The sequence below is a fragment of the Dryas octopetala genome, chromosome 4 (assembly GCF_963921425.1).
Source record: "Dryas octopetala chromosome 4, drDryOcto1.1, whole genome shotgun sequence".
NCBI classification, from domain to species: Eukaryota; Viridiplantae; Streptophyta; class Magnoliopsida; order Rosales; family Rosaceae; genus Dryas; species Dryas octopetala.
In genome coordinates this window covers 16657352-16776439 of record NC_141369.1, presented here as the reverse complement: position 1 = coordinate 16776439, position 119088 = coordinate 16657352, and the positions used below count along the sequence as shown (strand labels likewise).

Here is a 119088-nt window from a genome sequence, read left to right as displayed (position 1 = left end):
TATTACAATTAATCCTTGTGTCATATTGTGTGATTTATTTTCTTGTGATAATTTATCTTTATTACTTGTGATGTTATTTCTTCATTAAATGTATCAAGTGCATTATATTTGTGAATAAGCTTTTATTATTAATCTTGTGTGTGCACTGTGAAATTTTCTAAGTCTGTGATACACTCAAATTACGTAAGGTTGAATTATTATGCATGTACAATTTAATTTCTCTATACATGCATTAATGTTTATCTTTACATGCATAATCATAAGTGCATAAGGAAAGTGTGATTGTGAACAAGGTTAAGAAAATGATTAATTGAAACATCAAGAAGAGAGGAAGATGAACTTGATGGTCTCGTGATTTATTACAGACACCATGGAGAAAGGGAGATGTACCTGGTGATCTCATGATTTATGGAAGAATTATTGAAGAAAAAGTGGAATTAATAATATTTAAAATATTTGGGTTTAAGGGACGGACGGGTGTTGGCTCATACTTGGGACATTCGGGGCCATAGTGGAAGGATGCACGGTATGGGACGTGTAGGCCGGTTTGTCTTGGGTACGTGTCAACGGGAATGGTTAAGGAGTGACTACACACATTCTCATTGCATATAATTGAAATCATTATCTGTATTTCTTTTCTTTTACTGAGACATTGATTAAATGTGATAATTGACCATGAGGGATCACTATACCCTACTCAGCCTTAAAAGCTCACACCCTAATAAATCATGCAGGTGACGGAAATATGACCGATGATGTGGAATAACCAAGGGAAATTTAGAGAATTTGCTGGAGTACTATGTTTTGTTTGTTTATCAATACATTGTAATATATAAGAAGATGAACATCTAGTATGGTACTCTTGGAACAATAGTTTGCTAAATAAAGTCTATTTTTCATTTTCACTTTACTTAGTTTCTTCCAAGGAATAAAATTTCGGATTTCGAGGAAATTTCGATAGAAATTTCGACAAAAATTCGACGGAAATGACGGAAATTATTATCAAAATACGGAAATTTTGAATGAAACTTCACCATATGTTTATTTAACATATTTTCTACTACATTGATAAAAAACATTGAAAAAAACCAAATTATATGGTAGGTTTCATGTGATATGTGATGAATATAATGCGCGCTGGAGGCAAATACTATTAAAAAAATGCTTCACTAATTAATAATTACTTCAATAACACCTCAATTTTATTTTTACTATAATATTGCCACATGAATTACAAAAGTAATCAATACCACATAGAGTTTCTAGGAGGTTCAAAATTTCCGCTGTCTTCAGTATCATCATGTCCAGAGTAGGTGTAATGTGAAGAATAATCATCCCAAGATACTTCTCCAGCATAATTTTGCATGTAATTGCCCAATATCAGTATAATTTATCTTATATAAATCAACCCAAAATCATACAATTAATTCTGTCCTTAAATATTAATAGGTAATGATAAATTGATAATATATTGTAAATTTGTAACTTTGTAAGTTTGTAAATTGTAAATTTGTAAGTGACTAACTGACTAATCAACCATTCAACCCAAACAGCCAAACTTAAGTAGCTTTGTAACTTAAATATTACTTACAGAGTTACAGACTGCACAACAATATAAAATCTGTTGTTTTGATAGAGTCGAATTTATTTTCTTTGTAGTGCACAATGGCAAAGGTATGCTGAAAGTGCCAGACTTCTCTATAATAATAATAAAGAAAAAAAAATCAGTTAGCACGTGCATAAGAAATTGATATGATTAAGTGAAAGTTGCCAATTAATTAAGGTATATATCCGTATATATTATTAAAATGGCACAACACGCACCCAAAACAAAACCAAAGTGACTGAAATATTCCCTTTTGGTTTTTGAAGGGAATGTAATGGTTTCCTCTAATACATTGATTATATGGGGTGATGTAAAAGGGGGTTGGCTTTTAAGAGGAAAGAGGGAACTTACAGTAACAAATCAACCCAAATACCAAAACAGCAAAACTCCAAACTGATTTCGGGGTTCACAGGTTCAGACTTAAGAGAGAGAGAGGTCGGAGACTCGGCGTGGCTTCGAGGTGGCCAGGCAGAAGGTGGCCGGAGACAGAGCAGTCCGAGAACACAAACAGAGAAGATAGAGAGAGAAGAGAGAGATCGATGACTTCGGCCTTCAGTCCAGTCCGAGAAGGGTGTGCAGATCGAGAGGCGAGCGGCGGCGACGGCGTTGCAGATCGACACAGGCCAGCGGCGGCGCTGCAGATCGAGAAGGGTGTGCGACTGGCCGACTGTGCAGGTGAGAATATGATGGTTGTGTCCTCTGGGTTACGGGTTAGCTGCTGGGTAGCCTGGGTTAGCTGGGAAATTTCGTGGAAATTTCCCTAAATTTCCACAATTTCTCTCAAATTCAGAAAATTTTGCATTTAAGGGTATTCGAAATATTCCGAAATTTTGTCAAATACGTGTTAAAATTTCGGAACCCCTTAAAAACGAAATTTTTGGCGAAATTTCGCCAAAAATTTTGAAATTTAAACCCTTGGTTTCTTCAATTATTTTATATTATTTTATTTTCTTTTATTTTCTTTTCACGTTTTAATTGTAGAAATAATTTTATTAATCTGCGATTAGGATGTAAGTCACGCTTCACTCCGAGTTATTAGATTTTATTCAGGATTGGGGCGTGACAATGTCACTTAGTACATAAATATTTAAAATCACTCGAGTTACGAATTGAAATTCTCAAGGAACGACTTCGGATGCCCCAAGAACAACTTGTGAAACTTTATGGTATGACTTGGGAAACATCAAAACATGACTTGGAATGTCACTAGGTACAATTTGAAATGCACCAAAGGTATATACATTTAAAATCCCTCGAGTTACGAACTGAAATGTTTAAGGAACGACTTGGAATGTCCTAAAGAACGACTTTAGATGCCCTATGGAACAACTTGAGAAATTCTAGGGTATGACTTGGAAACTCTCAAAACTTGACTTGGAATTCAATTTGAAATGCACTAATGGTATAAACATTTGAAATCCCTCGAGTTACGAACTGAAATTCTCAAGGAAAGACTTGCGATGCCTTAAGGAATGATTTCAGATTTCCTAAGGAACGACTTGTGAAACTTTAGGATATGACTTGGGAACCGTCAAAACCTGACTTGGAATACAATTTGAAATGCACCAAAGGTATAAACATTAAAAATCTCTTGAGTTACGAACTTAAATTCATAAGAAATGATTTGAGAAGCTCTAAGCAACAAATTTAGATGTCATAAGGAACGACTTGAGATAGTCTTGGGTATGACTTGGAAACCGTCAACACATGAGTTGGAATGTCACTTCGTACAATTTTAAATGCACATAAGGTATAAACATTTAAAATCCCTCGAGTTACGAACTGAAATTCTCATGGTATGCCTTAAGGAACGACTTGTGAAACTCTTGGGTATGACTTGAGAACCGTCAAAATATGAGTTGGAATTTCACTAGGTAAAATTTGAAATGTACCAAAGGTTTAAACGTTTAAAATCTCTCGAGTTACGAACTGGAATGCTCAAGGAACGACTTGAGATGTCCTAAGAAACGACTTTAAAAACTCTATGTTATGACTTGAGAACCGTCAAAACATGACTTGGAATACAATTTGAAATGCACCAAAGGTATAAACATTTGAAATCCCTCAAGTTACGAACATAAATTTTCAAGGAACGATTCGGGATGCCCTAAGGAATGACTTCAGATGTCCTAAGGAACGATTTGAGAAACTCTAGGGCAACCGTCAAAACATAACTTGTAATACAATTTGAAATACACCAAGAGTATAAAAAATTAAAATTTCTTGAGTTACGAACTTAAATTCACAATAAACGACTTGAGATGCCAGAGGAACGACTTCAGATGCCTTAATGAACGACTTGAGAAACTCTAGGTTATGACTTGAGCAAAGTCAAGACATGACTTGTTATGTCACTAGGTACAATTTGAAATGCACCAAGGGTATAAACATTTTAAACCCCTTGAGTTACAAACTAAAATTTTGAACTAACGACCTGGAATGCCCTAAGGAATGATTAGAGATGCCCTAAGGAACGACTTGAGAAACTCTATGGTATGACTTTTGAATCGTCAAAACATAACTTGAAATGTCACTAGATACAATTTGAGATGCACCAAAGGTATAAACATTTCTTAAAATCTCTCGTGTTACGAACTGAAATTCTCAATGCACGACTTGGGATGCCTTAAGGTACGACTTCAGATACCCTAAGGAATGACTTGAGAAACTCTAGGGTGTGACTTGGGAATTGTCAAAACATGATTTGGAATGTCTCTAGACACAATTTGAAATGCACCATGGATATGAACATTTAAAATAGCTTGAGTTACGAATTGAAATTCTCAATGAACGACTTCAGATGTCCTACGAAATGACTTCAGATGCCTTAAGGAACGACTTGAGAAATGTTTGGGTATGACTTGGAAACCGTCAAAATATGACTTGAAATGTTACTAGGTAGATTTGAAATACACCAAGGGTATAAACACCTAAAATCAATTGAGTTACGAACTTAAATTCACAAGAAATCATTTGAGATTCTCTAAGGAACGACTTCATATGTCTTAAGAAACGACTTGAGAAACTCTTAAGTATGACTTGGGAACCGTCAAAACATGAGTTGGAATGTCATTTGGTACAATTTTAAATGCACATAGGATATAAACATTTAAATCTCCCTAGTTACGAACTGAAATTCTCAATGAACGAATTCGGACGCCTTAAGGAACGACTTCAGATGCCTTAAGAACAATTTGTGAAACTCTACGGTATGACTTGGGAAATATCAAAACATGACTTGAAATGTGACTAGGTACAATTTGAAATGCACAAAGAGTATAAACATTTAAAATCCCTCTAATTACGAACTGAAATGCTCAAGGAACGATTTGAGATGTCCTAAAGAACGACTTTGAATGTCTTAAGGAACGAGTTTAAAAACCCTGGGGTATGACTTGGGAACCGTCAAAACATGACTTGGAATACAATTTGAAATGCACCATGAGTATAAACATTTGAAATCCCTCGAATTACGAACTAAAATTCTCAAGGAACGACTTGGGATGCCTTGAGGAACAACTTAAGAAACTCTAGGGTCTGACTTGAGAAACGGCAAAACGGGACTTGTTATTTCACTAGGTATAATTTGAAATGCACTACGGGTATAAACATTTAAAACCCCTCGAATTACAAATAGAAAGTTTCAATTAACGACTTGGAATATCTTAAGTAATGACTGAAGATGCCCTAAGGAACGACTTAAGAAATTATAAGGTATGAATTGAGAATCGTCAAAACATGACTTGGAATTTTACTAGGCACAATTTGAAATGCACCAAAGATATAAATATTTAAAATCCCTCGAGTTACGAACTAAAATGCTCAAGGAACGACTTGTTATGTCCTAAGGAATGACTTTAGAAGCCCTAAGGAACGACTTGAGAAACTTTAAGATATGACTTGGGAAACATCAAAACATGACTTAAAATGTCACTAGGTACAATTTGAAATGCACCAAAGGTATAAACATTTAAAATCCCTCGAGTTATGAACTGAAATGCTTAAGGAACGACTTGGTATGTCCTAAAGAACGACTTTAGATGCCCTATGGAACGACTTGTGAAATTTTAGGGTATGACTTGGAAACCCTCAAAACATGACTTGGAATTCAATTTTAAATGCACCAAAGGTATAAACATTTGAAATCCCTCGAGTTACGAACTGAAATTCTCAAGGAACGACTTAGAATGCTCTAAGGAACGACTTCAAATTTCCTAAGGAACAGCTTGAGAAACTTTAGGGTATGACTTGGGAACCGTCAAAACCTTACTTGTAATATAATTTGAAATGCACCAAGGGTATAAACATTAAAAATCTCTTGAGTTACGAACTTAAATTCATAAGAAATGACTTGAGGTACTCTAAGGAACGAATTTAGATGTCATGTGGAATGACTAGAGATACACTTGGGTATGACTTGGAAACCGTCAACACACGAGTTGGAATGTCACTTGGTACAATTTTAAATGCACGTAGGGTATAAACATTTAAAATTCCTCGAGTTACGAACTGAAATTCTCAATGAACGAATTTGTATGCCTTAAGGAACGACTTGTGAAACTTTTGTGTTTGACTTGAAAACTGTCAAAATATGAGTCCGAATTTCACTAGGTAAAATTTGAAATGCACCAAAGGTATAAACGTTTAAAATCCCTCGAGTTACGAACTGAAATGCTCAAGGAACGACTTGAGATGTCCTAAGGAACGACTTTAGATGCCTTAAGAAACGAGTTTAGAAACTCTATGGCATGACTTGGGAACTGTCAAAACATGAATTGGAATGTCACTTGGTGTAATTTTAAATGCACATAGGGTATAAACATTTAAAATTTCTCGAGTTATGAACTGAAATTCTGAAGAAACGAATGCAAATGCCCTAAGAACGACTTGTGAAACTCTATGGTATGACTTGAGAAACGTCAAAACATGACTTGGAATGTCACTAGGGTATAAACATTTAAAATCTCTCGAGTTACGAACTGAAATGCTCAATGAACGATTTCAGATGTCCTAAAGAACAACTTTAGATGCCCTGTGGAACGACTTGAGAAACTCTATGGTATAATTCTTGAAAACCGTCAAAACATAACTTGGAATGTCACTAGGTACAATTTGTAATGCACCAAGGGTATAAACATTAAAAATCTCTCGAGTTACGAACTGAAATGCTCAAGGAACGATTTGGATGTCCTAAGGAACGACTTGAGATAGTCTTGGGTATGACTTGGAAACCGTCAACACATGAGTTGGAATGTCACTTCGTATAATTTTAAATGCACATAGGGTATAAACATTTAAAATCTCTCGAGTTACGAACTGAAATTTTCAAGGTATGCCTTAAAGAACGACTTATGAAACTCTTGGGTATGACTTGGGAACCGTCAAAATATGAGTTGGAATTTCACTAGGTAAAATTTGAAATGCACTAAAGGTATAAATGTTTAAAATCTCTCGAGTTACGAATTGAAATGCTCAAGGAACGACTTGAGATGTCCTAAGGAACGACTTGAGATGCCTTAAGAAACGACTTTAGAAACTCTAGGATATGACTTGGAAACCGTCAAAACATGACTTGGAAAACAATTTGAAATGCGCCAAGGGTATAAACATTTGAAATCCCTCGAGTTACAAACTAAAATTTTCAATTAACGACTTGGAATGCCCTAAAGAATAACTGAAGATACCCTAAGAAAGGAATTGAGAAACAATAGGGTATGACTTCAGAATCGTCAAAACATAAGTTAAAATGTCACTAGATACAATTTGAAATGCACCAAGGGTATAAACATTTAAAATATCTCGAGTTAGGAACTGAAATTCTTAAGGAACGACTTGAAATGCCTTAATAAATGACTTCATATGCCCTAAGAATGATTTGAGAAACTCTAGGGTGTGACTTAGGATTCGTCAAAACATTAATTGGAATGTTTTTAGGCACAATTTGAAATACACCAAGGGTATAAACTTTTAAAATAGCTTGAGTTACGAATTGAAATTCTCAAGGAACGACTTGGTATGTTCGAAGGAATGACTTCAGATGCCTTCAGGAACGACTTGAGAAATTCTTGAGTATGATTTAGGAACCGTCAAATTATGACTTGGAATGTCACTTGGTACAATTTGAAATGCATAAAGAGTTTAAACATTAAAAATCTCTTGAGTTACGAACTTAAATTCACAAGAAACAACTTGAAATGCTGTAAGGAACGACTTCAGATGTCCTAAGAAACGACTTGAGAAACTCGTGGGTATTATTTGGGAACATTCTAAACATGAGTTGGAATGTCGCTTGGTACAATTTTAAATACACAGGGTATAAACATTTAAAATTCCTCGAATTGCGAACTGAAATTCTTAAGGAACGAATTCGGATGTCTTTAGAAACGACTTCAGATGCCCTAAGAACGACATGTGAAACTCTATTGTAAGACTTGAGAAATGTCAAAACATGACTAGAAATGTCACTAGCTACAATTTGAAATGCACCAAGGGTACAAACATGTGAAATCCATCGAGTTACGAACTGAAATTCTCAACGAACGACTTAGGATGCTCTAAGGAACGACTTCATATGCCTTAAGGAACGACTTGAGAAATTCTTGGGTATGACTTGGGAACGTTAAAATATGACTTGAAATGTTAGTAGGTACAATTTTAAATGCACTAAAGGAATAAACATTTAAAATCGCTTGAGTTACAAACTGAAATTTTCAATTAACGACTTAGAATGCCCTAAGGAATTACTAGAGATACCCTAAAGAACGACTTAAGAAACTCTAGAGTGTGACTTGGGAATCGTCAAAACATAAATTGGAATGTCTCTAGGCACAATTTGAAATGCACTAAGAGTATAAACATTTAAAATAGCTTGAGTTATGAATTGAAATTCTCAAGGAACGACTTGAGATGTTATATGGAATGATTTCAGATACCTTAAGGAACAACTTGAGAAATTCTTGGGTATGACTTAGGAATCGTCAAAACATGACTTGGAATGTCGCTAGGTACAATTTGAAATGCACTAAGGGTATAAACATTTGAAATACTTTGAGTTACGAACTGAAATTCTTAAGGTACGACTTGACATGTCTTAAGGAACAATTTCAAATGCTCTAATGAATGACTTAAGAAACTCTAGGGTATGACTTCGGAACCGTTAAAACATGACTTAGAATATCACTAGGTACAATTTGAAATGCACCAAGGGTACAAATATGTGAAATCTCTTGAGTTACGAACTGAAATTCTCAACGAACAACATGAGATGCCCTAAGGAACGACTTCAGATGCTTTAAGCAACGACTTGAGAAACTCTTGGGTATGACTTGAGAAACGTCAAAACATGACTTGGAATGTCACTTGGTACAATTTGAAATGCACCAAAGGTATAAAAATTTAAAATCTCTCGAGTTACGAACTGAAATTCTCAATATACAACTTGGCATGTCTTAATGAACGACTTCAAATGCCCTAAGGAACGACTTAAGAAACTCTAAGGTATGACTTGGAATGTCACTAGGTACAATTTGAAATGCACAAAGGGTACAAACATATGAAATCCCTCGAGTTACGAATTGAAATTCTCAACGAACAACTTATGATGCCCTAAGTAATGACTTCAGATGCCTTAAGAAACGACTTATGAAACTCGAGGATATGACTTAAGAAACTTCAAAACATGACTTGGAATGTCACTAGGTACAATTTAAAATGCACCAATAGTATAAACATTTAAAATTTCTCGATTTACGAACTAAAATTTTCAATTAACGACTTGAAATGCTCGAAGGAACGACTTCAGATGCCCTAAGGAATGACTTGAGAAACTCTAGGGTCTGACTTGGGAACCGTCAAAATATGACCTAGAATGTTAGTAGGTACAATTTGAAATGCATCCAGGGTATAAACATTTAAAAACCTTCGAGTTACAAACTGAAATTCTCAAGGAACTACTTGGGATGCCCTAAGGAACGACTTCAGATGCCCTAAGAAACGACTTCAGAAATTCTTGGGTATGACTTGGGAACCGTCAAAACATGAATTGCAATGTCACTTGGTACAATTTTAAATGCACTTAGGGTATATAACTTTTAAAATCTCTCAAGTTACGAACTGAATTTCTCATGAAACGACCTGCAATGCCCTAAGAAACGACTTCATATGCCCTAAGGAACGACTTGAGAAACTCTAGGGTATGACTTGGGATCAATCAAAACATGATTTGAAATATCACTTGGTATAATTTGAAATGCACCAAGGGTATAAACATTGTAAAATCCTCTAGTTACGAACTAAAAATTTCCACGAACGACTTGGGATGGCCTAAGGAACGACTTGAGAAACTCTAGGGTATGACTTGAAAAATGTCAAAACATGACTTGGAATATCACTAGGTACAATTTGAAATGCACCAAGTGTATAAACATTTAAAATTTCTCTAGTTACGAACTGAAATGCTCGAAGAACGACTTGGAATGTCCTAAGGAACGATTTTAGATGCCCTAAGGAACGACTTAAGAAACTCTAGGATATGACTTAGGAACCGTAAAAACATGACTTGTAATACAATTTGAAATGCACCAAGGGTATAAACATTTGAAATCCCTCGAATTACGAACTGAAATTCTCAAGGAACGACTTGGGATTCCCTAAGAAACGACTTCAGATGCCTTAAGGAACAACTTCAGAAACTGTAGGGTATGACTTGAGAACATCAAAACATGACTTGTTATATCACTAGGTACAATTTGAAATGCAACAAAGGTGCAACCCCTCTAGTTACAAACTGAAATTTTCAATTAACGACTTGGAATGCTCTAAGGAATGACTGGAGATGCCCTAACGACTTGAGAAACTCTAGGGTATGATGATATGTCAATTAAGCAAACATTGGGGAGCACCTCCACAGCTCATGTTTTTAAAATCAAATGAAATTGACAGATCATCTACATATTGTACCACGGGGGGAAGGTATTAGGGCCCGTTTGGCACTGTTTCTTAGAAGCGCTTATAATCAGTAGCGCTTATAATCAGTAGCGTTTTTGCTAGAAGCGCTTCTGTTCCTAAGCACATACAAATTTTTAAAAAAAATTCAAGTACTTCATGCAAAAGCACTTGGAAGTGCTTCTTGAGGAAGCATCTGGCATGAAAAACCACTTAAAAGCGCTTTATAATCCAAAAACACTTTTATTTATTTCTTTCAAACGCAATCAAAAGTGCTTTTACTAATTTGAAAACGCTTTTGCCAAACTCTAAGGTACAATATGTAGATGATATGTCAATTTCATTCGATTTTAATTTAATTTATTGTTAATCGAATATACATTGTACGACCTTGCTACACAGTACATTAATAGAATGAAAATTAAATTAAAATCGAATGAAATTGACATATCATCTATATATTGTACCTCGGGGGGAAGGTGTTAGGGCCCGTTTGGCACTGCTTCTTAGAAGCGTTTATAATCAGTAGCGTTTTTACTAGAAGCGCTTCTGTTCATAAGCACGTGCAAATTTTTATAAAAATTTCAAATGCTTCATCTTAAAAACACTTTTATAACCCATAAACACTTTTATTAATTTCTTTCAAACGCAATCAAAAGCGCTCTTATTAATCTGAAAGTGCTTTTGCCAAACTCAAGGGTACAATATGTAGATGATATGTCAATTTTATTCGATTTTAATTTAATTTGTTGTTAATCGAATATACATTTTAAGACCTTGCTACACAGTACATTAATAGTCATTTACATTAGATTAAAATAAATTAGTCATCCTAAACAAAATACGATTGTAATTAATTAACAAATTACATAAGCATTGCGAGTGTTTGAATACTCTTTATGAGCGTTTAAATGGTCGATTGATATAGATTTACGTGTGTGTGTGTTTTTTTTTTTTTATATTGATTTGATGTTGTTTTGGTTGTGTCTAGGTTGGAGATTTTTCTGCTCGGTACAAGAATTATTGGCTCCACTCCTAGAGAGTTTAATGTACATTTTGCATGAATATGTTATTGTGCTGAATTTAGATTAATGTCAAAATCAAAAATATTTCTTATCACAAAAAATAACCACCAAGCAAGTGAATTGTGTGTCTACAAGTTTAGCTGAATTTATATAAAAATCAATATTCCATAAATCAAAGTGTTACGCCCCTATTTGCAATCATTGGGAGATGTTATTCAAACTTACTTAAACTTAGTCATGCAAAGCAATTGGTGGGCTGCCCATATAGAAGCGCCATAGAGTTTGCTCCTTCGCACTTAAATTCAATTCTCTTTCCCGTAAATCTATTAAAAAAAAAAAAAAAAAAAAAAACTTAGCCATGCAAAAAAAATTTTCTTTTAATTTAAGGAACTTAATTATGTCATTGTCAATCATTTGGTATAGTGGTAGCACCTAGTCTTCCCTTTTATGAAAAGAAGTTCTGAGTTATGACCGTCGTTATAATAATATAAAAGTTAAATTATGTCATAAGTGAAAAAAAAAAAAAATTCATAAATTAAACTTAATTGTCTCAAAATTCATTAGAGTAGCACGGAGAAAAGCTAGCTGGATATATAAACAAGACAAGGAGCGCCCCTAGACTTAATTTAGAAAGTAGATAGTAATAAAATATTAAATCCAAAGATAAATCTTAAATCTTCTAAAGTGATTATGTAATCGATTCCAAATTTGGTATCCATAAATATAAAATAAAAGAATCTATAACAACATACCTTTCCTTAATACACGATTCTAGACTTTCTAGTTGATTGATGATCAAATGGAGAAGTGGAAATAGCGTGATTTTTTATCCATCATGCGAAAACCTCTGTAAAGTGTAAACACCTCTCTCTCTCTCTCAAATCGAAGACGAAGAAGATGAAGATGGGTAGGAGGATCTCCACCCGTACAACCAGGACGACGTCCCTGACATTCACTGTGGTGCTGCTGCTGCTCCTCATCTCGTCAGCCCACTGCTTCTATCTCCCAGGCGTCGCTCCTCGCGATTTCCACACTGTATGCTCTCTCTCGCTCTAACTCCCATTCTCTCTTTTTTCTTATTTTTTCGCTTCGAATTCGTTGACCCTTTGATTGGTTTCTGCTTGACTTGCTTTCCATGTCTTCCTTAGTTTTTGGATTGGTGCCGGATCGTTGTGGGTTTGTCTTTGTTGGATCTGGGGTTTTGGGTTGGATCTATTTTTGGTTTTTCTTAGATCTATGACATTGGTTTTTGGGTTCTGGGGTTTGGATTGGATTTTTGAGCTTGAGCTTGTGGTTTAATTTAGTAGTTGCTTTAGAGCTTAGATAGATTTGTGTGTTTAAGAATTTGATAATTCGGTTTTAATACAACAGAAATGTTAAAGAGATCAACTTTATGGAGTGTCAAAATAGAAGTGTGGTTGAGAAATGATACAAGACCACAATGATGCAAAATTTAGATAATGAGGGAGCAATAAACCATCTAATGCTGCCAAAGTTGGGACTAGTTATTTTCCTGATAAATAAGATAGTAATGATACCTTTGTACACTGTTTAATCAAACGATCGAGCTAATTTGTATTGTCTTTAACAATGGGGACAGGTATTTGTGAAATGTTGTTTGGGTCATTGGGTGTTTGTTAAATTTGATGGTTTCAATTGTGTTTGTTATAATAATGATGCTAGAATATTCATTAAAGTGGAGATATCCGTCTGTTGATTATTACAGATGTCTTTAAGCGAACATTAACGTCAAGTACTTCTGTAAACAAATTAGATGTCTATACATAGTATTCAAGCTCATGTGACAATGCCCTGGCTGTTTTTCCTACATGCATGATTTAAGCTTCCCCCCTCTTCTGGATGTCCAATTTTTGTGTCTGGCTATAACTTTGATTTGAAATATACGATTACATCTGCTAGCCTGCACTTCTAATTGAATTGATTTTTACTTTGGAAGTCAGCTATGTTTCCATTTCCGTATTTTTCATTTTATTACTTAGAATTACCAATTTTTGTCCTGTGGTTGTATACTTTCTGACAGGGCGATGAACTTTCTATCAAAGTGAACAAATTGTCATCTACAAAGACACAACTCCCCTATGACTACTACTTCTTGAAATATTGTACGCCCACACAGATAGTAAACAGTGCAGAAAATCTGGGGGAGGTTCTCCGTGGTGATCGCATCGAGAATTCTGTCTACACTGTGAGCATTTATAACCCTTTTCCCATTTTATCATCCCATTAATAGATAAATGTTTGAACAATATTGTCAATATTGCTTGTTATACTTTGTTTTTAAAACCTCTATTTATAAATTCTTTCCCAGTTCAAAATGAGGGAGGAGCAATCATGTGTAGTCGCTTGTCGAGTAAAGCTTGACGCTGAAGCTGCAAAAAATTTCAAGGAAAAAATTAATGATAAATATCGAGTACAAATGTAAGTAAATATGTTATGCCAGTATTTTCTATGTTTGTAATTTCAAGTTTTTTTTTTTTTTTTTTTTAATTTCTAATTGCATTCCTATATAATTTGTCTTCTTAAGTTTATCATTTATGTAACTTCATTTCTCTCCCTTGGTCGCATCAATTAATATAAAGGAAATGCTCAGTTTATGTTGCTTGTGGGTTTAATCGAGACCTCTGAATTGTGCTACAGGATTTTGGATAACCTTCCAGTTGCTGTTCTGAGACAAAGGCGGGATGGAAGTCCATCAACAACTTATGAACATGGATTCGGTGTTGGGTTCAAAGGAAATTATGCTGGGGTATGCTTTAGAAAGAAGTTGCTAATGTTGAAGTGTTACTTGTTTGCGCTATCTTATTCTTTTATTTGTTTTATAGAGCAAGGAGGAGAAATATTTTATCAACAACCACTTGAGCTTCCGAGTTATGTATCACAAAGATCCTGAGACTGATTCTGCTCGAATTGTTGGGTTTGAGGTTACTACAAACAGGTGCTATAATTTTTTCTTTTCTTTTTTGTATTTTTTTTGTTTTTGTTTTTTCCTCCTTTTGGTCAGTGTGTTGCATCTCTCTTTTCATGTATGTTCAGTTAGCCTCAATTAGGTGCTGGTTTTGTTGGTTGGAATTTAGAAATGTTGTTATGCCGTTGACAGTAAAAGAAAAGAAACTGTATACATTTCTTTTGTAATGCATGTGCAGTTGACCTATGCTGAGTATCTATCTTGTATGGTTATTAACTTTGAATAAAGCATATTCGCTGCCTCTTTAGTTTCTGAAGTTAGAAATGCCGTTAGAAGCAAAAGAAAAGAAAGTGTGGTAATCTATTTTTGATACCTGGAGGGTCCTTCCCTTTCAGAAAGCAGAAAGCAAGGTCTTTCCTTGGAGATATTTCTAAGGTGGATTTTTATAATTAGCTGCATAGTGTAACATAGTAAAGGAAGGGTTTAACTTTTAAAGAGTTCTCTATTGTCTGAAAATTGTTACTTTTTACTTCCTTTATTCTGTGTACTCTTTTACCTTCTTTTTTTGTCTAACTTTTGGTATGCCTATCTTAAAGTTGTAGCAAGTATCTAATGGTTTTTTTTTTTTTTTTTGCCCAAGTAATGAATTCTTTTCTTATATAACCCCCTTCATTTCAAATTGATTTTTAAAGAATAATGCCTTGTGTAAAAGATTTAGTAATAAGAAACTATGAATTCATGGAAATTCTCATTTTTTTTTTCATTAAGAAATGAATCACTTAATTATGATTCTCATGTTTCCTCATATGCCTCTTGTCAACAGTATCAATCATGAATATAAGGAGTGGGATGAGAAGAATACTCGGTTGCTAACATGCACTAAAGACACGAAAAATCTACTTCCAGGAAGCACTGTTCCCCAAGAAGTTGACAAAGATAAGGAAATTGTATTTACATATGATGTTTCATTTAAGGTACATAAAGTTTTGAACTCTTGGCTACCTCTCCTCTTTCTTCCTTTTTACAAATTTATGAACTTTTGCGTCCTCCCCCCACTCCCCAACAGGAAACTGATATCAAATGGGCGTCTCGTTGGGATACATACCTCCTCATGAATGATGATCAGATCCACTGGTTCTCAATTATAAATTCTCTGATGATTGTCCTCTTCTTATCTGGTATGGTGGCTATGATTATGATGAGAACTCTATACAGAGATATCGCGAACTATAATCAGTTGGACACCCAAGATGAGGCTCAAGAAGAAACTGGATGGAAACTTGTTAATGGAGATGTTTTTAGGGCACCAATCAATTCCAATTTACTTTGTGTCTACGTCGGTACAGGCGTTCAGATCTTTGGAATGACACTAGTAACTATGATATTTGCATTGCTGGGCTTCTTGTCTCCTTCCAACCGAGGGGGTCTCATGACTGCCATGGTTCTCTTGTGGGTTTTCATGGGCTTATTTGCTGGTTACTCCTCTGCACGATTGTACAAAATGTTCAAGGGTACAGAGTGGAAGAGGAATACCTTGAAGACTGCATTTATGTTTCCAGGAATTCTTTTTGCAGTCTTCTTTGTGCTGAATGCCCTAATTTGGGGGGAGAAGTCTTCTGGGGCTGTGCCCTTTGGGACAATGTTTGCTTTGGTTTTCTTATGGTTCGGAATATCAGTGCCCTTGGTCTTTGTGGGTAGTTATTTGGGGTTCAAAAAACCAGCTGTTGAAGACCCTGTAAAGACTAACAAAATTCCTCGGCAGGTACCAGAGCAGGCATGGTATATGAAACCAGTCTTCTCTATACTCATTGGAGGCATTCTTCCATTTGGAGCTGTGTTCATCGAGCTGTTCTTTATCTTAACATCAATTTGGCTGAACCAGTTCTATTACATCTTCGGCTTCCTTTTTATCGTGTTTGTTATCCTTTTAATCACTTGTGCGGAGATAACAATTGTGCTCTGCTACTTCCAGTTGTGCAGTGAAGACTACAACTGGTGGTGGAGATCATACCTGACCGCAGGCTCATCTGCGCTTTACCTTCTCCTCTACTCTGCTTTCTACTTCTTTACCAAGTTGGAGATCACAAAGCTGGTTTCGGGCATCCTTTATTTTGGGTATATGCTAATTGTTTCTTATGCTTTCTTTGTCTTGACTGGAACCATTGGTTTCTACGCATGTCTCTGGTTTGTTCGGAAGATCTACTCCTCTGTGAAGATTGACTGATCTAAAGATGCATGTCAAATGATGAAGGCAAGATGAAAAATCAGACCTACATGAGAGAAAGCAGAAGGGTGTTGAATGTTCTAATTGGCTTTCATAGGATACAAGAAAATTTTCTGACTCATCAAAACTCTATGTTTTGTTGATTGTAGCATTATAGGGCTTGGCATGTTTTTCTGTTTACAATGTTGTGGAACTGTACTTAGTAGTTTAAGCTTATTGCTCCTATATATCAACGGCATGCGTACACATGGATTTTGTGAAGTCTTAGTTATTTCATTAGTATTTTCAATTAAATTACTACTGGCATCATACATTGCAACTCGACAGTCTTGTACTATAATTTTCTATGTATTGGAAAAAAAGTAAATGTCATATCTTTTGAACAATGCAGTACTCAAGTTTGTTTCTGAACCAAAAAAATAAATAAAATAGAAGCATTCAAAGCTTGTTTTAGACTTTTAGGTAGTAGAATAACATTTTTCTAGTGTTTGAATAAATGGGGATTAAATTTGTACCAACTTTTTTATTCATCACACCCACTAATTTTCATAATATCTTAAATTTATCCTTATTTCAATTTTTATAATTTTTCCTCCCATCCATGGCCCACCCTACCCCACCCTGCCCATCCATGGCCATAGTTATGGCATTCCTGAGAACATTACTCTGAACAATACACCTTGAATTCTAAGTATAAAGTATACCCACCATAATTGAATGTAATTACAATATATCATTCTCAATAAATTAATGGAAAACTAGGGTACAAAATTTTGGCAAGCCCATGGGTTTAAATATGTAAAAACTGTCGCATTCCTTTTATAAACATTCAAGTTAGGTCAAATCCAAGACTATTCTACCAAAGAAAATCCCATGACTTTGTGATACCAACATATAGCCCCATCCAGTCAAGCTTAACCCAAAGAACCACAGTGGAAGTTGAAGACACTCCCTGTTACTGTTCACTGCTAAAATGACATAGATGATGAGTACAATCAGCAAGAAGTCACTGTCATCAGCTTGATCATGATCTTGGTTTCCTATTTTTCTGCCTGCATTTGATTTTGCAATGTGATTATTAGAAAGTCATGCTAGAAAGTAAAAGAGAAGGATTAAGTTGTTTTGGTAAACGAGTGGGGGTTAAACATTAGCCACCAACCAGAATGAATCCTTCTTTTCTTGTGCTAGTAACTCTTCAAATGAAATTTCAGTACATTCCACATCTTCCATTTGCTCTCTGGATTTGGCCTCCAACTCCATGCAGGCACTAATTTCAAGCATCTTTGATGATAAGGAAAAAATATCATTAGCTTATCGTATAAAAATGAGGGCAAGGGAGAAAGACAATTCAATTAAATATTAATTTTTTTCTTGTAAGGTATCTACTAGGAGAATAGAAAAATAAACAGAAGTCAAACTTCTTCAATCATAACTGCCATATATTATTTATAGGTTAAGGGTTATATTTAGTACCTTCTTGTATGCTGGTGAAAGCTTAAGCTGTTGTTGGAGCCAATTGTAGACAGATGTATCCTCTTCCAGTCTCTTCTGTTCTAATTCTAGCTTGCATATCTGAAAAATCAATGCATAAATCCTCTTGAAAGATGACCCAAGTACTCGGTAACATTACTAACTACCAATTTCCAAAATTCTTTTATAAAGCCGGCCAACCTGTTGACGAAGGCGGTCAAAAGAAGATCTGTCTGCCTTGAATAGTAGAGCCTTTGTTATCGTGAATTTACGTTGAATGACATCTGCCCTGTTACAGAAAAGGAAAAAAAGAAGAAGGTGGAAGTTAAAGTAGTGATGAATTTGAGAAAAGAAAGATGATTCCAGGAAATCCATATGATGATAAAGAGTCTTCAGGTCAGGAAAAAAAAGAAAAGAAGAAAGAGATGAAGAGTCTAAATCACTTGATACTTCATATATACTAAAAGCAGGGAACAGGGAGAAGGGATTAGTTCATTGGATATAATTTTAGAATGTACTTGTGCTGTAGTTCATTTCTAGCCTCAACCAAGCAATTAGCAAACTGTCCAACCTGCATATATGAGAACACGAAGTATTATTATAACATTGCAGGTTTATCCCTTAACTATTCAACTATAAATAAGATGTGTTTGACAAGTCACACGTGTTACGGACTTAAAGAGGCTTGGGGTGTATCTATCATCAAAATTAAACCCTGAGAAAGTGAGAACAATAAGAATGGGATATATATCAGTAGTTCTAGCTATCTATTGATGTCTCTCTATCATTTTTCTCCAATTTACCATATTTTTCATGTAAGTAGAATACAGAATTCACAAGCCCATGGGGTTAGCCCAAATGGTGCAGGAGGGTGGGAAAAAGGGTCAGCACTAGGATAGGTTAATGGGATTAACCCAAGATTATGATGAGGCTTCTAAAGAACAGCTCAAAGTCTTGCTTGTATAGTACAACTATCAACGACACAAACAATAATTTCATTCATTCCCTGCACTGATGCACACTCTAAATATATAGATATTTTCAGCACTGAAGTTGACTAACTGACAATAAGATGACCTGAAGATGCAAACCCTCTTAAGCTCCAGTTTTCTGATTCTTCTAAAGGACTAACTCAAGATTAAGAAGTGCAGAAATAATCAAATTTTGTAAAGAATAACAATGTTGAAATATGTTTATGGCATTTTATTCCAGACAATTTCCTGAAGTCATTTAGTTAATTCCCAAATCCAACATTCCATTGTTCCTTATTGTACGATGAGATCTGTTTATAAAGATTTGAAGAATGGTTACCACTAACCTCATTTCTACCTCTAACACTGGACTTAGGTACCATAAGTTAATCTCCTTCAGCCGAGACTCAAGGTGAGCCCTAAGGTATAAGCTTTGGAATTACAAATCTTCACAGAAACACTGTAAAAATTTATAATTGAGTCTTGAATACAATCATATAATGCCTGAATAGTTTATTCTTCTTCAATTAGCAACATCATCAAGACAACCAAGCTTGACTATTTTTAACAGCGACGCTATAACACTAATCGAAATCCAAATTACAATGGAAGGAATCAAGCAAATGGCAACACTCTAGCCTCCCGGTTAGTATAAAACCATGGTCTCATTATCATTTCACATGTAAGAATAATCTATCATCTCATTCTCCAGCTGCTCATGAGGCCATACATTAATTTCAAATAACAATTCATAAGTCCTCTTATTTTCACACAAGTGATGCCAAACATAGGATTAGCAAAGAAAGCCAATCCTATGTTTCAGTAAATGGAGTAACCAATTGAGGCTAGCATACAAAATTCTGCAATATGCAATTACTTTTTAAACATGATATCCTGAACACTTACAAGGAGTAGGTTTTAAGAGTGCAACAAGAAAAATCCATTGAATTTATTTTCTCATTCCATCTAAGACTCTCCTAATAGCTTAAAGATGAATCTCACATTCATTTAAAGACATCTGAGCAGAACAAGATACAGCTAACATTCATTTTGTACCATCAATACTCACACTACATTAAATATACACTAACATTGTAAAACATTGTAGAAAAACATAACTAAACAGAAAAAACATTATTAAAAAATGTAAAAAAAATGAAACTTTTGGGGACCAAATTCAAAAACCTGAGCGAGTGTCAATTTCTTGGACTCATGGCATTTCATAAGCTCATCATATTGCTGCTTGATCTTCCTCTGTGTAGCACTACTCGATGATGTAAACGGGTAAAAACAAACCAATTCCTCCTTGATCCGAGAACCCAAAACCGGACCTGAATTCTCCTTATCACAGATATCTTCACCACCACCATCTTCTTCTTTCAAATGCGAGGAGGTGCTCTTCTTCTTGGCCCTCTTCTTCTTCTTCTTCACTCTCTGATGCTCGCCCGACTCGCACCTCTCCGGGTCGTTATCCGGGTCGCCACCACCCTCTCTGTTCACGAACAAGCTCGCCCATTTGGGAGAATCAGTGGGTAGGATCTCGACGAGAAGCTTGTGGGGCGGGTGGGCGAAATGGATCGGGTCATTTTCATGGTTCGGATTATGGGTCGTGCCCAAAGTCTCGGACAAAGAACGCTTTAATTCGAATAGGTCGTTCTGGGTCTGTTGCTTTTGCTCTGTTTTCTTCAGCTTTTTGTAAACAGAGAAGGAAAAGGCAAAGAGAGAAAAGGTGAAGAAGAAGATGAAGGAGCACAAAGAGAACATGGGTGTTTGCGTTTGTCTTTGAGTTTGTGTTTGTGAGTGACACTGACATGGAAATTTAGAACCCAGATTGGATAGATAAGGAGGTGCAGCAGCCGCCATTAAAACGCGTCATTCAAGAACGAAACAGAGGGAGAGAGAGAGAGAGAGAGAGCGAGAGAGAGAGAGAGAGAGGGAATTGCTTTGTGAATGGAGGGAGGCTTATGTCTGTGCGTGAGTGGGGGTTTTGAATTGATTGAAGGTGAGGTAAAGTGAGAGAGGAATGTGTTGGTGTTGTTGCTTCATAGTACGCTGCTTTGAAGCTTCTCTATTATCTTATTCACTCACTCCTACTCTCTGTCTTCGTGTTGCTTTTCTATGGAGAGAGAAGAAGATTGGGATTGGGCCTACGTGTGTGACATGCGCTGTTGTTTTGTGTTACATAACAAACTCTGTCATCCTACCCTACAAAGGCTACAATGTATAGAGTTCCTATTAAGGGATTTCTATGAGGGAGTTTCCATTAAGAGATTTCTGAGGGAGTTTCCATTAAAAGATTTCTAGGAGGGAGTTTTCATTAACAGTGTGTTTGGATGCTGAAGAAAAACTTGAGATTTAAAAAAAAGTCAATATTTCATGCATGGAAAATTAAAAGTTCTGTGTTTGGTCAAATTAATAGAGAAATTCACAAATTACGGGAGAAATATTTGTGAAATTTATAGAGCTGAAATCCTGAGTTTAAATTCCAACAAAATAGGCGTCATTTTACAATTCTTATGCAAGCATGAATTCTCTTTTCTAAGTGGGAATAAATTTGGAAATTCTAAAAAAACAAAATTACTCATAAAAACAAGCGGAAATTTTTTTTTCCATCCCGCCCAAAAAACAAACGTAGGTACATAGGTGCTTCTCTACATCTCAAAGCAGCCCGGTTCCGACAAAAATAGAAGCAGAACGACAAAAACCCAACTAGATCAGTCACCATGGTGCTATGCTGAAGAGATTTGCTAATTTGTTTCCCTTCTCACGTATGTTAATTTTATTTCACTACAAATACTCATGGGTTCTTTCTCTCTGATTTATAATATGATTTGATGGTTAATCTATGAATTTTCTTTGGGTGAATTGAGACATGGGTCTATGAAAGATTGCAAATAAAATTTATAGGTAGAGGAACAATTATATATATATATGTTAGCCCACAATCTAATCACAACTTACGACGGTCGGTGAACATATATATATATATCGACATGGTTTTGTGAACATATATATTATATATATATGCTATGACATAGGTATGTTCAGGGTCTGTGAATATATTAATCAATATGTGTGTGAGTATATTAATCAACATGTGTCGTGTATATATATATATATATGCTATGACATAGGTATGTTCAGGGTCTGTGAACATATTAATCAATATGTGTGTGAGTATATACCCACCCATATTAATCAATATGGGTATATATATATATATATTACGGCATGGGTCTGTGAGTGTATATATATATGTGTGTGTGTTACGACATGGGTTTAACGATTTTTCCAGCTATAATGGCATGAAACAAGCTCATATCAATCAATATTAGCAGTGAAGCATCCCTAAGACTAGGAACCCTAGCTCCTGCAATTATTTAAATTTTTTTTTACCACTGCACTATTTAAATTTTTAAATAACATCCGTTACCCAAACAATGAAATTTGTAATTTCTGTCATTTTCTAAATTCTACATACATATATCCAAACAATAAAAAATGCAATTGATGGAAATTTAATGATGAAGTTTTAAATTTCATCATTTATGAATTTCTATGAAAACTATAATTACTTCATCCGAACACACTATAAGAGATTTCTCGAGAGAATTTCTATTAAGGGATTTATACGAGGGAGTTTCAATTAAAGGATCTTTATATTATTACTTATAGTGTAATATATAACTATGTATTATATATTCACGGAATTTATTTATGGTACGAAGACTATATTATGTATAATTGTATAAGAATAGAATTAGCGGTTTACAAATCTAGTCTAATATAAAAAAATTGGCTTGAACTTGTTAAATTTAAGTATTAAGAGTGCGTTTGTAGGCAAAAATAATAGTATTAATATCGTATTTGTATGATATATGTGTACGTACGATTAAAATTTTCTATTATGTATATTCATATAACCTATGTTAACTTACCATTTATAAGAAAACTTGTGTAAAATTGTTTATGTCACTTATTAATGTTGAGTGCATAATGGCCACGCTAACAAATGGTATATGCCAAATTTAATGATAATTTTTTGTTTTAAACTTTTAGACAAATGTCATCTTTTAGAGTTATGGCACTCATCATTGCTACTTACTATTAATAAAATAAAATAAAATAAAATTAAAAAGTCTTTGCTACTTAACAGAAATAGCCCCACGCATATTCTTCATTATTTGTTGGCTTCTACTCATGGACTTCAAACTTTAAAGTCAAAACCCATGTACTACGGCTATTGGCTTAGAAAACAAAAGAAGGGAAATAAAAGGCAGAAACTAAGAAAAAAACTTGGCAGGTTTTTCTTTGGAGTTTTCTGACAAGATAAAATTAGGTTCAGAAGTGGAGAATTGCATTCTAGGTTTCGTTTGATAAGGTTTCAGATTTGACCCCTGGATTGAATGTGTCAACTAAGACATGACCTTATGGGGTAATGACTTTCTTATGATGTGATGGGTTAAGTTTTGGCTTTGCCTTATTTAGTGCTGGAGAACCTTGGTCAAAGCACTGGTGCCCTCCTTTTTGAGTTAAACCATGGTCTATGTGATGGAATGGTCCATAAAATTTCAAGGGAAAGGTCAGCTAAGCCTAATTGGCTTACTTGTACAAAAAACAAGCTACAAATTTGCAGTGTGGTTGGAATAAACCTTCACAGACATAGCACCAGGTGCTTATAATGGTCTCATATGGAGTTTGATAAGCTTTGATATAATTACTATTGAAAACTGTTTTACAAGAACAGAGCAATGAAACAATTGCTTCCCAAGTTACATAACGATTGAAATATTTAAATTACTAGGAAGCCAGATGCTTCCAAACTAAATAAATCATTGCACATGGACTCAATTAGTATCATCTCGATGTGCTTCTGATCCCCACTTCAATTTCCACCTTTTTGTAGCATGCAGAGCACCAATCAAAATAGAGGATAGTATATACATACAGCTTTATCCACAATCATCACAGACTATAGGCGTTCAACCATGTGGTGTGTTGTATATTTGTACAACTTCACCTTGGAAAAAAGCCAAAAATGAATGGTTGCACTGATCTTGTGTGCAGCTAAAGATAATTAAGTGAAATTGCTGTATTGGTGTGTGAATAAATCAATATAGGGCCTTCATTCATTTACTTGAGGGACTGAGAATCATTAGCTGCAAATGGCCTCCACAGAGAGTTTCTTCATGAAATTTGGACATGGATCCCCTCCAAAATTCTCAGGTGCTAAGTTTACGGAGCATGAGTTCTGTCCAATGCAACTCTGCAAGAAAAACAAAATTAATATTTATGCAGGATGTGGAAAAGGGGGAATAGGAGTAAAAGGAAACCAAGTATTAAACATTAGCATGGGCTTGGAAGAGGCAAAAGGTTCTTTTGAAACAACTGAGGCCATGAGGCTAAAGCTGGACTGTCTTTGTTAATTTGGATGAGCATTAGATCATGAGAAACAAGGATTTGCCAATAAGACCAAGGACTTGTTGGACAGAGCTGAGAATTCTCAGAATCAGCAAACTCGAAAGGAAGCTCCATGGCGGAGTTGCTAGTAAATTTATCAGTTTGCATACGAGTAAAAGCAAAGATGGCATTAGTTGGGCAAGATAGTAGCAGCATACCCTTTCAAAAGCATCGTACGAGTTGTGGGCATGACAGTTTCCCTCACGGAAGCTTCCACAAACCCCTTCTGGCGTTCCAAAGCTAGCAAACTTTATTGATGATATTTTCTGCCCAGGGCCACATGACAAATGAGCTTTAGGCCTCAGAGGTTTATTGATCTTGCCTGAGGCTTGCATTTGAAAACTCATTAGATTTGGTTGCCACTCATAAATATCGGCACATATGCTATCTACTTCCCTTCTAACCAAAAATATTCCATTTGGATCTCCACCCCACTCTTCTAACACAACCAACAAATTGCCTGTTGGGTTTAGCCATGAACGAGGAACATGGTACCTGAAATTGTTAACAATTAACCAGTTTGTCAGTAACTTTATTTAGAAAGCATTAACCGGAACTCCAAATCAAGTTCACTTTAGTACTTACCATCTCTGGGATGCCTCCCCACAGTTACTTAAGCACTTCTTCTCACTATATGTTCCAGCATAGTTACATTCTCCACAACTACCAGATGCTTTATAAGCAGGCCAGTAGCGGCCAATACTCCTGCCATTTATCCATACTTGACCTTTGCCCATGCTGCCCATATCTAAAGCCAATGGTGAATTTCCAGCTGGTGCGTTGAAAGTTGTCTAGAACCAATACAAAAGGGACACATTATAACATGTTTTTGACACAAGCTCAAACAGAATTTTTGTAACATTGGGAAACTAACAAATAAGGTTCATTGAAGTTTAATTTACTCACTTTGTACCATGTCAGAGGCTGCCTTTGTGCCACTAAAGACCCCTGAATCCACTCAACTGAGGAACTCCCACTGAGCGAATGAAGACTCAAAGCTTCTCCTTTAAGCCCAACCTGATTAAGGATATGCAATTTAATGAATCTCTCACATCCCAGGACAATAAGAGCAGGCAAACTAGAAGGCAAAACATACCTTATAAGACCATTTCTGCCATGACAAGTCCCTCCTTCCCTCATTAAGGCCATTTAACATGACCGGGCCAAGAATGCCAGCGTTCCAAGTCTCAAAATGGGGACCAACATTCTGAACACAAATCACAGACAAAACAAAGTCAAATTCAAAAGGCCTTGGGTGTATGTGATGAGTTAGCAAATATGTGTGTGTGTGTGTGTGTGTGTGTGAGAGAGAGAGAGAGAGAGAGAGAGAGAGAGAGAGAGAGAACGAACCGGGAGACCAACAGCAATGCTTAGAAGCGCAATTTGGTTGATACCAGCTCTCAAATTCACACCTTGACTAAATGTTAGTTTTGGGAATTCTAAACTTCCGTAAGCAGTTCCTGAGCAAATTATAGTAATAAAATATTATAGGGGGAAATTACACGATAATTAAACAATAATTTAGCACTGTTGGACAAAGAAATGTTCTCTTCTATATAGTGCGTAAACCAGAAATATGGTGCCCACCTGCAAGTTGACCATTGATGAAAACACGCAAAGCATGACCAGCTGATAAGACTGTGAGTACAGGATACTTTCCGCTTCTCAAAAATTCCTCATTGGGATCAATCTTAACACTGAAAAGGGAAGATAATAAAATGGCAATGTCATAAATCTGTCGGTGGTGTTTTCCTTAAAACAAATGTTTATGGAAAAAGACTGGATGGGGTTATGTTACTCACTCTGTCATATACCACAAGTAATCTGTGACATCTCTGGTGGTATTTATCTGCTCCAACAACCCGGACGTGGTAAATGAAGTGTCACCATAAGAGGCAGTCTCATCATTGTAAGCCTGCCAAGAGAATGCTCCATGAAGAGGAACACGGGGCATCTTCATCCGTGCACTTTGGGCCCCAACCTGTACACCAATATTGGTTAAAACTACATACGTTTTATTGTCTGAACTCCAAGAAGGGATATATCTTAAAAAGGACACTTTTCATTTCTTTACATCAAGGAATATATACAGAAGTTCAAAACCACAAATCACCTAAATCATGAATAGTGTGTGAAAATTGACTCTATATTATCAATATCTACCTGAATACAATTTTCAGAGGAGATTTCTTTCTTCCAGATACATAGCTTATTTATTAATTTACCAAATCTGAAATATTTCATCAAAGTGACATTCATAATATGGAGCGCCAAATCAATTCTGACAACCATAATGGGTAATATTAAAAGAATGTAATCAATCAATCAAAAGCTTCTTTCTCACCCTTGCAGTGTTGTAAACTGTGTTCTTGCAGTCAGGAAGGATGCTAATAGACCAAGGAGGCAGGTTGTAATGCATGTTCCCAAATGCCACTTTCGCAAATGATCTTGGATTGTAATTTGCAAGAAATGCAGAACAAGCTCCAGACTTTGATTTGAATACATGAGCCTATATGGTGATAATGGTAACAATAAGTTAGAAACCTTCCGAATCAATTTGAAAATTGATAAAAAATTTCAAAGTATCTTAAGTAGTTTAACCTCTTGATAATTTCCAAGTGGTGTGACAGTGGGATCTGCAGAAACTAGAGCTGGTTCGCACAGTTTTATTGCTCTATGGAGGTCTTTCAAATGGCCCCATTTAGGTTGCCTCAGTAATCCTGCATAAAGAAAGAGGCAGGATTTTTCATATTCAAGCAAAAATACATATCTTTACAAATTTACCAAATCCATTTTAAACTTTCAATTACTGTAGGGGGAAGAAAAGATGCTAGAGAAAATGAGGGTTAGTTTTATGGCCCTTCAGGTGGCAAACTTATCAATAGACTAATATAGAAATATAACTAGGAATATATAAATAATTTTCCTACAGGCCAATGTCAAGACTCAAGAGATTGATCATTTGTAGAAAGGGTCCATGCAAGACAGTAATATGTGCATCCAAAATTTGCTTTTTTTTTTTTTTTTCTTTCAGTTCTATGATTCCAACTGTATGTGGCAATCACAATCTTTATACAAGGACAAAGGGGGAACTTAGTGACCAAATTTCTATGAGAAACTACATATGCCGCTTGCAGTCACTTTATAGTCAATCTCTTGCTTACCAGATATTACTATATTAGGTGTCGCCAATTAAATGCAGTTCCTCTTCTATCTAGTCATTGCAACGACCATGCTGTTGCCGAATCACAACATACCACATCACAATATGGTGGGACACTATTATTAATAACACAAAATGCAAAGATGATAAACTGACTTTTCCTCTTGCCATATGGTAAAAGGTGACGCAAGCACCCACTTGGCTGCATGTGGCACAGGGTGCTTGGTGACAATATGATTACATCAACCATAGAGAATCTGGAATTTAAACTTAATTCCCGCCTTCTCTCATTATAAAAGCAAAAATATAAAAAATAAGATCTACTCAAAGGTCTGTATTCAGACTGTAAAAATCAAATGTTTAATAATTTATAGAATTCAATCCTTTGCACATACCATATTCATCAAGAGGAGCGTCATAATCATAACTAGTAGCGATGAAAGGACCACCAGCAGTTCGGCCAAAATTTGTTCCTCCATGGTACTGGAATCATAAAACATGCAAATTACATTTGTTTGCTATGTTCAGGAATTTTGTTTCATGTGGTAACTTCTATAAGATAGCCTTACCATATAATAATTAATGAATGATCCACCCTTCTGTATAAACCTTGCAACTGAAAAGGCCAAGTCCTCAGCTGGTCGGTAAGGAACTGGACCTCCAAACTCGGTATACCTGCAGAAAAACATAGAAAGCATAGTCAGAAGAAGCTCATGAGCTATTATAACCTATAAGCCTTGGGTAGGTGATACAATTACAAGAACTGGTTTCTAATATGGGTGACAAGCTTGGAAAATTACCATCCAGTCCAGGCTTCTGTCCACATCTTCGGTTTATAAGCCCTGTTTGGAGAGAAGTAGTCACAGTAGAAGCCATTGCAGGCATTAATCTGTTGAGACGAAATTTTATTAGAAAAAGTAAAAAAAAAAAAAATGAATGAAAACAGGAATGGATAACAAGTCACACTAAGGCAAATGTCAAAACGTGTACGTTAAAGCTGACAAATTCAACAATACAACTCTCAAATCAGCTTACAAATGAAATACATTTCCAGCATTTCCAAGATACGAAAAGGCCTTAATAATTTTACCTACAGCACTACCAATACAAGTTGAAAGGGCATGAGCATAGTTAAACAAAGAGACATGACATCATTCAATCATTACAAAACCTCTAAAAGGGCCAAAAAATATTAAATAATGACAGTGTACAGTGTGTGTAAGTGAGAAAGAGAGAGATTAATGCTCAGCCATGTGCAATGAGGAATCATTATTCATATCAACCATGACCAACTCGGAGACAACAAACTATTGAGTAGCAACCCCACTAAGAAAGAGGGAACATAACATGAGAACCATCCACAAATGGGTTCCAGAACATGACAAGGAAAGGAGAAGAGTGATAAAGTTAGACTACGCTTACAATAGGATCAGGGGCATCATCTTGTTTGCACATGACCCAGGGGACTCCAGTGCCTAGTCCCACAGCCATCTTCGCTGCCCAGCCAGAGTAGGCTTTACCTGGTGCACCAAGTTCGTATTCCATGGGTCCATACTCATTTTCAATCTGTCACATATGGTAAAAGATACTTCTCTCAGTTTACTAACTCCATTCGTGGAATGTGTGACAAATTTGAGTAAAACTTTTGCAAGGAAAAATTAAAGCTGCAGATTGGATTCAAGGAAAGACTACAATGGTTTACTTAAGGCTACCTGGGATAGAATTATTGGACCACCTTGAGACTCGAACAACCTTTCTGCTTTCATCATATTTACAATCTTTGTTGTGAATCTTTGCATTTGAGCCTTCATAAAAATATTCAGAAATCAAATTTAATCAAAGTGTAAATAAATCAAATCAATGAAATAGCAAAAAAGACAGGAATATATATTATATATGGAAGAGGAAACTTCAGGTGTAAGATGATAATGCCAAACCTTAAAAGGCCCATTATCTGTTCTGAATTGGATACCAGGAACGTACTTCAGCCAAACAGGGAATCCCCTGAAAATTGTAACAATAAATTTTGCTTAAAATCTCATAACTTTGTACTGAACTGATGCTATTTTTAGAAATTACATAACTTAGACTATTACCCGAAGTTCCACTCAGCACAAACATAAGGACCAATCCTGAGATGAACATAAAGGCCTGCCTGCTGAATCAGCTTGATAAACTTGACCAGATCATAGTTGTCTTCAAAATAGTACTACAAAAGAGGAAAATAAAAATAAGGAAAAATTGTAATGTGTAATTGCATGGCCAGAAAATAAAGCATCAAAAACAGATGGTGTCACTATCAATTACTTTGCCAGGTGAGGGTTCATGCCCATTCCAGAAAACATAAGTCTGGATCACATCTAAACCTCCTTCTTTTGCTTTCTGAACAAGATCTGGCCACATCTGAAACAAAACCAAAAATCCCAAGTCTTAAAAGAGATCAAAAAATACTAGAACCAAAAAATAAATTAATTAAAGAGGATGAGGATGAGAATATAGAGGTACCCAGCTGGAGAAAAACAATTAAGGAGAGCAAGAAAATCAAAAGACAGAAATTTAGAGAGACCCATGAAGCACATTTGGCAATGTTACCTCAGGGGAGCTTCTTGGGTAGTGAATAGATCCAGAAATGAGGATCTTCCTCTGCCCATTAATGATAATAGCCTTAGAGTCATATGACACAGAGGCTCTCACAGAACAAACCCATGATGAACACAACAACACCACCAGCACCAGCACCACATTCCACATTGCAAGCCTCAGACCCATGAACATAAACAGCAAGCTTTTCCACCCTTAAGCTCCACCAATCCAAAGCAGTGCCCTTTTTGTTATATTCTTTCTTCTTTGTTTCTCTGCCACTTTAGCATATGCTTCCTTTGGTGTTTGGGTGTCAGAGAGAGAAAGACAAGGAAACCCAGCTGGTTATGTCTTTCTTTTTCTTTGTCTGAGAGGTCTCTTTATTTTCTTGTAGGGAAAAATGGGAGATGAAATGAAAGAAAGTGAGAGAGAGAGAGAGAGAGAGAGAGAGAGAGAGAGAAATGAGGTTTAGGGAGTTGGGTTTTCAGACTAGTGTAGTACCACTGCCAGTAAGTGAAGATTAATGGTTTATGTGTGCAAAAATGAAGATGCTTTGCAGCTGGTTTTAAACACTGAAGTATGGAGGCTTTCAAAGTGACTGTGGGTCCTGTGTGACCCACTCTCAAGGCCTTTGGGACCCATATTTTGGCCTCACTCTCACTGAGAAGGAAGCTTTATCCAATGGGATCGCGATTGAATTTCCTTCTTATTTTTGTTTTGTGGAAAAAATGCTTGTTAATAGAAAAAATAGTTTATTTTGGTCTGAAGTTCTGAACAAAAAAAAGTTCTTTTTTTTTGGCCAGGGAAAAAAAATAGTGCAAGTGTTTAGAGAAAAGGGTAATTAACCCTTGATCTCTTTGGCTGTTTGTTAATTTGTATCTTTTTATAGTTTCACAAAGATTCTCAACTCAATCCCCATACGGTCGGTTCTTATTTTATTAGCCGAAATATTTGTGTCTGTTCTATTGATTTTCAACCCCACTCGCATATAAAACGCGTGAAATGTAATAAACACTAAATATTTTTTTTGGTCAAATAAACACTAAATATTCAACGTGAATATTTTTGCTGAATAAATGCAATGTGCATTTCAGGGTCTTCTAAAAGAAAGTACATTTCAGGGTCACCTCGGTAAATATAAATTTTATTTTACAAGCAAATCCAATTGGTTGATTTGTTGAATAGGTCTATTCACGTGTGGTTTGGGCGCGTGATGAAGCATCCCTCTTCGTAATCACGCTAATTAATCTTTTTAGTTTTGATTTTTTATTAATGCTTTGAATAATATGTTTGTCAATTGTCACGGACTTTTGTAGGACTCATCACAAGTCAATAAGTCATACACGTTTTTCTCAATATCCACAGCCCAGTAGCCCACAGGCTTTTTTTTTTTTTTTTTATGAGAAAATATCCACAGGCTTTGCATTAGCAAAACTTTGGGTAAAAAAATGTAAACTCCGACATTTTTTTTTATATTTCCTTGTTATATGTCAAATTGAATCATGAATAAGGTTGATTTCTTGTATGAATACGTAGTACAAAGTATAATTTATAACATATTAAATTATTTAGTAAGAAAATATTGTACAAATTATACATGAGATTGTCTACATGCCGATAACAAGCTTGGATTTGAACTTGGATTTAGTTTAATTGTTAGCCATATAATTAACATATACCACTCAATGATTAATTAAAGAGAAAACTTTAGAAAAATAACTCTTAATATACCACTTGTGGCAATTGAGAATGTGATATTCACTTTGTTACAATTAAGAATCTCAAATTTGTTATTTAGCTCAATTAAAAGTTTTCAATTAAAAATATTAATTTTGAGGGGAAAAGCATCTCTTTGCCTAAAAAATAATTATATAAAAAACTAAATGAAACTAAAAAAATCCACAAACCCTTCCACACCCAGCCCCAACCATCCCCACCTCCACCTCTTCCCTTCTCCGGTCAGCAGCAGTCCCTTACGGTCGACGACCCTCCACACTGGCAACTAAGGGTGGAATCGATTCGGTAACCGAACCGATTGGCATGAACCGACTCCGGCAAAATGGCACAAAACGGGACCGCCGAAGTCAATACCGACTGTTTCAGGTTCAGTGGGCTTCGATCGGTGATTTGGTGGTTCCGATCAGTGATATCACAACCGTTTCTGACACGGATATTGGCGGTTCGGTACGGTTTCAATGCCGAAACTGAAATTTCAACAAACACAACTGACCAATCGATTTGGATATGAGGTCGATTTTTTTCGGTTGAGCGGTAAAAAAACCCAGCCATATTGGCAACCCCTTCCCCTGCACCGGCCTCTCTTATGCCGCATCTCTATCTTTCTCTCTCTCACTCAGCGCCAACACACCACCACCATCAGGGCTCCTCTTCTTCTTCCTTGGTCTCCCTCTTTGTGGTGGTTGAGTGAACTTCTTTTGTGAAATCTGCGGCGGCTTCTGCTAAAATTGAAGCGTGCGGCCATGAAGGAACATTGTATGGAGTGAGTCTGAGCCCTAGGTTCACTGAAATCACAAAATTGAATCAGATGTGCGTCTGTGAGTGTAGAGAGAGAGAGAGAATAAGAAAGAGAGTACCTAACTTTGTTGGGTGAAAGAAGAGGAGAGAAGCGAAGGGAGGGTGAATGGAGCAGAGAGAGATGCGGTGCAAGGGGAGGCCAGTGTGGGGGGAGAGGCTTGATGAAGCAGAAGGATGGGTCGCCGGAGAGGGGAAGGAGGTGGGGTGTGAGAGGTTTTGTGGATTTTTTTATTCTTTTTATTTCTTTTAGTTTGCAAACTATTTTTATTTTTTAAGTAAAGAGTCGTTTTTGCCCCCTCAAAATTGGTATTTTGGATCAAAAATTCTTAATTGAGTCAAATATAGAGTGTGACATCTTTAATTATAATAAAGTGAATGTCACATTTTCAACTGCAACAATAAGGATAGTAAAAATCATTTTAATAAAATTTTTCCTTAATTAAATTGCTTTGCGTTTCTACAATTAATGTAATCAAGGGAAAGGAATTCATTACTTCATTGTGGAACCTTGTTCTATATAAGTAGCCATGGTTAATTAGTGATGATGACGATGTATTATATATGCCTAAGTTGCCAATTGTCAATGCACGCACCTCGTTTTGGAGTTGTCCAATCAATTATGATCCATTACTAATTAATCATCATATATGAGTCAAGATTAAAAAAATCATTATATTTATTAGTATTAATCATGTATTATATAAGAGTATAATTGCATAGAGTAATTTTCAAACTATAGATGTAAACTTAATACTACACAAATCATTTTTTTTGCCCCACTTCACAATGTTCATGGTTCACATTGTCATTTTTTAATTTCTCTTTCAAGGTTTATTCATGCAAAAAAAAAAAAAATTAGACATCTAACTTTAATATTGAAATGAATTAACGAATACAATGTGTTCGTCATGAACACTAAAATGGTCATGATGATAATTAAATAGCTAATCGATTTAATTAATTTTGACCATGAATAATTTTTAAATGAGAACCTAAAAAGTATACGTCTATAATTATGAAAGTATTGTAGAGTAGGCCAAAAGAGTATAGTTTGTGGCCGTATTAATTAAGTTATATATATAGTAGTGTATGTTTGAAAATAAATTTATTTACAATCATATTGTAAATCATATATTTCATATATTTATTTGTGGTTGACATATTGATAGTTTTAACTTTTATTAATTTACATAGTTGATCCATGGAGATATATGGTTGATTAACTGTCAAACATATATGGTTCTTAATTATTTAACCTCAATAGCAATCAAATTAATGATGATGAGGATGATTGCTAGCTGCGATCGATTGATGGCATCAGATTGGTAAGTTCCGTAATGCATTGTTGTTGCCACACACATGCAATATCCCAAAATGAATGCGACCATTGATTAATTAAGTAGGTGAAGAGTGAAGACTCATTTTACAATCAAAATTAAGGGTGTAGGATGATCGATAAGTATTGTGTATAGCTAGAGCTAATTAAAACACAGTCATATGAAAAGCAAGATTTGATTGCAAGAATTAAGTTTGCAACTTTTAGCAGGCTGCTTAAAATAATGCATGCAACCACCAGTCTACCAACCAGTTACTCATGAACCACTTTCCTTCTCTTCATTCAATTCAATGAAGAGTACCTCGAAACACCATGTTCATTTCATACACCACTGGCATCATTTTCAATTAGGTCGTCTAAATAAGGAGAAACTTGGCTTTTTCTTTCTTTGTTTATTTGAGTTAAATATTTATTTCAATTCTCAACATGTTTTTGTATATATATATTTTTTTTAAAGAATTAAAGATTTTATATTGAAAATTTGAGGTATTGCATAGTAATTTATAAAGATTTAGGTTACTATTTATATTGCCAATTGATTTTAGAATAAATACTTAAATTTTTTTATAATATCACAGTAAACTCGTATTGGGCTAAATGAACAGCCACACATATTTTCACATGTTAGATTTGAGTGATATTGCACATGCAGAAATGTATTAAGAGTAAGATCTCACATAAAAAATGTGAGGTCCTATAAAGTAGTTTATAAGAGTTTAGATTATATTTTTTTTATTATCAATTGATTTTGAGATGAATTTTTTTTTTATTTTTTTCTTAATATTTAGGATAAAAATTTTGTTAGCATCAGTCACTTACACGCTTTTGAATGACTGACAACATTGATAGTAATTATGACCAATTAATGAAATGCAGTCACTTGTCAGTTGTCACATGGATAAACATTTAGCTGTCAAACAATGTATATATCCAATTTATATTCTCCTTGGATCCCAAAAATTTAAACTGTCATAAACCGAGTCACAATGTGTATGAAGCTTACATAGCAATTAGCAAACCTAGAGATAATGCCTTTTTGCTTTTAACCAAACTTCTTGCCATGTCTTCTAATCCACTCAAGCATAAGGATGATCACATGGAAATCAAAAGGTAACAAAAGTGGAGCTCCATGGTTCATATCGCTTGTAATTGCAACAAAGACTTGTATGGGCCTAATTATGATCTCTCGAGGTTTAATTTTATTCTCCACCAAAATTCTTCAGAAAGCAAGTTGTGAAAAAACAGCTGAGATAATGCCTTTTTTGCAAGAAAAATAAAGAATAATAAACTAATTAAAAATATTGTATGCATATATATATATATAATTGGTTGAGGAAAATACAGAAAGCTTTCACTTTCAGATATCAAAAAGAAAATGGTGATGGCTTACTTGCCCGGAAGAGACGGTAACAGAAATACAAAAGAAAAAGCAAAAGAGCCAGAGAGCTTTTATAAAGGTATTGTATATTTGTATGCATTAATATTATTAGTATTATTAATATATTAAGAGTCCCATAAACAAAGCAAAGCATGCAAAAGAGAGAGAGATAAGAGGCTTGCATGCACTCCTCCTCCACACCTACCGATCCAATATATTCCCCGTACCATGCATTATTATTTACTAGTTTAAGGTAAACGCCTACTTACTTCCCCCTATTTCCAAGATTTTTTTGTTTTTTTTTAACATATTTCCAAGATTGTCTAAACCTAAATCATATTACTTTAATAAAGCTATTCTCTTATTATGTTAGCCTCTATAAGACTAGCCACCCTTCTAGCCTTCTAGGTAGCTAGTAAATGGCAATTTTGTTCTTAGGAGTGCAAACTTTGCTTCATTTAGTGAAGGGTATTTGTGAACTTTCACTTCCATTCATTGGATGGATGTGCTTTGTTGTTTAATAGGAAAAAATGTTCTATTATATTCACAAATTTTGTTGTTTTCCAAGTTTTCTTTCCATGCATGTTAGCTGTGGAGGAGAATCTGAGCAGTAAATTAATGGTACAAATTAAAATAAACAAGAACGCGGTTTTCATATATTTGGTTGATTAATCTATAGAGATTAATTCCAAAATTTTGATCAAATATATATAGATATATGCATGCAATTATTGTTGATGTATACATATATATATATATATAAATCCAAGCTGCAGATCGAATGGAAATTTCCACAACAGTTCAAACATATGGGACAGATATATAATATAATGCAGAAATTTCATATTCAATTATATATAAGATCCGTTGACTTTAGATACCAAATTATAATGTTTTTTTATTTTAACCACCAAAATATTTATATAATTTCACTTTAGATACTAAATTTCAGTTTAAGTACTAATTTTTAAAAATATAGTTATATTGAGCTGTGACTGTCTAACAGTCATAACTTTTTGGCTCAAGTATATTTATATCCACCAACTATAGGGTCTATTTTAAATTGGTCCACGAACTATAAAATATTTTAAATTTCCCCATTAACTATAGGGTTCATTTCAAGTTGGTCCACGAATTATAAAACATTTCAAATTTTCCTATTAACTATATGGTTCATTTCAAGTTGGTCCACGAACTAACAAAAAACATACAAAATGATAGACAAAATCGGGTTGACAAAAAAACTGAACTGAACCGGATTATTTATATATATATATTTATTTATTCAAAATATATAACTATAAAAGTTATATATTTTGAATAAAAAAGGTATAAGGTGTTTTTGGAACATGCTGAGTTCGAACCCATGACCACTTGAGGAGAGTGAAAGTGTGAATTCCCACTACATCATTTAGTCACTTATGATATTTAAGTATATGCAATATATTTATAGGTATACTGATACTTGAAATATAATAATTTATAAAATTATAATTTGTATTCTACACCATAACATTATACACTAAACCATAAAGTCTGAAACCTTATACCTTAAAAATTAATCCTATACCCTAATAATTTTAGTATATAAATTATAAATTATAGTTTTGGACTTTTAGTAATATGTTTACAATACAGAAATTATAAATTATATAAAATATAAACTAGTAAAATTTTTAGACTTTTTGCAATGATAATATTTAAATAGAGACCTAAAATAATATCTTAAAAAAAATGATAGATAAACTATGTTTAATTTTATAAATTATTATATTTCAAGTATTAGTCTGCATATAAATATATTGCATGTACTTGAATTTCATAAGTGGTTAAGTGGTGTAGTGGGAATTCATACTTTGACTCTCCTCACAAGGTCATGGGTTCAAACCCTAACATGTGCAAAAAACAACTTACATCTTTTTTATTCAATATATATAACTTTTATATAATATAAAATATATAATAATAAAAAATGCTCTAAAACTAACTAGTTAGTAAGTTAATACAAAACTAACCACCATGTTGGGCCCACTGCACAATGTAATTTCAAAATTCGAACTGTTTATTTTTTAGGCCCTACTTCAAATATCATTCCTGTAAAAAAATCTTCAAAATCGGAAGTCATTTAGCCATTTGATTATAATAATAACTATTTCTATGCTTTTATCGAAAATACTGATCATCTGTTTATTTGATCTCAATTAGATGACTACATGATTTTCGATTTAGTTGATTTTTTGCAATGATGATTTTTTAAGTAAGGCCTAAATAATTAATGGTTCGGATTATGAAATTAGTGATGTGGTGGGCCCAAAAGCATGGTTAGCTTCGTATGAACTTGCTAACTGGTTAGCTTTAGAGCACTCCTCTATAATAAAATATATAAATAATCCGGTTCGGTTCAGTTTTTTTGTCAACCCGGTTTTGTCTACCATTCTATATGTTTTTTGTTAGTTCGTGGACCAACTTGAAATGAACCTTATAGTTAATGGGGAAATTTGAAATATTTTATAGTTCGTGGAGCAACTTGAAATGAACCCTATAGTTAATGAGAAAATTTGAAATGTTTTATAGTTCGTGGACCAACTTAAAATGGACCTTATAGTTGGTGGATATAAATGTACTTGAACCTAACTTTTTTATTGATTTGTTATTTTTTCAATATTTGTAAGGCTTAAACTTTAATGTTTAGTTTCTGAGTTATAAGACTTCATCCACCAAGCCTAAATGAAAAGCATTAAACCCTTATAAATTTTGAATTTTTATGAATTTGAAACAGTCACAATTGTGACTATTCGACAGTCACAACTGTATATCAAACCAATTTATGACCTAATCCAAAATATTTTGCTCTAGGTTAGTACCTAAATTAAAAAAAATTAGTGTCTTGCTGCTTTTCTAAAAAACTATTGATATTTGATATTTAATTCAAATTTTCTATTATATATACTCCCACAATATTGTGGAACATTTTTCAGATATTTTTTTAAAGGTTAAACAAAATGCAATGCGAAAAAACGAATAGGGAATTTGCATAAATATTGAAGTACGTTGAAGCATCAAGAAAGTGAATAGAACTATATATTGATAAATATGTATAGTTAAGGGCATTAAAGTGGAAAAGGCATATATGACAATATGACATGCATATATCTTGCAAGAGATAGTTACTTGTAAATGTAATATTGTAATGCCCATCATATATGGCCTTTCATGACCCCCAACCAACTGTTGTATAAATATATACCCACCACCCAAAAGGGCCTTTCCCATTTTTGATGGCAATTGGCAAATGATGCTAAATATTATATATGCTAAGATATATACAATCATTACTAATTTAGAATCTGATTCAATAGGACGTACGTTATTCTATATACGTATATATTAGTGGTTGTTTTGTTAATTAAATAAATTATTTAAAAATGTCATTTCTATGTCGATTATTAGAAGATGAGAATAATCTTATAAAAAGACCATATATAGTAAATACATTTTGTATGTAAATAACAAATACAAATGGACTAATATATCAAATCCAATTCCTCTCTTATGGGTATCTCATTCTTATATAAATGGTAATACGTATACACACTTATATAGCATGTTGTAAATTCACAAACTCCTTTGTCCATACACTCAATACAAGACATGTACAATTGTACACACTACAACGAATATTTCTTGCATATTTGGGCAAAGCCATATATATACATGCATGAATGTTTGCGTGACAATGAGGGAGTGGGAAAGTCCAAAAGTGGCCAAGATGTGACCAATCTGGTGTTTGAAATTGGAAGGATAAATTTTGTACGGGGCTTGTCCCATCGGAGCATCTCTCATATGAGGTGGGACCCACAACCATGTGGGTCCCATCTCATGTGAGAGATGCCCCAATGGGGGCAAGCCCCACCGAGGACTCGCTCGAATTGGAATCACATTCATGTTTATTTTATATATACCAAACCTAACCCTCACATAATCCATATTCCTCTTTCCAATTATCACCCCATATTGGACAGTTTTGGCAGAGCTCAGAGCTCTTTCCCGCCCATTTGACTGTTGGGACAGTTTTTCAACTTAATGCACCGAATTGCGTGAAGCATGCAATTTTCCATTAAAGACAACAACAACAACAGCCAAACAGCGCTCAGTTTTTGAAATTCGGAAACCATATTTTTATACTTAGATTTTTCTCCCGTACGTGTGAATCACTATAACAAATTAACAACCATGAGTTCCTAGCTTCCACCCCAAATAACTCTTTTTTAAAAAATAAAAAATAAAATAAAAACACTTTTGTCTCATACGAATAACTGGAATTTGAGACAATGAATGTATGTGTTTAATAGGTATTAATATTGAAAGAGATGTCTGAATTTTAATTTTAACTTATTGATTTGGTAGTGAAATAAAGATTCGATTTGGCGTTGTATACTTCACTTTTCTTGACACCACTAGCTACCATCAATATCGAGTGGTTTAATTTATATATAAGATTTATGATGATGTGTTTGGTTTATAGATAAAGAGTTCTCTTAAATTCATATTAATTTGTCATTTTTGTATCAAGTGATCTTCAATATTTTGATTAGTTAGTTGATCTTTGGTTATAGCAATGGAGTTAAGCAATGAAATCTATTTCATTGTTTGGTTGAGAATTGAAATTAACTTTAGAATCAAAATCGAAATATTTGAGGCTCAAAGCTTGGAGTTAATTAAGTTTTTTATCACAAATTTGAAGCTTAGAATTATGTCAGATTTTAGCTAAACTAGAATTCTCATCTGAGTATTGAGGTTCATGGTTTAGAGTTTAGTGTCTTATCTCAAGTTTGAAATTTGGAATTCGAAGCAACGATGGGTAATGGCCTAATGGGGTTAGTGGGTTACATACACAATCTTCCAGTAAAAACAAAGAGAAACTTTAAAATTGCGGCGCTAAAGAGTTAAGGCATTGGGGGATGTATCATGTGTGGTTCTGTCACGACTCACGAGTGGTTGTTTTAAAAATTTTGAATGCAAAACAAATAAAAGTGAACAATCTCTGTCTCAAATTTCAAACTTGGTTTTCATTTCACACTTCACACTTCACACTTCACACTTCGCACTTCACACTTCACACCACCCAAGTGGGTGCATATAGCAGCAGAGACCACGCCCACTGGTTGCATTGTGCATCACTAAAAAATAAAAAAAGATTAAAGTTGTTAAATGTCTTTCTCTTATTTATCATTAAAAGCAAAAGATGCATGGCATGTGAAATTATGTAGTTGGAGATGATGGAAATCAACATTAATAGAGTGGGTCTAAGCGTGCATGCGTGGATAGCCCTCTGCCCTGCTAAATATATGTATAAGGTGGTAGGAAGCAATAGTTGATCATATGATTCATGTCTATCATGTTCCTGTCTACATATATCTATGTAGACTGTAGCTGGTGCTTCACAACCACATGGTCTTTTTGTTATAGGTGGGCTTCATTACATTGCTCCCAATTCATGGGCTTCAGAGATAGAATCATCTACTCCAAAACATATACTAACACTTCTACGGGCATGTCTTACAATGAGGTAGGTGAGACTCACATGTTGTGGGACCTATCTCATTGTGAAACATGCCCCAATATGCTCCATGAAAGTGTCTCTCGTCAATTGCGCATCTATATATAAGGTCAATTTCCCAGATAGCAACTTTCTTTCTTACAAAGATCTTGATTAATTTGTGATGGTCATAAATCTAGTTTTGCTATCATTTAAAAAAAAAATATGAACGAATAAATTGAGTTGAGTTATAAAAGCGAATTGATGGAGAAACTTTAATTTGTTGTGTGGGAGCAGTAGACCTTCTCTTCCCTACACAGATCCATCAACTCGTTGGGTTATGTTTTATTTATTTATTAATTAAGAAATCCACTAGTATATCAAGAACTAATATACTTTTCTCCAAATTGCACAATACAATAGTCTCACAATAAATAATAAATATCAAGTACTAATATATTTTTCTCAAATTGCACAATATCATTTTTAGATAAAATCTTATTTCTAGCACATTTATAATTATATTGCACGAGTAATTTAATACTTTGGTTCATAACACTATATTCACATGTCATACGGCATTACTATCACATACAATATATAAATTTTTTTATATAAAATAATTAAATTGAAAAAACTAAAAACAGGTGGACCCCAGTACTTTTGGACTCATCACTTCATTTAGTTAAAGGTTGTAACTTGTAAGCAATATACGTTGATGATGCCATGATGGTCATTCATTTGTTTGATTATCATGGTGGGAATTCCATTTTAGTTAAAATTGTTGATAGAATCTTGTTGCTTTTTGTCATTTCCTGTCAATAAATCGCAACACAGATCAAATCTTATCTCCTCTACGCATGACAGTATGTTGGCATGTTGCCTAAAAGCAAAATTAAAAAAAGCAGATTCCTATCTCCTCCAACATTAAAATATGCATCATAATAATAAAAATTATTATTTTTTAATTATAATTATTGGATAGAAATCATAGAACATGGTCAAGCAGTTGTTTTGGACATTGACTTTTATGTCTTGCAATTGACAAACACAGCTTTCGTTCACATGAAGATTTTTTGTTTTTAAATAAAACTTTTGTAAGAAAATTTTAAATTATAATATAAAAATAACTTAGAGAAGAAAGATCTATGACATTCTATTTTTGAAATAAATTTTGACATAAATTTTTAATGTAGCCCATTCTATATAGGAATTTAACGATTCAAACCGTTTATTTTGTAGGTTTTCATTAAAAGATCATCTTTGTAAAAAATTAGGTAAATCAAAAATCATTTATCTATAATAATTAAATGGTTAATATTTTAAGTGTTTATTTTGTTGACTCCTTAATCTTTGTAGATAAATAATTTTTAATTTATCTAATTTTTTATAAAGATAATTTTTTAATAAAAATCTAAAAAATAAAATATTTGAATCGTTGAAATTTTATATAAAGTAAATTCTATTAAAAAATTATATAAAAAATATAATGAATTCACTTTTTTAATTAGGATTATTAAAAGAATGAGGTCAAAATGGCAATCCAATGAAAGGAGCCCAAATCCCAATTCATGTGGACGGTGGCACTACATTGGTGGGAGTGGTTGCTTTACGGGGACCTTTGTCAGCCTCTATGTATTACGGTATTACCCATTCACAATTTAAATTAGACCGTACATATGATATGATTAGTTGTGAGTCTGTGACAGTGAGCCAGTGTTAATGAGCTTTGAATGAATTTGACCCCACCCAAGTTAAAGCACATGTTAGGTTGTGTAGAAAGTAGAAACCAGCTAGCTAGCTTAGGACTCATCTGGCCTTTCACTTCAAGTATAAATTGTATAATTGCATGCTTGGAATTAAGTTCAAAGATTGATTACCTAATAAGCAAAGCAAGACACACTCCATCCACTCCTTGTCTAAAAAATGTATACCACCCCACTGGCCACAGCTGCTAGGCTGCTGCACATTGTCAATTATTGAACCCCACCTTCAACACCCACATGCACCAGGCCCATCACTATGGGATTGGGATTAAGACTTGTATTATATGTGATTATCATGATAATCTAAGAATTACCATTTACCCAGTAGGTACAATTATGAAAAAAAGCCATTTTTCATTCATTTTTAGTCTATTTTTTTATAGACATAAAAATATAATCTTCAAGTAGTAGTGCTCGAACCAGCTCAAATGACATTTATACCTGCTTAAGTAATACTCGAATTCTTAATTTAGGTTGAAAGTTTAAAGCTAAAGAACAAAAAAGATTAAAAGAATTTAGAATGTGCAAAATTTGGCTAATGTAAAAATAGTAAGGAGTAACCAAAAATATGATTCAAACTAAGAATTTCTTGGAACAATTGTACGTACACTTCTACAAATTAATAGTTGTGTTTCATGTGAATTCCATGCTATACATTTGGATTTCTTTGCTTAAATAATGCAAAAACCTTAGTTTGGACATAAGGGGGACAAGAGCCAAAACCCAAGTTTGGAACTTTCATGCAAGTATTATTATTGCTAAGATCGATCCACACCAATTGCATTATCCAAAAAGGGGAAAACAAAACTACAAACTCTAATGTACAATTTTTGCATTTTGGTACTTAGAGTCTGCAGAGGGTCTCAACACACAAAAAGTCCCCAACAACATGACCAGTGCATTTTCCTTGTTATATTTTGTGTGGTAAAATGGGTCCTCTTCTAGATTTTCATTCAAGTACTGCCTCATAATTTTGCCAACTGCACCTTCAGCTGGTGCAGGGTCCCCATGGTCTTACCATGAGCATGAACAAACATACCCACATTTCTCAATTGGCAAATTAAATTTTGGGGGAATATTGACTTCTTGCCCATCCCACTCTAAATATATATATTTTTTATTTATAAAAAGAAAAGAATGACATACTCCTTGCTACATATACTAAAAAATGCTCTACCATTGAAATTATAAGTCTGTACTCAACCCCTAAAGATTATCTATACCTTGTACTCTAGTTGTATTATCTTTTCCCTTTCTTTCAGCAAGGGTGGGCTGATGTTGATGAATCTCCATGGCTTTAGTTTTTATTTTTATTTTTTAAATAATTTTCTTGATTTAAATTGAGCAGGATGAGGATGACAAATGAAAAAGTCGAGAGGCAACCAGATGAGGGTGACACATCAATAAAAGAGATGGGACGTCCATGAGACAACACAAACATAATCCGTACGTAGGAACAGTTTGATATATATCATCCTACAAAGATGAAGCTTAATTACTTAATTAGCTAAAAGAACAAGAAGAGGAACAAAAAGCTTATAATATATATAATTATTTTTGCAAGACAATTTAGTATATTATCTTATTAATCGTCAATTAAAACTGTTAATTAAGTGAAATTATATCTTAATGTACAATCCTGCAGATTGATATGATCAAATTGTTTAATAAGAAAATATTATTATACACACACACATAAATATATATATATATTTAAACTTTGGGTTTTTCCATCTTATATTGTGGGTACAATAATGTCTTTTCACAAATTAATATACACAATTCTGTATAAATTTGCAGTAATACTGTTGATATCACATTTTATTGTCATGTCTATAATTTATTTTATATATAATTTATTATATAGATAAAAATTTATAATATATACTCTTGATGTACAGAAGAGCACTATTCTTGTGGATGAGTTTGCCACATAAAAACTTGAAGTTTATCTATTATGGATCAATTGGCCTCATTGTCACATACCAAGCTGTGGCAGTCAACATTTTGGTCCTTGGATTTAGTGGGCCCAAACACAACAAGAGTCTGGATCTGACTAATTATCTGTCATGATGTCATCGTATGGATGGATCTTACCAGGTTACCCAAAACAATAGATTGGGCCTAGCTGCTTTGTTTCTATGTTTTCACTATTTATTTATTCATTTATTTCAGAAAAGAAGAAGAGCAAAAGTTGAACTCTTATGGTGCGTTTGGATGGAAAAAAAAAACTTGGAATTTAAACAAAACTCAGCATTTAAGAAATTACATGCTCTAATTTCTTTGTTTGGATCTATAATTATAGAATTTTGTAAATTCTATGTGGAAAAAAACTTGAGATTTGAAGATTGTAAATTTCAAGTTTAAATTCCATCTAAATTGGTGTCATTTTCAAAATTTCAATTTTTATGAATAAAAAAAAAGGTCGTGTTCACCCATCACTTTGCCAATTAATTACAATACCACCACCACTACCACCATGCCGCAGTTACTATCACCACCACCGTCACCACCACTGCCACCGCCACTGCCACCGCCACCTACGCCGCCACCATCACCACCACAACCACCTACACCACTTCCGCCGCCACCACCACCTCTGCCACCACTACGACCGCCACCGCCGCCACCGTCACCACCACCACCACCACCACCACTGACACCGCCACCACCACTACCACCGCCCGCTGCCACCACCGACACCACCTCCGCCGCCACCACCACAGCCGCCACTACTGCCACCACTGACACTGCCACCACCACCACGACACCGCCACCAATACCACCACCACCGACACTGACACCGCCACTGCCGCCTCCATCACTAGTGCCACCACCACCACCGCCAATGTTGCCGTTGCCGCCACCTCCAATACCCCAATTTTTGCCACTACCATTTCTCTCACCACTCATGGGCCATCACCCCTATTACCATCATCAACTCACCAAAAGCATCATTTTTATTGTTGCCACCATCACCATCACTCTTTTATAAAACTACTATAAATTTCGTATTTAAATTCCATTATGATTACATTTATCCAAACAAGAGAATTTACAAATTCTATAATTTTAAATCACGTCATTTTTAATTCTGTCATTTGTGAATTCCTTAGAAGTTTCAAATTACTTCATCCAAACGCACCATTACAGTGACCTTGGAGAAGGTAAGGTAGCAAAAATCTCAAACATATATGTGTGTGTATATATATATATATATATATTTGATATTGGGGGTTTTGTGCTCTTATGAATTTATAGAGATTTAGCATATTTGGTCAATACCCTACAAAATGTAATTAACAAATAAGGCTATGGGGCATGACCCCTCCAGATTCTGTGCCCCTGATCGAAGAAACAAAGAAGGTCCTAACAATTATCAAATTCTTGGACCACCATACCATAAAAGTGCATGCATGCATGTTTTTTTTTTTTTTTTCATCATCAAAAGGCAGATAGTTTGGCTCCTTCTACTAATTATCAATTATACTAATAAAGTATATATTAATCATTTGATACTAATTAATTGAAGTAAATCACTAGTCTTGAATATATGAATCTCTTTCAGTTTCAGCTAGCAATGTCCATTTAATGTTTTTGGGATGGGGATGACATGCATTTAAGCTTATCCAAATTGAAAAGAACATCATATATGCATGGACCTTCTCTTATCTTAATATCTGAGGCCAAATGGCATACACTTTTGTTTCTTTCAAGCAACATGTATATATTTATATATGCATATATGGTTAGCAGTTAGCAGTAGTTTATCCATTTGAACACCATAGATTTTTCATCTTCCTAGTAGTGTACCCAATTGTGGATAGGCCTTATCATCCTATTCATGGAAGAGATTAGGCTCTCTGCATGCATGGCCTCTTTCTATTTTACCTTAACTTCTTTCCCTTTCATAAAACCAAGGGTCTATATTGCATATAATCTTATTGCTTATGAATGATCGATCCTGCATTCTATAGATAAGCTCTATGCAGTGCATAGAGAAAGGGACATATTTGGAACTTGGAAGTCCCTGTCATAGTGATTACAAAAGCTCTTTCTGATAACCAAAAACATTTTTTATAGTGTTTGATTGACATAAACAAATAAAAGTATTTTTTGGGAGTTTACAAAAGCACTCTTAGTACTTCCTCATGTATATGTAAGAAGCATTCTGCTTTATAGTGAATTTTTTGTGTGCTTTTAACAAAAATAATTTCTAACAAAAGTAGTATTTAAAATCTTTAGAGTTAATCGAAATAGTGAAAAAAAAATGGAAAAAAAATGGTAGGAGTGAAAAAGTTTTTAACAGAAACACTCTGAATCACTTTGAACTTTGAGAATTGAGATTGTAATGCCACATATTCTGTTTTTCTTGATGAGAGTAATGCCACATATTCATGGCACCATATCCAAAAACTCCTGGACCCCTGGTCTTGTCTATTGTAGGCCCCACTTATTTTAATACAGCAGTCACAAGTATATACCCTATGATTCCCATCGCCTTCTTTGAAATTCTGATCAAGTTTGAATTAGTTTCAATGAAATTGACATATAGACATATAGTTAATAATTTTCAAAAAAATTAAATGGATTATGCAAAACTTTGTTCATGATGGCTCCAAGATGGGGTCTTCTCCTATTTCCTGCACTGCATGTCTTCCACAATTTCTGATTTTATATCCAATGCCACTGCAGCTTGAATTATTTTGGTTATGCTTTGAAAGGTGGAAAAGAAAGGGAAACAAAAGAAGACAATTTATATACCTCTAAAACTTGTTCCTTATCTAATTATTTAATTGTTACAATGTTTTCATTTTTAAGTAGGTCAAAAGTAGTATTCTTAAGTACCTATTCTAATTGTTAAGAATTAAAGGTTCTCTAGTCACTTCTATCCATATATTAGATGATTAATTAGTTGTGAGCTTCCAAGTCTGTGTTATGTCCCTTTCTCCTACTTGTCGTCATCATCCATAACAAATATATCTTGTATATAATATAATGTCATTCCACCAATCATGCCTTTCATATTGGCCACAATTGCATGTTTGGTATTGATGATATTATCATGCAGCAAAGCAGGAAATAGGATTCATACATATGGCAGAAAGATAGAGATGACACATAAGCAAGAATGGTGAGACCATTAGGTTTTTTGGGTACAAAGGAAGTCGGAGACTCATATGAGAGGGAGAGATTCGACTGTAACTTTAGGTGTAGAGTAAATATTATCAACTATTCGAGATACAAGTCCCCACGAAATTTATTTATTTATTTATAAGGAACATCGATCAAAGAAGGAGGTAGCCTAAGTAACTAGAGATCATCTTAGTGGATGAGTTTGGCACATGCATCTTTACTAGCTTTCCTGATAAATTGTGCAAGTTTGCAGTATCTTTCAATTATTTGCAATTTATTCATGGACGTAAGGGTCTTCATCTCAGAAAGTGATGCCTCACCATTCACAAATAATTTTAGTTTAAACAAATAGACATGCATCTGCACCAAGCCACCAACCTTCTTTTAAAACCATATGGAGAAGAAGCACTTGCATTGCAACCACTGCATCAACCACTGCATTTAATATTGATTAACTGTATAAAGAAATTAATGTAAAGGAGATGGGTTTTGGGATAATGGAAATCAATTTCAAAGCTTTTTCAAAGTGGAGATAGTACCATCTCTCTCTCACCAATCACCATATTTTCTTTCTTTGTTAAGATGGTCCCAAACCCATGTTCTAAACCTTGTGAACCATGGTTAATGTCACAAGGGGGACATAGGCTCAACCACCCAAACCCCAAATCCACCTGACAAGTTGGTGCAAATAAGTAGAGCTATGGGCTGAACCCTCAATGCATTGTGCCCTTATGGACCATGTGCACAACTCAAAGAGTCTTTTCTTTTTGGGCTGAAACTCAAGAGTCACAGGAATCAAGTTACACATTATAGAAATTATAATTTCCAAAAAACCAACTGGGGAACATGTGGATATACTAAAAGAAATATGTAATTACTTTTATATCAACCCAGGCATCATGGTCACCATGAGCAAAACATCGTTGAGGCAAATTCTTAAATAGGGTTGCTTGACCATGTGTATGGTACAACCATCCAGTACATACTAGGGCATTATGTGTAATGTTTATTTTAAAAAACTGTAAATTTTACTTAAACATGCACACATATTAGTATATTATTGGAGGTCATACCAAACGGCTGGCACGACCACCCTACTAAATAATCTCTCCATGGTTGATGATGGGTTGACCTCAACTGGACTCAAGTTGGATTTGGGCTGCATGATTTTGGACTCTCCCATACTTCAGTGGCTAATCTGATCTCTGAAGACCTTTGTAAGATTTCTTGGCCCAGGATGGTTTCTGGTTAGTTAGATATGTTTTTTAGGTTTCGGCCCGCCAGTGTACCCAAAAAACAAAAATTACTTTTAAGTTGGAGCCAAATCATACATGAATTGAATATGTAAATATGTAATGCCTCATTTGTGAGATGAACATTCAGTCATTCACTGTGAAATGCCAAGGATTCAGCACTTACTGTGGAACACAGATCATCTGAAATTCTTTTGCTAAGAAAAAACCTAAGGATTTAGCTCAAAATTGTCTATTTGTGAATACAAAAACATCTAAAGGGTATATGACTGTTTTGGTATATCCTAAACAAATTCTTCTCAGTTACAGTGTCGCTAAAACTAAACAAATGAGTAAACCGGGACGGCCTTCCACATACAGTACAAACAGAACAGGTCATCTGAAGCTCAGTGAACACGTGATTTCAATGTCATCTTCATCAACTAGGAAGCTTGCCTGCCAAGAAGAACAAGAGAAGTAAAGCAGATTGTTGAACAACTGTCTGACAATGAACATAAAAGGGAACATAGGAAACCATATGGTAAGGAAGTTAATAAAACGCCCTCTTCCCTTTCAATAGAATCATCTTTAAAAGGGGGGAAAAATAAAAATAAAGTAGCATACAAACACAACCGTATGTACATAGGCCACGGATGGTGTTAACTAACCATTTGCCTCCTCTGATATCAACTGCATAGAAGAATCCGTAGAGAATCCCAATTTTATCATGACTTCTTCTAAACGCTTCATATCTGTCAGGTAGAGATAACCAACCTACAATATAAGCAGGGTGACTTTATGTTAACAAGCCAGAAGCTAGTTCCTGAATGGTAAAATTGAATGATAACTTATTTTGAGGAACTTAACAAATAGATAACTATTTACAACATGCTGGATGATTCAAGTTAGACTACAATATATGTGTATATGCATGCATATGTATATGTATGTGCATATCTCTACATATATACACAACAATACAGCTAGCTCCTCAGATTTCCTGCATCTAGTAACTGTACTATGTGAGAAACTCAACATGCCAATGGCCTTTAGGTGTAATAGCAGCGCCACCCTTAAGAATAAGGGTAGAGAGTGAGTTCAGAGATTCAATCCCTGCTAGGTGTTTGTATTTTGTTCCTGTTGATTTCCCATTAAAAAAACAAGAAACAAGAAAAACACTACACATGTAGGGTTGTTGTAGTGTGATGACCACATTTGCCCTTTTCCACTAAGGAAATAAGGTTAAACCAGAATAATCTGTACGAATGCACTCGGTGACCAATAAAAACTACCATTTCAATATTACATATACTTAGGCAAGCTTAAAAAACATGGTTGGTTGTCAACTTCCTTTTAGGATCCACCAGTTAAAATTCCAAAGCCCAGATGAATCAAAATGTTCAAGGAAACCACAAGGTACAGGGGCACTGACTAATGTTTCCAGTGAAGATGCTCTGTTATAAACTGCTGAACCAGCACGCTTTTTTGTTCGCGTTTTGGATGAACCAATATTCTTTCCCCACCGAAGAACATTCCTGAAGCAAAATTATCAAATGACATAAGTTAATATAGCAACTTCTGTGTATGAAGAATATACCATTCTAATCAGTAGATCCATGATAGACTTTTTATAACCCTCCACAAGATGAAGAAATGGTCTTGATTTCTTGCAAGATGAAAGTTCTTCTATACAGAACCAAGAAAATATAAAGAGAGCCCAAAATATAATCTGCTGACCTTTCTTCTTCTGATAAGAAATCATCCTTTAAAAGTTTCCGGAGCAATGCATCCTGAAATGCAACAAGAACAAATTTTAATAATTTGTACCTTTCAAAAAATGCTAAGTGAGTTTTAGATAACCCATTTATGAACCACACAACAAAACCTAGTGCAGAACATGCATAAGCATAAAAATAATCACTTTTATAAGGTAGACATGGAAAAAGTAAAGCATGAGATACACATTCATTTGACATGTATGTTAACTCCAAAATCATGAAAGGAGAACATCAGTACGTAACAATTACATAAACACATTTGGGACTGAGAAAACAGTCCCACGCCAGTAAGTATAAGGAAAGAAATGGGTAACTAGACAGTTAATAAAAGAATATAGAAACAAAATTCACATCAAAGTATTGGCAGCTATAAATAGAAAGGATTATGACATTGTATTATCTTCCGGAACATCTATTGGATAGTGAAGCACTCAAAATGATGCACTCTCCTTTTTCTTCTTTAATGTTGAGGGTGGGGGGCGTAATGAAAAAAAAACTTTAGATCTATTATAAGAATATAAGCTAGTGTACTTTATTGGATAGTGAACATCATTACTATGAGCACAGGAAAAGCAAACGGTACAATTATATATATTACACCTACAAAGCAGAACCACGTTACACAGATACACATCCACACACACAGAACAAAATGCTCATAACAACATGATATTGCCTATTTGACAACAACATTAGTACAGTTTAGAAATATATCACACCTGTGCTTCACAACGCACAACTGCCATCACACGGTCATTATATTCTTCAATATTCAGGGGAGGAAACAAAAAGTGCCTGCGAGCATATAGCTGCATCAGAAATAATGATATTAAGTCATGTAGGATGGTTAAATTTCAGAACTAAAGTAATAATTTCAGATATATTGATGCAAACTAGGCACCATATAGGTATATGCTTTTCTCTTGTGCTTACTAAATGATGAAAATACATATTTGCATTCTGAATATGGCATTAAATAACTTTAAGACCTTTTCCACTAAAGATTTCATACATGGGTTGCTGAAAATTTCTTTTGCGATTATGATCATGTTATTTTGAATTTTACCAACTATCTACGCAAGAGCTCCCAGTTGGTGCAATTCTGCGCCAAATTTCAAATTTCAACAATTCACAGAGGACCAAGGGGAGCCATTTAAAACACTATTTCTATCTGTATTCATGTCTGAATGTAATTTACGTGTGCACACAGAAGCATATAACTCTGTCTTAACATTAAAAATAAGTTCAACCCTAACTCCAGAACAAATTGGATTAAGCCTTATCACTAATGCTAGCTTTTAGGAAATTTTTCTATCTACCACAATGCACCTGCATTTAGACATGGCAGTTAAGTCCACGTATACATGTGGCACACCGCACACATGTATCTTTAATCATCATCGGAAAAAAAATCTATATTTAATATAAGAAATACAATTATAAGCATCCTGGATATTGACCGTGCATAGTTGCTTATAGTAATACAAATGGCACGAAAATAACTTGAATCAGAAACACACACCTCATAAATGCAATCACCAAGGTAAGCTAGTGATGCCGCATTGAGTACGGATTGAGGCTTCTGTACCTTTGGAGGCTTCTGCACCAACTGAGGCTTCTGTACCTTAGGTGGACTAGGCAACCATCGTTCATATCCCAAGTAGATTTCATCCTTTCCTACTATTTCCCCCACAAAATAATATTCCATTACTACCATTACCGTAATGCTTCATTCGGGAAATGCACAACAGTATTAAAGGAAATAAGAGAAAACACTCCTTTCTAAGAAAAATAGGTTAGGAAAAGAAAATGAAAGTTTCACTCTTGTATTTTTCATGGTTATGTAAATGGATGAAAACTATATATACATGAAGCCTACAAAATCCAACATATCTTTTTTGAAACACCTTGAAATGGTGCCTATTTAGCTATTTTTCTTATCCAATGTGAGTATGTGACACTTATTATTTTGAGAAACGAAAAACAACATAATACAGAAAATTGAAAACCCAATGTTCATTCACTTGACTCAGTTTTCCCACCAACCAAACAGTACTTAAGTATACAACTCACGTTTTCATTTCCCAAACAATAGAACCCACAAAAATTTAAGAACTTTCTCACGTTTTCTCATTTCCTCCTCAATTTTCTCAGCAACCCAGCAACTTAAACTCCAAAATTCGAAAAAGCAAAACAAACCCAGATGAAAACGAGCACGCATTAACAATTGGTGAAAGTGGTTACCTTGACTTGGGCGTTTGAGGAGGTCAAAAACGGGGTCGGTCGTACGGGTAGTTGTGGCAGTTAGAGTGACAGTTGGAGGGGTTTCGGTGGTGGTTAGAGTGTTGGGAGTTTTCTTTATCTTTCTTGGGGCGTTGCGGTTGTATGAGAGTCTTTGCTCTGTGTCCCATGAAGCTCTCACTCTCACTGCTCTCAGACTCATCGCTGAAGGTACTGATAGAATTTGCATATTTCCTGTGAAGTGTGAGCTACTGGTAGCTCCCCAAATCCAAATGAATCGAGTTTTAAAGGGATTTTTTCATTTTTAGTACATTGTCTAAATGTGGTACTTGAATTTTTATTTGTCCTAATTGAGTACCTAAATTTTTATTTTATGTTTAATAGGTATCTAAATAAATTTTTGTTAAAATTGTTAGTAGAAGTTAGAGACAATATAGTCATTTCAAAAAAGCTATATTTTAATTATTTTCTTTTATATGTTTAAAAGTAAAAAAAAAAATCTCTCTCCACCTTCTGCTACCACCCGCCCACCAGTCTCCCTTTCCTTTCTCCTCCATCGCCCCTCCCCTTCTCTATTTTTTATTTTGGTTTGCTAATTGTGGGGTTTTTGTTTAGATTTTTTGTTTTTGAATCGGATTTGCAAATTTGAAAGGAGAAGAGGAAAGAAAGAGGGCGAAGAGAGAAGAGAGAAGAGAGAAGAGAGAAGAGAGAAGAGAGAAGGGGGAAGAGGGGGTTGTTGCTGTTAATGGTGTTGGAGTAAGCCGATGCAAAAGGGGGAGGGAGGCTGGTGCAAATCCAGAATGAGAAGGGGAGAGAAATAGAAGGATAGAAAGAAAAAAAAAAAAAAAAAGGAAGGGGAAGAGAAGGCGTCCGGCCAATGCAAATGGTGGTGAGAGGGAAGGTGGGTAGGTGGTGAGAGTTGCCGATGGTGGAGGGAGGTTGGGGAGGTTGGGTTGTCCAAGGAGGAGAGAGGTTTGATTTTGTGTTTTTTCACTTTTCTACAATTTGCAGAAAAAGCAGGGGGGAGGGCAATGGAGGAGAGATGGAAGGGAGAGTCGTGGGCGGGTGGGTAGTAGCAGAAGGTACATTGTTTTTTTTGTTTGTAATTTTTTATTTTTTCTTTACTTTTAAATATATAAAATAAAATAATTAAAATATAGTTTTTTTGAAATGACTATATTTTCCATAACTTCTGTTAACAATTTTAACAGAAATTTACTTGAGTATCTATTAGACACAAAATAAAAATTTGGATATTCAATTGGGACAAATAAAAATTTAAGTACCACATTGAGACAATGATCAAAATTTAGGTACTAAAAATGAAAAAAACCTTTCTTTAAATGTTATTTTTTAAAACCCTTTTAATAAGAAGATAAAGTACTAATAATTAATAGGGACCATGGGGTTTTCTCGAAGGAAATTTCGATTTGAACAATGTCGATGCATAATTGGAATTATTCATTTTTTAGATATATTTTTAAAAATTATATCTATAAAAAATTAAATCAATTGAAAATTATTTAGTTATATAATTGTTGTCAATTAAGTAGAAAAATTTGATAGTTTTCAATTAAAGAGTGATTTTTTGACCAAATTATTGATTTTTATATTTAATCGACAACAATTATATAACCAAATAATTTTCGATTGAGTTAATTTTTGTAGAGGTGATTTAAAAAGTGAACAATTTCGATCATGTGCCTATATTACCAAAATTACAATTTTGGGGAATGTGATGACTCAAGTACTATCCTTTGTCGAATACTATAGGTGCAAATTGGATTAAGTGCTTTCAACAAAAAAAAAACAGATTGAATAATCCGATTTGGACCCATTTCTATTCAATAATTTTAAATTGGAAAAAAAAAATTGTTCCTGTGTTTTACCCCAAAAATAAATTTGGTCCCTATAGTTTTAAAGCTCCGCATTTGATCCTCGTGTTTTATATTGTTTGCAATTTAAGAATATTTTATAACCAACATAAAATTTTTTCTCAAACTAAAACTAATAATCTCGTGAGTTTTACTAAAAAATGACAACAAATTATATATGTAATATTTAATTTGATTTTTAAACAAAAATTTAAATTTAAATGTTTTCCCTTTTAAGTTTTGGCACATATGGAATCAAACTTGAGATTCGAAATGCCGAAATCTGAAAATTATGAGAAACAAATGGATATGAATTGAAATGTTTCTAAAAATTCCAATTCGATAAAAATTTTATACAATTTTTAAAATTTTATGAAGTCATTCCAATTTGATAATTCAGATTATTTTCAAAATTATTTTGATTTATTCCAAACTATTTTTGAATTTATATTAATATTATCTAGGTACCGGCAGTTATTTAAATCCAATTTTTTTATTAGTAGCTCCAAGAATTTTATGAAATGTTAATTTTCAATTTTATCTTAATGAAAATTGATTGTTAAGAACAAATATTTAATTTAAAAATTTAATCCATCACTTGTCCAGTTGTCCCTCTCAGTGAATCATCACAAGACAATTTGGTTGGCCTCACGCATTCTCCTGTTCAGTTTCGATTGCTGCTTATTGTTAAACTAGCTGGAGGATCTAAGACCGTAAGCGAATTCTCTCTGTTGGCCACCCATACAACTTTTTGAGGAGAAAATTTCTTATACAATATACACACATGTTGGTTGCCAGAAGAATTATTAGGCATGCAGAAGCCTAATTTGAACACTTAGCCAAATATTACCAATTCATATTTATTTGGTTTCTAAATTGGTACTGACCAAGTATTCACTGTTCGTACCTCCCAGAAAAAGAAAAATATTATAATGGGCCGTTGGGTTTGGACTTTGGATTGATATGACAAGCCCAACTAAATATCGGTCAGATCCAATTGATATGACATGTCGTACCAATTTAGAAACCAAGGTCACATTCGGACGTAGGGATAAAGGCAGTGATGGTGAGGATTGTGGTGGCCCTCGAGCTGCGTACACATGTCTTCTTGTTATTGGTTGTCTCAGCCACTCAGAAGCATAGCTCCGTGGGCTTAGCATACAGTAAGCTGCAGAGAATTACAGAGAGAGAGCGAGCTTTGGCCTCTGGTACTAGGAGCTGTTTCGTTGTTCGAAACCTGCTTCTAAAACCCTCAAAATTCCCAGTGATAATAATCTCACCCGGGGGTGACACACGGAAAGAGTCACAATCATGAGCCGCTATGACAACCGCTCCGGTGACCCCGCTTCCTACCGTGACCGGAGAAGGTAACCCCACAATCCCATCCCTTTCTCTTTTATTCTCTCTTATATACATGTATATATAAGCGTTACTTTGATTCATATTTCATCAAATTGCTTTGGTTTAAGTTTGCTAAGTGATAATTATGTGGTTTATGAATTTAATTGGGTTCTCTGTCAACTCACTTTTTAAGTTTTCATTGGATTGTCCCCAACATGAACAGTCAATTCACACTTCCTAGCCTTCAAATTCATTGTTCTCATATGGTTTTGCCTGAATTGATTATTTCTTAGTTGCCCTTTATGAAACTGTGCCTAATTTCACTCTAGCTACATTTACTTTTGTACCATGGTTGTGTTTCTCCAGTGGCCCCATGTAAAAAACTGATCAATTTTTATTCAAATTCATTACTTATATATAGTTTTTTGGTTTCTAACAGTGACCCACGATTAAAAATAGGTGGGTTTCATTATATTGGTTTCTCAATTTGTGTAAATTTTGTGTTGTATTAGTGATTCGGGTTTTGGTGGGGCGACTGGCTACGGTAACTCAGCGCGGTCCTCATCAAGCAGGAGGGATTATGATGGTGCTGAGTCACCAAGGAAGTTGGATTTGGATGGATTGACACCTTTTGAGAAGAATTTCTATGTTGAGTCACCTGAAGTGGAAGGAATGTCGGAAAGGGAGATCGAGGAGTATAGGCAACTGAGGGAAATTACTGTTGAAGGCCGTGATGTTCCAAAGCCCATCAAGAGTTTCCGTGACATTGGGTTTCCAGGTGCTTTTTCTTTTTTTCTTATAAAAAAAAAGGGCTGCTTGCATGATTCATTTTGAATAACTGTTATAACTTATAGTAAAGTATAATGTTTAGTTCATCCTGAAAATGTGTGATTTTTTTTAAATAAAATAAAATGGGAACTTATGGAGAATTGTTGATGGTAAGCAATGCTGCTACACTTTCCAATTCTCAGTTGTTTATGTGCCAGCCGTGGCCATGTTACATTACGCTTTCACCTAACATCTTTATGTACATTATGAAGTGAACTATCAATTTACGTCAACTATGTTAATTAATCAGATTCTTTGTTGGAATTTATTTGACTTACATAAGGAATGTTTCTTTTGGATGTTGGTAGTGTTACAAAAAATATACTTATTGGAATGGTTCCTCTTGACTGCAGAATATGTTCTGCAAGAAATTACAAAAGCTGGATTTGTTGAACCTACACCAATTCAAGCTCAAGGGTGGCCAATGGCTATGAAGGGCCGTGATCTCATTGGTATTGCTGAAACAGGATCAGGGAAGACACTAGCCTACCTGTTGCCTGCAATTGTCCATGTCAATGCCCAGCCAATTCTATGTGAGTATGTAATCATTATGATCATTAAATTCTTGCAGTTTTTTTGCTTCTTTTTTTTTTTACCTCTGAATTTATTTGGCTATTGGTTTGGTATAAGTTTTTTTATTTTTATAATATTTGTTCAGCTCCTGGAGATGGCCCAATAGTATTAGTTTTAGCTCCAACCCGCGAACTCGCCGTTCAAATCCAACAAGAGTGTACTAAATTTGGCGCATCTTCAAAAATTAAAAGCACATGCATATATGGTGGGGTTCCAAAGGGACCTCAAGTTCGTGATCTGCAGAGAGGTAGGTGGTGGCGTGGTTTTGCTATTGTACTACTGTGACTTTCATGCCGGATATTAATATCGTGTACTCTATATTCTGTTATAGGTGTTGGTAATGTGTAAGATGACTTATCAATCAATTTTTGTTTTAGGTGGTGAATTAAACATGATTTTGTGTTTTAGTAATTGCTTATTCTTCTTGTTGATGCCATTACCATTTTTGACTCAGGAGTCGAGATAGTAATTGCTACACCTGGGAGGTTGATTGATATGCTAGAGTCTCATCATACAAACTTGCGAAGGGTCACATACCTTGTGTTGGATGAGGCTGATCGGATGCTAGACATGGGGTTTGAGCCTCAAATACGAAAAATTGTTTCTCAGGTTTGAGGTTTTTACCATTCTGTGTGAAAGTGATGTACAATATATATCACTTTTATCTCTGTATTATGAAGATTTTATCACATAGTTTGGCCTTCAAGGATTTTTTGTTTTTAATAAAGTAAAGTCTTACTTGGTTCTTCATACCTGCTAGTGATAGTTTGGACTTTTGATTTATTGCAAAGCTGGAAAGTAGATGCCTTTGAAATCTACTTTGACTTGGCTCAGATGAACTCTTGAGCAGTTTTCTAAAGTTAATGACTCTTGGTTTCTAAATTGCAATATGTTGATTTCCTAGACGATTGATTCTAAACTTTGTGTCCAGACTCCAGAATTCTAGGCTTATAAATTAAGCTTATTTGGTTACATTTTAAATTTTAATTTAAGAATGGGGATGCCGATTGAGCTTGGAGACCATCTTGGTTGTGCGAAACTTCTGGCGAACTTTTCTTGAACTAGTTGGAAAAATATTTCTTTCTCACCCTGCCACCTTTAAGAAATTCCTACTAAAGATGGTTGTGATGTAGTGCATGCGGTATTCATTCTAGAATAAAATCTGACGGATGGGGCACAAGGCTTGTTTAGTTACATGTATTACTATTTTGGAGTTCAGAGTAACTTGAGAAAGTTGCAGGTAATTCTAAAGTTATCCATACTATACTGAAGATCTGTAAACAGGTTGCAAAGTTTTAAGTTTTAGTATACAAATTTTTGGGGTCATTGCCTTGGTGAAAGGCAGGGTATGGTATGTGAAGTATGTGCTTGTGAGTAATAACACAGAGGTGCTTGTCTGGTTATGTGTTTCCTCTTCCCCAATCTTTATTTTGGCAGCCCTCTCTCTCTCTCTCTCTCTCTCTCTCTCTCTCTCTCTCTCTCTCTCTCATATAGTTTATGCTCAGTTGAAAGTTGCCATTATTGTCTGTCTAATGTTTTGTTGAATGCAGATTCGCCCAGACCGTCAAACATTATACTGGAGTGCTACCTGGCCGAAGGAGGTTGAACAACTGGCGAGGCAGTTCCTTTACAACCCATACAAAGTACTCTATTTTACTATTAGTATAAAAGTGCTCTTCATCTATTACGACATATAGTCTTCAATTTTTTGCATCACTTATTGTTACTACATGAAATTGGTAGTTAGAAAATGCACTTTTCTTTCTGTCATGTGATTGCAATGGTTCTGTTGGGTGTATTTTGTATGTATAAAATCTAATAGTTGATTGAAATTTTTTGGATTTTGAACAGGTGATAATAGGTTCTCCAGATTTGAAAGCTAACCATGCAATCCGCCAAATTGTTGACATCATTACTGAAAATCAGAAATATAACAAGTAGGGCACATTCTATGTTGTTGTAGTTTGTAAACTTTGAAAGGTTAGCCTTGTGCTGTTTGCTGAAGGTCATCTTTTTTATTTATTTCACTTTTTCAGATTGGTAAAGTTGCTGGAGGATATCATGGATGGCAGCAGAATATTGATATTCATGGATACTAAGAAAGGGTGTGATCAGATCACTCGGCAGCTTCGCATGGATGGTTGGCCTGCTCTCTCAATCCATGGAGACAAAAGTCAAGCAGAAAGGGATTGGGTCCTCTCTGAGTTTAAAGCTGGCAAGAGCCCCATAATGACCGCAACAGATGTTGCTGCTCGTGGTCTAGGTATGGAAAGAATTTCTTTTAAGCTTGTGAAAAGACTTGAAAGGAATTCTTATTTGGTTATTCTTTAACTGTTATTTGCATGATTACATTTATTGTTTTCATTTTATTTAAAAATAAATTTAGCATCTTCAATCTCTTGTCACAGTTGAAGGCTTCATTTTATCCTTCCCCATTTTCCTGATAGTCACTTAGGAAAATGGAGGCTGTTTCATTTAGAGCATTTTGCAGTGTTGATTGTGTTGTTAATGGCTCCCTGGGTGTGCCATTTCATTTTGCACTTTCCTATGTTTTATCTTTTGTGGTTATATGCACTTTTCTTTTGTTTGGTCTAGTTTGTTATTTTATTCATCCACTGTTATTATTTTTATTCATCTATTGAAAGATGCAATTCTTCCTCACTCTTTCTTCAATTATGTTCCCAACTTTCTCACATGGGATGAAACTCACCATATCGTGACTTGTGAGACCCACTCCATGTGAAAGAATTTTATTTTTCTGATCCATTAAGGCTATTCATCCATATCTAAATCTTTACCAAAATTTTAGACTGTATTGAGTGCTCTTAGTCCCATCAATCAATTCATGAGGATGATTATCAGCATGAATGTACTTTGTTTTATAGGAATTGTCAACATGAAATGTACTGAAACAAATTTTTTTCTTTTTTATACATTAGTTTATTTAAAACAATTACCATCCAATTTTGGCTGGATGGTATTGATCTTGGGTCCCATATGGGAGCTTACGCTCCCTCTAAGGTTTGGTGGTAATCATCTCTGCCCAGCATTTGAGTGAATAATTGTTTCCCTTTGAGCCAGGTAAGGTTTTGGCGGGCATCGGATTTGCCTTTGGGCTTTGGTAGGGAAAAACTGCTAACTTTGGGGTGCATAGGTGTGTTAATCTAGCAGAATTCCTTGAATGTATTTAACCAATGAATTGGCCTACAGCCTTGTTTTTTAATCTCTGTGTCATGGTTGATTTGGTTGCAGATGTGAAGGATGTGAAATATGTTATTAATTACGATTTTCCGGGATCCCTTGAGGATTATGTTCACCGTATTGGTCGAACTGGAAGAGCTGGGGCAAAAGGAACAGCCTACACGTTCTTTACAGCTGCTAATGCTAGATTCGCAAAGGAACTTATTGCCTTACTTGAGGAAGCTGGACAAAAGATCAGTCCTGATTTGGCAGCAATGGGGCGTGGTGCGCCTCCTCCCCCTTCAGGTCAGTTAGTCTGGCTTTTAGAGAAAATATTGTTGAACACATACACACATGCATGTGGGGGCGTTTAGGCTTTGTAGGTCAATGGTATATAACGGTGGATGTCCCTTTTGAAGAATAGGGTACCTTGTGTTAACTGTTACCTTATCCCTTTATATTGGATATCAGTGTCCAAATAGGGTCTTGGTAATAAATAAGTGCAAACGGCAAACCTTTGGCACGTTCTACTAAAAATGACCTTTTCAAATATGTTTACATTACATTATATTACATTGTTGAAGAAGGGCCATCCCCTCTTAACTAAAAAACAAAAGGATCGTCCTCTGATGATCATATATGATTGGTTAGAAGAAGTTGAACGAAATTATGAAATCATGTTTTCTAATCTGCTTACTACAATTTGTGATGAAATTGTAAGTTTGGAATGATGGGTGTATGTGTGTCTGCATGCATGCTGATGATGTGTGTGTTAGCATTATAATGTGTTGATGAGAGGTTTATTAACGATTACTGAAATTGTATTATGTTGTCATTTATAGGGGGTTTTCGAGATCGCAGTAGGGGTTTTGGTGGTGGTCGTTCTTGGAGCTGATTAATGGTGGGGGGGTTAAGGGCTTGATGTCCGTATAAACTGAAATTCGGCAGCCATATCCACCAACATCCTTACGGCAATTACATTGTATTCTGTTCAGAAAACAGGGAAAACTTGTATGACCACTGACTTAGGGTGTAGAAGTACAAATACCTTATGTTCATCAGAGTTATTTTTATAATGAAATTTTGAATTTTGAATTTTGAATTTTTAGTTATTTTTATTCTTTTTATTCTTTTGTTTCTTCTCTCTTAAAAGTATAAGAAAAAAAAGTATAGAGTTAGTTTTTTGTTTTCTTAATTACTTGTGCTACTTAAAATTGAATTGTGTAAGATGAAATATGAACAAAATTTTCTTCCATTTCCACTTCTACCCAGTCTAGTGAGAAGGAAAACAAGACTGAAAATCAATGATGATTTTATTTTTATGGTAATAGCATATGCTAATGCTTAGGATTTTATGGGCTTCAATTTCTGAGTTGTGTAGTGGCTGCTGAGACTAATAGGGCTGTAATTTGGGTGGGTTTGAGGGTAAGGGTATGAAATTATTACTAGTCCTGAACTTAAACTCAAACTGGGATTTTCAATTGGGATCTTAAACTCAAATTCAACTTGGTAGGGTTAGAAACTTAGAATAGGCTCAATTAAACTCAACCCGTATGTATTTTCCGAAATTCAGATTGAGTTTGAGTTAACTTGCAATTTAATTAACCTTTGTTTGAGTTAACTTGCAATTTAACTTACAATTTAATTAACTTGCAATTTAATTTGAGTTAACTTGCAGTTTAAGAATATTGGAATGAGCGCTTATATTATCACCTTTTGTCTTATTTCTCTACCTATCTTATTTTTGCATCAGTAGTGCTAGATATCTCATATTTTTTTCTCAACTTTTATTTCTCAACTTACATGACATTTATACATTGGACACTAAAAACTAAAAAATAAAACCTAAAAAAGAAAAGAAAATATCTTATCCAGTAAAATAATGACACATAAGGTGAGATACAAATGTTGGAAAAAAAAGTTGGGACATTAACATTAGAGGAAATTACATATTTGGTCAACTTATTTTATTACCTAATTTAATTTTGGTCCACGATCTTTTTCAAGTTCTGTTTTGGCCCACTAATTGTTTCATTTGTTCAATAAAGGTCCAGATTTGTGACTTTAAATTTTTTGAGTTGTGTTTTCTTCAATTATAATTTAAGTATAAGTTATATTTCATCATTTCTTAGTCATAAAAACAAATTTAGAGTATTAGAATCTAAAAGAATTGAGATTGGGTGAAGTTTAAAAAATTGGCAGTTTCGGGTATCCTACTTTGGGGTCAATTATCTTGAGTTTTAAAACTCCAATTTGAATGATCTTTATATGGTTGTAAAGAAGAAATGCATAGCTTTAAAACAAGTATATGTTTGCTGAATTTGGGTGAGATTTAATAGAGTAAAAGACAGACCAAATTTGAGAAAATAAATCTGGACCTTTATTGAACAAGTGGAATAATTAATGGACCAAAACATAACTTAAAAAAAATTGTTGACTAAAATTGAACTAGGTATAAAATAACTGGACTAAATCTGTAATTTTCTCATTAACATTATTGTTTTTGCACCCACCATTAAATTTGAAAAAAATATAAAACCACTCTTCTCACCTCTCATTATTCCTATAATACCATTTGATATACCAACTAAAACACCCACCTATTAAACGTTCTTCTCACCCATCTTAACTATCATTCCACACACCAATCTTTTTCCAAATAGCAAAAAAAAATTTATACTCATCCAACAATTCATTCCTAAATTTCAAATTAAATTCCTAAAATTAATATTCAATTTCTAAATAAAAAAACGTTAAACTATAATGAATTCTTGATTGAAAATTATAAATAAATAAATAATAAGGCTTTAGGGTAGAGAATAATCATACATTTTAATAATGTAAGGACATCAAATAAATAGTATCATCAATTTTAAGTTTAAGTGACATAGTAGAATTATGGTTTATGAAAAAAAAGAATTATGGAAAAAGATGGGTGTGTGGAATGATAGTTAAGAGGGATGAGAAGAATATTTAATAGGTGGATGTTTGAGTTGGTATTGATGATATTATAGGAACAATGGGAGATGAGAGCAATGTTTTATATTTTTTTTTTATTTAATAGTGGGTGTAAAAATAAAGGGGGTGAGAATATAACCACACTTTTGAAATATTTATTGAATTGGGTTATGAGTATTATAAAAGTCCGCCTAATATAATAGACTTATAATGAAAGACTGTTTTATAGGAACCCTTAGATTAATTAAATGATATCTAGTTTGTTGGCTTTATTTTAGGTTTTAATTTTATGCCCAAAATCTCGTAGGTAATATAAAACTTAATATGTAGCTTTTACAAGTCCTATTTTACACCTTAGGAGGGTATGAGGTGAACCCGAATAGGGTAAAAAACGGGACCAAGAATAAAATGGGTTTGGGGTTTGGATGCGGTTTTTTTTTTTTAAGGTTTAGTAATTTAAAATGGATTATTGGTTAATAAAAATTGTATTATTGGATTAATCTAAGGGCTATTATAAAACTGTCCATCACAGTCCCTCAAAATTTATCCCTTATAGTAGCCATTTTGTCATAGTAATTAAAAAAATATTAGTAATTTGGATGGTGTCTTAGGTTAAAATTCGAGTTTAGTATAGGATTGTGAATTCTGCTTATGTATCGAGTTTGAGAACCTATGCAGGTCCTAGGTTTTTTTGGTTAGAGTGCAGGTTCTAGTTGAGTTTGAATTGTCTGATTCTCAATCTGAGCTCAACTTATATAAGTACGTTCTACTTATATTAAAGTTATATAATATACATGTGGTACGAAAAATGTGATGACTAAATTTCACTTTTGGTCTCTGTAATTTTGGCCAAGTTCTACTTTGGTCCTTGTAGATTTAATTGTTATGATTTTGGTATAGTACTTTACAGATTGTTGCAATTTAATGACATGTTAGCATTTTTGGTCCATTAATTCATTAAATTTGTCATTGAATCGTTGATGGTTCGTAAGGCACATGACCAAAATTGCAATAATTTGTAAAGTACATGATCGAAAGTGAAATGAACTTAACGATTTAATAAACGAAAATGATAACGTGTTCTTGAATTGCAACGATTTGTAAAGTATAGGACCAAAATCATAACAATTGAAACTTTAGAGACTAAAGTGAAATTTAGCCTAAACTACAAGAGCTAAAAGTGAAATTTAGCCAAATGTGGTACACCTAAAATGTAAGGTCAAATGATACTTTTGGTCCCTCTACTTTCAAAAAAATTTCACTTTGGTTTTGTTCTTTTAATTATGGTAATTTCAGTTCTGTAATTCCAATACAATATCAATTAAGTCTAAATCGTTAACCTTGTTTAAATTCATGATGAAAAATTTGTTGTGCCTTGTACTCGAGTCATATTTCGGACATCTTACTGTACTTGGATGCCTATGTAAGCCATACTTGCCATTCTACGCAATCATTTTGGAAAAATAAGAATTTTCAACATCAAACTGAACATGTAAAATGACGAGTAGGAACTTAAATATGCATTTAGAGGGACTAACTTGTTCAAAATACCAATCATGTACGAAGTACATACTTCCATATCGAATTTTCCGTCAACAATTTAAACGATGTTAACTATTTGAACTTAATTGCTATCGTATAAAAATTATTGAACCAAAATCGTCAAAAAAAAAATACATGACCAAAGTGAAAATTTCGTAAAAGTACATAGACCAAAAGTGTCATTTTGCCAAAATGTAATAATAAAATAAAAGAAAAACAACTGGGCCATAGGGGTCAAATTTTAGCTCATCAAAATTGCACCCGTACTGGCAAACCGGACCGGACCCTTGGTCAACCTGGCCCAGCCCGTTCATAGGTTGAGTGCAATGGTGGAAACTGTGTACGCTGTACGTCTTGACCACAAAGACTTCCGAGGAAGAAAGGAATTCAAGGCTTCCAGCAACAATGAGCAGCGAAGCTCCTAGACTCTACACCAACAAACCCAAGAAAGGTAATCCAAACAAACCCACAAACCCAACTTCCCTACGAATCTTTTTCTGCTTTTAAAAAACAGTAAACAGCTATTTCTTACTCATCAGTCCACCAAGAATCTTTTTTCTCTGCTCTCAATAATTGGGGCTTTGGCATTTTGGGTCGCTTTTGTTTTTTGTTTTTGGAAAGCAGCACAGCTGAAACAGTTTCAAGATCAGCATAAAGGGAAGGACTTTTCTTCACCATCATCATCATCAACAATGGAGACTCACTCATCCTCTCAGCCACCACCTCAGCCCCCAAAAGAGTCATTTGCTCGGCGTTACAAGTTTCTTTGGCCTCTGCTCTTGACTGTCAATCTGGGTGTTGGAGGTCTTTCTCTTTCTCTTTTTCTTATTATTGAGTTACTTGAATCATTGTTTCTGTTTTGTTACAGTAGACCAATATAATGAGCGAAAAAAGAAATGGGGTTTTTTTTTCTGGTGGTAACAGTTAGATACTTGGAATAGATTTATCCCCAACAAACTGTTTAAGAATGGCTTTTTCCTAGTCCCAAGATTTTTGGCTGTTCATTTGACTCTTGGTGAACTGAATCACCTTGTTTTTGTTAATTTTTTTTCCCCAGCTTTTTGTATGCATAACCTAGGACCTTGTTATAGGTTAACAGATGTTTAATGAGGAAGGGAATGGAGGTTTAAAAGTAGTTTGGATGTGTGAATCAGGCTGTGTCTGATGTGGCTAAACAATTGCAAATCCCAAAAGATGCATTGTCAAATGAACAACTATTTCACAATAAACTTCAGTAGTGATGATGCTACATTATGACTTTGAGATTGTTTTCTCTGACATATCTATTCTGTGGTGTATAATGTATAATTGTTTCTTTTGCCTGTAATATATTAAAGTATTACTGTTGATATGCTTGATACTTAATCTTTTGTTGCTAGATACCAATAAGAATGGTTTGATATGTATTTCCGTTGATGTTCGATGCTATGACACAATACACATATACGTATGTAGTTTGTTTCTTTTTCTTGTATAGATTAAGGTATATGATTTTTTTTTTTTCTTTGTGAAAGTCAATAGGATTGGCTTAAACATGTTATGTTTTGTTGGCAAATCTCGGTTTCACGGCTATGCTTCAATCATTATGGAAGTTTTAGTAAACTCCATTAGCTGCATGTGAGATCCTCTTTTTTGTTATCATTTGACATCTAGTGTACTTGACACATTTTCACACTTGTGTTCATGTTTTTTGTGATCTTTGTGGGATTGTGGGCAGTTCACATGTGTTAAAGTGCCTACTCTACACTGGTGATTTCTAATTGCAAGAAAAAGAATTAGCTATTCTGCCAATCATCTCTAGTTGATAAACATGTGGAGTTTTATTTTCCAATCTCCCTAATTCCTATAACAATGATTAATATAGTAATAAGGTGGGGTGTGTTGAGCTGCAGAGACTATTTGTCAATCTGTTCCCCCACAAAACAGAAAAAAAACAAAAACAAAAACAAAAACCTATAGCCTAGAAGGGAAAATCTCTATATTTGTTGGTAAGTGCCTGTGAATTGTAACTAATCAAGCCTGCATCAGCATGAACATAAAATAACTTGGGTGACTAACTTTTTTTCCCCTTTTCACATGTTGTACTATATGACAAAGATGTTGTGAGTAAGGTAGTTTGTTGTTTTACTTAGTATAAGGTCCTAGAGGGTTACATGTTGGTATCAAGTTTTTCATAATAAACTCTCTTCAGTTCCATTCTGTATAATTTGTATTGAGGCTCAAAGGGGACTGAGCATGTTGGTGAAGGGTCAAGTAGTAATTTGGAAAAATAGATGGTTGCCCATGTGGACACAACAAAGTTGAAATGATGTTAAAATGGTTGCACTAGAATGTCAATACTTGAAACTCTCTGATAAGCTGCATAATTGGTAGGCAAAAAAAAAAAAAAAAATCACCATTATATGAGTGATATTGAACTTCATTTGAAAAATGCTATATATATATATATTTAGCACTTCAAGTAACAAGATACATAAATGGTCATTGTGTAATTAAGGATACTGATAGGTAAAGTAAAAGTGAGGAGAAATTTTCCATTTAACCAAGGTGGTACTGTATTATTGTTGTACTAGAGATCTGACCATGGATTTTTCACCCTTCTGTCAACTTTCTGTGCCTTCACTGACTTTCTATCTGGAAATTCAAGTTTTGTGGGTGTTATACCACTTCAACCTTTTGTTTTAGAAAGAAGTGGTTCAAACCTAAGGAATTTGGTATTAGTGAGGATTATGGTGGACTGAATGCAACCATCTTTTTAAACTTGACCAGCATACAATGTGTTGTTGCTACATCGTAATCTCTGCTCACTTGAACTGGTGATTTAGAGTCTGCATTCGCTGCTTCTGTTTGCAACCGATTAGGGTTGAAATATTTTTTTTTAATCTAAATTTGGCTTTCCCCAAAAATCAGGCTCAATTGGTACATAGAATTGCATTACACTAACAGTTGGGGGTATGGACATAGGATGTGGGCCTGGCATAGTGGTTAATGGACATTATGGACATGTTCCAAACAAGCATATTTAGCATTGCTGGAGAGGAAGATACCTCACTTATAGTACCATTGCTGCAGTTCCATATTTGCTTCTTTGTTGCATGATTATATTAATTAGTGAATCACCTCTACCTCAAATGATTTGATTCTTGATGTAGTTTTTATGGATCTTAATGTACTTCTAATTGGACACTGAGGTTTACACTTACTTTTCTAGCTTACCTGTTTATGCGGACGAAGAAGAAAGAAACAGGCATAGAGGAAGAAGTTACTACTACAGTTTCAACAACAGCTCAAACAATTCCTCCTACTACCGAGAAACCCCTACCCCTGCCAACCATCACAGAGCCTGTGAAATTACGGGAACCAATCCCAGAGGATCAACAGCGCCAACTTTACAAGTGGATACTGGAAGAGAAAAGAAAGGTTAAACCAAAAGATCCCGATGAGAAGAAGCGCATTGATGAGGAAAAAGCCATTCTCAAAAAGTTTATTCGGGCAAAATCTATTCCAAGTATCTAATGTTACTACCAGTAAAGCCATTTCTTTTCTCCTTTCCCATTTTATTGGTTCCCTGTATTCCCTCATATTGCCTCTAGAGCGGATTGTGTCTGCACAGATTTAGTTGTCATCTTCATGTGAAGAAAGTTCTGAAATGTATGGTTGCTTTCATGTGGTACAAGGATATTGTTCATTTGAATCAGTAAAAATGTGGTGCTTTACATGTCACTTGTTGCTCTAGTAATGTTACTATAGAAGAACTACCGTATGTACCTATTCATTGATGTACTCGTTTTGGAACTGGAATAATTCTGTGGTCTTGTCAATTTATACATATATCAGTGTGAGATTTGGGTGAGACTCAAATTGCAAGTGCAAAAGTGGGCCAACAAACTTAAGGAAACCAATTCACATGATCTGGAGTGGAAAGGAAAATGAAGAAACTTTTCGATGAACATTTTCCCTATGATTGAAGAAAGTGATTTTTTATTTTTATCTTTTAAATCAAGCAAAAATAGTAGAAAGTCTGCTTATAGAAAATGCACAAGACCAAAGTTTTCTTCTGAAGTATGCATATTATATTTTTCCATTCCTTTCTGATTATGAAATTTAGGAATGGTGACAAAATACCATGACTCTTTCCTTGTCATATCTGTCTGTCTCTGGTCTCTGATGCTTAATAACATGTTCACTGGAACACAAGAAGAAAAATAGTTTTCATTTGGTGTCCAAATGCAAGCATTGGATGTGAGCATTTTCTTCAAACTTTTTAAGTCGCCTAATGAAGGCACATGCACACTTTCCAAAAAGGACATGGTACATGGATTTGCAAATTGAGAGAGTTATTCTTCAATCTCCAATGAAATTTTCTGTGCTGTAAATACACACATAGACCATTGCATAGTTTAGAATATACTCCAAAGATCCCTAAACTCCATGGTTTTGAGAGGATAAACAAATATATCCAACATATTCTCTTGGATTCTGAAAGGTATAGTGGGAAATTAACAAATGGAGCCAATTAAGAGCCGAACAATTTGATCAAATGATGATATGTGACTAAAGTATTAGTTTACATATAAAATGATGATTTGTGACCAAAGTATTAGATTATATAAGATAATCATGAGTTAGGTTGTTTGAACAAGGATATAAAGCAAGGCTGCATAAAATAACATGGGCAAGAAGCAATGGGCCATTAAAAGAAATTGGAAATCATTTGGCAACAGTTCAAGTGAGATTTTGAAACCTAAAAAAGAATGGGATAACATATTCTTCCCAAAACAGGGAAGGCCTACATTTTTATTCTCTTCTTTTCTTCACATTTGAGCTTCTTTTTTTTTTTTTTTTTTCACTCATTACCATAAGAACAGCACCATCCATGCCCACAAACCTTAGCTCAAGTGACATGAATGAAATGGGATCAGAGGTAAATCTTAAGTTTGATTCTCTTTTCCATAATAAAAAGACAACATTAATTGCCCCATACTAATATCTTTTATCAAGAGGAGTTTACAAAAATCAACAATATTAATTAAGGACATAAAAAGTTTAAATTTTTCAAAAGTTTAGTCACCAAATAATGTGGCATGATATGCGAATATCTTAATTGTTATAAACAGATGAGCTCATACAAAGGAAATGCTTTGTTGGGATTCAAAATTTTAGGTAATTTTGATGTTTGTAGCATTATTTTGATATGAGAGCATTTTTGGTAAAGAAAGGGGAAAGCACATGTATGTACGTGGCCTCTAGCCATATACCATATAAAATGAGAAAGGATGGATGGGAATGAATGTGACACTAGAGCACCCGGCCTGGGCAGGTGCAACCGGTGCAATTGCAAAGGGCCCCCAAACCATAGTTTATGTATGTAATTTCAAAGCTATTTGCTATTCATATAGCATCAACGCCACTTTAATCACTTTAACGGGGTCTCCCCAACTCAGATTTTAAAGGAGTTTAATGGATTTTAAAATCTATAGAATCCATCAAAATTCAAAAAAATTTGGTGAAATTCCCATTGAATTTGTTATGTGTAAAAAATGCATTCAAATTCATCCAAATCCATTAAAATCCTTCACTTAATGAAATTCATGACTTTTTGAGGACACCTGGATTTCATTGGAATCCATTAAAATCTGAGTTGGGGACACCTAAATTTCATTAGAATCCATTAAAATCTAAGTTGGGGACACCTAGATTTCATTGGACTTTTAAAATCCAATGAAATCTAAGTTGGGAACACCCTAGATTTTATCATATTGGTGGGTTGTTCACGTGTGTTTACTTTTTGTATTTGGCTCTTGTATTAATATATTTTTCTTGTTTTTTTTTGCTTTGTCTTCAATTTTTAGTATACCATCAATAAGCAGACACATAGACATTCTCTTCGTTAAAAAATTAAAAAATAAAATGTCACATATCCGGCACTCTCTATATATACATATATATATATATATATATTTCTATCATATTCATATTAAAAAGTATTACCAATATGTATTACATTTTAATATAATTTGTTTTTTTTAAATATCTTTTAATGTAAATTTTCAAAAAAGGCCCCACTTTCATTTTCGCATAGGGCCCCACATATTTCAGGGCCGGCCCTGCACTAGAGGTTGGCCTAGCTTGTGGAGGAGGGAGAGAGAGAGAGAGAGAGAGAGAGAGAGAGAGAGAGAGAGAGAGAGAGAGAGAGAAAAGTTAGAAAAGTTGAGGGCAGTGAATGATGATGGAGAAGTGTGGTTGGAGTTGATGAGTCTCACATGAACGCACGAGGCCACCCAGCTGAGCCTCTGCGAGGGGGGGCCGCGTCAATCCACAAGATCAATCATGGACTTGTGGGGACTTCTCTCTCTCTCTCTCTATATATATATATTTAGCAAACTTGCCATAATGCCCATGAAAGAATTTCAAGTTCTTTCTCTACTTGTGTTATTACTTTCTCTAAATTAAGAAGTTTTTGTTAGAGTTGTGTGGCTAGATACAAATTATGAATATGAAAAAATATTCTATATTGAAAATATGACATAACAGTTTACTACGTAAAAGTAAAAATAAGTGGTCTACTATTAATAATACCGAAAGTCTTTTGAGATAAAATTTCCCTGAAAACAATACTTATACTTTTAAACCTGGTAAGTAAATGTAAATCCAAAACCAACTGATGTTTGGTGAGAAATCTGTCTAAGCTAACTTTTACAACTTGTATATATATATATATTATATAGCAGCTGCCAATGAAAATCTCTTATAGGCTTATAGCTAAATTATGCATATCTCCCAATACAATTATTCTTTGTTAAACATTCTCTCTGTCTCTCTTTCTCTGAAGTCCTCTCTCTCTCTCTCTCTCTCTCTCAACCCACACCTGTGCACGTACACATGCACATTCATGATCTTCTGCAGTCACAGAAATGTCCTCATTGCTACCATGATTGAAAGTATTATTTAAGGGCAAAAGCTAGCCAGCTGCTTATTATTATTATTTTTTTTTTGGGTCAATAGCTAGCAGCTTATATATATATATATAGGAAGAGCTAGATTGCATACGCGTGGGAAATTACTTTCCAAAATGGACAAGTATTTGTTGATTGCAGTAATCACAACAATTTTCTTGTCCATTATGACTCTCTACAGGAAGTACAACTTCATTAGACTCATGAGATCAAAACACAGAAGAAGAAGCCCACTTCCTTTAGGCACTCTTGGGTGGCCATTTCTAGGTGAAACCATCGAGTTTGTGTCTTGTGCTTACTCTGACTGCCCCGAGAGCTTCATGGATAAACGTCGCCACTTGTAAGTACAAGTACATCACATAATTAGTAAAAACATGCAATTAGTACATCTGTACATGTGTGTGTGTGTGTGCCAAAATATAATTACTACCTTCTCTGTTTCTCATGCAGCCTATAACATGTATTACTTTCATATAAAACATGCTTAAGCATACTGGTACTCTATGTTTTTGCATTAATGATTTGTCAGAATATTTTCTTAATTTCACTGTAACTTATGATTAACTCGAACTAATGAACAAATGCTTTATTGGGTTTGTGTGTGTGTGTGTGTATGTGCAACAAATGACAAACCCAATAAGCATTCTTGATCAGTAACGATTCAGCTAATTTGCTTTATTTCCAATGGTTTTATATCAATATATATTTGATAAAACTCCCACACATACACACACACACACATATATATATAAAGGCATGCTTGTAACAATCATTTGGGGTGTTTGTAGGTATGGGAAGGTGTTTAAGTCACACATATTTGGAAGTCCAACTATTGTTTCAACAGATGCAGAAGTGAGTAAATTTGTTCTGCAAAGTGATGCAAACGCTTTTGTGCCATCTTACCCAAAATCTCTCACAGAGTTGATGGGGAAGTCCTCTATATTGCTTATCAATGGAAGCTTGCAAAGAAGAATCCATGGACTCATTGGAGCCTTCTTTAAGTCTCCACATCTCAAAGCTCAAATCACCGGAGACATGCAGAAGTATGTCCAAGAATCAATGGCAAGTTGGAGAGATGACCATCCCATTTTCATACAAGATGAAACCAAAAATGTTAGTTTCCACTCTCTCTCTCTCTCTCTCTCTCTCTCTCTCTCTCTCTCTGTGTCCCCAGGTCTAGGAGGAGAGAATTTTATCTTTGAAGTTTGAAACTTATTATTTGATAATCTAAGTTTAAGATGACTTTTTGAGAAGAGTTCCAATAGACAGAATATAAAACTAAAGATGCTATCTCTCTTAGATCTATCTCTGGCTTCTTCTCTTCTATTTAAAAATGTTCCTTTTTTTTTTTGTTTGTGATAAAGTAAGTGTCCCATTAAACACTTGGTTAAAGTTAAACAAGTATCTCTCTCTGGTGATCAAAGGTATCATTGATGTTTGAATTTATCTCTGGCTTCTACTTAGGTTTGAATAAATATGATTTTCTAGAAAGCAAACCAGTTGTGAATGGGGTTCATAATAATTTTGCCTGAATCATATTGTCTGCAGAATTAAATTCAGAATTATTATGTTTTACAGTCCTTTTTAAAAGTTACCAAGACATGTCCTTTATGTCCTTTTTGTCCCTAGATTGCCTTCCAAGTACTTGTCAAGGCATTGATAAGTATGGATCCTGGTGAAGAAATGGAGTTCCTAAAGAAACAGTTCCAAGAATTCATTGCAGGCCTCATGTCTATACCCATAAACATTCCCGGAAGTAGACTTTACAGATCATTACAGGCAAGTTAATTAGCATTAACTATTAGTTAAAGGGTGATTCTCGCATCCGCACCCAGGTCATCCACACATGGTCAAGACGGGATCCTATACTGGAATCCTTTATGTCAATCCTCTACAAGAAGCTTTTCATGCAGAAAGGATTCCCGTATATGGTAACGTCCATACAAGTTTCCAGTATTGAATTGGCATAAAGGATTCTCGTATAGGATCCCGTCTAGACCAAATGTGGATGTGAGAATCCCAAATTAATTAAATTTGTTACTTTATAATATTCTTGTTGTGATCATCTGAATCCTAATTTCAGGCGAAGAAGAAAATGGTCAAGATAGTACAGAAAATTTTACAAACTAGAAAAGACAGTGGCATCTGCAAGGTTCCTAAAGATGTGGTAGATGTCTTGCTTAATGACACAAGTGAGCAATTAACAGATGATCTGATAGCAGATAACATGATTGATATGATGATCCCAGGGGAGGATTCAGTACCAGTTCTTATGACTCTTGCAATCAAATACCTTTCAGATTCCCCCACTGCTCTGCAACAATTAACAGTATGCAAAACTTTCTTTATATGGCAGAGTTATAATCAAAATCATTTCACTAATGCTTTTCAAATAGAATGCCAAATTTATTGTCATGAGTCATCATAGTGGTACTTACTATAACTTATTTGGGTTGATCAGCCGCATGGATACAATTAACTAAACCAGCCCACTTTTTCTGGACTTGTTTTTTTGAACTTTTTAACATTCAATTCCAACTCTTTGACTACTTTTTCTGGACTTGTTGTTTGGAACTTTGTGACATTCAATTCCAACTCTTTGACTACTTTATCTGTGCCATTTTTGTTTTTCTTGTCCTTTTAGTACCACTACAGTATTACCTTCTCACTTGTGGCTGTCATAGTCTCATAGGTAATAGGGCTTCTAGGGGCAAGTGGTAACTAAGATACATATAGCTGCAACTTGGTTTGTCCACAATATAGTAGGTGTCCTCAATTCATCATGAGATTAAGGAGCACATGTTACATGAATATTATACAGGGTCTCTATCATCAATGAAGTAGTAGACATATTGGAATAATTAAGATTTTCCCTTTCCCCCAAAGAAAAAATAGTAATTCTTTTATGAGTGAAAAACAGGAAGTTTCCTAAAAAGCCAATATTGTTTGATGATCCAAAATTAGATGTGCTGTTTCTTGATGTGTGGTCTTTTCATAATTGAGCTCTTGATGAACTCAGGAGGAGAACATGAAGTTAAAAACACTCAAAAATCAGCTTGGGGAGCCATTGTGTTGGAGTGATTACTTATCCTTACCATTTACACAAAATGTAAGTGAATTAACTATACAGGCTAATTAGAACCAGAAATAAACAGTCTACAAATAACTCATCAGAATCTATATATACATATGTTCTTTATGGTTTAAACAGGTGATCTCAGAAACTCTAAGGATGGGAAACATCATAATTGGGGTGATGAGGAAGGCCATGAAAGACATTGAGATAAAAGGGCATCTAATACCAAAGGGGTGGTGTGTCTTTGCATATTTTAGATCAGTTCATCTTGATGAGAATAACTATGATTGGCCTCATGACTTCAATCCATGGAGGTGGCAAGTAAGGATGATCATGACCATATCTTTTGTTGTTACTTTGTTTCTTTTGGTTTTTTTTTATATTATTTTTTTATGTATTTTTAAGTAATGGATTGGAGGGTACTATCTGCAGGACAAAGACATGAGCAGCTGCAATTTCACTCCTTTTGGGGGTGGACAAAGGCTGTGTCCTGGGCTTGACTTAGCCAGGCTGGAAGCTTCCATCTTCCTACACCACTTTGTCACTCAATTCAGGTAATGAGATATGAGAATCCCTCTTCCTTAGGCTTTAATTAAATATTTTTATTTTGTCATACTAATATGATCAAAATGGATGATTATTTTAGAGTGCATACAGACACATACATAGATATACAATTCAATTTATAGGTCTGTGTGGGGACAGTTTGGTGGCAAAGTCTAAATTCACTGAAAGGTCCATCATAGATAGTGTCCCAAAAACAACATTTAAAAAAAAAAATCAAGCTTAAAAGTAAAATGAAAGATATAGATACAGCTACATGCATTTATGGGAAATTTTATATTCATGACAAGCATTTGGTATCAAAGCTTGCACATCAGTTAGTAAAGCTTCTTTTCTTCTCCTTCTGCAGAGCCAAAAAGCAAAGCATTTGGTATCAAAGCATGCACTGGTTCTAGATGCTTTTGACTTGCATGTATATAACTTTATGGGATTTCATCAATGAACAAAAGTTACTATTAAAAGTTGTCCGGCCTATTTCCTCCATTTACTCCTCATTTTTACCATATGAGCAAACACAATAGCTGACATCAAACTTTCTTGCATTTACACTGATCAATAGCTTAAAGAAGTCATGCACCATTTTCATACTTGCTTCCAACCATGCTCTGTTACTAATCTTAATAGCCACATATATAAGATTAGTCACTAAAGACTCTTAACCCTGCTTTGCTATCAGCCAAATGTGACTGGCTCCACCCATTTATCCACATGGGTTTCCATTCCGTGTGTGAGAAAGACAAAACTAGAACCAAAACTCCATGAAAGAGCCATTTTTTCAGACCCATGAGAGAGCCATCTATCTACATACAAACTTTATGTACATATGTGTAAAATGATAACAGACAAGTGCCAAATTACCCAAATTCTGAGGGAACAGATGATGTTCCCTAGACCTAACTCAAATGTTAGTGCACATGTGAGTTACCAAACTGATTGATTTTGAATCACTCAATTTGAGGGTCACCTCTCCCCATGAATTATATTTATCAAATGGTAGATGCATGTAGTATACATGTTAATTAGTGTCTTAGCAGGCCTGCATGGAATTCGTCTAATTATTTATCAAGCACCTACATTGGCTTGGATTTTTCTAGATTTCTATGGTACATCATATTTAGACTAAACTCTAGTCTAACCTTGACTACTTTTTCTAGTTTCCACAATATTTTACAAGAAATTTGAATGTTAAATTGTCTTCTCTTACATGCAGGTGGGTGGCTGAGGAGGACACAATTGTTAACTTCCCCACTGTAAGAATGAAGAGGAGGATGCCAATAAGGGTCAAAAGGAAAGGGGACCACTAAAGCCAAAGTTTAGGTAAAACTTTCTACACAATGATACAAAACAACCAACATGACAAGACAAAGAAAGAGAGTCTTTGGCCTTTCAGTGCACACGTGTGGGGGGGCCGGATCACAAGCTGACTCATTTTGTCCTCTTTGATAGCTATTGCACATATAGACAATACAAATATATCATTTTTGTGGGACCTAATTAAACCCTACATTTTTCACCCATTATTTTGTCTAGCTATTTACCTTCCATGTACAAATGTAATAAAATAAAATAAAATAAAAAAGGGCACCCAAGACAAACAACTTTTTGCCAAAGGTAGTGGGTGTATAGTGACTATAGTCTATTCACAAAGACTTACTCATTTATATAAATCCCAAAAAAACAAAAAGATCGATGAAAATCTTTCTTTGGTTTGCAAATTTTTTGGGTGCATACAATGCTAAGATGGTTTGGAGTGAGGTGTGCTTGTCAAAGGATGAAGGCGGTATTGTTATCAAAAGTTTACAAGCATGAAACAAAGCTTTCATGACTAACATATTTGGAATCTTATGGTGAATGGTGTATTTTTTTTTTTTTTGGCCGGATATGGTGAATGGTATTAACCTTTGGGCACTTTGGCTTAACCATAATTTTTTTAATTGATATCTTCGCATTTAGAACAAGTACAACAGTTGCAGCAACTAGCCAGCTGAACTCCACATTGAGATATTTTACTGTCAATGGGAATGGCGTCATCGTGATGTCTTCCATTGGTAGTGGTATCTTCTCTTGACTATCTCGCAACTCTGTTCGTGAGCTACTCTCTCCACTTCTTGTTCTTGGAGAAGGCTTTTCCTGGCTTATGGGCTTTGGACTTTGAACCTTGCGAACACCTGTCTTTTTGGGCTATCAATTATTCTCATGTGTACTTGGTATTAGATGGTTTTTCACCAAAAATAAAAGCAACGAAGATTGAATGCTAAAAGAATTGTTTTTGTTATATAAGTGCACTATATAATTTTATCAAAGGATATGAATTACTCATAATTTTTATAGAGGGCTGATATTTGTACACTTTTTTTTTTGCAATCTTTTTTGAAAAAAAAAAATCAAAAATCAAAGAAAAAGACACATTCACCCCTCATTCTTAGACAAAAACAAAAAACCCCTCATTCTCAGCCTCACCCCGACCACCTCCCCTCCTTCACTCGACCCACCCACCCACCTAGCCCCCTCCCTCTCTCACCCGACCACCGCAAGCAGCACCTGACCCCACCCCCAACCTCCTCCTCTCTTTCTTTTCTTTTTTCCTCCCTCCTTTCCTTCATTAGTCTCGCCTGCAACACCAATGGCCGAGCACATCGTCTCCAGCTAGCAAGTCGAGCCTCACCCTTTTTCTCCGAGCTCGCCTGCAACATCGCACCTTAACCTGCTGCAACCACAACGAAGCACCACTGCCAACAAAAAAATTGCAGCTGGTTCGGTGGCTATATGCCGAATGGGTCGTGGATGTTCGGTGGCTACCTGTCGAATGAGTTGTGGATGTTGGTGGGTGGCTGCCGAAGGAAACTCAAATTTTCGGCAGACCAATGTCGAACGAAGGAGAAAACAGAGAAAGAAAGGGAGGGAATGAGGAGAGAAGAAAAGAGAGAGATGAGGGAAGGGTGGGGCTCAGGTGCTAGGTGGGTGTGGCTGGGTGAGGTGTGGCTGGGTGAAGAGAGGGCTGATGAGAAGGGCTGTATGGGTTAGTGAGGGAGAGGAATGGGCTGGGTGTGTGTGTGTTTTTTTTTTTTTTGTCTGTTGATGGGGTGAACAAAAAAGAGAAAATGGAGTTGGTTTTTAAGTGTGAGAAGGAGAGATGTGTTTTTTCCTTTAATTTTTGATTTTTGATTTTTTTTTTTACAAAATAATGTGCAAAAAGAAAAAAAAAATTGCAAATAACAGCCCTATTTTTATAATCCGATGAAATTGAATTTAATTGGATTTGAGAATACTTGCCATATTGTAGTTTAGAGAAGTGTAATTTTTTTTTTTTTTGTTACAATGGGGGCTCAAGGCCCAAAGGCCCCAAACCAAAAGAAACCTACACAGTCTACACTACACCACACTACGCAACCTACCAACTCCAATCAAATCCTCTCGAAGAACAGAACCAATACTCTGTTAACAAGACTATAGTAAATACCCCATAACTCAACATCAATAATTTGGCCACTATGCAGGAATTGCGATAATTTCTCTCACTGTGTCCTTATAAAAATGTCAATTTGTACTTTTATTTTGTTACAAGAGATGTAGAGAGAGAGAGGGGACTCCAACTTTGACCATGACTGTGAAGGTAAATGTTCTCTACCACTAAAGCTACAACCTCTCATTTTTATACCTTTCATGTTTTATAGAATTTTAATGATCGAATTTCTTTTTTTCCTTTATGAAATTTTAATGAAAGGTTTGAAAATGGAGAATGATATGGTAATCACATAACCCCTATTCTAATTTCTTCACCTTCACCCTCATATTCCACATTTCATTTTCATCGGTAACTTCAACCACATTCTTATTATAAATTTCATCACATTTCACACACTTCGGGTGTGTATAATTTAGCTAGTATGCTCTAAACTGTTGTCACTTTAATCATTTAATTTTTATATAACAGCTTTTCTATCAAAGCATTTAATGGTTATAAATTATAATATGTGTACGGTTTTAAAAGTATTTTTAGGGTTTAGGGTTTTAAAAATTAATGATTGTACACATATTATAATTTAAGTAGATTGATAACACCACGTCATTATGTCACGTGGTGTTAGGATCACACACAATTATTTCTTGTAGTTCATACCTACCCATTTGATTTTATTCAATTACTTATTTTTCACTGAAAATAAATGTAGGCTTCACTTTTAAGTTACGGGCTTCGGCGCGAAATAAGCCCAGCTTAGTTACTTAATGGGCCTGTCACCAAAAGATCTAGCCGGCCTAAGTCACACAATCTGATGGGCCGGTGAGCCCAAAACATGATAGAACTGTTGCCGAACACCTAACTGCGTCGAAACGCCGAAACGACGGCGTTGAGAGCAGGGTGCAATCGCCTAATAGGCAAATTGCAATTTTGCAAAGCTGTGAGAAATTGTTCGCTCTGAATTTTCTGGCCATATTCAGCACCTCAAACGCACAGCACATAGAAGTTTCTTCTTCAGAAATTTCAATCAAACAAAAAGGTTTGAATTCCACTTTGCCTTTTTATGCTTTTGTTTCCAAAAAACAGTTTTTGTTTTTGCCTTAATTATCTGGAAAAAAATAGAACAGAATTGAATTTTGGGGTTCTCTTATTCTAATTATTTTTATTTTATTCTGTGATTAATTACCGTGAAAACAGTGAGGAACTGAAATTAAACACTACGTTTTTTTGCCATGAGAAGTTGAATTACGATCAAAGATATAGAATATATATATATATATATATATAAAGATATAGAATATATATATATACGTGTATATTGGTTTTCTAGATTTGAAGTGATGTGAAACTTGGAATTTTCAGAAGGTAGTTCTGTTTCTAATTTCTTTCAGTTTCTCGAAATCCAAACTGACCCATAAGGATGCCCAGATGTGAGTGGCTTAATTAGTTAACTTTGTATATGGTTCGCATTGACTTTTGAGTTGTGTGATTATCTAGAAACACAAAAAAAAAAATTGTTTTGAGAAGCATAATAGAGACTGTTGAATTGGTTAAATTTCAGCTTGCACAAACACTGCCATACTGTTAATTTTTTTTTTTTTTAGATAAACAATTTCCAATTGCTATGCACAATGTTACTTTAGAGAATTATTCAATATTGTAATATAGAGTCATCATTTGACATGCTCATCGTTTAAAATTTTGTGGGCTTTCAGGATAACTTACAATGGCAGGGAGAAATCGCGTTCATCGTGAAGCCATGAATGACCGGCGTGGCTACCCTCTTGATGGACCTTATGCTCGAGGTCCTCCTATGCCTCGCCCACTTCCCCATCCTGTAATGTTGGAGGAAGAACTTGAAATGCAGCACGCTGAAATTCGAAGGCTCTTGGCTGATAACCGGAGGCTGGTTGAGGACCGAATGACATTGCAGCGTGAGCTTGGTGCCGCCAAGGAGGAAATGCATCGTATGAATGTTGCCTTTTCAGATATGCGTGCGGAAGAAGAATTGCAATCAAGGGAACTCTTTGAGAAAGGCAGGAAATTGGAGGCTGATCTTCGGGCAACCGAGCCCTTGAAAAATGAGGCTATACAACTTCGTGCCGAAGTTCAGAAGCTTAATAGCGTTAGGAAGGAACTTTCTACACAAGTTCAGACCCTCAAGCAGGACCTTGTGAGGTTGCAATCTGATAATCAACAGATTCCTCTGTTAAGGACCGAGATTGATGGTCTGCACCAGGAGCTTATGCATGCTAGGTCTGTACCTGCTTATCTTGTATTTTTTTTTTTTTTTCATTTTCTTGTCTTAAATCCCCATATTGGTGTACAGATCTATCGAGATTGTATTAGAGCAACTGCTTATTAGTTTTGTTTTGTAGAAATGCGATTGATTATGAAAAGAAGGCAAATGTTGAGCTTATGGAACAAAGACAGGCAATGGAGAAGAACCTAGTTTCTATGGCCCGTGAAGTTGAGAAACTACGTGCTGAACTTGCTAGAATTGATGGTAGACCATGGGGTGCAGGTATTACTTTTTTGTCTCTTTTAGAGACATTCATTCCTTCTTCTGGTACCTGTCTTTCACTTTCACTTGTTTAGTAAAACTCCTTATTGGCTTTTGGATAAAATGAGATGCCATGTAATGTAGATGCATGATATACTGGTAAAACCACTCTCTCTCTCTCCTAATTGGCTATTGGATAAAATGAGATGCCATGTAATGTAGATGCATGATATACTGGTAAAACCTCTCTCTCTCCTCTTACACGCACTTGCCCAGCTGCACAAATGCACACGAGATTACATGAAGACAAACTCATATAGCGGTGAAACTATAATAGTTTGCTTTCCAACAAATATATTTTGTATCGCATTCTGTTCTTACTTCTTTTCCTTTTTTTTTTTAGTCTAATACAGAAATGGACCATTTGTTCTTTCTTTGCATGGTCAATATCTTCGTTTTCCTAGTTGTCATGCAATGGAGAAAGAACAGAGTTGTTTCTTGTTCATTTGGGGTTATGTTGTCACATTTTTCTTTTAATCTCTTCATTCAATCTCATCCTTTTCTTTTTTTAAGGTGGACAATATGGGATGAATTTCAGCAGCCCAGAAGGCGGATTTCCTGCTCCATATGGAGATGGATATGGGATGCACTTGGTATGTTTGCTTGTGTTATTGGAATTTTGATTGGATTTTTGTAATCATTAGATTTCCATGTTAATGTTTTTCTTTTCTCGGAAATGTTCTTTATGGCTTATCTATCAGTTTGTCCCTTTTCTCTGAAAGTTCTTTATGGTTTATCTATTAGGGTATTGCTGACAAAGGGCCTATGTATGGCCCGGGTCCAGCTGCTTGGGGAGGACCTGAAAAGCCTCGCATGACTCGTTGTTGAAATCTGGATGATTATTGTTTCTATGACAGAGTTATGCATGCCACTTTTGGTTGCTCACCATCCAAATATAAATGGCCAAGAGATTTTAGGTTCATCTATGTGTGCACACCAGATCAGTAGCCATTTATTTATCCGAATACATTGTTAGTCATCTTAAACTGTTGTATATAGGTTTTTAAATTCCTTTTCTTGATTGATAGAGACAATATTTCCCATGTCTGTGATAGAATGATAGTAGTTATAATATTTTGGTATTTTCTGTCTCTACTTTGCATCGGTTATATCTTACATAGGTCATGTAACAATAAATTATCATGTGGATTGTTTTTTATTTGGTAATCTTCTCTTGAGTATATTTATTCCTTTCTTTTCTTGGTGGGTAGAAGCAAATAACTTAAGAATGGTTTAGTAATTTAATATTCATTGATGAACTTGGCATTTTCTATATCTGTTCTGAACCCATATTTCTCTAAGTTTTGTGGAGGCTGGAGCTTGTGTGATGTGGAATAGAAGGAAAGCAGTTGTTGAATTTTAAGTTATGTTGTTGTTTCATGCCTATGAACATAAGTTGTTGGGAGGATATATGGTGTTCAGTTTGTTGGGCATGTGGATTCTTTTTCTTGGAAACTCCTTGTTGCTGATTTGGTTTCTGGATATTGTTGGAGATGGGCCTGCTATGCATGTTGTTTTATGTGGGTGAGGAGTTCATACTTATTGGAGATTAAGAGTTAGGCTGATCATTTCATTTCACAAAATTATATAATTTCCTATTGTGAGATCATCTAAAATATATTATGTGATGTGAGTTCCGACTTCCCTCATGTGGATACTAACAGTTGATTTTTTCGGATATTGGAAGTTTGAGGATGAGCTTCCCAGAATATGTTGATATTGGGTTTAGAAAATTGCACGAATGAAAACATTTTCATGACTAGGAGTCGTGAACTCTTTTTAGGTGGTAGCTAGGAAGATATCATGCTTTGGAAGTAAGTTTCAGGCTTTTTCTATTAGCAGGTTATTTGACTAGGTAAGATCTGCAGCTCTGTCACAGCATCTTATTTATATGGCTGATCTGGATTAGTGGTCTTTAGATAAGCATTACATTTTTCTTTTAAAACATGGATGAAATTCACGCATTATTGAGAAGTTCCTGGTGGCACCCATTGCTTTTAGCTGGCCTTAGAAGAGTGGATTGTGGAAATGTTGTCAGCTTAGGCCCTGATTGCAGTAATTCAGCAGTGCAGTTTGTGTCTGTTGCTTTGTCTTTAACATTTATGTGTGGTACACGGGATCCTGTTATAATGTTCTATGGAGAGTTTCGAAGGGTGGTTTGTATGGTTTTAAGCTTTTTGGGGCTTCTGTTTTATATTGAGAAGATACTGTATCTGGGTGTAGTCTAGACCTCTCTCCAGTGTTGCTCCTTATGCTCTAAATAGCCCAGAGAGACTTTTGCCGCAGTTATCCATCATCCAGTTTCAGGAGTGTGGTTGAGTTAAGTAGGATAATGGGGAGTTGTTATTTTAGCTTGATGGCATTTAGTATATCAGAGGTGAACTTTTTCCAAATAAAAAGGTTGGAAGTTGAAGTCTTGTATTCCTCTTTTGAGCTTGTTTGTTGGAAGTGGGTTGTAAGGTTTGTGCTTCTTTCTCCTATGAGGGTTGGTTGGATTTTGCTGATAGTGGATGTAAGTGGCAGGGTGGAGGTAAAATAGATTATTTTCAAAGAAAAGGAGATGGAAATTCATGGACTAGGAATGTTTTTGTATCTATCCAACATAATTTAAAATATGTGGGATTGATCAGTAAAGCAGTATTGCTACTTCTCATTTCTTCTTCCGAAGTTTCTTGTTCATTTTGAGCTGCAAACCTGCAATTTTTGGCCAGCCCCATGATGTGACTAGTTGCTCCGTGCGTTGAAATGACACTGGAATATCTCAAGAAAGGATGATGACCTGCAATTTGACGAGGGGCCAGCTACTGATTTGAACCCATAGGCAAGTATCCTGTCTTATATTTATGGGTTTCATGGGTATGGAATCTTCTATCTTTTCCCTAGTGCGACATAGTAGTTAATTTTCTGTGCTTATATTTTGCCTCTTTGATATCCTTGACTTCTGGTTTATATTTCTTTTATTTAGAACTAATTTGTTTCTTTCATCTGGATTCTAAGCATCAACCAGTTAGTGAATTATTAACCCATCATAATGCTGAGCTTTGCTCTTTGCTCCTTATCTTGCTTTTTTTTAGGCTTATGGGGTATTTAGTTTCAGTTTGTACCTGTAGAGAGACCTCCCTAGTTGATTGCTTCTGTAAGTAAAAACATGTAGCACGTCATGTTAATATATCTATTGTTTGATTTACTGAAAAAGCACTTGTGTTGGGAAAGCAGCTGAAAAAATCTCTTGAAAGTACTTGTTACCAGATAGAGATGCTTATGCAAATAAGTAGAGTGAGTCTGGTCAAAAGGGAAATGGGAGTATTTTCCTTTGTGGATTGGGCAGCCTACGGGGCCTCACTCTAATACTGAAATTTAGTTTACAAGTTTGGAGACAGAGACCTAGCTTGGTTGGATGATGTATATGGCTGTCCTTTTATTATTCCATTAGATGGTCTTCATTTTGAACGTGTATTTGTAGGAGATGAATTTTCTTAAGTTACCAGACAATGGCGCAAGTCTTTTGGAGATATCATTGCTGGCTACAGAAGTTAATTATGAAAAGCTATAGCATATACTGCAATGATGATTGGTCTTGACTCTTGAGTTTGGAGCTGGAAAGCAAACGTGGGAAAAGCTTTGATAATTTTTTTTTTATACATGTTGCCTCATGAGCAGTCTTTGTTTATGAATGAGATAGCCGAAAGAGGAAATCTTTAGATGGTTCTGCCTCCCAGCAGTCAGATCATCAATGAGAGTGAGAGAAAGTGCTTTCTGAATATAGACAGACCCAGTCCATAGGATTGGGTGGGATGTTCAGTTGGAGATTAACTTAAAATACGTTTTGGTTGAGAAGAGGTAGCTGAGTATGTTGCTTATATGTTCTACTAGGAACTAAGATAGAGTTTAACTGAATTCTGCAACTGTTTTTTTCTTGATTATTATTATTGATAGTTATGGTTTTATACCATATGTTACATAATATGTTTAAAAGGAATACTCTTGTGAAGGATACATGAGGTGGGGCTGGTTTTATTTGGTTGATGCGTATTTGTTTTATCAGGAAAGAATTGGAATAGAAGTTACATCAACAGTGTTCGAAGTCTCAGTTCCTAAGGAAAAGGAGATTTTCTCATTGTATTGGCATCTATTATGACCTCATTTTGGGCTACTCATTGAATTATCACAAAACATGCTTAGGATTTTGCTTGCAAGTTGGTGGCAGAATTGGACGGTCCAAATTGAAATGTTCAAAGAATTGTTACCTGGCATTCAGTAGTTAATGGATCCCTGAGGAGCTTCTTGAGGACTGCTGTGATTGATACTGTCTAAGTAGAAGCTGTTGATTTCATTGTTTGATTAGAAGCCTCTTTTCTTTTTCTTTTTAAAAATTTTGGGGGGTTAATTAGTTGATTGCTACATGTTGTGTTTCTATAGATTGCTAAAACCACTTCATTATCGTGAATTATGATCAGTTAATGATTCTGCATGCTTATCATAGTTGTCATTGAAGTTGCTGATTTCTTGTTTTTCTGTTTTTTTGTCTGCTCTTACATTATCATTAATCTTCAATTGATGGTTTTACCTTCTTATCACATTAGTTTCACAAATTAATCGTGTGTTAATTACTTGTGTTTACCTAATTTAGCATTATTCTTTTCCTGCAGATGGAAGACCAGTTATGGAATTGAAGAAAATCAAATATGGTTTTATGTATTCTACCAATAGGATGAATGAGAGAACATTTAGGAGAGCTGCAAATAGAGACATTATTCCTTTACTTGGGCTATGTCAAAGTAAAGGAATTGAAGTAAGAAAATCAGGAGACCAGTTGTGGAATTGAAGTAAGAAAATCAGGTATGTTCTCATGTATTCTACCAATAAGGTGAATGAGAGAACATTTAGGAGAGCTGAAAATAGTGACATTATTCCTTTACTTTGGTTATGTCAAAGGAACTAGTCTGTTCAATGACATATTTTCTTTCAACAAGCTTAACATCCAACGGAATACCTTTCATGTGTATCTGGACTCTAAAAATGAATGAAAGAACATTTAGGAGAGCTGATATTCCAGACGAGAATGGAAGCTAATGTGATTTGTACAAGAGGTTTATCTGACTTGATTTGACTTGATGGAAAATATCTTACCTAATTGTTAAAATTGGTGATAATAGCATAGTCCATGGAGCTTGTCAATGTTATTGGAGGTGTAAGTTAGTAGCGACGTGAATTCGGACTTCTAGCTCTCACTAGTGAGATCTAGAAATTAGTATTCATGTTGCATGTAACTTACACCTTTAATAATATTTGATTCCCATGGACTCATCTATGATCACCAATTTCAATGGCCAGGTAAGATAATTTCTTCCATCATGTTGGATAAACCTGTCTTATAAATCACATTTGCTTCCATTTTCATGTGAAATCAGCTCTCCTAGATGTTCTGTTATTCTTTTTAAGAGTCCAGATACACTGTAAGGTAATTTGTGGGATCCTAAGCTTCTTGAAATAAAATGTCATTCCTGGCCAAAAAAGAAGAAGTAAAATATGTCTTTGAACTTACTACTCCCTTTTGACGTAGCCAAAGTAAAGGAACAATGTCTATTTGCATAGCTCTTATAAAACAATGCCTCTATTTGCAGCTTGTGAATATCACTTTCACGGTTTCACCTTCTTTTTACGTTCATGGTGTTGTCAAGGTAGGGGATTGAACTGGCCGCATTTGGTGCATCGCACTATCACTATCATAGTAAATTTTGAAGTTGTCGGACTTGGTATAGAATCATTGTTAAAAAAAAAAAAAAAAAAATATTGTTGTCAAGGAGGTACAGTATTGAGGTACCCTTGGATGTGCTGTAAAGCAATAAATTGATGACAATCTTTGTTTTTCTTGCTCATATATTCATCTTTTATTATTTTCACTATCCTTTGCAATTAAGTATTCCTCTGGAAATTCACTAAGGAGCCTTGGGCGTTTCATTTGTCTCTTCAGTAATTACATATGCTTCTCATTTGTCATCAGGCAAGTCTCGAATTAATTTACAAGTAGTTAGAGCACCACCCTGTATTCTTGTATGATTTTTCAGTTTGAATCTGCTCCATAACATTCGAACTTGGAGGGAGTGTTAGATTATTGTTTATTTTCCCGACATAAAAAAGGTTGTGATTTGTGGTCCTTGCACTCCTGGTTGTCTTTCAAAAGGCAGAAAAAGCATTGCCATCTCTTTTTGTTTCACCATTTGGGAGTGAAAATGAGTGAATGAATAGAATGTATTGTCAGTATTATTCAGTATTGTACTAGAATTAGGTACCGTACCTCATATATTATTAAGCACTTGAGCTGGAAAACACAAAATAGTACTGGTTCTTGGTTAAAACTCGGATTGACCAGCCGGGTCAGTCAGATCAGACATTTGCAACACTGCAAAATACTGGCCAAAGAATTTGAACTTTTTTTTTTTTTTTTTTACATCAATATAAATGGAGAATAAATAGTAGGGGTGAGGTATGTTGCCACTTGCTATCGAAGTTCTTACAATGAGGTTGTGGCCGGTTTTACCTGCTCAAATCCGAAAATGCCTATGCCAAGTGGGTGTACCTTCAAGGCAGTACAAATTATACCAACACAGCTCTTTTTGTAGCTTTTTGCCCAAAAAACAAAAGGCTCTTTTGGTAGCTCAATAGTCGAAGCAATCCTATAACGCAGCATATCAGCTGATTTTCTGATTTCAACATCTAGGCATACCATAGGGCATAATAGCATTGCCAACATTTTCAGTCCTCCACTTCAGTGTTGAAAATAAAACTTGGGAAAACTGTCGTGACATCCCTGTCGTGCCAATAACATAAATAGCATAAGTTACTCACAAATTCATATCTTGCTATACTTTTGACTAGCCTAAGATAAACCAAAGGAAATAAATACTGGGTTTAGAACCTGTTCCCTTTGTTTTTCTTTTTTATATTTCTTAGAAAACTACATTGCTACCATATCGAAGAAGTTACTTTCCAATCAATTACTGAATGATATATTGGAAGCAATAATCAAATCAATCAAAATTGAAGGAATAGAAGCAAGAAAGGTACTTTAAATATGGAAGTGTCATGTTCTTTAGGAGTGTCGGATTCTCAACAACAAACGCTTTCCATTCGTCTTTGCTAATTTTATCATCCTTGTCAGCATCGGCATCTGCGAATGTCTGAGCAAGGAAAGAGAACTTTGAGAGTAAGTTTGGTAGTAATTAAAGGCACAGGAGAAGTTTAAACATTGATTGATAATTCATGCCTTCTCAACGATAGCTGTGAGAGTTTCATCCGACACCTCTATGCCAGATTCCAACAGAGTGGCAACTACCATTTGCCTGACCTGAAAGCAACTGCAGCTGTTAGGTACAAGTAATCCAACAAATGAATCAATAGTTTGCAAAATTATAATGAATCAAAATGAAACAATCACAGAGACAAAAGGATATCAAAACAAAATGTTTGGTTGACCAAACAATCTACAAAAAGCCCTTTATAATTAAGTTGCCAACACCATCATGGACATTTTTTTGTTTTTTTGTTTTTAATTATTATGGTTTTAAATGACTAAAGAATCCAGGCAAGAACTTGTTCGTAGTCTGAAACACATGAAGATACATACTTCTTCCCGCTCAATATATCCAGTCTGTCTCAAATCATACAACCTAAATGCGACTGCAAACAACGAAAAAACAAAGAAGAAGAAAACAATGTCTTAACATGAAATGTGTTCAAACGTAATGTTAAGCAACTGAAGTTGGCTCAATGAATACTTACAATCAATCTTGTCTTCAAGAGGAGCACATGGATGAAATACACTTAGTGCGTGGACAAACTCGTCAAATTCAATGACGCCATTTTTCTTTTCGTCAAAAACATCAAACACCTAGACCCATTGCATCACAGATTGAAAGGAAACAAATTATATGTTGGGTCGGATCCATGTTCCATATATGCCATGGTCACCATGTAGGAGAACAGATTCGATCTAAAAGCGTAGATGGTTTGTAGATTGTTGGCATGATATACATTGTTGATTCACTATCCCTTAAAATGTCTAACATGGTAGCGAAACTGAAATTTCCCGTCCCCAATTTCACACACCCGAACATTGAAGTAAAATGCCATGGTGTATATGCTAACTTTTAAGTACCTAGAAGGCTAGAGAGAGAGGCTTGTGTACATATCCCATCAAGCAATCAAGATGCGCTAGAATATCAAATAGAGAGTTTTGACATTATTTATGGAATTAAACACAAATAGTCTCAATGAACTTACCCTATCAAGAAAAAGATTTTCACCTGCTGGAGATTTGAATAGCGCCAACCTGAGCTCCTCCTGAAAATGAGAAATTAAGGAAGAGAAAAAAACAAAAATTTCCATTACCTAAATCAAAGAAATTCGAAAATATTGAAAATTAAAAAAACGCGCGCACGCACACATAATTTGATTAACCTTGTGAAGGAAGCCATCGTCGAGAATCGAACTACTCAACTTGTTGAACAATTCGCGCAATGCTTCCACCTCATTTACATTAACTGAGAATTAACATTATTTAATCAATTAAAAAAAAATCATATTTATGTATGAAATGAATGAAGGAGAAATTGGACAAACACGGAGAGCTGGCCGCGAGCCGAACGACGTCGTCGAAGGTGTAAAAACGGCGTCGATGCGGACGGTGGTGATTGAAGCAACCAGCTAAGCTGAAGATGAAGCCCTCGACGAGGACAACGAGTGGTATGAGCACCGTACACAGCCTCTCGCAGATTCTCAGCGAGCTCGAACCCGACCACTTGTAATTATCATTATACCACAATTATTGTATGAAAATACTCAATTTACTTTTCTCGGCAACCAAACAGGAACTGTATAAGAAAACAAAAAAAACTGAGAACAACAAATTATTGGAGAGAGAGAGTACCAGAAAGCTATGCGTGGAATCCATGTCCGTACCGAACAGAAAATCGCGAAGAAGAAATCGATGTCTCTTGGTGTTCGTCCTCAGCGTTTTGGAGTTTGGACCAAATCGAATCTCAATTTGCTCTCAAAGGCATTTTCACACAGAGAGGGAGAGAATTAGAAGTTAACAGTTAACCAGAGGAAGAAGGAACTTAATTAATCAATTAATTCCTGTTTTAGATAAAATAATGTATATTCTATTAAACATTGTACAAGCAAATATTATATTATACTAGGCACAACTCAATTATTGTAATTATTGGTTCATCCACAACTCAATTATTGTAATTATTGTAAGCTGGCCACAAATTTGTAGTTGGATAAAGGTGGGCACATGAACTAATTTGTGATATAAAAATATGGTTCTCAAACTTGAGGACTAACCTTATCTAAATGAGTTGAAGATAATGTCCATTATAAGAGAAAAAGAAAATGAGAGGATATAAGGTGTGCATACGGCAACCCTTTTTATTAAAAGGTTTAATTATCGATTTACCACAAAAAACTGTAACTCATTCTCACTTTACCACCTGAAAGTTTTTTTGTCCCAGATTACCACCTGTAACTTACACCCGTGTCCCATTTTACCTTATTCCGTCAACAATTCCGTTAATGCTGACGTGGCGCGCTGGATGTGCGCCACGTGTCACATCTTTTTTTGTTTTTTTTGATTTTTTTGATTTTTCTATTTTTATAAACTTTGAAAATTAATTAAAAATAGCTCCGAGCTTAGAAAAATACATGAAAAATTCTTACTGACTTGTCTTGACTAGTACTAATTTACTATGGGGTCAAAATGCCAATTTTCCCTCTAAAAATTTCCAAAAAATTTGGAAAGTCTAAATTTATTTATAGAAAATTAAAATATTCTAGATTCTTTGGAAATTCATAGAATAATCTCCCGAACTCCAAAAAATATGAGGTTTGCACCGTTAGTCTTCTAAAAACTAACAATACCTTTCTCGTGAACACTTGCTACCCAAAAGACCTCTCGGTCTTAGAGGAAAATAAAATTCCCTGTAAAATAAATTCTAGAAAAATTCTATAATTTCTGTAAAGTCTCAAAATAATTCTCTAAAACAGGCTTTTGGTAATTTTTCCAAGAGTTTACGAAAATTCTAGAATTTATTTAATAGAGGAAAATTTATTTTAATTTTTTAGAAATAAATTTGGACTTTCTAATTTTTTTGGAAATTTTTAGAGGGCAAATTGGTAATTTAACCTTATAGTAAATTAGTGCTAGTCAAGACGAGTCCGTAGGAATTTTTCGTGTATTTTTCTGAGTTCAGAGCTATTTTTAATTAATTTTCAAAGTTTATAAAAATAAAAAAATGTGAAAAATAAAAAAAGATGTGACACGTGGTGCACATCTAGCGCGCCACGTCAGCATTAACGGTCAGATCGTCAGCATTAACGGAATTGTTGACGGAACAAGGTAAAATGAGACACGGATGTAAGTTACAGGTGGTAATCTGGGATAAAAAAACTTTCAGGTGGTAAAGTGAGAATAAATTACAGTTTTGGCTGGTAAATCGATAATTAAGCCTTATTAAAAAGAGACAAGATGAATGAAGAGGAAAACGACAACAACTCAAACATAACTCCTTGTCGTTTTATTGACGTAATATACAAGGCAGCTGAATCTCTAATCTTTACATTAAATTAGAAATTAGTACTCTCCCGCTTGGCCAAATGTGTCAAATAGTGCAACTTTTGTGTGAACAATGAGTCAATCAATGTCTATGTAGTAAACATTGGTGGTAGAAGCTTTGATCTCTTGCCCTTCACCGGACTCTTTGTATCAGGAAAATGTCCACCTTCTTCTTCATCCCCAAGATCTTCAACACGTCCCTCCTCTGTTACTCTCACAGGGTATGTCACAAGGTGAACACCTTCCATGTCCACCACTTGTTCACCACTGTAAGCCTTCCACATCTGGTCTCCTATGAAACGCACCGTTTGCACGCATTCTAAGCTTTCGGGGTGTTTGAACAATTCTTCGTGCTCAGCAGCATCGCGGCCTGTGTGCTCGTACCATAATGACATCCGGTATGCTTCAATGTCAGGGCTGCTCATCATCATCGACTTGTTAGTGTCACCATTTGTGCTGTGCTGGTAACATCCTATGGCTATCTCAGTGTCTCGTTTCCCATCCATGGATCTTTGGTTTATGTTTGCAGATCCTATCAGAAGGTATGCATCGTCCACTGAAACATAGTAGACCCCACAACCAAGAGAAATTTTTATATTCAAGAAAATAAAGAATGATGAAATGGGAAACCATTATATGCTTAGTGTTTCTGTGCTGATATCTGTTTGTATCCAAAATGATGTCGATTTGGGTTTTGGGTTTAGCATTTAGAGCTTAGAAGCCTTAGATTGGAAAGGCAATTGAAAGAAAATCTAGAATGAAGTAGTTCGTTTGTCTTTTTGGGTTTAGAGTTTATATAAATTGAAAAGATAATTAAATAGAAGTTTAAAACGACATAATTTTAGACATAAACACAATATCAGCACAGAAAACACATAGGATCTAGATTCTAATAATTAAGGGTATATGTACCATATTTACGAATTATATTGCTAATAACATATTTCACAAAAATGTCTCACGTGGGCGACACTTTTATAAGAGATGTAGTCTAAGTAATGGTTCAATAAATGTGGATTTAGTGTTGAATCACATACCTATCATGAGCTTGGAGTGGACATACACCATGAACCTCCTATGCTTCTGTGCATTCCAGTACTGTGTTGCAGGATGGGGAGAATGTGGAGGAACAAAATCTCCTTCCCTCTCTACTTCTCTGTTTGCAAGGCAATAGAAGTTCAAATAGTCTCTTGGGTGTCCTTGAACCCCACTTTCTTTTAAGGCTTCCCCAATCAACCTATACATCATTGACATTGTTTCTCTGGTCCAATGAAGTATGTCCTGAACTGATTCACTCTCAGGCAAACCTTCTGGCCACATTGGTATCACTATATACACTGCAAACCTCTCCTTTGCTTTTATCTTATTCACCACCTTCAGTGCAATCTCAATGGGGATCAAATTTCTGCACCCACAGTGTTTGTCTTTATCCCACAAATGGCACCCTCCAATGAAATATTGGTTCTCAATGTATAGAAACTTATCGGCACGCCTAATTGCTTCAACATAAGCCTCATGAATGCTTTGCTCCACAGTTAAGTTTCTGAACAATTGGCTTGCTGACACACGGTCAATTGATCTAAGAACTTGAACATTCCAACCCCTCTGATCATAGGGTTGACTTCTTGCATAAGTCTGCTGGATCAGTTTTGATAAGGTGCTAGTAGGGACCAACTGAGAAGGATCATATTGCTTAGTCCATCGTTGCTCGAAATTAGTTAGCACATCCCAAGCAGCCTCGCCGGTTACACAGGCATGAGCATCGTGCCACGGGGTTCTTGGCCCTCCTTTTTGAAAGCTAGCCCCCGCAATGTTTGTCTGATAGAAATCATTACAATGAGATTCTGTGTTGAGTGTGTGAAATAGTGAATGTTGCTCTGTGTCATAGCGCCCATCACAAAGATCTAACCCACCAAGAAAGCTCATAATTTCTCTATCACTTGGACTAAAGCTGGATTTGGTGTCTACAACAACAGTTTTCTGATGGTGAGAGAAGATTGTGGGGAATTTGTGGTGCAATCTTGGGCACAATTTGCATACAACTTTGGAGTATGCAAAGTAGGCAAATGCATCTTCATCATGGGTTCTCATTATTCCTTTGTTCTTGATAATTGGCAAAGACGTTTCATCATCCCAAAGCATTATTCTCACTGCCACACCTTCCTCAGCCTTCTGCTTCAACAATTCACCAAGTTTCACTCCTCTTGCATGTGGGATGTCTGTTTGAGGATCCCTGACCTGCTTAAGAGCATGTTAATATATAGGGTTCTGAAAACAAAAGAGGAGTAATTATAACTAGGAAATTGTGTTCCACTTCCATTTACCAGAACCATTTTTGGATTGAAAGACCAGCCTGCGATGTAAATCAAATGTTTTGCCCCCTCAATGGCTTTGTACACATCCTCCCATAGTCTTCTTGGAGTCCCACAAAGCTCCGGCAAAGGCTTGAAAGTTGAGCAATGGTGAGCATCTTGATAAAGTGTGACATGGCTATTGGATCTTTGTGGAAATGTTGCATTCCTCACCCCGTGGAATTCACCATTACTAGTCATTTTTCCCCAAGTTGGTTGAAACTCCGCGGGCTTAAACCATAACATGACCCGGAGCTTGAGTTCTGGATTTGGCTTCCCACATTCGTTGAGGAGAGGGAAGAATCCATTAATAAAACTTGCTCCATTTAGCATCTCATGGGCCTGCATTTGAAATTTTCCCAAGAAGGAGCATTTTGTTTTCATAGTGATGGTAATTGTCGAATCCGGCGGATGAGCACAGAGGATTTGAAAGGTTTGGTTCCAAACCCGGTCACATTCATTGGTTGTCTTTGCTACTCTCTTGTTGTCTATCTTGATGGTCACATATGCAGGCTTCCCATTTGAAAACATGCACTGCAGAAAATATATTGAACTCTGTGAGAAACAACAAATGGTAGAGGGATATATGATTAGCCTTCTACCTTTTGTATGCAATGCTTTGGAAGTACTTCAATTATCAATAAGGTACAAACAGCTATGGCTAGCTTAATTTTCTGCTGCTTGTGATGATCAAATTTGTTCACTGCAATATTCTTAATTGACTAATTAGTACTTACATTGAATGGGAATGGTGGTGGTGTGTATGGTGTGGCATGGAAGATGGTAACTTCAAGTGTTCCATGAAGAAACTTATGTGATTTTCCCTCCATAGCTTTAGCCTTCAAACAATCCGACGAGAGAGAGAGAGAGAGATATGGGGATGTGTCAAATCATTGTTCATATATAAAGGTTATTTTTAGGTTAAGTTTTATGTTGCCATTGGAGATGGGAAGGAAATTTTATAAGCAAATGATAAGGTTGGCAGTAGGAAAAACTTGTGGAACTTGATTTCAATCTCTAGTCTTAAAGGCAACCCTCAACTCCATCAATAGTTTTTACGTCAAGTTGAAGTATCTTAAATTCAAATGAACACACTTCCTTGCCCAAAAACCTGTATTCTAAGTGTCCCATTTGTACAGCCGTACAGCCTTCAAATAGATTATAAAGCCGAAATCTTTCCCGCGCATGTGGGCAATTGTAAACCGTTGATCGAGGTACCACAGTTTGAGGTCCACGCCCATCAACAGTCCAAAGCCTCCATACGCCAACATTTCCCTAGATTGTGGCAAATTTGAGTCATCTAAGAAGTAGCTGACCTTTTGATGGATTAGTGGCTGACCAGATTAATTAAAATAAACTAGACAGAAACCAACAAGCAAGAGATTGAGAATTTGGTGGTTATCAATGTGAGAGTTTGACACGGAAAACAAAATTTGTCAAAATTCAGAGTCATTAATTAATTTTCCCCATACATTCCTGGATTACCCAACTTGCATAATAGCCTAATAGACTTGAACCATTAGGTACAAAATGGGTGACGTGAAAATTGTTGAGAAAAACATCTCACATGTGAGGCCTTATATAGTAACTTATAAGGATTTGAATTATTTTTTAAATTACCAATTGGTTTTAAGATACATGCTTAAATTTTTTTAATAATTGAGTTAGTTACTCCTCAGGTTATAAGTGTACCGCTCTTCTAAAGAACACTCACAGATACTCAAAATTTATTCCTTGTTTGAACAACTTTGCAAGTTATAGAGCATTTTTATGTAAATCAACTAGTTATTAACCTAATGGTATTTTTCTCTACTTTGTTGAAAGGGAACTTAAGTTTGAATCCTTCCCTCCCAGTTAGAATAATAATAGCACATTGAATAAAAGGCTTATATAATTAAGGGCGACTTTATGTTGAAGAATTTGGCTTGGATGATGATGTTTCGGAGGTGAGATGATAGAAAAATGACTTCAGATGTCAACGTTGCTTATCAGTTATCCCTACCAAGATGTGCACCAAGTTACAACAAATCATCTCCTGGATATAATGAAGCCCAACGAAGACCAAGTCTAAACCAAACAAGTCTTGATCGAAGTTCTGTTTCTACACACAATATAGAACCCTAAAAAGAAAGAATATCTGGGAAGAAAAAAAGGTTAATTCCTACCAAAAAAGGAAAGTTACAAAGCTAACTAAATAGAGCTTTAGTTAGGACCAAGGAAATTTCATATAGGAGATGATCAAATAAGAATATAAGGGAAAAAATTCATATGTGCTTCTGAGAAAAAGAAGAAGAAAAAATTCATATGCAATATATTGATGTTAAATACAAAGTAAGAAAGGAGGTTTGGAATTGAAAATTGTATCTTCTATGTAGGGATGGCCATTTTAACCGTGGGTTTGGGTACCCGCGGGTACCTACTCTATTAGGGCAGTGTGAGTATGGGTAATAAGGTAATGAGACGAGTATGGGTATACATGTTAATATTCGTATAAAAAATGGGCAGGTATGGATAATACTCGTAGTTTACTCAAACCCTCTATTTTTAATTTTTTTTTTTTCATTAAATTCAAGTATAATGAACTTGAAATTTAAATTTAAATGGCAATTAAACTAATTAATGAAAAAAAATAGGAAAATAGAAAAAACATATGGATCAATTAAACTGAAAAACGTAAATTAATTAATCAATTTTTGTTTTGTCAAAAACTAATAGATCAATTAAACTATTGCAATATTTGATATATTGCAACATGATTGAAGTAGGGAGCGAAGCCTGGCCAAAAAAATAAGAAGTAGAGAGCGGAAAGAGGAGAGAGGAGAGAGGAAAGAAAAAGAGAGAGGGAGAGAGATACGTTATATAATTATAATTGTTCATAATAACATGTAACTATGTAACTATGTATTGTAAGAGTGGCAAAAAAAAAACTATGTACTATAAGAGCTGATCTTAAAAAAAAAAAAAAAAAAAACTGAAATCAGGACACAAAAAAAAAAAAACTAGGAATGGTGGGTTTTTGGGTTGGGTTTGGATAACCCATTACTTTGGTGGGGCGGGTAAGGGTAATACTAATTATACTATGGGGTGGGTTACGTGGGTATAAATTTGATAAATTTTTCACTTAAATGAATTTGGTTTTGTGGGTATCTGCCCGCTGGATCAAATGGTCATCCCCATTTTTATGTGATTCATAAACTTAATGAGCTTCCAATAAATTAAAAAAAATTAAGAAATTAGAGAAAAGTTTCATAAAGAGGAATGCACCCTGAAAATTAGTAATTTACTTACACTTTAGGAAAAAAAAAAAAAAACCGACAAACAAACAAATGAACAATACCGGAAAGAGATGCAGCGACTTGGATTTAAGAGGAATAAAAGAGCAACATAAACGTTGGTTAATAAGACTTGTGATTTGACAAATATTGGTGGATTAAATACACGGTACTCCTAATAATTTCTCCACAAATAAAGATGTGGGACCCAAAAATATAAGTAAATGTGATTACTCTTTTTATTGTTTTGTTTTTCCCTTTTGTAAGGTTTTATTGCCCTTAGGCCTATAGTCATTTTTTATTTTGTTTTTTGAAGAAAGACCTATAGTGATTATTCATTAATCATCCTATGTTTGAATCCCTTCATACTTTGTTTTGGCCTAGAACCTTTTTGAAACTCAAACATAATAGGTTTTGAATCCGCACAAACATAAAAACATTTAAATTTACTTCATACATGTTGTTTGTGGATAGTTGTGTGTATCAACAATTTATCTAATGAATTTATACCTAATTAGGAAATAGATCATAGAGTGTCTTCTAGTTACTCAAAAGTTGGTCATCTCATACATATATAGTTCATTTTTTTTCATAATTTCTCAATGAAAAACACAAAGAGAAAATTTTACAATACAATCACCACACAGTTATACCATTATACTTTTAATTCTTAGATATAAACGAATTCACCTTTCATTGCTTAAATATAAACCATCACATACATTTCCACAATAAGACTGACAAGTAGACAAGCACAAGAGATACATAGATTTCTCCTCCACCATCAACATGCAACATGTTCAGTACTTTCCACATGCTCTCTCCCATAGGCCAGAGTGCCAGACCACTCCATGCTGTACTGCTGTGAGCCTGTGGCACCTTCTACTTTGACCCGATTTGAGCAATTACCCAATGCGACCAACTTTAACTATTCCACTGACGTGGCACCTGATCATTGGCTCTAGTTACCGATGCCCAACTTTTTATCCACTGACATCATGCCACGTGGGCTAATCTCTGGCTTCTCAATTATAGTAAAGAAACCTAGATCTTTTAGTCCAAAAGCAAAAGTTTGATAACTTTTCTTTCTTGTTGCTGCCAGAACGCCACGTGGCCGTGTGGGCCGGCCTCCCGCCTCGTTGGTACCCTTCCGTCTCTTTATCGTCGCCGTCCCCACAATGCTTAGTGTGGTCTTATCCGCACAAGAGTCCAACTCATCGGTCATGGAAGGGTAGTTGAAGGCATTGGGCCCCTGACACACGATAAGTTTAGAGTGTTTAAGACCCTACGATAATCCAATGGGGAGGGTTAGACGATTTAGATTCAAATTAATCAGGATCTTAGGTTTTACTCTTGAAATGTAATAATCGATTAAACAATTAAGATTCATTCAATCATTTGGTATAATTTTTTATTTTTATTTTTATTCAAGTAATAAGTATTTGCTTTCAGTTCAATAATTAAAAAAATAAGTTGTTGTTCAGTCTGTTTTTAATTTAGGTTTTTTTCTATAAAGATGCTCATGTAAGTAGAATGTAAAACAAATGAAAGGACAAATAAATCAACCGAAAAAGTTTGAGTGAGAGACGAGAGTCTCACATCTTTGAAGTGCAAATTATTCATTACTGTATTAAATAAGCAAGTATACTAAACGCAAAACACTTTACTTTTAAACCTCCATTAGTTTCCACTAGTTATAAGATTAGCACCAACAAATCAACGGAAGTTCCTATTCGCTCATTCAAATATATTTCATCTTCTCATGCATTTCCAAAATCAACTTGAATACTTTGATACACAAGAGATCAACTAAGCTTATTTGAAAAGGAATCCAACCATTGGTTAGCATTGAATCTTTCTTTTTTGGAATTGGGGTGGGGGCGAAGAATCACTTTGGTCGAAAGGAATAATTTGGAAATCAATTAGCAACATTTTTTAAATCAAACCTTAATTTCAATCACGATCATATTATTGTTGTGATAGCATTGCATTGATTGATAAACCATTTATGATCAAACACCCAATTATGTACTACTCAAAAAACAATGAAAAGCAGACAAATAGAAGAAGAAAGAAATAATAGCTAGCAATAAATAAAAGGATTCCTAAACAAATAATTGTCCAAAAACTTTGATGAATGATCAACCAATCAGAAACCACATCATGCCATGTGGCCCATGTTCGTACACTTTAATAGCATGCACCTCACAAGCACTTTATATAAACCCCACACATTGTATTCCTTCTTCCCCAAACACACCCCCAACTCCCAAGTCTCCATCGTTCCTTCCACGCCATTCTTCATTGCTCTCCTCACAGACTCACAGTCCCTCAATCTCTGCAAAAAGTCAACAAGTCAAAACCCTGATCACCACGATGACCGCCTACGGCACCATCCCCACCTCATCCCATGGACCCTCCTCCACCGAATTCATCTCCAGCGGCAAAGAGCGCATCAAGTCCAACCTGGCCGCCCGCCGCTCATGGAAGCTCATGTTCTCCTTCCACTCCGTCGGCCTCCCCTCCTCCTTCTCGGACGCGGTGTCGCGCGTGCGCACAAACGCCGCCTACTTTCGCACCAACTACGCCATCGTGGTCCTCTTAATCCTCTTCCTCAGCCTCCTCTGGCACCCGATCTCGCTCATCGTCTTCGTCGTCTTGATGGCCGTCTGGCTCTTCCTCTACTTCCTCCGCGACGAGCCGCTCGCGCTCTTCGGCCGCACCGTCGACGACCGCGTCGTCCTCATCGTCCTCGGCGTCGTCACGGTTGTGCTTTTGTTCCTCACCAACGCCACCATCAACATACTGGTGGCGCTGCTGGTGGCGGTGGTGGTGGTGGTGCTGCACGCGTGTTTTCGGAAGACCGACGACTTGTTCTTGGATGAGGAGGACGCTGGGTTGATGACTGCTCCTGCTCCTGCTGGGGGTGCATCTTCATCTTCTTGACCAATTCATTTCTCTGTTTTTTTTTTTTTTTTTTTGGGTTTTTAACTTTTAATTGAATTAATATTGTATCTGCCCCCCCAATTTGTTTTTTTGTGATCCAGTAGAGGAAAATTATGGATTTTTTTGTTTTTGCTTCGGACAGTGTCAGTTCGATTCTTGTGTCATTGCTTCAGAGTATATGAGATTGAAGTTGTTGTTTGTTCAATTTTAGTAGGAATTGTTGTACTGTTCGCTACTCAGAACTCAGAAGGAATTTTGGTAGTATGAGAAGATCAGATACACAGTTACACTTAGCAGTCTAGCAGTGACCAAAGAATTGGATGCAAATTTAAGAAGGAACTAATTTGGGACCTTTGGATTCCCGATCTTGATTTGCCAAGGGACATGATTGGGAAGAAAACGATTTTTATTGCACTAGTAAGAAGTGGATTTGTTTTGGCGGGTCAGTTCTTTTTTGCTTGAGTTTCACCTTTTAACTAGAGGGCTGCTATTTGCACACCCCTTTTTTTCTTTTTGCACACCCTTTTTCCCTTTTTTTCTCCTACACACTCCACACACTTACCTCAAATTCAAAACCTCTCAACACACACCCAACCCATTACCAAAATACCCTCATTTCATTACACACCCTCCCCTCTTTCCCTCTTTTTTTTCTCACGTTCACACCCCCCTCCCCCTGTTTTTTTTTTTTTTTTCTTCTTCTTCTTCTCCAGCCAGCCAGCCAGCCCCTCCACCCAACCAGCCAGCCAGCCCCTCCACCCAACCCACCAAGCCCCTCAACCCCCTCACCCGACCCACCCCTCCCTCCCTCCCCCTCCGGCCTCCCCCCTCCACCCAACCCACCTAGCCCCTCAGCCCCTGCACCGACCCCCCCCGCAGCACCACCTCCTCTCTCTCTTCCCCAGCCCACCCCAACCCAGCTCCGACCACCCCTCACAGCCCACCCCAGCCCCGACCCACCCACTCAGCCCCTCACCGGACCACCTCATTCCCTCCCGCACCCCAGCCCTGTAGCAGCAGCACCTCCTCTCTCTCTCTCTTTCCGTGCGCAGCTGCGCATCCGTTCGACACTGGCCCGCCGAAAATGTCACACTCGTTCGGCAGGCATCCGCCGAACGATGTGAGTGTTGTTCGGTAGGTACCCACCGAACATCAAGGACCCGTTCGGCAAGTGCCCGCCGAACCAGCTACTCGGAGAGAGAGAGAAAGAGAGAGAGAGAGAGAGAGAGAGAGAGAGAGAGAGAGAGAAGGGCACGCCGGTGGTTGGAAGCCGCTGGGGTGGTCGGGGCTGGGTTGGGGTGAGAAGGGGCGGGGCTGGGGTGGTCGGGCCTGGGTTGGGGTGGGCTGGGGCGGGGCTGGGGTGGTCGGCAGAGATGGTAGAGAGAGGGAGAATGGTGGTGGGCGTGGCTGTGCAAGCTTGAGAAAGATGGAGGGGCTGGCTGGCTGGCTGGAGAAGAAGAAGAAGAAAAAAAAAAAAAAAAAACAGGGGGAGGGGGGTGTGAACGTGAGAAAAAATAGAGGGGGGGGATGGGAATGGGGTGTGTGGGTGAGGGGAGGGTTAAAGTGGTATTTTTCTTGAGGCTTTTTTTTTTTTTTCAAAAGGGGTGTGCAAATAGCAGCCCTCTTTAACTATCGGTATTACTGTATTATAGACGAGATCATAAAGGGGTGGGCATTTGAACCGGTAATCCGAAAAATCAAACCAAATTGACAAAACTTAACTCCTATTTGGGTTATTTTGACGGAATGACTAAGGTGGTAAACGTAAATTAATTCATGAACTCATTTGACACTTAAAAAAATTTTGTGGACCAACTATGTAATTTTTTTAAAAATAAATAAATAAACAACATACTCGACCCATTTCGCAACCCGTTCCGCCCATTGCTATTACGGTATTACCCTTCACCATGGCAAAATATGACAAACCCGGCCCATTCCACTTTTGTTTAACGTCGATTGTGTTCACGTCTCTTGTCCCCCGAAATCCCAACCCCACCCCCCCCCCCCCCCCCCACCACACACACACAAAGCTCAGTTCAGCTTGAGAGAACCGCCGCTTCCTCCACCACCACTAGTGGCCTGAGCTGACTCCACTCTTCAATCTCAACCGTCCATTCATCTGACCGCGACCTAAATGGCTCATCCGCCGTACGATCCCTACTACCTGCAGCAACAACAGCAACCACCACCAGCTCCTCAACAGGACTACAGTGACCGGAGCGTCATTAACACGCTCTTCGTCTCGGGCCTCCCCGACGACATCAAGGCGCGTGAGATTCACAACCTCTTCCGCCGACGCCCCGGCTTCGACTCTTGCCAGCTCAAGTACACCGGCCGCGGCAACCAGGTAAGCTTTTCCTTTTCCCTCTTTTTTTTTATTTGGTTCCTAATATTGAAAATTTTAAAATTCTGTTTGGTTCCCGAGAAAAAAAAAAATGTAAGCCTTCTTTTTATTTGTTTCAGGTCGTTGCTTTTGCTACGTTTTTCAATCACCAATCGGCAATGGCAGCTCTGCATGCGTTGAATGTGAGCAAAATTATAACTTCGATTTTATTTACTTCTTTCCTTAAGTAATAAGCTTCGAATTGAACATGGTTGCATTTTGGTTTGCTCAAAAAATGAGAAATTTATCAGAATGAATATTCTCTCTCTCTCTCTCTCTCTCTCTCTCTTAGCAATTTAATTTGAATGGGGCAAGTGTTGGTATAATGCTGTTACATATAAATTGTGGAGAAATTTGAGCAGAAAGGAGGATATTCATATGTCATTTAGGGGTCTGTTAGTGTTTTCCAATTTGATTAGTGGAATTCTTATAAACTCATTTAAGAGTTTGTTCTGATTTTGTTTCTAATTGGATGTTGTTGAATGCCAAAGTTGGGAGGTTGAAGAAGGATTTTATTTGTACCTTTCAATGATGACAATGTATGGAACTTGGGTTGTAATTGGTGTTTCTTCTAAGTTTGTTTTTCCTTTGATGGCCATGACCAGGGTGTGAAATTTGATCCTCAAACTGGGTCCCTGCTGCATATTGAACTGGCCAGATCAAACTCAAGAAGGAAACGCAAACCAGGTTGATATTTGCATGTAATGCTGATTGAAATTAAAATTTTATATTGTTTGCTTGGAATCAATATAGAGAATTTTGTGACCTTTTTCAGATGGTTTCTAAGATGTTACTTGTACAGGTAGTGGAGCCTATGTTGTTATAGATAAAAGAACTAAAAAAGAGGCTGATACCCAAGAAACATCTAGCGATGATGGTAATACAATTCTTTTTTCTTTTTTTTTCTTTTTCCCCCCTCTTCCTCATGTTTTTTATTAATAGCTACTTCTATTTAGAGAACCTTTCTCTTTCCTCCTGGTACATCACTCTCTTAGATTTTTGTTGTCTCTTATTATGCACTCTTTTATTGTTCTTGAGAGTTGTGCATAACAGAACTAATGTTTCACTAGAGGGAGGCACTGCCACCTGAATATGGTTCTGTAACTCACTTGTGCATAATGACACTTTTTTGCACATTCAGGAGACAGTGAATCTGATGAACCATCTGAAACTGACAATCTTGATTCTGGCGACAAGAGTGATCTAGCGACTACAAAGAGGTTGAAAGGGCTCGAAAAATGCACAAGTTTTATTAGATTGCACTATTGATATTGTACATAAGAAATGCAAATATATCAGAGTTATTGCTAATCTTCTGATAGTTGCTAAGGCTGTTTTCTTTTATGCTTATGTGCAGCAGTGAGACGGTGGTTGATTCTGACAATGCTGTAGCTGCTGTACATGTAAGTGAAATTTGTGATTTTATTTGAAATGGAAAGCCTCACATTACGTTGTTGAGAAGTATTTTAAGTTCTCTGTCATTCATCCCTGGCGGAAAATGAAAAACAAAGAGTTCTGTGTTGCTTAGACTACTACACTCTTTACTTCCCAGCTTCTTCTTTCTTTTCTGTCTTTTCTGTTTGAAGCTTTGTATGGAAAAATAGTGTCTAAAACCTGCCCTTGTCTGAGTTTTATAGTGCAACATAAACAAGCATGCAACAAGATACTAAATGCACTGTAGAGTTTAAGGATTTGCGAAGAAAGGCTTTGATGCTTTAACAAAATTAATATGGAGTTTTAAGACGTCTAAACTTGGAAAATGTTTTCAAATTCACTTTGCAGAAGTTTGTACGAGTGTCATGTGAATATAGACAGATAGCAATTTCATTTGTTTGATTCTACATGTATTTGTTTTCAATCTCATTTCCAAATTGGCTGTGCAGGAGCAATCCGAAAAGCATGTTGATGGAGGACCATGTTCCACTCTGTTCATTGCAAATCTAGGTCCAAATTGCACCGAAGATGAACTGAAACAAGTCCTGTCTCAGTGAGTAGCTGTAGTTATTCTTTACCTGGATACTCTCGCTTTGCCTTATGTTGAAAAGGACAGAGATGTCGTCTAATAAAGTTCTTATTTTTTGGCCCATCCTCTGACATGTCCATTTATACTGCATAATCATCCTTTGAATAGATTATTTGAAAAGTTGATGACCTTAATTGGTGCCAGGTATCCTGGATTCAGTGTGATAAAATTGCGTGCTAAAGGTGGAATGCCAGTTGCATTTGCTGATTTCGAGGTATCCCATGCTTAATGCTGGCATTTTCTTTTTTCAGTTACGACATTTTGGGGAGGGGATTTGAACTTGGGAGCTCGGCACTTAATGCTGGCAATTATAAATATTTGTATATTAATGCAACAGGCGTTCAATTGTATAAGCAGTATATTTTGCATGTAAGAATTGGCACCAAGTATCAATGAGTTCTTTGGATAGTATTTTTTTCCTTTTCAATACTTAGCACTTCAATTAAATGAAAAACAAATATGCAATAAAAGAATCGATTGTTTTAGTGACATGTATATTAGTAGCTGGAGTATAATTTTCCACCAAGACCAACCAAGTTTTGCAATGACTACGAGTTCTTTAAGTTTGTTTCTCTCTGGCAGGAACTTGAGCAAGCTAATAATGCCATGGAGGGACTTCGTGACACCATGTTACCATCTTCCGACCGGGGTGGCATGCATATAGAGTAAATATTTCCTCCCTTCTCTTATTTCATTTATCCTTTGCTCAGAATAGTCACATTTTTTTTTTTTGGTACAAAGAATAGTCACATTTTAATCAACTGTTTTACCTTTTTGTAAAAAAACCCTTGCTCTCTAGATATGCAAGGTCTAAAATGAGGAAGTCGTAGAAGGAAAAGGACTGAGGTGACAATTTCAAGCGGGTCCATGCATAAGTCGATTTCAACCATACTGCATTAGGTGCCTTTTGATAATCCCAGTGTAGCTGTTACTGTACTCCCAAGTCTTAAACGACGAGTTTCAAAATCCTAATCTGTAAAGCTACAGACAATTGCTTCTTTTGGAATTGTTGCAGAATGGTAATTATTGATAGTCTCACTAGGATCTCATTGTTGTCTTCTAAGTACACATGGTGCAAAGTGATCATTTATGTTTTGCTTGTATACGTATCCTTTGTTTCATTTCTGAGAACAGTTTAGATCGAGTAACAACAGACCTGAATCCAAGTCCTGAATTTTAGAACATAGCAGAAGTTGGACCTGTGATTTGGAGGGTTGGTTAAATTGAATGGTCAATATGTAGACTATCATGGTCAAGTGGTTGCAATCACTAAAACTATGGGAATCAAGATCATCCCTACATACGGTCGGTCCATTCGGATGTAATGATTTAAAAGAGAGAATTTGAATTTTGGCAATAAGGTTAAATTAGTTTAAAATCCTAGATGAATGGGAAACAAAAAACTAGATATGATATATTTGAAATGATTATATACAATAAATCAATTGAAGACTTGAAGTCCTTGTCTCTTGACTCTAAACTAGAGGTGTCAAACGGGTCAGGCCGGCCCGAGCATGACATGGCACGGTATGATTAAAATAGGCACGACACGGCATAGTACAATTAAATGGGTTGGGCCGGGCTGAAGTTTTTAGCCCATCGGACACGACACGGGCCAAGCATGGCACGAGCACGGGCACGAAATGGGCCCGAATTAAGCACGACTATTTTAATATTGTTTTTTACATTTTTAGAGAACTTTTCAACAAAAATATTCAATTTTTATGTAAAATACTGTTAATATTTAATTATAAATAAGAAAAAATATCATAAGATTAGTTTTATCACCATAAAAAATAAAAATAAAAAAAGTCTGTGGGCCGACCCGTTTAAGGCACGGCACGAGCACGAATGGCCCGCGGGCCGTGCCGGGCTTAGGTCTTAACTATATGGGCCGGTCCGAGCACGGTACAAAAGCACGATGGGCTCAACTTAAACGGGTCGGGCCGGCCCGGCCCGTTTAACACCTTTACTCTAAACTAGGGGTGGGCATTTTAACCATGCACTGCCAAAACCGGCCAAACCACACTGCCAAAAAACCGTTAAAAACCGAATTGACTAAAAAAAGTCAACACCGCAAAAAGAACCGAACCGCACCGGTTCTCTCTGGTTCCGGTTTCGGTTCCACACCTCATTTAACCGCACCGAACCACACCGCATAATTGCAAAAAATATATATTTTTATACATATTTATACCATTTTTATATACTTTTTATACACTTTTTGTACACATTTTTATACACTTTAGACCCTAAACCCTAATAAAATATTAAAATTAATATTAACCTAGCTATATTTTAGGGTTTAGACCCTAAAATATATTTTATATAACCCTATGACCTATTTTCTAGATATATAATATAATAATAAATTAATAATGTTTTAGTATATAATTTTAGTTATACCCATTATCCTATATAATAAAATTACTATATTCTTTATATTCTATATAAAAAAAATTAGTATATTATTTATAGTTTATTCTCTATAGACTAAATTTTTTAATTGTTTATAGTTCTAGCCTTCTAGGCTATAATATATAGTTATATACTATATAAGTGTGTAGGGTATATGCCATATAAGGTATAGAATTTAAAATTTATGGTATAAGGTTTAGGATATGGTATAGGTCCTATAGGATATTAGGGTTTATGGTATAAGGATTTAAAACTTATGACATAGGGTTTGGTTTCAACTCATCTCATTCTCTAAACCCTAAACCCTAAGGTTTAAAATTTTATATATTCTATATACTCTATATAGTCTAGTTACATAAACTAGTTTGCCCAACCAAACCCCAAACCCTAAACCAAACTCAATTGCTCAAACCCCAAAACATATGTTTTATATAAATTATAAAACATTAAAATATATGTAAATGTAATAAAAAGGCGAAACCCCAACATGGCCAAACCCAAAAAAATATGTTATATAAATTATAAAACATTAAAAAATTTAAAACATATGTAAATGTAATAAAAAGACCAGAACCGCAGTGGAGAACCACACCGCACCGCACATTGAATGGTCTGGTTTGGTTTGGTTTCGTTTTTTTACTTCCTTCACGATTTTAAGCACCGAATATAAATGTCTGGCGCGGCACCCGGTTCCGGGAGAGAACGGGACCAAACCGCACCACGCCCACCCCTACTCTAAACATCACAAGGATTAAATACAAAACAATTACTGTGAATCAAACTTCAACCAATAAGAAAGATTAAAAATAAAAACCTTGGACCAAAAAGGAATTGTTTGGATAAAAAATATAAATGACGTGATATATGTTGGAAAAAAGAGAAATAATGAAGAAAAGTAAGCACTAAATTATAAATAAATTTGAGTACACAACTAAGCAACAAAATCCGCTGTAGCACTCTTTAAATGGTTTGAGAATATCTTACGGGTTCGACTCCCAACAATGGAAAACTATTTTTTCAAAAGACTTAACTTTAATTATATCTTATTTTTATTCTTAGTTTTTTGTCTTTAATTATATTGATTGAATTATTAAAATCATAATGATTTAATGCTAATCAATAACTATGAATCAAACTCCAACCGAAGTCTAACTCGTAATTAGGAAGAGGCACTAATGAGTAATGATCTAGAAATCATGGTATGAAGATTCTCTGTTTTTGGTTTTTTTGTGTTTTTTTGTACATGTAAATACTATAAGGTTAAACTTATCATCTAGAAATGTTTTTATATTGATGTCATCAATTTTTTTACAGGATTTTAACAAAATGGGTTATGTGAAAATGATTTACAACCTTAGGGGGTTTCGTTGTAATTTTTAAAATTTCAAAAGGTGTATGTGAAAACACGAAAAATCTCAGGAGTATTTGTGAAATTAACTTTTTGTAATTTGTATTGTAGTTTTTATGTCTATGATTAACTCTTTGTAATAAGTATAAATGACGTGATATATATATTTTGCAAAGTAAAATGGTGAAAGAAAGTTTAAACTCTAATTATAAATTAATTGTATTCCACCACATGGCAACATATTCCGCTGTAGCACACTCTAAATGGATATGTTGATCTCCAGGTTCGACTCCTGGCAGCGGAAAATATAATATTTTTTTTCTTCTTTAACTATATTTAGATTTTTTTTTTTGGCCAAGTTTAACTATATTTAAATTTAGATTGAATGAAAAAATAACAAACTGGTAAATAACAGTGTCATGCTTTTTGTTTTTGGGCCACGACAGTGTCATATTGCTTGCTATTGTTGACAAGCTGTAAGAATGAGAGCTAAAATTAAACAGAAAACAACAACAAACCCCTAGTGGTGCAATGTGAAACTCAGGCATCCTTCTTGTTTGGATAGCTAGACTGGACGGGACTAATCATTGAACCAATAAATTAAAAAGGACAATAGTCTCTTGGCCAAATATTTAGTGCAATCAAAAGGATTGTGGAGTAGACACTTAAGTTGGACAGAAGTTCTAAATAACCCAAGACTACTAACCCAACCCGAGGGGTGGGTCACTATAGGATACAATCATATCCTAACATGTCCTATTCTGTCATGTTCCACATTCCAAACGAGGCCTGAGTTCAAAAATAGCGTAAAACGATAGACCAACTGCAACAAGTATAACAATTAGTGCTTGAGCATATAAATAATCCATTGGTTTTTTTTTGGTCTGTCTTGAATTTAATTTATCATGATCCCCATTCATTTCTGCTATTTTTGGTTTCTTTCTTTCTCCAATGCTTTTGTGTTTCTACTAGTTACACCATCTTGTTGAAGCTTGTAGTTCTGGTGGTCCTCAGTAATGGTTTTGCCACAATCTATTTGTTAGATGTACTATAATATGTATATATATATATGTAATGAATTCATGACATAATATCATGGTCATCATTCTATTTTTCAGTTCAAAAAAACATAAATAACTTGATCTAAATAATGCAATAACAGAATCTGACTTTTAATAATTTGTAGTAATGACCTCCAAGGAGTTGTATCATGGACAATGTTGTCGATCACAGTTGAACAAATTAAAAAATAATTGAAAGCTCAAAATTTGAAGGAAACCCAGTTAAGTAGGAGATAGATAAATGTCTGCAGAGAAATCCAAGGAACAAAAGGGTTTGACTCTTGCATTGGTCCCTCTCTTGTTTGGATGTGATATATATATATATATATATATATATGTTGCAGGGTAAAAGAGTGAAGAAGGTAAACAATACATTATAAATAACTTTTGGAAAGATGTTTTTTTCTTTTCTTTTTCTCCTTTGTTTTATTTTTCTTTAAGTAAATTAATTTTAATCCACCACATGCCAACAGAATTTGCTGTAGCACACTTCAAATGGTTGTGTTATTCTTCCAGGTTCAACTCCTGGCAGCTGAAAAATCTTATTTTATTTTTCTATTTTTTACTCTTTACCTATATCTATTACTCTATTAGATTGAATTATAAAAGTCACACGCATTAAATGCTAATTAGTAAAAACTATTAAAGAGATTCCAACCAATAAGGAATTATTGGATAAATACAAGTGACGTGATACATATTGCATTTTGCAAAGCAAACTAAAACGGTGAAGAATAGTCGACATTAGATTATAAATTAATTTTTATCTACAACATAACAACACAATCCGCTGTAGCACACTCTAATTGGAAAAATTGATCTCCAGGTTCGACCCCTGGCAGCGGAAAATATATATTTTTTTTTAATCTCTCTCTCTCTCTCTCTCTCTCTCCCCCCAGGAAATCCTAGGGGTGGGCATTTACTACCGAAACCGAACCCGTACCATACCATACCGTGTCAATGTTATACCGAAAAATAATACCGATTATATACCGTACCGTACCGAGTCTAAATCGGTATGGTATAGGTATGAAACTTTAAATACCGTGAAATACCGTACCGTACCGATATACTTTTAATTTAATTATTTAATATATATTTCATTATTATGCTTTCTATACTTGGGTCTGAGTTGCTTTTGTGTTTTACAGTTTTACTCTTCCTTTTGTCATTGTTGTAGTTTCTTTGGCATTGATATATATATATGTATATATAGAATGGTGTGTGATTTATGATCATTTGCTTTCTTTTCTAATTCTGTGTTTACACTGGTTGATGATGAATTGGATTAGAATTATATATGTGCTTAATTAGTCGTTTGATGTTTAATTAAGGATCAATACCATCGGTCATAGTTCACAACAGAAATGAAATGAACGTACAAGTTGGATTTTGTTTTATCTTTTGGTTGGGAAAAAGTATTTCTTTTTTGTTGTTAAATATTGTTTTTTGACAAAAAAAAAAAGTTTAAAATGTTGGTATATACCGAAACCATACCGAACCATACCGAATTCATAGAACACTGGTATGGTATGGTACCAGTTTTAAAAATGTCCATACCGTACCGATTAAAAATTTCGATATGGTATCGGTATGGGGCTCATACCGTACCGTGCCCACCCCTAGAAAATCCTAGTTAGTTTGTTTTTTTTCCTTCTATGTATGCATGCACACAACCAATCACATCCTGTCACTCAAAAACGCAATTCAGAGTTTACACTCCAGCCCTCATTTTCATTTTCATAAACGTGGAACAATCATCGACTAAACATGTTCATGGAGCCTTGAACATGATTAAAATGGTATTTTAATATTTTTCCTTAGATTCCCAAAAAATATTACAAGACCTTGCCATTCTCTTCCTTTACTATACAGAAGCCAAATGCAGGTGGCATTGAACAAAATATAAGTGGAATATGGATTACATTACAAAAAGGAGCGCCTATTGTTCTAAAAGGGCTAGCGCTTTACAAATGATCTTCACATGAACTCCTCCTTGTCTTTTCCCTCTCCCAAAAACCTGGCCTCAAATTCTCGAGGGAGAGTTTCCCGTACCCATCCAATGCCTCATCTAGTAGGGGGCCACTATAATGTTCCTTCTGCTGCTGCTGCTGCTCGGACCAAATCCGACCACTCCGGCATCCCACATCACACCCAGGTGTTGACATGTAATTTGTGTCCATTACCATATCACCCTCTAGTATTCGCAGAACCTTATAAATAGAACAAGAAATCAACACATGCCAAAAACATTAAGGATAAGTTGCATGTAAAGCTAGAAGTAAATTGCAAGCGAAAGAATAAGGCCCATAACCCAAACATGAGACATGTTTTCAGACTTTTAAAACCTTCTAAAAATTATCTGGCATCGCATTGTGAAAGTTTTAAGTCCCTTCACAATATTATCATTTCATTTGTTATCTCCAATCATTGACGTTTCAGTTCAGTATGCACCTTGATTTTCATCATAATTCTTTTACCACATTTTTAGAAATTTCTAATGTCAAATCTCGATTGACTTTCATGTCAACCATCCCAGTGACAACATTGAAAATTAAATTACTTCTGGATTCAAAACTATTGGACTTTGACTAAATTATTTTAAATATATCATGTCTACTAGAACAAGTTGGGCTGTATTCGTGTCAAGTAGTTCCTCTTTACCTGTGACATGCGAGGCCTAGATTGAGGATCTCGTCGTATGCACAGAGAAGCAGCGTGTAACATGCAATAAACCTCTTGTTCTGAATAGAAGTTTTCAAGCCTAGGGTCAACCAGTTCATCAATGGCATATTCTTCTAACAATGGACGTGCCTGTGTTAGATCAACAACTATAAGCAATAGAATAGGGCAACAACACAGAAGAACAAAAGTTGGAACTTTAATTATCTGTTATATCAGTCTTCTTGTCTTACCAAAGCTTTTCATGTTTCTCAACAATTTTATATAGATTAAATTATTTTCATACTAAAACTAAAAGGCTAATGATTGGGAAACAAATATATAGTTTAAACTTGCTTATTCATAATTTCATACCCATTCAGTGAGACATTGTTGCCCCTTAGGCCGGTTAAGGTCCACAGCTTTTCTCCCCGTAACAAGTTCCACCAACACCACCCCAAAGGAATAAACATCAGCTTTTTCTGTAATTTGACCACTTTGGGCATATTCCGGAGCCAAATATCTACACCACAGAACAACTTATCAGATAATTGCACATCAGCATATAGCATAATTGAATGGAAGATAAGACTAACAAGTATGGACTGTTATTTAATATTTACCCGAATGTTCCAATAACTCTCGTGTCCACACCTGTATCTCCATCTGGCTGCCACCTTGCAAGGCCAAAATCCCCAACCTTCCATGAAAAGTGAATCAAGGTCATAATATGTTTACCTACTAACGAGCAAGTGAAATACACATTTGATGCATCTAAAGAAAAATGTAGCAACATCTTAAGGTTCAAGGTTCAACGATATTTCTGAAACTGCAAGCATCCATGATTTTACTTGTATATAGAATACATGAACTTTCACGGCATTTTCAGGCCAAAAGAAAATCCACAGTAGTTTTGCGAAAAGAAAGAGGAAATTAGATGGGGTTCTGATTGATGTCTAAGGGTGCAATATTCAAGCATGATCATATATACTTCCAGATTCACACTCTTCCCACTATGAAAACAAGACTAAAAAAGTTGCAATACCAGTGGCTCAAAATCATGGGTGATGAGGATGTTATTTGGCCGCATGTCACGGTGCACAATGCAACCCACTCTGCATTCTTCATGAAGATATCGCAGCCCTCGAGCAGCTCCCACAGCGATCTTTTGCCGAGCAGACCATTCTAAAGGCTCACGATGTCGTCCTGAAACACACCCAGATCCATTGTCAGTCAACCATAGTTCCTAGCCAAAAATTAACAGCAAGTAGACATCACTCAATACAGAATAAGTTTACTAGTGTCAGAAGAAGAAATATTACTGTATAGATGAGAATCTAATGACCCATTGCATATATATTCATAAACCAGCAATCTTCTTTTGTCCTCAATACAGAAGCCAATCAACATGACAACATTTCGGTGCTGAGCACAGCTTAGGACTTCTACTTCTGAACAAAACTCAAGATCCCCCTGAGAACTAGCCAATTTGTGTTGCTTGACAGCAACAGCCTGGCCATCTGGTAGCACACCTCTGTGAACAGAACCAAACCCTCCTTCAGCCAAGAAATTGGCTTCTGAAAATCCCCCAGTAGCAAGTTCCAGCTCTGCATAGCTGAACCACCTTGGAGGTTTACCAAACACAGGTGCCTTGTGTTGACATATTGAACACAATGGAGGGGGGCCTGGAGGAGCATTTCTAGACAGTGAAATAGCTTCTCTCAGATTCCCACTGAATTCCATGTCAGCCCTATAATTCGACATTCCAATTCCAGCATCTCTATCAAGTTTCGAAAATTTCTCTAGTAAAGCTTTGGTAGTGGATGCTTTTTTATTATCATTAGTTCTGTGTGAGCTTTCTTCTATGTGTTGCGAGGGTTGACGATGAGAATTGAGAAATTCTGCTATCCATGGTTGGAACCTCATACTTGCTGAAGATGTAGATAAACTTTCACTGTCTGTGTCTGAACTGCTGTCATCAAGAACCTGATTTTCTTTACTAACCAGTGATTCGTCTTTCTTCAGATCTCCATTTATTTCTGGAATGAAAAAAGGTGAAGTTCCTGGATCAGAACTTGACACCGAAGAAGTTCCAGCCTCAGTGGCTGTAAATGGTGTCCCTAGCTCTGGACTACTAGTTGGAGTCACAACCGGCCCTCGAATGGAATTTAAAGATTCATTCTTCTTTTTGGGGTCCTTTTCAGACCCTTTATCAAGCTCAGAAGGTAAGGAACAGGCCAATTCAGGTTCCTTCTTGGGTGATCCATTCAAATTCAAGCGAAGAACTTTTGGCTGGGAACGCTTCATAACCACAATGTTGCACTGCAGCTCTTCCATGCAACGCTTTTCCTCATGTTTAAGCTGTCTGTAAATAAAAAAGCCATAAGATTTAAACAAAGGTATGTAATTTCAAAGCAAGAACATACATCTGAATTAAGAACTCAAAATAAAAGAACACATGAAGACCTCATGCCCCTTCACATTCCTATTCATATAAACTACATGCCTGTTTCTGGAAGGGAAAAAGAAAAACAAATAGGGCATTACTTGTCTAATACAACCCAACTGGCTTGAGCTTTCTTGGCCTCTACAGCCACAGACCCAGAAGGTGATCCAGAAATAATCTTTATCTTGACATTTATCTACAAAATAGAGTTAAGCAAGGCATCAACAGAAGTGGAAATGAAGTATTATAAATAAGAATATATGTCAATGCACTTACCTTATTTGGATCATAAACTTCATGAAGCTGAAGGATCATCTGGGAGCAGGAATCTGAAATATCGCCCTTCAGCTCAGACGTGTTTCCTGAATGAGACTTCCGGTGACCACTGGCACAGTCCCCTGCAAATATTGGGAAACCCCATAACTTTCTACCTGAAAATCGGTGAAAATAACTTAGTTGTCAGTATCAAAATTTTCATCAACCTAACAAATGTGAAAATGGAAAGAGATATGCTGGATTTGGAGCTTAAACACTAAAGTTCACCTTCACAATTGGTCCACTAAAACTTAAGTGCGAGTGTTTTCACATGAAACAACAGAGTTGTGAATTTTAATAATGTAAACAAACCAAAATCATCCATATATGACCGTCATAAACTCCAATGACAGAATAGGCTGCAGTCACAGATGAGGACCAGGATTCACATGGCCACCATAAAGTCAACTGAATTTCAATCAACATACATCCAACCTCAACAACCCAGAACACAGAAAAACTTTATTGATCATAGAAAAAGGGACACTACAAGTCTACAAGTAATCCAATTGTAACAATATTGACTGGTACATACCTGAATTGTATCAAACAGCCAAAAGTACAATGGAAATTAACAAAATTGGTGGAAAGGAACAAAAAGATAAGTGATATTTTGCAAGGGAAGTGCAAAATCAAGGGGGAACTATTCCAATATAGACCTTAAAGTAAAACCCGCCAGCATTTTGTCATCATTGAACAAGTAAAGGGGCATAAGCCTATGATATACCTGAACTTTGAGAGGGCACAACCACAAGCAGTGTTATGCAATCCCCAGGTTGAACAACATGAGTCAAGGCCCAAACCAGAGCAGTCTTGGGAATTTCCTTTGACGCCTTAACGGCAACAACAACCTTCTCGGCATCATCAGAGCCTTTCTCCTGCTTCACCCGCTTCTGTTCTCGACTCATTAGATACTTAGTACCCCAAACTTCTGCAAACTACCGTGCTTAAAAGGTTCAATTCTCAAATGCCCTCAAGACCATATGCTAAGAAACTCAGCCAAAAGAATATTTCCATAATTAGTTAGCCCCCACTGTTTTAGATTCCAAGACATGTACTACCGACATGCAAACCATTCCCTCTAGCAGCCTAGCTGTTGCAGAGCCTCAATTTGACAAGACCCTTTTTACCATTTCACCTAAAGTTCCCAAGAATCAAATTGAAAATCCCACTTGAGGTTTCTCTACTTTAGTCACTCTCAGCCAGCGTAATCTTGGATGAACGCTCCCAGATTGTTAGTAAGAGTTTTGAAAGTTCCAGATACGCTTTAGGCTCTGAAAGCAAAAATATTGATTCTCTGCTGAAAAACTGTGATGGATTTCACTCTTTCTGACGCCTAGAAAGAAGAATCTTAATACTATTTGGCATGAGATGCAGAATATGCAAAACGACAGAGAGGTCTAGTAGCCTTTACTATCCGCTACCACCCCAGCAATGTTTTTGAGCCTTCAAATCACTGAGTCAACGTAGTGAAAGAAACAGCGCCAAAAGGTAAAAGCAGCCACATCATTGTGTAAATTTGGATCCAACTCAGATAATTCAAAGAAAGCTTAGACCTTCAGATTCCACAAATCAAATCAGCAACATGACCAAAGTGGTGAAGAGGCTATACGGCTTTCGAGCTCTTCTTTAAAACCCACCAAAGCTTTAAAAGCCTGAAAATCAAACCGCTGTTATAGCACAACCAAGACTAGGACCTGCAAAATGTTGGCGACCAAATCTGATGAGCGTCAGAGTTATAAAAATGGGAGAAACAAATAGTTCGGTTGGAGTAAAAACAAAGAAAACAATATATAAACTAACGTCGTGATCCACAAATTTTCTTCTTTTCCACAGTTTTCTCAGCAACCAAACAGATATAAACAAAGACTAAGCAATAGTATATTAAATAGTACCAGCTAGAACATCATTATTTTAAACCCCCATCCACAAAATACGGCTTACGCTTAAACTCTTCCCCAACCCACCACCCAAAACAGAAATACAAGAAGAAGAAAAAAAAAAAAAACCCATTAACTGAACTGGAACGAAATACGGCATTTTACAACCAACCCCACTTGACCCACCACGTGAAACCCATTAAAAAAGAGCCAGAAATCTTCAAAAGCAGAGCTTCTATAACGACAACATATACATTTTAGTGTTTTATACCCAATATATGTGTTTAAAGTCTGAAAGGGTCGATAAGCTTAAACAACCCAGAAGCAAAACCATTACCAAATACAAACCTTGCTTTGCAAATTTGCTATCGCTTTGTAGAGTGATGTTCTTCTTTCACAATCAAAGCGTAGACACCACATAAAACACGCCAAATGGGTACGCAAAGAAATGAAAAACAGAGCAAATGGAGGAATTGAAAATGAGAGGCTTGAGCGCCAAAAGTGAAAGTAAAACTTAGGGTTGTTGGAGAGTGAGTGAGATAGCACACAGCATTTATGGTAAGTAAGAAAATTTTCTGTGAAGGTAATAAAGGTTAAACGAAAACCAATGAGAGAGAGTCAGAGAGAGACACACACAATCACTGAATACAAATTTTCACTACAATGTTGTACGAAGAGAAACAAAAACACTCAAAGACAAGCACAGAGAGAGTCACAGAGAAAGAGAGAGAGATCTTCACACATAAGTCAGGCCGAGGGGTCAATCAGTTTATTTTCGCAGTGGATAGCCGTCGAGGAGTGGGCTGCGAGAATGCCCCTGGTTCCTACCATTATTACTGGAAATGCCCTTTATATTATTATAGATTTTTAGCTAGCAAGAGATATTAGATTGCTACGGCGTCGTTTTCCGCGCGTCTTTATATATTGTATTCGAAGCTTTCCGAATATTTCCGGGCGCTAGCCGCCCGGCCCGGCCCAAGTAGATAAGCTTAAGTTTTGGATTTTGATTCGAATATGCGGGACCCTCGTAATTTCGTAAATTGCTCTCTTCTTTATTTCTTTTTTCCTTTTATAATTTGTTTAAATTAAAGGCAATTAAAGGAAATTTGTTTGAATTAAAGGCTCTTAAAGGAAATTTA

At 35.5% G+C, this 119088-nt stretch overlaps 12 protein-coding genes and 1 pseudogene across 19 annotated transcripts; 7 read left to right on the top strand and 6 right to left on the bottom strand.

Moving 5' to 3' along the window:
• The first annotated feature begins 12341 nt into the window (after nucleotides 1–12341).
• Nucleotides 12342–16985, top strand: LOC147287416 (transmembrane 9 superfamily member 7-like). Its single transcript, XM_086239174.1, has 7 exons — nucleotides 12342–12609; nucleotides 13616–13780; nucleotides 13904–14013; nucleotides 14233–14341; nucleotides 14418–14530; nucleotides 15324–15474; nucleotides 15567–16985. Exons 1-7 carry the CDS (start codon nucleotides 12472–12474, stop codon nucleotides 16722–16724), a joined length of 1944 nt encoding a protein of 647 aa, XP_086095300.1. The 5' UTR covers nucleotides 12342–12471; the 3' UTR covers nucleotides 16725–16985.
• A 419-nt stretch (nucleotides 16986–17404) lies between these two features.
• On the bottom strand, nucleotides 17405–21017 carry LOC147287415 (CA-responsive protein). Its single transcript, XM_086242739.1, has 6 exons — nucleotides 20351–21017; nucleotides 18713–18765; nucleotides 18396–18483; nucleotides 18198–18296; nucleotides 17884–18005; nucleotides 17405–17776 (listed from the first exon to the last, which is right to left on the bottom strand). The coding sequence occupies exons 1-6, from the start codon at nucleotides 20927–20929 to the stop codon at nucleotides 17749–17751; spliced, it is 969 nt and encodes a 322-aa protein (XP_086098865.1). The 5' UTR covers nucleotides 20930–21017; the 3' UTR covers nucleotides 17405–17748.
• Nucleotides 21018–23857: 2840 nt separating this feature from the next.
• BGAL1 (beta galactosidase 1) lies at nucleotides 23858–30895 on the bottom strand. The gene is made up of 19 exons (XM_086239173.1): nucleotides 30381–30895; nucleotides 30096–30191; nucleotides 29885–29997; nucleotides 29726–29792; nucleotides 29501–29593; nucleotides 29211–29354; nucleotides 28589–28677; nucleotides 28358–28463; nucleotides 28184–28271; nucleotides 27227–27345; nucleotides 26970–27134; nucleotides 26428–26606; nucleotides 26213–26322; nucleotides 25976–26085; nucleotides 25722–25832; nucleotides 25532–25642; nucleotides 25211–25416; nucleotides 24784–25120; nucleotides 23858–24431 (listed from the first exon to the last, which is right to left on the bottom strand). The coding sequence occupies exons 1-19, from the start codon at nucleotides 30561–30563 to the stop codon at nucleotides 24321–24323; spliced, it is 2538 nt and encodes an 845-aa protein (XP_086095299.1). The 5' UTR covers nucleotides 30564–30895; the 3' UTR covers nucleotides 23858–24320.
• An 18477-nt stretch (nucleotides 30896–49372) lies between these two features.
• LOC147287413 (Ribonuclease III family protein) lies at nucleotides 49373–53589 on the bottom strand. 2 transcript variants are annotated; one of them, XM_086241189.1, is made up of 7 exons: nucleotides 53313–53589; nucleotides 52591–52748; nucleotides 51788–51877; nucleotides 51028–51080; nucleotides 50723–50825; nucleotides 49959–50064; nucleotides 49373–49746 (listed from the first exon to the last, which is right to left on the bottom strand). In XM_086241189.1, the coding sequence occupies exons 1-7, from the start codon at nucleotides 53536–53538 to the stop codon at nucleotides 49730–49732; spliced, it is 753 nt and encodes a 250-aa protein (XP_086097315.1). In that variant the 5' UTR covers nucleotides 53539–53589; the 3' UTR covers nucleotides 49373–49729. The 2 variants fall into 2 exon arrangements, with proteins under 2 accessions (XP_086097315.1, XP_086097316.1); XM_086241190.1 differs by having other exon boundaries at nucleotides 52591–52745.
• A 2772-nt stretch (nucleotides 53590–56361) lies between these two features.
• RH20 (DEA(D/H)-box RNA helicase family protein) lies at nucleotides 56362–62172 on the top strand. 2 transcript variants are annotated; one of them, XM_086239758.1, is made up of 10 exons: nucleotides 56362–56550; nucleotides 57037–57302; nucleotides 57706–57885; nucleotides 58011–58172; nucleotides 58380–58534; nucleotides 59476–59568; nucleotides 59777–59862; nucleotides 59962–60188; nucleotides 61178–61411; nucleotides 61948–62172. In XM_086239758.1, exons 1-10 carry the CDS (start codon nucleotides 56495–56497, stop codon nucleotides 61998–62000), a joined length of 1512 nt encoding a protein of 503 aa, XP_086095884.1. In that variant the 5' UTR covers nucleotides 56362–56494; the 3' UTR covers nucleotides 62001–62172. The 2 variants fall into 2 exon arrangements, with proteins under 2 accessions (XP_086095884.1, XP_086095885.1); XM_086239759.1 differs by lacking the exon at nucleotides 61948–62172 and adding an exon at nucleotides 61007–61079 and having other exon boundaries at nucleotides 61178–61312.
• Nucleotides 62173–65902: 3730 nt separating this feature from the next.
• Nucleotides 65903–69328, top strand: LOC147287411 (WAS/WASL-interacting family protein). Its single transcript, XM_086239466.1, has 3 exons — nucleotides 65903–66056; nucleotides 66230–66409; nucleotides 68817–69328. Exons 1-3 carry the CDS (start codon nucleotides 66011–66013, stop codon nucleotides 69119–69121), a joined length of 531 nt encoding a protein of 176 aa, XP_086095592.1. The 5' UTR covers nucleotides 65903–66010; the 3' UTR covers nucleotides 69122–69328.
• Nucleotides 69329–72455: 3127 nt separating this feature from the next.
• CYP90D1 (cytochrome P450, family 90, subfamily D, polypeptide 1) lies at nucleotides 72456–78000 on the top strand. The gene is made up of 8 exons (XM_086239462.1): nucleotides 72456–72901; nucleotides 73350–73674; nucleotides 74191–74340; nucleotides 74645–74890; nucleotides 75581–75670; nucleotides 75773–75958; nucleotides 76070–76191; nucleotides 77412–78000. Exons 1-8 carry the CDS (start codon nucleotides 72678–72680, stop codon nucleotides 77503–77505), a joined length of 1437 nt encoding a protein of 478 aa, XP_086095588.1. The 5' UTR covers nucleotides 72456–72677; the 3' UTR covers nucleotides 77506–78000.
• A 2550-nt stretch (nucleotides 78001–80550) lies between these two features.
• LOC147287409 (DNA double-strand break repair protein) lies at nucleotides 80551–88127 on the top strand. 2 transcript variants are annotated; one of them, XR_015121680.1, is made up of 6 exons: nucleotides 80551–80700; nucleotides 81377–81917; nucleotides 82040–82185; nucleotides 82738–82817; nucleotides 82969–83195; nucleotides 86874–88127. XR_015121680.1 is itself a non-coding variant. In XM_086239463.1 (5 exons), the coding sequence occupies exons 2-5, from the start codon at nucleotides 81388–81390 to the stop codon at nucleotides 83050–83052; spliced, it is 840 nt and encodes a 279-aa protein (XP_086095589.1). In that variant the 5' UTR covers nucleotides 80551–80700; nucleotides 81377–81387; the 3' UTR covers nucleotides 83053–83414. The 2 variants fall into 2 exon arrangements, 1 of the variants encoding a protein (XP_086095589.1); XM_086239463.1 differs by lacking the exon at nucleotides 86874–88127 and having other exon boundaries at nucleotides 82969–83414.
• Nucleotides 88128–88514: 387 nt separating this feature from the next.
• On the bottom strand, nucleotides 88515–91546 carry LOC147287408 (calcineurin B-like protein 10). Its single transcript, XM_086239464.1, has 9 exons — nucleotides 91154–91546; nucleotides 90847–91024; nucleotides 90685–90767; nucleotides 90508–90567; nucleotides 90007–90115; nucleotides 89852–89904; nucleotides 89492–89572; nucleotides 89293–89405; nucleotides 88515–89035 (listed from the first exon to the last, which is right to left on the bottom strand). The coding sequence occupies exons 1-9, from the start codon at nucleotides 91175–91177 to the stop codon at nucleotides 88981–88983; spliced, it is 756 nt and encodes a 251-aa protein (XP_086095590.1). The 5' UTR covers nucleotides 91178–91546; the 3' UTR covers nucleotides 88515–88980.
• Nucleotides 91547–92800: 1254 nt separating this feature from the next.
• Nucleotides 92801–96032, bottom strand: PLDEPSILON (phospholipase D alpha 4). Its single transcript, XM_086239461.1, has 4 exons — nucleotides 95931–96032; nucleotides 95167–95727; nucleotides 93880–95080; nucleotides 92801–93398 (listed from the first exon to the last, which is right to left on the bottom strand). The coding sequence occupies exons 1-4, from the start codon at nucleotides 96021–96023 to the stop codon at nucleotides 92932–92934; spliced, it is 2322 nt and encodes a 773-aa protein (XP_086095587.1). The 5' UTR covers nucleotides 96024–96032; the 3' UTR covers nucleotides 92801–92931.
• A 4684-nt stretch (nucleotides 96033–100716) lies between these two features.
• LOC147287406 (PRA1 family protein F3 pseudogene) lies at nucleotides 100717–101890 on the top strand (annotated as a pseudogene).
• Nucleotides 101891–103422: 1532 nt separating this feature from the next.
• LOC147287405 (RNA-binding (RRM/RBD/RNP motifs) family protein) lies at nucleotides 103423–106923 on the top strand. Of its 2 annotated transcripts, none has more exons than XM_086241390.1 (10): nucleotides 103423–103761; nucleotides 103878–103940; nucleotides 104403–104484; nucleotides 104600–104674; nucleotides 104939–105017; nucleotides 105158–105200; nucleotides 105681–105784; nucleotides 105965–106034; nucleotides 106403–106485; nucleotides 106620–106923. In XM_086241390.1, the coding sequence occupies exons 1-10, from the start codon at nucleotides 103549–103551 to the stop codon at nucleotides 106648–106650; spliced, it is 843 nt and encodes a 280-aa protein (XP_086097516.1). In that variant the 5' UTR covers nucleotides 103423–103548; the 3' UTR covers nucleotides 106651–106923. The 2 variants fall into 2 exon arrangements, with proteins under 2 accessions (XP_086097516.1, XP_086097515.1); XM_086241389.1 differs by having other exon boundaries at nucleotides 105155–105200.
• Nucleotides 106924–112407: 5484 nt separating this feature from the next.
• LOC147287404 (inactive protein kinase SELMODRAFT_444075-like) lies at nucleotides 112408–118675 on the bottom strand. 4 transcript variants are annotated; one of them, XR_015121768.1, is made up of 11 exons: nucleotides 118298–118675; nucleotides 116797–117766; nucleotides 116031–116185; nucleotides 115856–115950; nucleotides 114631–115673; nucleotides 114354–114514; nucleotides 113932–114008; nucleotides 113684–113831; nucleotides 113312–113461; nucleotides 112541–112860; nucleotides 112408–112509 (listed from the first exon to the last, which is right to left on the bottom strand). XR_015121768.1 is itself a non-coding variant. In XM_086240400.1 (10 exons), the coding sequence occupies exons 2-10, from the start codon at nucleotides 116975–116977 to the stop codon at nucleotides 112615–112617; spliced, it is 2256 nt and encodes a 751-aa protein (XP_086096526.1). In that variant the 5' UTR covers nucleotides 116978–117766; nucleotides 118298–118675; the 3' UTR covers nucleotides 112408–112614. The 4 variants fall into 4 exon arrangements, 3 of the variants coding, with proteins under 3 accessions (XP_086096526.1, XP_086096529.1, XP_086096528.1); XM_086240400.1 differs by having other exon boundaries at nucleotides 112408–112860; XM_086240403.1 differs by lacking the exon at nucleotides 118298–118675 and adding an exon at nucleotides 118221–118236 and having other exon boundaries at nucleotides 112408–112860.
• Nucleotides 118676–119088: the final 413 nt, after the last annotated feature.

Bases quoted from the DNA above. Each gene is read 5' to 3' on its own strand.
- CYP90D1 (XM_086239462.1), top strand. From the start codon at position 72,678: ATGGACAAGTATTTGTTGATTGCAGTAATCACAACAATTTTCTTGTCC. The intron at 74,891-75,580 runs GTATGCAAAACT...TGATGAACTCAG, and splicing joins CTGCTCTGCAACAATTAACA to GAGGAGAACATGAAGTTAAA. The intron at 75,959-76,069 runs GTAAGGATGATC...TACTATCTGCAG, and splicing joins TCAATCCATGGAGGTGGCAA to GACAAAGACATGAGCAGCTG.
- LOC147287413 (XM_086241189.1), bottom strand. From the start codon at position 53,538: ATGCAAATTCTATCAGTACCTTCAGCGATGAGTCTGAGAGCAGTGAGA. The intron at 52,749-53,312 runs GTAACCACTTTC...TGGGGGAAATAG, and splicing joins CCTCAAACGCCCAAGTCAAG to TAGGAAAGGATGAAATCTAC. The intron at 50,065-50,722 runs GTCAGTGCCCCT...CTTATATTGTAG, and splicing joins CATCTTCACTGGAAACATTA to GTTGGTTATCTCTACCTGAC.
- RH20 (XM_086239758.1), top strand. From the start codon at position 56,495: ATGAGCCGCTATGACAACCGCTCCGGTGACCCCGCTTCCTACCGTGAC. The intron at 57,886-58,010 runs GTGAGTATGTAA...ATATTTGTTCAG, and splicing joins CAATGCCCAGCCAATTCTAT to CTCCTGGAGATGGCCCAATA. The intron at 61,412-61,947 runs GTCAGTTAGTCT...TGTCATTTATAG, and splicing joins TGCGCCTCCTCCCCCTTCAG to GGGGTTTTCGAGATCGCAGT.
- BGAL1 (XM_086239173.1), bottom strand. From the start codon at position 30,563: ATGTTCATGGGTCTGAGGCTTGCAATGTGGAATGTGGTGCTGGTGCTG. The intron at 29,998-30,095 runs GTAATTGATAGT...CCTCTTTTGTAG, and splicing joins ATGAACCCTCACCTGGCAAA to TACTATTTTGAAGACAACTA. The intron at 28,272-28,357 runs GTAAGGCTATCT...TTATGATTCCAG, and splicing joins CATTCATTAATTATTATATG to TACCATGGAGGAACAAATTT.
- PLDEPSILON (XM_086239461.1), bottom strand. From the start codon at position 96,023: ATGGAGGGAAAATCACATAAGTTTCTTCATGGAACACTTGAAGTTACC. The intron at 95,728-95,930 runs GTAAGTACTAAT...TATTTTCTGCAG, and splicing joins CACCACCATTCCCATTCAAT to TGCATGTTTTCAAATGGGAA. The intron at 93,399-93,879 runs GTATGTGATTCA...ACTATGTTTCAG, and splicing joins CCACTCCAAGCTCATGATAG to TGGACGATGCATACCTTCTG.
- LOC147287408 (XM_086239464.1), bottom strand. From the start codon at position 91,177: ATGGATTCCACGCATAGCTTTCTG. The intron at 89,573-89,851 runs GTATGTATCTTC...AGTTGCTTTCAG, and splicing joins GATATATTGAGCGGGAAGAA to GTCAGGCAAATGGTAGTTGC. The intron at 89,036-89,292 runs GTACCTTTCTTG...TTGGCACGACAG, and splicing joins ATGACACTTCCATATTTAAA to GGATGTCACGACAGTTTTCC.
- LOC147287404 (XM_086240400.1), bottom strand. From the start codon at position 116,977: ATGAGTCGAGAACAGAAGCGGGTGAAGCAGGAGAAAGGCTCTGATGAT. The intron at 115,951-116,030 runs GTAAGTGCATTG...TCTATTTTGTAG, and splicing joins AAGTTTATGATCCAAATAAG to ATAAATGTCAAGATAAAGAT. The intron at 113,462-113,683 runs GTATGAAATTAT...GATCTAACACAG, and splicing joins AACAATGTCTCACTGAATGG to GCACGTCCATTGTTAGAAGA.
- LOC147287405 (XM_086241389.1), top strand. From the start codon at position 103,549: ATGGCTCATCCGCCGTACGATCCCTACTACCTGCAGCAACAACAGCAA. The intron at 104,675-104,938 runs GTAATACAATTC...TTGCACATTCAG, and splicing joins AGAAACATCTAGCGATGATG to GAGACAGTGAATCTGATGAA. The intron at 105,201-105,680 runs GTAAGTGAAATT...TTGGCTGTGCAG, and splicing joins ATGCTGTAGCTGCTGTACAT to GAGCAATCCGAAAAGCATGT.
- LOC147287415 (XM_086242739.1), bottom strand. From the start codon at position 20,929: ATGTTCTCTTTGTGCTCCTTCATCTTCTTCTTCACCTTTTCTCTCTTT. The intron at 18,297-18,395 runs GTTGGCCGGCTT...TTGATTTTTCAG, and splicing joins TTGACCGCCTTCGTCAACAG to ATATGCAAGCTAGAATTAGA. The intron at 17,777-17,883 runs GTTGGTGGCTAA...AATCAAATGCAG, and splicing joins GAAAAGAAGGATTCATTCTG to GCAGAAAAATAGGAAACCAA.
- LOC147287411 (XM_086239466.1), top strand. From the start codon at position 66,011: ATGAGCAGCGAAGCTCCTAGACTCTACACCAACAAACCCAAGAAAG. The intron at 66,057-66,229 runs GTAATCCAAACA...TTTGGAAAGCAG, and splicing joins CACCAACAAACCCAAGAAAG to CACAGCTGAAACAGTTTCAA. The intron at 66,410-68,816 runs GTCTTTCTCTTT...TTACTTTTCTAG, and splicing joins TGTCAATCTGGGTGTTGGAG to CTTACCTGTTTATGCGGACG.
- LOC147287416 (XM_086239174.1), top strand. From the start codon at position 12,472: ATGAAGATGGGTAGGAGGATCTCCACCCGTACAACCAGGACGACGTCC. The intron at 14,014-14,232 runs GTAAGTAAATAT...ATTGTGCTACAG, and splicing joins GATAAATATCGAGTACAAAT to GATTTTGGATAACCTTCCAG. The intron at 14,342-14,417 runs GTATGCTTTAGA...TTTGTTTTATAG, and splicing joins TCAAAGGAAATTATGCTGGG to AGCAAGGAGGAGAAATATTT.
- LOC147287409 (XM_086239463.1), top strand. From the start codon at position 81,388: ATGGCAGGGAGAAATCGCGTTCATCGTGAAGCCATGAATGACCGGCGT. The intron at 81,918-82,039 runs GTCTGTACCTGC...TTTGTTTTGTAG, and splicing joins CAGGAGCTTATGCATGCTAG to AAATGCGATTGATTATGAAA. The intron at 82,818-82,968 runs GTATGTTTGCTT...TTTATCTATTAG, and splicing joins ATGGATATGGGATGCACTTG to GGTATTGCTGACAAAGGGCC.